The sequence below is a fragment of the Nicotiana sylvestris genome, chromosome 9, assembly GCF_000393655.2.
Source record: "Nicotiana sylvestris chromosome 9, ASM39365v2, whole genome shotgun sequence".
NCBI lineage: Eukaryota > Viridiplantae > Streptophyta > Magnoliopsida > Solanales > Solanaceae > Nicotiana > Nicotiana sylvestris.
In genome coordinates, this window is record NC_091065.1 from 128,509,368 (window position 1) to 128,653,546 (window position 144,179).

General features: G+C 41.2%; 1 protein-coding gene across 1 annotated transcript; it reads left to right on the plus strand.

Annotated features, from left to right (window-relative positions):
• Positions 1-27,556: 27,556 nt before the first annotated feature.
• On the plus strand, positions 27,557-74,268 carry LOC104222389 (kinesin-like protein KIN-12C). Its single transcript, XM_070155802.1, has 30 exons — positions 27,557-28,204; positions 28,407-28,562; positions 28,683-28,766; positions 28,857-28,976; positions 29,058-29,171; positions 29,257-29,349; positions 29,428-29,588; positions 29,663-29,737; positions 33,264-33,351; positions 33,455-33,513; positions 33,589-33,652; positions 33,801-33,866; positions 33,965-34,132; positions 34,211-34,315; positions 34,434-34,669; positions 34,751-34,820; positions 35,027-35,085; positions 63,142-63,208; positions 63,376-65,316; positions 65,511-66,749; positions 66,833-66,940; positions 67,161-67,321; positions 67,420-67,492; positions 67,590-67,664; positions 68,275-68,520; positions 72,621-72,719; positions 72,803-72,877; positions 72,974-73,032; positions 73,323-73,434; positions 73,535-74,268. The coding sequence occupies exons 1-30, from the start codon at positions 27,755-27,757 to the stop codon at positions 73,778-73,780; spliced, it is 6,669 nt and encodes a 2,222-aa protein (XP_070011903.1). The 5' UTR covers positions 27,557-27,754; the 3' UTR covers positions 73,781-74,268.
• The last annotated feature ends 69,911 nt before the right edge of the window (positions 74,269-144,179 follow it).

Consider the following 144,179-nt stretch of genomic DNA (forward strand, 5'->3'; position numbering starts at 1 on the left):
GGTTTTAAACCCTAAACTGAATTTTCCTTTTAGTCAGCATTAGGGTTTTAAACCCTAAACTGAACTTTTTTCTTTCAGCCAGCATTAGAGTTTTAAACTCTAAACTGAGCTCTTCCATGCAATCAGCATTAGGGTTTTAAACCCTAAACTGAATTTTCCTTTTAGTTAGCATTAGGGTTTTAAACCCTAAACTGAACTTTTTTCTTTCAGCCAGCTTAGAGTTTTAAACTCTAAACTGAGCTCTTCCATGCAATCAGCATTAGGGTTTTAAACCCTAAACTGAATTTTCCTTTTAGTTAGCATTTGGGTTTTAAACCCTAAACTGAACTTTTTCCTTTCAGCCAGCATTAGAGTTTTAAACTCTAAACTAAGCTCTTCTATGCAATCAGCATTAGGGTTTTAAACCCTAAACTGGATTTTCCTTTTAGTCAGCATTAGGGTTTTAAACCCTAAACTGAACTTTTTTCTTTCAGCCAGCACTAGAGTTTTAAACTCTAAACTGCGCTTTTCCATGCAATCATCATTAGGGTTTTAAACCCTAAACTGAATTTTCCTTTTAGTCAGCATTAGGGTTTTAAACCCTAAACTGAACTTTTCCTTCCAGCCAGCATTAGGGTTTTAAACCTTAAACTGAGCTTTTCCATGCAATCAGCATTAGGGTTTTAAACCCTAACTGAATTCTTCCTTTGTTCGGCGTTAGGGTTTTAAAACCCCAAACCGAACCTCTCCCCAGCTAGCCGGTGTTAGGGCTCCAACCCTGAACTAAGCATGCATATCCTCTTTCATCAATTTTATGAACTTCCTGGTGAATAATTAACGAAATTTTCCTAGTGAAACTGGGGCAGAAAATTTCGTTCGTTTGTTTGTTTTTTCCGCAGGTCTAGCCTCGAGCCACACGAATTGAAATGACCTACGAGATGAGTCTCAACTCAGAATCAAAGAAGAAAAAGACAAAAGAAGACATCCCGAGATATCAGAGTGAATGGAGAGCAGATCGACTCCCACATTTGACTAAGGCCCTGAACCCTACCAATCGCGTCTCACTCAGTATCCCGGAGATTAAACAAGTCGCCGCAACTCGCAAGCATCAAGATTCAGATCGAAGTCTACAAGCAGAATCAGCTAAGACCCAAGATCAAGTCGTAAAAGAATCATAGATAGGAATCTTGTAACTAGCAGTTGACATGCATATAAGTAGTTAGTTCAGTTTCCAATTTTCGTTTGGTTGTAATAAGGCGGTCAGTGACGTAGCAGTGACAACAGCAGCAGCAGTAGCAGCAAGCATTGCAGTCCCATGGTAGCCCCAGCTACCAAAACTTCTCGAACTACATTGACCTGATTCCTGTTTAGCCCAGGATATGTAGGAAATCTTTGAAGCGAGATTCGGTCAGATCTTTCAAAAAAAAACATGCTTCATACGGAGTGGTCTATAGGCAAAAATCGCTCATACACGCTCACTTTATCTTTGCACGAAAACCCTTCGTGTTTCCGAACAAAGAGGGGCAGCTGTGAGCACGTGATTTTTGTTTCGCACGACAATCGCTCCAAAAGGAAATAAAAAATAATAATTGGCCCTGCTGTACAAATTTTGGATTTCTGTGCGGCACCTTGTTGATTTATTTGTGACTTCGGCCCATTTTTATTTATTTACTTTATTAAAACAAAATTCAAAAATATATGTGTCCTGCATAATTCGAACCGTAATCCGGTCGTTAAATAGAAAATCATGAATAGGCATCTTCGTCCGTGATTTTATTTTGTTTAACTTTACCTGTTTTGAAATATTTTAGTGTGCAAATAATTGTATTGAGTGTGTATTTAATTTTAATTTGATTTTTGGCTTAGTTTTGTTTTAAAATAAAAAGGAAATAAATAAAAAATATATATATAAAGAAAGGACCCCTTCCCTTCCGGACTTGGGCCAATTTTAACAAAATTGGCCCAAACAAATAGCCCAAGACCCAGGCCTGCCCGGTCCAGACCACCTGATACCCAGGGTGTCCAAACGACGTCATTTGGTCGTGCTTGATCTGGGCCGTTGATCTCAGAGTGATCGACGGCCAAGATCAACACCCCGTACCCACTAACAAACCCGACCCGTCTCACCCGGACCGAACCCAAACCCTCAAAACGACACCGTTCCATTTAAGCCTTCAGATCCAGACCGTAGATCTAGATTGATCTAACGGTCGAGGTTCACCCACCCACTAACTATATAAGCCCTTCACCATACCCTGCCCCCCCTAGCCAACACCCCCGCCTTCGTCTTCACCAAACCCATCCCCTTCAAACCCTAGCCGCCCCTGCACACCTTCACCAGAAACCCGGCGGCCTGAACGCCGGTGACCTCCACCTGAACACCATAGAACCCCCATGCCATCCTGAACCTAAATCTACCAACCACACACTTCGAATCCTACCCCACCTTCTCGAATCTTCATTTGAAGATTCGAGTCGGAACCTAATCTACACCAACCAACCCAAGCTTCACACCAGACACTCCCCAGACTCTCCTCGTGACCAAACCATACTTGGTTTGGTCCGAATCTGATCAGGGAAGCCTGAATCCCAGATCTAAGTTTTGAAAGTTTTGTGTTCTTTCATCACTGGCCCATGCCAGTCCGAGCCAAAGAGATTAAGGTCTAATGGACCTTAATCGAAGTGTTTCTCATCTGAGAAACACTTCGATTAAAGTCCGTTCAGCCTTAAGAAAGGTCTGTCCAAATCCGGGTTCAAACTTTTTAACTTTTCAAGTTTAAGGTGAGTCTGCTTTCTTTCCTTTATTTGTTTTTAGTCCGTGTGATTTGTTTTAAAAGACTGTTCATATTTGTTTTAATTTTATCAACTTTTGTTTGTCCACTTTGTTTGAACCTCTGTGTTTGTCTGAATCCCTCTCCTCCTATTCTGATAAGGCATGCGTATTGGTTGTATTCCAAATTTGTACTGACTAACTGATTCCTCAAAGTACAATTCTGTTTTAATCAGTATAAGTCGAGTCATGTGTCCCATACTTCTGAATGTCTGATTTTTGGCTACGATTGTGTATGTTAATGCTAATATAGTCGAGTCGACATGAGTCGTCAATTAGTTTCAACTGTCTGAGCATAGTAAATCGATTTGCTTCTGTTAAACATTTGTTGAATCAATTAAGAACCAATTTTGTTTATTTATAGCTGTTGAATTGATCAGTAATGTAAAAGGGGATGTTTGTTTTAAATTCTGAATTGGGAGGCATGTGCACTCGTGCACATCATGTGCACTGCTGCACCTCATGTGCTTTGTGCACAGCCTGTGGCCTGCATAAAGGTCTTTGCTAAGTTTTAAACAATTTGACAGCATATGTTGTCAGATACATCCTACTGCCCATACTTGGCTTTAGTTTAAAGAAGTATTTAAACCTTTTAAAAGTTAAATCTGCCAGGGAATGTTGATGGGGTTTAATACTTAATTAGCTAAAGTTGGAATTGAAAATGGAAGGCACATGGGAGGGGTACTGGGGTATTCTGAAAACAGGCTGTTAAAAGAGATAGTTTTGAGGTTTATAAAGGGAGGGAGATATACAGAATTGGGGAAGAAGAAGATATACACATTGAACCTTAAGAGCTGAAGAAAAAAAACAAAAAACACAGATAGAGAGAGGTGAAGGGATAGAAGTTGTACAATCAACAATCAGAAACTGTTTCCTCCTATTATTGTTCGGGTCTCAGCTGTTCAATTTGTTCAAAATCAATTCTGATTCTTTGAAATTCCAGTTATGTCTACTAGTCGAGTGTTTTTGGTTCACTACTGGCTTGGTCTGTCTGGAGTCCTGAGTCTACTCCACTGGGTGTTGCTGTCATTTGGCTACTGCTTTCTATTGGCCATAGTTGCACTTCTGCACTCGAGCTTGTTTCTTGCTGTATTGCTTTGTCTGCTGCTATTCTGCCCTGCTGCTACTGATAGTGCTGTGATTGCTGCTGCATTCTGTTATCATTGTACTCTACTGATTGCCCTCTTCTTCAATTGCAAATATTCCCAGGTACACAACCTTTGAACCATGTATTGTTGAAAGTTTGAAGTTGAAGCAGAAATAGAGAAATGAATATCAGTTTATATTATAGCATTGGTGTAAAAGATAGTTCGAATGTTAGTTGGGCCTGTATTTTTACTGCAAACTGCAAATATTCTGCATAAGCTAGCATACATTCTGTTTAAAGTGAACTGTTAGATAGCATGGCTCGACAGTAATGACAGTATGACCTAGACAGCATGTTTGATTTAGTATACATTCAGTTCAGTATAACACTTGTTTGGTTTAGTTATGACTGTATAACATAGAGCCATGGTAAGCACTTGTATGTATTTTACATAGACCTCTGAATTGACAAATCTATGGTATTAAGTCCGGGATAAATGTATCCCAAACAAACCCTCATGCAGTCACATTAAGAGTTGGCTATGAAGGCCAGCTTTTCCTGTCAGATTATGTGCTCCAATATAAGTTCGATATCGGGTTTCGGTATAGATTCTTTGTTTCGAAATAATGTGATGATTGTTGGGAGAAACTAATAGTCATTTCGAGTTCATTTAGTAGTAATTTTCCTAATAAACAGCCGATTTCGTTTATCAATTTCAAATAGGTTAGAGTGCTAAAACGGAACTTGGAGGTCGTTAAACATAACTCAATATATGTTGTTAGTTTGTTGCAATCTCACTTAGCAAATTAATAAGCGTATTCACTCGATGAAGACAAAGCGTGAGGCAACTCTCACCTCATGAACAATCAATCAGGTAATCAAACAAGTTTAGGTTCGGCAAACATAATAAGGATTCAGTCTGTATTTGTTCAAACAAGTAAAATTTGGCATCGTCCTTCTCTTTAAAGATAAACGTAGTAGAAATGTAGCCACTGTAGGGTACCCTTCTAAAATAATGAGATGAGCCTCGCCGAATAAAAATGCAAATTGCGGGGCCCTCACTAAATGTATATATTAAAATACTTAGAATTCGGGACAGGCCGTTTAGCGAATTTTACGGCCTTCCCAAAATAACAATACGCTAGTTGCTTTAGGCGCACCTTTAATAATTTAACCTTCTTAAACACGGGTGCACATTGATGTGACCCAAATCCGAATCTCAACGGAGTCAAAATGTGTCGACGACCACGGGTGCATTGATTGTGACGTGGTTCGAGATGCATTTTCACGACGTTGCAATTCTATAAAAATAAATGATAATAATAAAAGCGGTTTAAACTTAATAAAAGCACATAAGTCACAACATGTATTTAAATCAGATATTTAGCCATTATAACAATTTAAGCGACCGTGCTAGAACCACGGGATTCGAGGGTGCCTAACACCTTCCCTCGGGTCAACAAAATTCCTTACTTAGAATTTCTGGTTCGCAGACTTCATTTGGAAAAGTCGAAAATTTCCTCGATTTGGGATTCAAGATAAACCGGTGACTTGGGACACCAAAAACCAAACCTTTCCCAAGTGGCGACTCTGAATTAAATAAATAATCTCATTTCAAATATTGTCACTTAAATTGGAAAAACTCCACTCGCGCATCTTACCCCTCGGGGCGGGCGCGCAAAAAGGAGGTGTGACAGCTCTGGCGACTCTGCTGGGGACGGTTGAACCCAGAAACACTGGTTCAGGGTTCAAGAATTCGAGCTTAGAATAATTGTTATATTTGGCTTTATTATCTGATCTTTATTACATGTTTTTGCATAACGTGCTAAATGTTGTCTTTTACCGCTTTGATATTATCTGAACTGTATATAAACTGTGCCGAAACCCTTCTCTTCTTACCTCCGGGGAGAAGCTCGCTGGTCGAGACTCCCTATTCTGTTAGTGTCAATGCCCGAAATAAGAAAGAGGACGGATAAGTTACGAAGCCGGACGGCCTTTTGGTTCCCGGTAAGTTGCCCCTCCTCGACTCGAGTTGTCCGCTCGGGTACACAGTCTAGAACAAATACCAAGGTTTAAACCTAGTATAACTCGACTTCATGCCGGATCCCTAGTAGGAACGCTTATTTGCATCATGTTGCATTTGACTTAGGGGGCTCAACACAGGGGTTGGGTCCGTCTAGGACAAGCAACCTGAAATGAAAAGACCACCCTGCTGCATCCTATTTGTTTTGCGCATTTATTTGCTTCGGTTCCGCATGTTGACCGGTTTCTAAAAAAAAAAAGAAAAATAGCAGCGTTGGGAGATAATTACTTATTTTGGAAAAATAAAACCAATGTCCAAGTAGTGTCGAAACCTCGTCGGAATTTTTCTAAAAAAAAAAGAATAAAACCAAAAGTTGCCTTTTAGTTTGATTTATTAAAAAAAAAACATATAAAAATTGTTCTTTTCTTTTAAGAAAAAAAGAGGGTATTTATTTCAAAAAATAAACAAAAAATGGAAAACTCATAATTCAAAAAATGTGTTGTTTCTTTTGTAGTACCCTTTTATGAATTCGGACTAATAGTCCAAATATTGCAAAAAACAAAAACAAAAAATATTTTTTAGTATTTATCTTTCTCCAAAAATAATACTTATTCTTGATTGCTAGGTTTATTTGATTTTCTCTATTCACGATATGACCGAACTACGCCGGTTTGATTCTCGCACGGGGTGAGATACGTAGGCAACCCTCGGCGGGTCCAACCTCCCGTTTTTGCAAAAAAAAAAAATCTAGATAATTTTAATTTTTGAGTCTAATAAAGTTTATCGCCCTAAATAAATGTGCAGGATGAGCACGATACAAAATGAATCGTTCTCAATAATGACCAAGATCCCTTTTGAGTTGCGATTATGGTGGAACGACTTAGGCAAAGAGGGGCGAGGCAAAGTGAGGAAATATCTGAAAAATCTCCCGGATTTACTAGACATTCAGCCTCGGGGTGATATTATCAGATCATTGGTCACCTACTGGGATTCGGCGCACAATGTATTCCATTTTTCAGACTTCGAACTCACCCCGACGTTGGAAGAAATAGCGGGATACATTGGGGGTGATGAAGCTCCGTTAAGGTTCAAGTACTTGATTGCACCTAGGGCCGTCACGGTACACCGATTTTTGGATTTTCTGAAAATACCCCGAACATTTCACCATCCAGATCTTGCCAAAGGTTTCTGCAGTCTCCATCTCATGTATGCTAGATACGGTCATGAGGGCGGGTTCAATAAGCCGGATTTCAAACTATGTAGTAAAGGCAACCGACAAAAATGGGACTAACACAGGCAGTTGGCTTTCATGACGGCTTTCTTAGGTATTATAGTGTTCCCGAGGAAGGACGGCAACATCGATCTAAGAATAACTGGGGTTGTCAGTACTTTGCTTACCCAAGATAAAAGTACTCTGGCGCCTATGATTATGGCTGACATTTTCCGGGCTCTCACTGTTTGTCGAGCCAGGGGTGACTTTTTCGAAGGATGTAACCTACTGTTGCAAGTGTGGATGACCGATCATTTATGTCATCGCTCCTCACTTTTGGGTTATGGTTCGCCAGAGAAAACTTGTATTGGAGAATTCTACACGAGAATCAAAGGGCTCAATTTACCTGAGGGAGTCACATCATGGACCTCATTTCTCCGAACTCTCACCGCCAGCCAAATCCAATGGACGCTCGGATGGTCACCTATCGAGGAAATCATATACATGCCGGCAACCCGGCCTCACTTTCTGTTGATGGGACTGAAAAGTATCCAACCCTATGCACCGTATCGGGTTTTGAGGCAACTTGGGAGGTACCAAGTGGTACCGAAAGATGAAGATTTGAGTACCCAAGTGATTGAAATCAGTCCGAACGGTCATTTCCCTGAAGAAGAAGTTCGCCAAATCTGGAGTGAATGCCAACATCTGACAGCAAACACTTGTGTGATCGATACGGCAAAAGGGGAAGTCGCCCCAGGATATCACGCTTGGTTTAGAGGTAGCCTGTCTTACGAAAGACCGGCTAAGAGGCCGCATCTCAAAGATTTCGTAGAATCATCCCAAGGGCAATGGAACTGGTTAGCAAAAGAGAAGGGTTATCGAGCAGAGATTGGCGATTTGAAGCTACAAATAGATAGTTTGAAATTCGATAACAGCGTACAAATCGCGGCGGATCGAAGCGAAAAGAATAGGTTGATCCAAGAGAATGAAGAACTTAAGGCCCAAGTCCAAAAATTGAGATTGTCTCTTGATGAGCAACCCAGAAGTCAATCAGACCAGCGGTTGATAAAGGGTTTGAAAAGAGAGATCACGGAATGGCGAGACAGGTTAGAAGAATCCGAAAAGGTCATGACAGAGTTCAAGGCACGGTGGGAAACAAGAGTAGATAAGCATCGCCGATGTTTGAACCAATTGAAACGTGACCACGAGAAGGCTGTTTCCAAAATAAAGAGGGAGATGGCTACACTTGAGTTTAAAGCAGTTAAGCAGGCCAGGGATTTCCAAATGGAGAGTAGATACTGTTACGACTTGTTGGCCCAAATGAAGGAAGAAGTGCGGCAGCTGAGGGATCAGCACATACAAGACTCACAGGTATTCAAGACGTGCAGCGATCAGATAAAGCACCTGCTTGTAGAGAAGAAGCAAACCAGGGATAGGATCAAAGCCTTTGCCCATGCCATCACCAGATGATGTCTGCGATGTGAGAACATGTCTAGTGTTACCTTCCCCTCGGCAGTAATGGTTTATGTCAAGCAGACTATGCACGAGCTGGAGCAACTTGAGAGGGATCTCACGCCTAGGACCGCGGCGAGGCCGAACGATGCCCCGCGGAAACCAATTTTTAAAACCATAATGCATTCATAGGTCAAATCTGTATTTTAGCATCTTCTGCCTGTTTTTTCATCAAGGTGATTTTCAGTCTATTTTGAGTCTAGGTTTATTTTCAAAGTTTGCTCTTTCTTTTGCAAAATGTAGCTTGTAATAGAACGTTTCAACAATAAAGAGGTTGTTTCTTTTACGCTCATTTGTGTTTTTCGAACTACGTAATGATCTGATTCACGTAGGCATCGTGATACGTAGGCAATCCTCATCGGATCCGGTCGCATTTCTTTTACTACGAAAATAAAAAATAATAATAATAATAAAAGGAAAACAAAAGAGAAAAAGAAAAGAAAAGAAAAAAGGGGAAAAACTAATAAGAGGAAAAAATGCCGGAATGACGCATGCTCTCGTAGCAAACATATAGTAATTCACTTAACTGTATAGGTGCATCATGCCCAACGTGAGATTAACTATCTGTTATTTGCTGCAAATTAACCGTGCGTTTGTCATTGAACATTTTCTCAGGGTTTTTGAAAAGACGGTTGGTTTGGTGAAAGTCTGGCCTCGCACTCATACTTCACGAGGTCAAGGAGAGGTGTTCAACTACCTGTTGTTAGGACCAGAAGCAGTACTCACACTTACTTCACCAGGTCAAAAGGAAGTGTGGAAATGTCTTCGGAAATTCCATTGCAAACAGTCCCCGTCTCTGAGGAGAGCTCAATCTCAGCCGTCCTCACACCTGAATCCGCAACTGCGGAGGAAAATAGAATCCTACGGCTCCGCATGTTGGAAATGCTGGATGACTGGAACAATGGGAAAGAGCCGCCAAGTGTCATCCCCGGATTCCCTGAATTATTCTCCAGGTCAAGTGGGACTTCTAATGTCCCCATAAATTACCCTGCTACCCCATTTGGATACCCAGCCATCTCCGCCTTCTCTGCAGGATCACCTTCTGAGCCTCATCCCCGAATGTCGGCCACTGATGCAAGCATGAACATCTTTACTGCATCGCCTTGCCCAGCTACGGCACAGCCTGCCACATACAAGCCAAGCTTTGACTCATCCTCTTTTACATTCCAAGCACCATCGTTCTCAATGGAACCAACTAGGTTCGCTACCAGTACTAATCCTCTACCACCTCAGTGCGAGCTCGCACCAGGGCAGGATCAGGACCCCAGAGTTGTAGAACAAAATGAGATTGCCAAGAGAATGAGAAGCCTTGAACAAAGTCTGAAGAATATGCAAGGATTGAGCGGACAAAAGAGCGTCTCTTACGCCGACCTGTGCCTGTTCCCTCACGTGCACCTGCCAACGGGTTTCAAAACCCCCAAATTTGAGAAATACGATGGGCACGGTGACCCCATTGCACATCTTAAGAAATACTGCAACCAATTGCGGGGAGCCGGCGGAAAAGAAGAACTGCTAATGGCATATTTTGGGGAAAGCCTAGTAGGGATAGCTTCGGAATGGTATATGGATCAGGAAATGTCCCGATGGCATATATGGGATGATCTCGCCAGAGATTTTGTAAAACAATTCCAGTATAACATCGACATTGCGCCAGACCGAAACTCTCTGTCGAATTTGAAGAAGAAGCCTTCGGAAAGCTTTAGAGAGTATGCTATTAAGTGGCGTGAACAGGCGTCGAGAGTAAAGCCTCCCATGGATGAAGTGGAAATGGTCACTACCTTTCTCCAGGCTCAAGAGTCTGACTATTTCCAAAACATGATGTCGGCCATGGGTAAGCCATTCGCGGAAGCGATCAAGATTGGAGAGATGGTGGAAAATGGTTTGAAAACGGGTAGGATTCTGAGTCAAGCAGCCATAAGGGCAACTTCCCAGGCTGTCCAAAGCGGGTATGGAGGAACGACAAGGGGAAAGAAGAAAGAAGAAACGGCTATGGCAGCCTCTGAAGCAAGGGAGTATCGTCATCCCAGGCCCCATTTTCCGGAAAGGGCCCCACAACACTACTACCCCCACTCAAATGTGGCATATGCTCATCAACCTTATATGGTCATGAATGCCCAACCTTATAACCATTCACCACAACAAGCCAACCGAGGCCCAGCTCCACCTCCCAGAAATCAGCCTCCTTACCGCAACCACTATAACCCACAACCCCCGCAGAATAACTACCGCCCCCAGGAGCCACCTCGACGGCGGACTTTCACGCCCATCGGTGAACAATACTCTACTTTGTTCCCTAAGCTAGTCCAGTTGGGTTTCTTGCAACCAATTCCCCAAACGAGGCAAAACCCAACATCGCCTTCTTACAAAGCCGGAGTCAGATGCGCCTATCATTCAGGAGCCGAGGGACATGATACAAACGACTGCTGGTCATTGAAAAGAGTGGTCGAAAATTTGATAGAGCAGGGGAAAATAGTGCTAAGGGACGAAGAGATCCCAAATGTGACTAACAATCCATTGCCCGCTCACAATAATGGGCCGCTGATCGGCATGATTTGTGAAGACAAAGAGTTCGACCCTGCTTTGAAAGCCATAATTGCCATTGTCGACACGGGGAAGAGGCCTGAAATAGACCAGAAATCAGAAAAGGGGGAGGAGGCCAAGGCTGCAGAGAGCAAGCCTGAAAAGAAGGTGGAGAAGAAAGTGGTACCAGCAAAGGGTGGAGTTCTTTACATACCGCGAGGTCAAGCCAAGAAGACGCAGAACTTCGGGATCAAAAAGACAAAACCTATGTACGTGCCAAAAGGGGCCTATGTGGTCCGGGGGACGATTCAACCACCTCGGCTGAATGAGCCAGTGGTTATCGGACGCGTGCCACAAAAGCCAATGACCAACCCGTCCACAGTGCCGTGGAATTATCAAAAGACTTTGGTGATGTACAAAGGTAAAGAGGTCATGGGAGAACTCCCAGAAAATACTTTCGTTGGAAGGTATTCAAATACCCAAGAACTGAGCAACGCCACACAAAGGCGCTTCCCGCCAAAGAAGCCCGTAAGTGTTGAGGAAGCGGAATTGTTCTTCCAACAAATGAAAATGCCGGATTACGAAGTGATAGATCAGCTGCGCAAGTACCCTGAGCAAGTATCCATGCTGTCATTATTGATGAGGTCAATCGAGCATTAAAAGATCCTGCTGAAAACCCTGAATGAAGCATATGTACCGGTTGAAACCTCGGTGGAGCAACTAGAGCGGATGACAGAAAGATTCTTCGCCGTCAATCAAATCTCTTTCAGCAAGAATGATTTACCCCCAGAAGGAGCGGCACACAACAAGGCTTTGCATCTAACAGTTAAATGCGAAGACTATTATGTCAAGAGGGTAATGTTGGATGGAGGCTCAGGCGTTGACATTTGCCCACTCTCCACGCTGCAAAGAATGGAAATTGGGGTAGAAAGAATCCGACCTAACAATGTCTGCGTAAGAGCTTTCGACGGCATCAAGAGAGACACCATGGGAGAAATAGACCTGTTGTTGGTCATAGGACCAGTCGAATTTCGAGTAACCTTCCAGGTGATCGACATGGACACATCCTACAATTTTCTCCTTGGCAGACCTTGGATCCATGCGGCAGGAGCCGTGCCTTCCACTCTTCACCAGATGGTGAAGTTCGAGTACGAAGACCGAGAGATCGTGGTCCATGGGGAAGATGAGCATGCCATTTATCGGGACCCATCCATCCCGTACCTTGAACCGAGAGAAGGGAGCGAACATACGGTCTATCAAGCTTTCGAGGTTGTACTGGCAGAGCAGCACGAAGAGGGAATACCCTGCCCCCAGCCTTTCTTGTCTAACGCCTCGGTCATGGTGGCCAAAGAGATGATCCGGCACGGATTTAGGCCAGGGAAGGGACTTGGACGAACCCTTCAGGGAATAACAGAACCCATTACTTTGCCAGTCATCAAGAAACCTTTTGGACTAGGTTTCAAACCTACTCCAGCAGACGAAAAATGGGCAAAGAAAAGGAGAAATGAGGGCTGGAAGTTGCCTCAACCACTGCCAGATTTATATGCGACTTTCGTCAGGCCAAGGTACGCTGAAGAAGAAGATGATGAGGTCTTCACAGCTGAGGAAATCGAGGAAATATGTGGGGCGATGAGAGAAATGCTCTACGAGGTCCACATGGTTCAACCAGGTGAAGGCACAAGCACTGCTGAGATGCTGTACATGGGACCGAACGCCCAACTTCAAAACTGGGAGGCACGCCATTCCCGACTAGACGGAAGTCCGGGTAGACCTGCCCTGCCACCTTTCCTGTATCACAAGTTATCTCCGGGACATAACTTGAACGTTTTCTTCTTTTCAATTGTTGTTTTGAATTCCTAGTTGTAAACATTGTTGTCTTCCAACTTCCCAAAGAAAATATACAAAAATACAAAAAAAAATCATCATTGCTTTCCTATTCTTTCTTTTGTTCTGATTTTTATTACTTTTCCTCTTATCTTCCTTTTCAGTCCTAATAATGCGGCTTTAAATATGACATGCTTGCGGACTTCACGCCCAGATCACAATGAGCTATTTAACTGCGAATTAATGAACCCAGAACCAGAATATGATGCGGAAGAGGCTTTTAGGGAGATAAACCGAGAGTTGGAATATTTCGAGAATAAACCTAAGCCAAATCTGAATGACACTGAACCGGTAAACTTAGGAACCCCGGAAGAAGTCCGGGAGACCAAGATAAGCATTCACACGGACAAGAAAACGCGAGAGGCGATAATTCAACTTCTTCTTGAATTCAAAGACGTGTTTGCTTGGTCATATGATGACATGCCGGGACTAGGTGTTGATCTAGTGGTTCACAAATTGCCGATTCATCCTGATTGTCCTCCAGTTCAACAAAAGCAACGAAAGTTCAAAACTGAGGTCAGTGACAAGATTAAAGAGGAGATCACCAAGCAGCTGAAAACGGGAGTGATCCGGGTAGTCCAATACACAACATGGCTGGCGAATGTGGTTCCAGTACCGAAAAAGGACGGGAAAACTCGGGTATGTGTAGATTACCAAGATCTGAACAGAGCAAGTCCCAAAGATAATTTCCCGCTGCCCAACATCCACATCCTCGTTGATAATTGCGCCAAACACGAGATACAATCCTTCGTAGATTGTTACGCTGGATATCATCAGGTGCTGATGGATGAAGAGGACGCCGAGAAAACCGCTTTCACCACGCCTTGGGGCACCTACTGTTATCGGGTCATGCCATTTGGTCTAAAGAATGCTGGGGCTACTTACATGAGGGCCATGACCGCCATTTTCCATGACATGATGCATCAGGAAATAGAGGTGTACGTGGACGATGTGATAGTCAAGTCCAGGACGCAGGATAACCACATCCAAGACTTGAGGAAATTCTTCGAGAGGCTAAGGAAGTATGACTTGAAGCTAAATCCAGCCAAATGCGCTTTCGGAGTTCCGTCGGGCAAACTTTTGGGTTTCATCGTAAGCAGGAGAGGTATCGAGCTAGATCCAACTAAGATAAAATCCATCAGAGATTTGCCTCCTCCAAGAACAAAGAAAGACGTGATGAGTCTTTTGGGCAGGTTGAACTACATCAGTCGGTTTATTGCCCAGCTGACAAGCACGTGTGAGCCCATATTCAAGCTGTTAAGGAAAGATGCGGCGATTAAATGGACAACTGAGTGTCAAGAAGCCTTTGATAAAGTCAAAGAATACCTTTCGAATCCCCCAGTCTTGGTCCCTCCAGAACCAGGGAGGCCACTTTTCTTGTATCTGACAGTCTTGGAGAACTCTTTCGGTTGCGTCCTCGGGCAACACGACATAACCGGAAAGAAGGAACAAGCAATCTACTACCTGAGCAAGAAATTCACCAGCTACGAGGCCAAATACACTCTGCTGGAAAGGACATGCTGCGCTCTCACATGGGTTGCTCAAAAGCTGAGACATTATCTCCAAGCCCACACTACATTCCTCATAAGCAGGTTGGATCCTTTGAAGTATATATTTCAGAAACCAATGCCTACTGGGAGACTGGCTAAATGGCAAATCTTGCTTACGGAATTCGACATAGTTTATGTCACCCGCACGGCGATGAAAGCCCAGGCGTTAGCAGATCATTTGGCCGAAAATCCGGTTGATGAGGAATACCAGCCATTGGATACCTACTTTCCAGATGAAGAGGTAAACACCGTAGAAGTGATCTCGGAGGAAGCTCATGTTTGGAAGATGTTCTTTGACGGAGCCGTGAACGCCAAGGGTGTAGGGATTGGGGCAATATTGATCTCGCCTTCCGGTCAGCATTATCCCGCCACAGCTAGACTTTGTTTCTTTTGCACAAACAATACAGCCGAGTATGAAGCCTGCATCATGGGCATGCATATGGCAATCGACCAGGATGTTGAAAACTTACTGGTTTTGGGAGATTCTGACTTGATTATCCGACAAGCTCAAGGCGAATGGGAAACTCGGGATGTCAAACTTATCCCATACCGACAACATGTGGAGGACCTCAGCAAGCATTTTACCTCAATAGAGTTCAGGTATATTCCGAGGTGTCACAATGAACTGGCAGATGCACTTGCTACTTTGGCTTCAATGTTACCCTACCCGGGCAATGCCCACGTCGATCCTTTAGAAATCCAAATCAAGGAAAGACACGGTTACTGTAGTGTAATCGAGGCGGGATCAAATACGCAGCCTTGGTACCATGACATTAAGAAATTCCTGAAGACACAAGAATACCCCGAGCACGCTACTGGAGATCAAAAGAGGACCATTAGGCGACATGCAAGTGGTTTCTTTTTGAGCAGTGAATTGTTATATAAGAGGACTCCGGACCTCAATCTCTTAAGATGTGTCGATATCGAGGAAGCGAGAAAGATCATGCACGAAGTACACGCAGGTGTGTGTGGACCTCACATGAACGGGTATGTCTTGGCAAAGAAAATCCTTCGAGCAGGTTATTACTGGATGACCATGGAAAAGGATTGCTTTAGTTTCGTTCGGAAGTGTCATCAGTGTCAGGTGCACGGTAATTTGATTCATGCACCTCCCACGGAACTGCATCCCATGTCCGCACCTTGGCCATTTGTCGCTTGGGGCATGGACGTCATTGGACCAATTGAACCAAAGGCTTCGAATGGACACAGGTTTATACTGGTTGCCATCGATTACTTCACAAAATGGGTAGAAGCCGTCACTCTCAAGTCGGTCACTAAGAAAGCTGTGGTGGATTTTGTACACTCAAATCTTATCTGTCGCTTCGGTATTCCTGCGACTATCATTACAGATAACGCAGCGAACTTGAACAGTCACTTGATGGGAGATGTATGCGAGCAATTCAAGATAACGCACAGGAATTCCACTCCCTATCGGCCGAAAGCCAATGGTGCCGTGGAAGCAGCAAACAAAAACATCAAGAAGATTTTGAGGAAGACTATCCAAAGTTCCCGACAGTGGCATGAGCAGTTACCTTTTGCATTATTGGGGTACCGCACTACGGTACACACATCGGTGGGAGCGACTCCTTATCTTTTGGTTTATGGGACCGAGGCTGTAATACCGGCAGAGGTAGAAATTCCTTCGCTTCGAATTATTGTCGAAGCAGAAATCGAAGACAGCGAGTGGGTCAAGGCTCGATTGGAGCAATTGACGTTGATTGATGAAAAGCGAATGGCCGCAGTTTGTCACGGACAGTTATACCAACGAAGGATGGCCCGTGCTTACAACAAGAAAGTCCGACCCCGGAATTTCGAAGTAGGTCAGCTAGTACTGAGGCGTATTCTGCCGCATCATGAAGAAGCAAAAGGAAAGTTTGCCCCAAATTGGAAAGGCCCATACATTGTAAGGAAGATACTGCCGCGAGGAGCATTGTATTTAGGTGATATCGAAGGAAATGACCCCGACACAGCAGTAAATGCAGATGCAGTCAAGAGGTACTACGTCTAAATCATACTCCAGTGGTCCTGACACATTTGAAAATGGCGAAGGTTTTATTCCCCACTACTCCCCAAACACTACCCAATCCTCTCTACAAAAAGAAAAAAAGAAGAAAAAAACAAAGAAAGAAAACAAAAACAAAATTTGATTGAGGCCTGAACTACGTTTGACTTGATTCCGAAAGGATACGTAGGCAGCCTCTCCCTGAGGTTCAGTCACACCAACAATAAAATCCCATTCACCCTGAAATTGAAACCGGGGCACGTCGAGCAGTTTAGAAGTTAGTATCATCTACCTTTTCTTTACCAAGCACAAGCCTTCAAATCAATTACCAAATATGGTGGGGGACCAATAAGCGTCACGAATGGAGACCAGCACACTCTGATTTGAGAAAGATAAAATGAGAGAGTCTCGACGGTGAAAACCTTCGGGCACCACGAGGCGACGGGAGTAGAGAAACCAAAATGAGAGAGCTTGTGTAGTAAAAACTCGCAAAGAGTGCTATCAAGCGATGACAGGAAGAGAAATGAGAGAGGTCAGCCAGCGAAAACCCGCAAAGGGCGCTGTTGGCCGAAAAGAATGACGCCATCCCAAGAAAGTTTCGGCAGAGTGCCACCAGTTTGGAATCACAGATCCGTTCTGGTTCAGGAAAACTCAAGCTCTTAGAAGGTCAGACGTCCAGTCCAAAAAGCATGTCATGTCATTGAAAGCCAGCGTTATCTTCCTTAGATAAGTCTTTCTCATCCCGAAAAGGGTATTCCTTTTCTGATTTGTTTTCCCCTTTCTTTATTTCTTTTCGAATCCCTTTCGCAATTTAACCCCGAGTTCAGGACACACCGGAAAGGACAGGTGGCAGGTTTGTTTGCACGGAATCCCGTCTCATGAAGGAAAGCACCTCATCTCGTTGATATGATTACCCAAGCATGATGAATCATGACGTTTGATGGTGTTCCGGAGTAAAGAAAAAGAGAGAAATCTTGAAATCTTCCCCAGCAAGTCCACCTTCGGACAAATCCCCACAGAGTCTCCCCCTGTACAATCTCCCACAAAGTCTCCCCAGTATAAAAAAAAAAAAAAAAATCCCCGTTGGAATTTCATCAGCACAACCCCAGCGAGTCCTTTTGTAAATATTCCCCAACAAGCTTACCCCAATAAACCCTGGGAAACCCGTTTTGAAACAAAAACCCAGCACACCCCATTGTACAGAATCCGCACAAAGGATCCACTTTGTAAATATTCCCCCCACATAGCTTCCTTTTGTACAAGTTCCCACATAACACCTCCAATAAAATCCACGTTGAGAACCTTCAATCAAAACGGGACACAAAAAAAAAGAGGCCTTACGAGGTAAATCATCACAGAATCCGGAAATACAAGCCTGATCAGTCTAAAGGTTTCGCCATTCGAATCAAATCAATGGTGGGACTTCGCAACAGAAATAGAGACGCAACAAAGCAATTGGGAACGATCAAGGTCACCGAACCAACCGTCGTTTCCGAACTAACAATTTTTCTTTGTCTGAAAAGTTGAAACAGGAATGATCCAAGACAACCATGCAAGAAGCGGGTGTCGCCCAAAGAAGAAGGTACACGGGTACAAGAAACATTTTGGCAATAAGGAATTCACTCAAAAGGTAAGTTCCCGCAAAACTCCCTTTTATCTTCTATTAAAACAAGAAAACTCAAAAATAGATCGTGTAGTATTCTCGAGCTTTATCTCCAGCCAATCAGCATTAGGGTTTTAAACCCTAAACTGAATTTTCCTTTTAGTCAGCATTAGGGTTTTAAACCCTAAACTGAACTTTTTTCTTTCAGCCAGCATTAGAGTTTTAAACTCTAAACCGAGCTCTTCCACGCAATCAGCATTAGGGTTTTAAACCCTAAACTGAATTTTCCTTTTAGTCAGCATTAGGGTTTTAAACCCTAAACTGAACTTTTTTCTTTCAGCCAGCATTAGAGTTTTAAACTCTAAACCGAGCTCTTCCACGCAATCAGCATTAGGGTTTTAAACCCTAAACTGAATTTTCCTTTTAGTCAGCATTAGGGTTTTAAACCCTAAACTGAACTTTTTTCTTTCAGCCAGCATTAGAGTTTTAAACTCTAAACTGAGCTCTTCCACGCAATCAGCATTAGGGTTTTAAACCCTAAACTGAATTTTCCTTTTAGTCAGCATTAGGGTTTTAAACCCTAAACTGAACTTTTTTCTTTCAGCCAGCATTAGAGTTTTAAACTCTAAACTGAGCTCTTCCACGCAATCAGCATTAGGGTTTTAAACCCTAAACTGAATTTTCCTTTTAGTCAGCATTAGGGTTTTAAACCCTAAACTGAACTTTTTTCTTTCAGCCAGCATTAGAGTTTTAAACTCTAAACTGAGCTCTTCCACGCAATCAGCATTAGGGTTTTAAACCCTAAACTGAATTTTCCTTTTAGTCAGCATTAGGGTTTTAAACCCTAAACTGAACTTTTTTCTTTCAGCCAGCATTAGAGTTTTAAACTCTAAACTGAGCTCTTCCACGCAATCAGCATTAGGGTTTTAAACCCTAAACTGAATTTTCCTTTTAGTCAGCATTAGGGTTTTAAACCCTAAACTGAACTTTTTTCTTTCAGCCAGCATTAGAGTTTTAAACTCTAAACTGAGCTCTTCCACGCAATCAGCATTAGGGTTTTAAACCCTAAACTGAATTTTCCTTTTAGTCAGCATTAGGGTTTTAAACCCTAAACTGAACTTTTTTCTTTCAGCCAGCATTAGAGTTTTAAACTCTAAACTGAGCTCTTCCATGCAATCAGCATTAGGGTTTTAAACCCTAAACTGAATTTTCCTTTTAGTCAGCATTAGGGTTTTAAACCCTAAACTGAACTTTTTTCTTTCAGCCAGCATTAGAGTTTTAAACTCTAAACTGAGCTCTTCCATGCAATCAGCATTAGGGTTTTAAACCCTAAACTGAATTTTCCTTTTAGTCAGCATTAGGGTTTTAAACCCTAAACTGAACTTTTTTCTTTCAGCCAGCATTAGAGTTTTAAATTCTAAACTGAGCTCTTCCATGCAATCAGCATTAGGGTTTTAAACCCTAAACTGAATTTTCCTTTTAGTCAGCATTAGGGTTTTAAACCCTAAACTGAACTTTTTTCTTTCAGCCAGCATTAGAGTTTTAAACTCTAAACTGAGCTCTTCCATGCAATCAGCATTAGGGTTTTAAACCCTAAACTGAATTTTCCTTTTAGTCAGCATTAGGGTTTTAAACCCTAAACTGAACTTTTTTCTTTCAGCCAGCATTAGAGTTTTAAACTCTAAACTGAGCTCTTCCATGCAATCAGCATTAGGGTTTTAAACCCTAAACTGAATTTTCCTTTTAGTCAGCATTAGGGTTTTAAACCCTAAACTGAACTTTTTTCTTTCAGCCAGCATTAGAGTTTTAAACTCTAAACTGAGCTCTTCCATGCAATCAGCATTAGGGTTTTAAACCCTAAACTGAACTTTCTTTCAGCCAGCATTAGAGTTTTAAACTCTAAACTGAGCTCTTCCACGCAATCAGCATTAGGGTTTTAAACCCTAAACTGAATTTTCCTTTTAGTCAGCATTAGGGTTTTAAACCCTAAACTGAACTTTTTTCTTTCAGCCAGCATTAGAGTTTTAAACTCTAAACTGAGCTCTTCCATGCAATCAGCATTAGGGTTTTAAACCCTAAACTGAATTTTCCTTTTAGTTAGCATTAGGGTTTTAAACCCTAAACTGAACTTTTTCCTTTCAGCCAGCATTAGAGTTTTAAACTCTAAACTGAGCTCTTCCATGCAATCAGCATTAGGGTTTTAAACCCTAAACTGAATTTTCCTTTTAGTCAGCATTAGGGTTTTAAACCCTAAACTGAACTTTTTTCTTTCAGCCAGCATTAGAGTTTTAAACTCTAAACTGAGCTCTTCCATGCAATCAGCATTAGGGTTTTAAACCCTAAACTGAATTTTTCTTTTAGTTAGCATTAGGGTTTTAAACCCTAAACTGAACTTTTTTCTTTCAGCCAGCTTAGAGTTTTAAACTCTAAACTGAGCTCTTCCATGCAATCAGCATTAGGGTTTTAAACCCTAAACTGAATTTTCCTTTTAGTTAGCATTTGGGTTTTAAACCCTAAACTGAACTTTTTCCTTTCAGCCAGCATTAGAGTTTTAAACTCTAAACTAAGCTCTTCCATGCAATCAGCATTAGGGTTTTAAACCCTAAACTGGATTTTCCTTTTAGTCAGCATTAGGGTTTTAAACCCTAAACTGAACTTTTTTCTTTCAGCCAGCACTAGAGTTTTAAACTCTAAACTGCGCTTTTCCATGCAATCATCATTAGGGTTTTAAACCCTAAACTGAATTTTCCTTTTAGTCAGCATTAGGGTTTTAAACCCTAAACTGAACTTTTCCTTCCAGCCAGCATTAGGGTTTTAAACCTTAAACTGAGTTTTTCCATGCAATCAGCATTAGGGTTTTAAACCCTAAACTGAATTCTTCCTTTGTTCGGCGTTAGGGTTTTAAAACCCCAAACCGAACCTCTCCCCAGCTAGCCGGTGTTAGGGCTCCAACCCTGAACTGAGCATGCATATCCTCTTTCATCAATTTTATGAACTTCCTGGTGAATAATTAACGAAATTTTCCTAGTGAAACTGGGGCAGAAAATTTCGTTTGTTTGTTTGTTTTTTCCGCAGGTTTAGCCTCGAGCCACACGAATTGAAATGACCTACGAGATGAGTCTCAACTCAGAAACAAAGAAGAAAAAGACAAAAGAAGACATCCCGAGATATCAGAGTGAATGGAGAGCAGATCGACTCCCACATTTGACTAAGGCCCTGAACCCTACCAATCGCGTCTCACTCAGTATCCCGGAGATTAAACAAGTCGCCGCAACTCGCAAACATCAAGATTCAGGTCGAAGTCTACAAGCAAAATCAGCTAAGACCCAAGATCAAGTTGTAAAAGAATCATAGATAGGAATTTTGTAACTAGCAGTTGACATGCATATAAGTAGTTAGTTCAGTTTCCAATTTTCGTTTGGTTGTAATAAGGCGGTCAGTAACGTAGCAGTGACAACAGCAACAGCAGTAGCAGCAAGCATCGCAATCCCATGGTAGTCCCAGCTACCAAAACTTCTCGAACTACATTGACCTGATTCCTGTTTAGCCCAGGATATGTAGGAAATCTTTGAAGCGAGATTCGGTCAGATCTTTCAAAAAAAACATGCTTCATACGGAGTGGTCTATAGGCAAAAATCGCTCATACACGCTCACTTTATCTTTGCACGAAAACCCTTCGTGTTTCCTAACAAAGAGGGGCAGCTGTGAGCACGTGATTTTTGTTTCGCACGACAATCGCTCCAAAAGGAAATAAAAAATAATAATTGGCCCTGCTGTACAAATTTTGGATTTCTGTGCGGCACCTTGTTGATTTATTTGTGACTTCGGCCCATTTTTATTTATTTACTTTATTAAAACAAAATTCAAAAATATATGTGTCCTGCATAATTCGAACCGTAATCCGGTCGTTAAATAGAAAATCATGAATAGGCATCTTCGTCCGTGATTTTATTTTGTTTAATTTTACCTGTTTTGAAATATTTTAGTGTGCAAATAATTGTATTGAGTGTGTATTTAATTTTAATTTGATTTTTGGCTTAGTTTTGTTTTAAAATAAAAAGGAAATAAATAAAAAAATATATATAAAGAAAGGACCCCTTCCCTTCCGGACTTGGGCCAATTTTAACAAAATTGGCCCAAACAAACAGCCCAAGACCCAGGCCTGCCCGGTCCAGACCACCTGATACCCAGGGTGTCCAAACGACGTCGTTTGGTCGTGCTTGATCTGGGCCGTTGATCTCAGAGTGATCGACGGCCAAGATCAATTCCCCATAACCCATCAACAAACCCGACCCGTCTCACCCGGACCGAACGCAAACCCTCAAAACGACACCGTTCCATTTAAGCCTTCAGATCCAGACCGTAGATCTAGATTGATCTAACGGTCGAGGTTCACCCACCCACTAACTATATAAACCCTTCACCATACCCTGCCCCCCCTAGCCAACACCCCTGCCTTCGTCTTCACCAAACCCATCCCCTTCAAACCCTAGCCGCCCCTGCACACCTTCACCAGAAACCCGGCGGCCTGAACGCCGGTGACCTCCACCTGAACACCATAGAACCTCCATGCCATCCTGAACCTAAATCTACCAACCACACACTTCGAATCCTACCCCACCTTCTCGAATCTTCATTTGAAGATTCGAGTCGGAACCTAATCTACACCAACCAACCCAAGCTTCACACCAGACACTCCCCAGACTCTCCTCGTGACCAAACCATACTTGGTTTGGTCCGAATCTGATCAGGGAAGCCTGAATCCCAGATCTAAGTTTTGAAAGTTTTGTGTTCTTTCATCACTGGCCCATGCCAGTCCGAGCCAAAGAGATTAAGGTCTAATGGACCTTAATCGAAGTGTTTCTCATCTGAGAAACACTTCGATTAAAGTCCGTTCAGCCTTAAGAAAGGTCTGTCCAAATCCGGGTTCAAACTTTTTAACTTTTCAAGTTTAAGGTGAGTCTGCTTTCTTTCCTTTATTTGTTTTTAGTCCGTGTGATTTGTTTTAAAAGACTGTTCATATTTGTTTTAATTTTATCAACTTTTGTTTGTCCACTTTGTTTGAACCTCTGTGTTTGTCTGAATCCCTCCCCTCCTATTCTGATAAGGCATGTGTATTGGTTGTATTCCAAATTTGTACTGACTAACTGATTCCTCAAAGTACAATTCTGTTTTAATCAGTATAAGTCGAGTCATGTGTCCCATACTTCTGAATGTCTCATTTTTGGCTACGATTGTGTATGTTAATGCTAATATAGTCGAGTCGACATGAGTCGTCAATTAGTTTCAACTGTCTGAGCATAGTAAATCGATTTGCTTCTGTTAAACATTTGTTGAATCAATTAAGAACCAATTTTGTTTATTTATAGCTGTTGAATTGATCAGTAATGTAAAAGGGGATGTTTGTTTTAAATTCTGAATTGGGAGGCATGTGCACTCGTGCACAGCATGTGCACTCGTGCACAGCATGTGCACTGCTGCACCTCATGTGCTTTGTGCACAGCCTGTGGCCTGCATAAAGGTCTTTGCTAAGTTTTAAACAATTTGACAGCATATGCTGTCAGATACATCCTACTGCCCATACTTGGCTTTAGTTTAAAGAAGTATTTAAACCTTTTAAAAGTTAAATCTGCCAGGGAATGTTGATGGGGTTTAATACTTAATTAGCTAAAGTTGGAATTGAAAATGGAAGGCACATGGGAGGGGTACTGGGGTATTCTGAAAACAGGCTGTTAAAAGAGATAGTTTTGAGGTTTATAAAGGGAGGGAGATATACAGAATTGGGGAAGAAGAAGATATACACATTGAACCTTAAGAGCTGAAGAAAAAAAACAAAAAACACAGATAGAGAGAGGTGAAGGGATAGAAGCTGTACAATCAACAATCAGAAACTGTTTCCTCCTATTATTGTTCGGGTCTCAGCTGTTCAATTTGTTCAAAATCAATTCTGATTCTTTGAAATTCCAGTTATGTCTACTAGTCGAGTGTTTTTGGTTCACTACTGGCTTGGTCTGTCTGGAGTCCTGAGTCTACTCCACTGGGTGTTGCTGTCATTTGGCTACTGCTTTCTATTGGCCATAGTTGCACTTCTGCACTCGAGCTTGTTTCTTGCTGTATTGCTTTGTCTGCTGCTATTCTGCCCTGCTGCTACTGATAGTGCTGTGATTGCTGCTGCATTCTGTTATCATTGTACTCTACTGATTGCCCTCTTCTTCAATTGCAAATATTCCCAGGTACACAACCTTTGAACCATGTATTGTTGAAAGTTTGAAGTTGAAGCAGAAATAGAGAAATGAATATCAGTTTATATTATAGCATTGGTGTAAAAGATAGTTCGAATGTTAGTTGGGCCTGTATTTTTACTGCAAACTGCAAATATTCTGCATAAGCTAGCATACATTCTGTTTAAAGTGAACTGTTAGATAGCATGGCTCGACAGTAATGACAGTATGACCTAGACATCATGTTTGATTTAGTATACATTCAGTTCAGTATAACACTTGTTTGGTTTAGTTATGACTGTATAACATAGAGCCATGGTAAGCACTTGTATGTATTTTACATAGACCTCTGAATTGACAAATCTATGGTATTAAGTCCGGGATAAATGTATCCCAAACAAACCCTCATGCAGTCACATTAAGAGTTGGCTATGAAGGCCAGCTTTTCCTGTCAGATTATGTGCTCCAATATAAGTTCGATATCGGGTTTCGGTATAGATTCTTTGTTTCGAAATAATGTGATGATTGTTGGGAGAAACTAATAGTCATTTCGAGTTCATTTAGTAGTAATTTTCCTAATAAACAGCCGATTTCGTTTATCAATTTCAAATAGGTTAGAGTGCTAAAACGGAACTTGGAGGTCGTTAAACATAACTCAATATATGTTGTTAGTTTGTTGCAATCTCACTTAGCAAATTAATAAGCGTATTCACTCGATGAAGACAAAGCGTGAGGCAACTCTCACCTCATGAACAATCAATCAGGTAATCAAACAAGTTTAGGTTCGGCAAACATAATAAGGATTCAGTCTGTATTTGTTCAAACAAGTAAAATTTGGCATCGTCCTTCTCTTTAAAGATAAGCGTAGTAGAAATGTAGCCACTGTAGGGTACCCTTCTAAAATAATGAGACGAGCCTCGCCGAATAAAAATGCAAATTGCGGGGCCCTCAATAATTGATCATGATAAATACTTAGAATTTGGGACGGACTGTTTAGTGAATTCCACTGCCTTCCCCAAAGACAATAATGCGTTTAGATTTCTTTAGGCACGACTTTAAGTAAATTATATTCTTAAAAATCGGGTGCACATTGATGTGATCCAAATCCAAGTCTCAACGGAGTCAAAAATGTGTTAACAACTACGGGTGCATTAATTGTGACGTGGTTCGAGATGCATTTTCACGACGTTGCAATTCTATAAAATAAATGATAATAATAAAAGCGGTTTAAACTTAATAAAAGCACATAAGTCACAACCTGTATTTAAATCAGATATTTAGCCATTATAACAATTTAAGCGACCGTGCTAGAACCACGGGATTCGAGGGTGCCTAACACCTTCCCTCGGGTCAACAGAATTCCTTACTTAGAATTTCTGGTTCGCAGACTTCATTTGGAAAAGTCGAAAATTTCCTCGATTTGGGATTCAAGATAAACCGGTGACTTGGGACACCAAAAACCAAACCTTTCCCAAGTGGCGACTCTGAATTAAATAAATAATTCCATTTCGAATATTGTCACTTAAATTGGAAAAACTCCACTCGCGCATCTTACCCCTCGGGGCGGGCGCGCAAAAAGGAGGTGTGACAGAAGGCATCTAGTTTTGGAGAAATTTTTTATAGAGGGTTGAACTCAATATAACTTGAAATCCCCAAAGTTAGCTTACCTCCTTGTGTTCCAATCGACTTAGTAAGAATTTAACCAACACAATATAATAGGGACCTAGACATTTATCATCCAATTTTAGAATCTGTTTCTACCTATTTACTATTCATCACAAATCCTAGTTCATAAGACCCATTAAGAACTTGTATCCCCTCTCATTCAAATAACAATTCTCAACTTATTATACTTCCTAAATATCCATCTCATACTTGCATTTGAACACATGATAGAAACATTACTTTTGAGTTCAAAACCCTAGCTTGGGATCCTTGTAGAGATTCTTAAAATTGAGCGAAATCCTATGAATTTTGATCCATAAATAGGTTAGGTTTATTACAGAATGATATTACCAGATATTACTTTGGGGAGGGAGGGGGTGTATTTATGGTGGAAGAGATACTCCTCTCGAGGATTAACGTCCAAGTTCAAAATCCAACTCTCTCCCTCTCTCTCTATCTATCTCCTCTTTCCCCAACGACGCTCTTCTTAAAAGATCTGAAGACCGTGTGTTGGCCCGCTATCCACCTGCCTAACTGTGCATAGGCTGGCCCTTCCTCTTGGCCATTTTGGTTAAGCTTCTAGAATGGCCTATGCATGATGCATAAAAGCCTACAAGGACTTGCGTAGGAGCAACCGGGGGGGGGTGCGTAGGTAGTGTTGGCCTTACATAAGCGTGGTCCAACGTGCATAGGTGAGCGCTTCTCCGTGCGTGGCTTGATTTGGGCGTGCTTGGGTTGGCTCCTCTCACGCATAGGAGGTTCTCTCAATGCGTAGGAGGCTCATGTCTGTGCATAGGAGACCTGAAGGTCTCTTCCTTTGCTCTTTTTTTTTTATTGGCTACGCACCATGCATAGCCTGATACTTCGCCTTAAGTTCCTTTGATCCGTACTTGGTCTTTTAAGCCCGAATTGATTCTTGTTACATATGGTAATTTATGAGTTTTTACACTAAATTACAGAAGAGAGGAAAAGAAAGGAAAAAAAGAAAAAGAAAGAAAAATGAGGCTGAGGTATTATAGGGAGAGTCAAATGCCTTTCACTTATTTATTTCACTTGCCATGTCATAGACGATTAACGACACATTTTTTTAAATGTTAAGAGATTTGAAAAGCTGTTTAATTGATACAATTTCGGCAAACATGAAATGTTTAATAGATACTAGGAAAGATGACATGCCAACATGAATTTTTTTTGTCAAGTTTGCGACGCCATTGATGTATTCAGCCTGCAATCAAACTTTAACATTAATTCTTTTCTTTTGAAAATTTATTCATGTTTATTACTTAAGGGGCCTGCAATATAACCCTTATCAATAGTAAAATTTTGACTGTTTCGACTTAAATATATAAAAAGAAATTGAAATTAACAGTTTAACGCTTTTAATAGATTCTAGAATCTAGATTCACAAGTTTTTACTTTTATCATATGCAAATGAAAAGGAGACAATAAAATGAAAAGAGTGGAAGCGGTATCCATAATTGAATTTGAAAAGGGGCGGGCTTGCGCCTTTACCTTACAGACCCCACGAGGCCACCACTGATTCTGAATGGGGAATGCTCTCTCTTTCTGCCACACTGCACTTATTTTCCCATATTCAAAGGCTACTCCATTCATCTTCATTGTCCTACAAAAACCCTAGTCTAATTTGACATTTGAAAGTTGCGAGCTATGTCCAAAGATGCTTCTTCTTCATCTGTCAGATCCGCTGCTGCTCGAACCCAGTTCGAATCAAATGAGAACGACTTTGACAATACCGAATTTCCCTTCCTTACTCCTACTCGAACGCCTCTTAATTCCATCACCGACCCATCTCAATGTCTGGCCCTAGCTCAAGACCTCCATCCCACTAAATCTGAAACAACCCGAGCTGTTCGAGATGGAAATGGAGTTAGAGGAAAAGCTCATTCTGAACCCAATTCAGCTCAAACTACTCCAGTTAGGAGAATTTGTAATGTGTTTACACCCTCCGGGGCTAGGCATGCTCTCCATACTGGAGGTAAAGGGACTACTTCATTATCTTCTAGAAATTCAAAAGGAACTCTTGTCATCAACTCTGAGCCTTCTGTCCACTTTGAGCTGTCGGAGGATCCTTCTTTCTGGAATGATCACAATGTGCAGGTTCTCTTCACCAATTATGCTTGCTACATCAAAATTTTTTGTTTTTCAATTTGAATTATTAGAGTTACACATTGATAGAGAGTATAGTCAATGGTCTCATACATGGTCTTGGACATTCATAGAACTTGCTGATGGATTGAGTTTGGCTCAGGTCCTTTTTCTCTTAACAAGACCAATGAAAGTGAGTACTTTATTCATGTAGGTATTGATTCGTGTTAGACCATTAAATAACACGGAGAAAGTATTACATGGATATGGTAGATGCTTAAGGCAAGAGACTGCACAGACACTGGTTTGGCTTGGTCATCCTGAAACCAGATTCACCTTTGATCATGTTGCATGTGAAACTATATCGCAGGTTCGAAATACTGTAATTTGTATCTGTATGCATTTGCATTATGAAAGGATGAATGGACCATATGTGGAGTAGGATGAGATAACTCAAGGTTAATTAAACTGTTTCTTGAGCTTTGAGCAGGAAAAGCTTTTCAAAGCTGCAGGGTTGCCCATGGTGGATAACTGCATGTCCGGTTATAATAGCTGCATGTTTGCATATGGCCAGGTGTGGGACAGTGCTAATTCTTGGTGCTTGATATAATTCAAAATAGCCAATTACTGATTTACAGGTTTTGAATTTATTCCATTCTTGCAGACTGGAAGTGGAAAGACTTACACAATGATGGGTGACATAGGCGAAATCGGTGGAAAGCTAAGCGAACAATGTGGGATCACTCCTCGTATATTCGAGTACTTGTTTACTCGAATTAGACAGGTTAGATATGAAAAAGATGATTTAGCTGTTACTTTGCGTGACAAGTTTTAAGCGCTATTTCCTTATTCTAATGCCTTTTAGGAAGAGGACGATCGAAAGAATGAGAGATTGAAGTATAGTTGCAAGTGTTCTTTCTTAGAGATATATAATGAGCAGATAACGGACCTCCTTGAGCCTTCATCGACTAATTTGCTGGTAAGTTCAATTTTGTTTGATGACAATTGCTGATGTGTTGCACATTCATATGGAATCAGTCACTACATATGCTGATATATGATAGCTCAGAGAAGACTTGAAGAAAGGTGTATACGTTGAAAACCTCACTGAAGTTAGCGTTAGTTCTGTTGATGACATTCTCAGAATTTTGTTACAGGTGAAACTTAATGCTGAACCTTCATCTCTAAGCACTTTCCACATGAGAAAATTGTTTTGATGATCTTGTCTTCCCCAGGGGGCCGCAAATAGAAAAATGGCAGCTACTCATATGAATGCTGAGAGCAGTCGATCTCACAGTGTTTTCACATGCAACATAGAGAGTTGCTGGGAGAAAGACTCTATGAAGCACTTTAGATTTGGAAGGTTAAATTTAGTTGATCTAGCTGGTTCTGAAAGGTAATTTTTGACTTCAATAGCATATAATCTCATTCAATTGCGTTTTCATGCTTACACAATTTCCGGTTATTTAGGCAGAAAAGCTGTGGCGCAGAAGGAGACCGTTTGAAAGAAGCTGCAAATATAAACAAGTCTTTATCAACTCTTGGGTAATGATGATCTTAAGATATTCTTGAGTAAATTAGGGCTGAAATTACTGTGCCATGCCTATTTGTTTTGTTGATTCTTTTGAATTTCCCCCAAACACTGCTGGATGAATACTGCGGATGACACTTTGCATTATTTGATTTTCTCCTCCAGGATCATGTATTCTTCATGCTCATCATAATACTATTCTTAGTTTATCATAAGATGCTTTAGATTTCTTTTGATAATGCGGGAAGTCCAATTATGAATCTTTACTGGATCATTAATGATTGATTAAGCAAAATATATGCACAAACAAATTTCTAGTATTTGCAAGAAAAAGCTTTGTGGATTGCCTTTGAGTGACTGAAATCGTGGATAAAGTTTCTATCCAAAATTGGCATAAATTTGAACTGAGAATTATGGGGGTGGACTTAACATAGCATGCACAATTGAGTTTCTTAATAGTGGCACATTGCACTCATGAATTCTGAGTAGTCACAAGATCCAAGAAACATTATGAAATAAGATAAACATCGTCCAATTAGTGATCCTCGTTGAATTGCTAATTCTCATAGCAAATTCTCATCTTGCTGTGAATTATGATAAGCCCTACATCAGATGTACATATATCAATCAATCAATTGTGCTGTAATCTCAAACAAGCTGGGGTTGGTTATATAAAACACTAATTTTCCCACTAGAGAAAAGAGCTATTCCTAGAATGCAATTTGCTCTTCATTAAGTTGAGTATCCAAAGATGCAAAATCTTTTTTTTTTGTGAGATGAAGAGCAGATGGATCCTATCCCCTATATCGAACACTCGTTCCTATTGTGAGAAATAATGACACAGAAAAAATATATTATTTATGTATGTTAGGTATTACAATAGCCGTATTTATATACAATGTTTACATATACCTAAAGCCTTCTATATCAATATGAGATACTATACATAAATTAATTCTAACACTCTCCCTCAAGCAGGTGCATATAAGTTATATGTACCGAGCTTGTTACATATATTACTAATACGGAGACCAGTGAGAGAGTTGGTGAAAATATCTGCAAGTTGATCATTAGACATACAAGGCCATTAGACTCCCCCTGAGCAACAAAACCAAGTGGTTGCCGATAAACAGAAGTTGGCTGAAAGGTCGCGGGAAAAATTTGAAAATAATGAGACTAAGCCGAATTCCATACTACAAAATAGGTTCTAAAACACCACCAGAAAACGGAAACTTTTTTGGAAATTACTATTCCATATATTTTTCTCCCATGCTTTCTCACACAACATTTAGTTAGTTGGAGGCCTACTCCCTTCTTTCTGACCTCATCATTTCAATTCAAGGGCAAACCTATTTCCTAGTTACCGGGCTGACCGCACCTTTGGTCAATAGGGCGAGCTATTTGATAGTGACTCCTTTCGTTTCGTGGGGCGACGAAAGGTTACTTCAATGACGGAACAGTCGGAAACTGGAGAGGGTCGCCTTCGGAGAAGCGTTTGCCAAGATCCAAAGCCTCACTCTAGTTATGTCGTGAGGCTGACTGAATCCAATCCATAAACCCGGAATTGAAACGTTGTTCGTTCCCTTTCGTCAAGTAGGCAAAGTAGGCATCCGAACCACTTTGCCTTAGACTCTATTGGTACTGTTAGATAGTTATGTGTAAATAGTCCTAGTCCTACATGTAGTAAAAGTAGAATATGTCCTAGTGCTACATGTAGTATGAGTAGAATATATCCTAGTCCATATGTAGCAGGAGTAGAATATGTCATAGTCCCATATGTAGTAGGAGTAGGATATGTATTATATATAGGGCTTATTGTATCATTGTTAAAAAAATAAATTTTTCTCCCGTGCATTCTCATATGGTATCAAAGTTTCAGTAAGAAAACTATCGTTGTGCGTCATTCCGGGAAGAAAGATCTATCGCCGTGCAATATTCCGGCAACTTCGTCTTGTTCCAAGAGTTTATCACTGCTATAGCGGTACTGTGCATATACCACTACCACCATCAGATCCGAAACCCGTGTGCGACTAAACCCTAGAAATTCCAATCCCATCGGAACAGAAAAGTCAGTCACCATGCGTTTTTCCGGTTGACGACTCAAGATTGATTTGCGTTATCTCCTCATCGGTAAGTGTTGTGCGAAAACCAATACTACCATCTTGTTCGGAAAAGTCAGGCGACAAAACCCCGACAGAAAGTCATGCGCCTCCACGCGCCGCCAGAACTAGAGTTCCGGCGAGCTACAGTAACTTTTTCGGCACGTGTGAACCATTCCGACCATATTTTGACAACTTCTTCAGGACAACTTACTCGTCTAGTGATTCTGGCGTGAACAGTGCACTTTTCCGGATTTTCCGGTGTGAATAGTAATTTGCAAAAAAGTTTCTGTTTTCTAGTGGTGTTTTAGAACCTATTTTGTAGTGTGGAATTCGGCTTAGTCTCACTATTATCAAATTTTTCCGGCGACCTTTTGGTCAACTTTTGTTTTTTCAGCAACCACTTGGTTTTGGTGCTCAGTGGGAGTCTAGTGGTCTTGTATGTCGAATGATCAACTTGCAGATATTTTTATCAAGTCCCTTACTGGTCCTCGTATTAGTTACATATGTAACAAGCTCGGTACATATGATTTGTATGCACCAGCTTGAGGGGGAGTGTTAGATAGTTATGTGTAAATAGTCCTAGTCCTATATGTAGTAGGAGTAGAATATGTCCTTGTCCCATATGTAGTAGGAGTAAAATATGTCCAAGTCCCATATGTAGTAAGAGTAGAATATGTATTATATATAGGGCTCATTGTATCATTATTAAAAAAATAGATTTTTCTCCCGTGCATTCTCACAGGTACAAAGCAAAGACATCATAACAGCCAATGACATTATTCATTTGAGTTTCTGTAAGATAAATTTCACGTATTTATGGATAACACACTGATTTGCTTAATGCTTAGTTGGTAGCGTTTTCTTGACTCAGCAAACTACAGAGCATATGTGATTTTAAGTGAAATAACGTATATGACTTTAAAGTAAACTATCTTATGTTTTGAGGGTATCTCCAGAGTGACAATAGATGACTTGTGGTTTTCTGGGCAGTTTGTCTGCTCATAGAGTTTAGTCTGTTCTTTAACTTTGAGGCCTAAATTGGATTGCACGTCTTTTGCTATATGTTAATGTGATTTGCAGTTTCTATGTTTGAGCGTTCTCATGATCCTAAAACTAGAAAGTAAAGCATATACTTAATCTTCTAAATGATAATGAATATATTCGTATCTTTTGCATAATTCTCTGTGAACGGAGTAACTTAGCAAGTAATATGAGTTTATTTGAACCGCTGGAAGTTAACAAGTTGCAGGAGCTGGTTTAAATTACAAAAGGAACATTTTAGACTGCAGGGTCTCATTATCCTGTGTTGTAAAATGCTCTTATGCTTTGTCTTACTGATCTCTTTTCTACTATATTTTGAAGTCATCTTCAAGCCAGCCTTATGCTGTCCTACTTTGCTAAGTTTTGTTCTAAATTTTTGCCTCGTCTGCGCATGCAGACTCGTCATCATGTCCTTGGTGGATTTGGCACACGGCAAACATAGACACGTTCCATACAGGGACTCTAGGCTAACTTTTCTCCTTCAGGTGAGAAGTATCTCATGACTATTAGGCATAAAAAATACTGAACTGTTAAATTATTGAATTTCTCAATAAGAGAAGGCTATCTTTTCTTCCTCCCTGGATGTAGGATTCTCTGGGTGGGAACTCGAAAACAGCAGTAATCGCCACCGTCAGCCCATCTATTTGGTAACAGGATAATCTCTGTTGTGATTTTGAAAATGCAATAGTAGTGTTGTAATAACTAATTTTTATTCTCTGCAGTTCTGCCAGTGAGACACAAAGCACTCTAAAGTTTGCTCAGCGCGCAAAACTTATTCAGAACAATGTATGAACTTCCAGATATATGCAAACTTTTGTTTGGAAAAACCAAAATTCTGTAGTAAAATTCCAAGCTATATTTTCTATGCTATGCTAACTTTTGTTTGGAAACCAAAAATCTTTAGTTTTTTAAGTTTTGACCTTTATTTTGCTAGGCTAAAATAAATGAAGATGCTTCAGGTGATGTTTCAGCATTGCAGCAGCAAATCCAACAACTAAAGGCATGTAACATGCTCTATTAAAGGTGTATAATATTGTGTTGTATGAAACGTGTAAAATATTCAATGCTCTCATGCATACTTGAAAACTTGTTGAACAGGGTCAGTTGTCCTTTCTACTGAAGCATCAGGGAACGGAGAATTATTTTCCAGAAAGTGTCCCATGTTTAGATCAATTCAGCTTGTGCGAGTTTCCTGAGAGCTTTGACCTGTCTGAGGAATTGAATCTGCACACTGATTGTGGTCCACAACATGGAAGAAGTGACTCAGTAGTCTTCTACTCCTTTCGTGATTTGTCTATTAGCATCAAGACCATATATAATATTGTCCCATGAATTCAATGGCAGTTACATTATCTAAAATCAACTTTGCTCAATGCCGTGAGGAGAGAAAAATTGGCTGCGATGGAAGTTTGGAGATTAGAGGCTGAAATTGAAGCGATGAAACATTTGGTATGAATAACTGTGACATCTCTTATGCACCTTGTGTTATTAGAAAGTGCACCTTAGGTGAATTGATATTTATGCATATAGTAGTCATGTTAAATAAAAGTGAAGGAGTGTTTTGCAGGTTCATCAGCAAGAAGAAGAGGTTCAACTTAGTAAAGACATAATGAAACTTAGAGAAGAAAAAATTGACCGATTGGAATCACTTGGAAATGGAATAATCTCCGCAGACTGCTTTATCCTGGAAGAAAATAATGCTTTAAAAGACGAGATTCGGCTGCTTTGGGCTAGAACTGAACAAAATCCAGAATCGACTCGACTTGCACATGAGAACATTAGACTCCTTAAGCAGCTCAGATGGTAATTACTATGAACATTTGACTTGCCAAAGATGGACGCTCTCTATTCTATGGCAATTTAATCTTGCATCTGTCTTTTTAGGTTTAAAAACTTCTATGGGAACATGAAGACTGGAACACTGGTTGCTGAAATGCCAGAGTTATGTGAACAGGTCAAATTTACTCTGATGACTTTTTTGTTTTGTTTTTTCTTTCAATACATCTGTTCTTTTTCCTGAAATTTACTCTGGGTCAAGTTTTTGGAATTAGCCATGGTATCCTAGGAAGCCTGTACCTACTTCAAGAGAAGAAGATCGGATTAGTGATAAGGTGACTGTTGTGTATCATTTGACATGTGCGAACTGCATCCCAAATGCAGGAAAGAATCGCTGCAGGAGAGTTAAAAGAATGCAGAGAAATGAATTCAAAACTAATCAGGTAAGTCTCTGCAAGTGCAAATCCAATAAGGATATATGGGTATGCACAACTAAATCTTCAGCTTAGCCTGAAATTACCCCTTACATGCATGTGAACTTGCAATAAACAATTTAAAATTGCTTTGGTGTTTAAACAGTATGGTCCTTGTAAGTTCCTATATTCAGTGAATTTTGTTGGAAGCTCCTATATTCAGTGAATTTTGTTGGTAGACCTAAATAAATAATACAAAATTTTCTCCCTAACACCTTAAACTTTCAACTGAGGTGTTCTGTCAGGAACTCACTCAGTTAATGAAGAAGTCAATCAAGTTTTGGGACAATCTTCTCTGTTGTATTGAAATGAAGCAGTTGCGATTACAAACTAAATAACTGGATGGAAAACTAGTAAGAAAAATGGAAACTAAGCTAATCGAGATTCCATAGCGAGCTGCAGATCTGTAGAAGAGAAGAAGAGAAAGGATTAGAAGAGAAGGAAGGAGATGAGATTTGAGAAGAAAGAGAGAGAATTGGGCAAATACCCGTTGGTTCAGCGATACTCTGCTCGACTGGTTTGCTGAGCTTTATAACAAACTCGTCCAGCTGGCAGCTTTTGATCCTTTGAAGCTCATTAAGTGAAATTTAATCTCGGCCGTCGATTTAGCGTTAGTTATTCCTGTACTTCCCTCCCAGCTTCGAACTCCCCTAGCGACATTTCGTTTATTGCTGCATTTCTCAGGTCATGAGATACACTTCTCCTTCATATAAACCTTGTCCTCAAGGATTAGTATCAAACTCTGGAAATTGGACTTGATAAACTCATGGTCCTCCCATGTAGCAACCTCAGGAGGTAAGTTCGACCCCTGGATAAGCACCTTAACAGCAGCCACATTTCCTTTTTGAACAAGTTGTCTTTACAATATTGCAACAGGCTTCACTAGGAATTGGCCTTCTCCACTGGTCATAGGTAAGACTGATTGGACGACCGCCCTAGAGCCAATTTTCTTTTCAACAATGAAATGTGGAAAACAGGATGGACCTTAGAAGTAGGAGGCCGCAACATCTTATAAGTGTGAGAAATAATACACTAGAAAATTATTCTATTGATTTTTAACAATGATATAATGAGCCCTATATATAATACATGTTCTACTCCTGCTACATATGGAACTAGAATTATTTAACACCCCCTCAAGCCGATACATACAAATCATACGTACCGAGCTTGTTATATATGTAACTAATACGAGGATCAGTGAAGGACTTGGTGAAAATATCTGCAAGCTGATCATTCGACTTCACAAACTTTGTAGCAATGTCCATGAGAGAATCTCAATGTGTTTAGTTCTCTCATGGAACACCGAATTTGACGCAATATGAAAGGCATCTTGATTATCACATACAAGTTCCATCTGGCTGATTTCATCAAATTTCAACTTCTTGAGCAACTATTTGATCCAAACTAGTTCACATGTTGCCATAGCCATTGCTCGATATTCTGCTTCTGCACTAGACCGAGCAACCACATTCTGTTTCTTGCTCATCCAAGGTACCAAATTACCTCCTACCAAAATACAATATCAAGACGTAGAACGTCTATCAGAAGGTGATCCTGCCCAATCAACATTTGAGTACCCAACAATTTGTTCATGGCCTCGATCCTCAAACAATAACCCTTTGCCTAGAGCTGACTTTACATTCCGAAGAATACCGACGATTGCATCCTAATGACTATCATAGGGAGAATTCATAAACTGACTTACAACACTTACATGAAAGGAAATATCAGATCTAGTCACTGTGAGGTAATTTAATTTACCAACTAGCCGCCTATATCTTGTAGGATCGCTAAGCGCCCCCCCCGTCCTGGCAGAGCAGTGGTGGTGAGATGCATCCCTGAGCCAGAATACAGCCAGAGTCACCGTGCCTCAGTTTTCCGGCGACTTTTCACGACTGTCTTGCGTTATCTCTCTTTCCGTCAGTATTGTACAAGATCCAACACTACCACAATGTTTAGATGGTTGTTATATATCATTTCATAATATATCGTATAATATTGTATTGTATTGTATTGTACTGTATTATTTTAATATATACAATGTTTGGAACAATGAAGAAAAAACTTGCAATATTATAAAGAAAAAATAAGGTATGGGGTGGAATTATTATATAAAAAGGTTGGTTAAAAGATAAAATAGAATTATTTAATAATAAGGAAGGGCAAGATGAGAGGAAAAAATAAGGTAATGATGCGACCACACCAAATCGGTTGTTCCATAAAGTGACACTTTTTATCGTTACGTAACGGCGGATTTAATGATATGATAATACAACAGGTAACAACCATCCAAACAAGCTGTTATTCTTTTGACAAATACCACATTCAGTAAAACAACTAAGCCAATCTCTTAAAGGTCCCTAGTTGTCCTGAATGCCCTCCTACTGAAGAACCATGAAAGATCTTAATCAGTTGTTGCCTGAGAGTGCCAGTGGCCCCAATGTAAATTTTGCCCTTTCTCCTCAAGACTACTACCAGATCTGTGGCCCTTGAAGATCAACTGTGAGTTGTGCAATCAACTCATCAGCTAGTGCATCCTCTTCATAGCTTGCACCAATTTCTTGCACCCAAATTGGCACAGTCGTGCTGATGGCATTAAGTGTTGCGTGGGGATCAACTTCAGCAGATAAGGTCTCAAACTATCTAGAAAGTGCAACAACCACTGTGTTCTCCGCCCCTCTTTTGTACTGGACTTCATAGTTTAAGCCTAAGAGCTTAATCAACCCCTTCTATTGAATGTCTTAGGTAACCTTCTGTTCTAACAAGTATTTCAGGCTATGGTGATCAGTCCTTACCACAAAATGCTTATATTGAAGGTAGTGTCTCCATTTATCTACGGCATATGTACTCTTGATTTTCATTAATTGAAGATTGAGTCGTATCAAATTGTTCTCGTATACGTCGTCACCATTCATTTTCCTTTCAAATTCACCGTCGACCGGAACCCTCGAATTTTTAGGTATTAATTTCTTAAACCATTTTCATTATACAATTTGTTATAGTCTCTTCGTAGAAGAATCTTCAGCAACATAAAACTCAATTTTTTCATCAGCTTTAATGGTAATTCTTCTTTCTCTCTTTCTTTATATATCTTCTTAATTTCAGATTTTAATTTAAACAACCATTTTATTGTTAATAATTGTTTTATGTACATTAAAAGAAACCCCATTAGAAATTTGATACTCCGGTATCTTATTTTATATCCACTAGAGTTTTTCGGCGAATACTCCGCCGGGGACCCCATTTGACTTTGGTTAATGATATATCCTTCTTGTTTTATTTCCCTTTTGTTATTTTTGGAGTTCTCATTCGGTTAAAGCTATAGGCGCACTGAACAGTTTGAAAAAATTGCGTACGACACTGGCGTTTAAAGATTCTCGTTCTCATCAACTGACTCGGAAAAATATTTCGTTAGCGTTTCCAGTCACCGAAAAAATCTGGACAAAAAAAATTTGATTGAATTGGATTGTTGTGGATATCGATAGCATTTGATTTATAATTCATTCTTTAGGTTTCTTTCATTTCTTTTTCGGTTTTAGGAAAAAGAAAAGTATCTTTTTCGTTTTTGGGGTCTAGAAATCAGTACACAATTTTCATCCCAGTTCACAAACCCTAGCACTAGTTTAGCCGATCGCCGAGCAGTTTCCCAGTTCACCTTGCCGGAGCACACAGGTTCGGGAGGTACCAGCATTCACCGGACATCCCCGACTGTAATCCAGGTTCCATCTTTCTTGAACTGTATTTGCGCACATCTATTTACCGTTGCCTTGCCGACAATTTTTGTTTGTGTACACATCTATTAGTTTTGGTTGCCTTGCCGGTAACCCGTAGTTGGATCGATTGTTTTTAGTAGACAGTATTTGCTTGTTTTTCTCTCTTTTCTACTAGTGTTTTAAGCTTAAGGTTTCATCTATCCCTTTTAATTCCTTGTTTGCATAGGGGTAGTTTCTTAGACGTGGTATATTCACTGTTCTAGTGCCTGCTCGCGTTACTGTTCTCGTAGTATCGCCTTTGAGTTGTTTTTAGCTCTCGGGTTCCTAGCGTGTAGTCCTTCGTTCCCACTACTTGTTCTTAGTGGTAGTGTTTACCTGATATCTTTTGCTTATAGTGGCGGTAGTGTATGATGTGAGAGTAAGGTCATGTCCTCGGATGGGGCTGGGGGTGGGGTCCAGGGGTGGGAAAGGGGGTAAGAAAGCCTTTAGGCTGAGAGTTGGGTCTTGGAACATTGGGACGTTGGCGGGGAAGTCTATAGAGTTAGTTAAGATTCTTCAGAAGAGGAAGATCAACATAGCGTGTGTTCAAAAGACTAGATGGAAGGGTACTAGGGCACGGGATATAGACGGATTTAAACTATGGTACTCAGGAAGCTCTGGGGGTAAGAATGGGGTAGGTATTTTAGTAGACAGGGACCTCAGGGAGCTCGTGGCCGAGGCTCGGAGGGTAAATGATAGGTTGATGAGTATTAAACTTGTAGTTGGTGGGTTTACTGTAAACATGATTAGTGCATACGCTCCTCAGGTAGGTTTGGACCAGGAGGTCAAGAAGCGATTCTGGGAGGATTTGGACGAGATGGTGCATAGTATCCGCACACAGAGAAGCTGTTCATTGGCGGAGATTTCAATGGCCATATTGGGGCTAGTGCTAGGGGTTATGATGATGTGCATGGCGGGTTCGGTTTTGGATATAGGAATGAGGGAGGTAATTCACTGTTGGATTTTGCTAGGGCTTTTGATTTGGTTATAGCTAACTCGAGTTTTCCGAAGAGGGAAGAGCACCTGGTCACTTTCCGGAATTCAATGGACAAGACTCAGATTGATTATCCTCTCTGCAGGAAATGCGGTAAAGGTCTGTGCATTGATTGCAAGGTCATCCCAAGTGAGCACCTCACGACCCTACATAGACTCCTAATTATGGGCCTGGAGATCAAGAGGAGTAGGAGGAAGAGGGCGTTTTGCATGCAACCTAAGATCAAGTGGGGTAACTTGACCAAAGACAAAGCCCAGGAGTTAGGGGAGACGTTGTTGGCTATGAGGGCTTGGATGAGTAGGGGGGACGCATCTAGTATGTGGGTCACGACTGCGAATTACATTAGGGTAGCTGCTAGAGAGGTCTTAGGGGTCATGAAGGGCTCTCCCGGGGGTCATAGAGGGGACTGGTGGTGGAATGGAGAGGTACAAGGTAAAGTGAAAACTAAGAAAACTGCTTATTTGAAGCTAGCAGAGAGTACAAACGAGGAGGAAAAAAGAATTTATCGGGAGTGTTACAAAAAGGCAAAGAAAGAGGCAAAGTTAGCAGTTACAACGGCTAAAAATGTGGCGTTTGCTCGTTTGTACGAGGAGCTCGGGGGCAAAGGCGGGGTCAAGAATTTGTACCGGTTGGCCAAGGTAAGGGAGATGAAGGCCCATGACTTAGACCAAGTCAAGTGCATCAAGGACGAGGATGGCAAAATATTGATGGACGAGGCACTTATTAGGAGAAGATGACAGGCATACTTCCCTAAACTGTTGAACGAGGAAGGGGATAGATGCATTGTGTTAGGTGAGTTGGAGCACTCCGAAAGTCGGCGGGATTTTGGGTACCGTAGGCGGATTACGGTAGAGGAGGTGGAAGGGGCGATGCGTAAGATGTGCAGGGGCAGAGCGACGGGGCTAGACGAAATCCCGGTGGAATTCTGGAAGAGCGCAGGGCGAGCAAGTTTAGGAGTGGCTCACTGGGCTGTTTAATGTTATTTTTAAGACGAAGAAGATGCCTGAAGAATGGAGGTGGAGTACGATGGTTCCGCTTTACAAGAACAAGGGTGATATCCAAAATTGTAACAATTATAGGGGTATCAAGCTGTTGAGTCACACTATGAAGGTTTGGGAGAGGGTGGTGGAGGCCAGGGTGAGGAGGTGTGTGTCTATTTTCGAGAATCAATTTGGATTCATGCCGGGGCTTTCGACTACGGAAGCAATTCATCTGGTTAGGAGAGTAGTGAAGCAGTACAGAGAGAGGAAGAAGGACTTGCATATGGTGTTTATTGACCTTGAGAAAGCGTACGATAAAGTCCCGAAGGAGGTCCTGTGGAGGTGTTTGGAGGCTAGTGGCGTTCCGGTAGCGTACATTAGAATGATTAAGGATATGTATGTTGATGCTAAGACTCGAGTGAGGATTGTGGGTGGTGACTCGGAGCATTTCCCTGTGGTGATGGGGTTGCACCAGGGATCGGCTCTTAGCCCGTTTTTATTTGCCTTAGTGATGGATGTACTGTCGCGACACATCCAAGGAGAGGTGCCTTGGTGCATGCTATTTGTTGATGATATAGTGTTGATTGACGAGACACGAAGCAGAGTTAACGCGAGGTTGGAGGTTTGGAGACAGACCTTGGAGTATAAAGGTTTCAAATTGAGTAGAACCAAAACAGAATACTTGGAGTGCAAATTCTGTGACAGGACCCATGAAGTAGACGTAGAAGTAAAGCTTGATGCTCAAGTTATCCCCAAGAGAGCGAGTTTTAAGTATCTCGGGTCTATTATCCAAGGTAACGCAGAGATTGACGAAGATGTTGCACACCGCATCAGAGTGGGATGGATAAAGTAGAGGTTCACTTCCGGTGTTTTATGTGATAAGAACGTGCCGCCAAGACTTAAGGGCAAGTTTTATAGAGTGGTGGTTCGACCGACTATGCTGTATGGGGCTGGGCCAGTCAAGAACTCCCACGTGCAGAAGATGAAAGTAGTAGAGATGAGGATGTTGAGATGGATGTATGGGTGTACCAGGAGAGATAAGATTAAGAATGAAGTTATCCGAGACAGAGTGGGAGTAGCCTCCGTGGAGGATGAGATGCGAGAGTCGAGGCTGAGATGGTTCGGACATGTTAAGAGAAGAAGCATTGATGCCCTGTTAGGAGGTGTGAGAGGTTGGCCATGGCGAGTTTGAGAAGAGGTCGAGGTAGGCCTAAGAAGTATTGGAGAGAGGTGATTAGACAGGGCATGGCGCTGCTTCAACTTGTTGAGGACATGACCCTTGATAGGAGGGTGTGGAGGTCGAGGATTAAGGTAGAAGGTTAGTGTGTAGTTTTTAGTTGCTCACCGATAGTCTTAGTAGCACGCATGTCCCTTCATATTCTTAGATTTTTATTATGTTATGTGATTTTGTTCGCCTCAGGTAATGTATTCCTTGTTGCTAGTATTTGGTACTACTTATTCTTTATCTTTCCCTTTTTCTTTTCTCTTCCCTCTTTCTTCCTTTCTCGCTATCCACTTCTTCTCATTACCCTTCCTGAGTCGAGGGTCTATTGGAAACAACCTCTCTACCTGTTAGGTAGGGATAAGGTCTGCGTACAGACTACCCTCCTCAGACCCCCTGGTGGGAACATACTGGGTTTGTTTATGTTTATGTTATGTATATATTGAGTAAGGCCATATATTCCTTCTCATAGATAGACTTATCGCTGTGCCTTAGAGCTAGCACCTTGCTAAAATAAGCTACTGGTCTTCCATTTTGCATCAGTACAACTCCAATGCCCGAATGGCATGCATTAATCTCAACCACAAAAGGTTGAGCGTGATCAGGTAAAGCTAATACTAGGGTCGTGGACATGGCTCTTTTAAGAGCTGTAAAAGCTTGATCAGCTTCCTCACTCCACCTGAACCCTTCCTTCTTCAAGAGATCTGTTAATGGTCTGCAAATCGCACCATAATTAGCCACACATTTTCTGTAATAGCCAGTCAGTCCCAAAAATCCCCTAAGTGCCTTGATTTTGGTGGACTTAGGCAAGTTCACCATGGCCTGTACCTTGCTAGGATCAGTAGCCACACCCTGAGCAGTAATGACATGCCCAAGGTATTCAACTTGTGATTTCCCAAATGAGCACTTAGTCCTCTTTGCATAAAGGTTATTCTTCTTCAATGTCTCAAATACAATGGATAAATGGTTTATATGATCTGCTAAGTACTGACTATACACCAAAATATCATCAAAGAAAACTAACACAAATTTTCTTAAAAAAAAAATAAAAAACTTGATTCATTAAGGCCTCGAAGGTAGCAGGGGCATTTGTAAGGCCAAATGGCATCACCCTGAATTCATAGTGCCCTAAGTGAGTTCTGAAGGCATTTTTGAACACATCTTCTACCATCATTTGATTTGATGGTACCCTACTCCATGGCCACCTTGGAAAAGATTACTGAACTATGCAATTCATCTAAGTGATCTTCTACAATGGTTATAGGGTACTTATCCTTGATAGTAATGTCATTTAACCCCATGTAGTCTACCAAAACCTCCATGTGACATCTTTTTTCTTTACCGATAAGGCTGGAGAAGAAAAAGGGATTGGCTTGGCTGAATGGTCCCACTGAGCAACATTTCTGCTACCTGTTTCTCTAGTTCCTCATTTTGATAGTAATTATACTTGTATTTTCTCAGGCTAACTAGTGTAGCATCAGGTTTTAGTGGAATCTGCTGATCTGGAAGGGGCAATGCTTTAGGTTTTGCAAAAACTTCTTTGTACCTTTCAAGAACCTCTTGTGTTGGATCATCTATATCTTCCTGTTATGGTAGCTGGTTACACTTACCATGAACAAATGAGCCATAAGTGTTTGCCCCTTCCTCAATAATTTTCCCATAGAACTCCCATTAATACAGCTCAAACTGCCTGCTTCAAGTATGGCATGTAGCATATCTTGTTGCCCTTCCTCCCAATTGTAGCACACTTCTTTTCATGATCAAACTTGGTGGGATTATACTTTTTCATCCAATCATTGCCTAACACTATCACAACCACCCAATTGTATAATTCTCAAATCTTTCTGAAAATATTTATTTTGCATTTTCCAGCAAAAGCCTGCACACCTAGCATTGCACGTGACATAATTCCCATCGGCAATAGTCACCTTCATTGGGGGACCCTAAAATGACACATGTCCAGTGCCCTTCACTATTTGCTCATCAATAAAACTATGTGTGCTTCCAGAATCAACCCAACACTGTTGGGCTCCTTTTCTTGCTAATGACCTTGACCAAAATTGAATTCACGACAGAACTATTTCCTGCTAATGCACTAATACAAATGGCTTCCAACATCTCCTGTTGCCTCTCCTTCAATTATTATCTCAGCTAAATTAGGATCTCCTGTTTGAGTCTCAGGCGGGTCCACTACAGCTTCAGGGCTATCATCACTCTCCCCAACCAAACAGTTTAGTTGCTTGTTTCTATATTGGTGCCCTGGTGCATACTTCTCTCCACATCTGAAACATAGGTGATTAGTCTTCCTATACTCATAAACTTCAGGACTCAGTCTATAAGTGCCTTTTCTATTAGCTGGCATGGTTGAAACCTTGTGAGTTGAGGCAACTCCGGTGTTCGAGTAAGGGGTTTTACAATGGTTTTGTCCTTCTTGCTTACTGCCTCAAGGGCCTTCTCTTGCATTCTAGCCTGTTCTATTGCACCATTTAAGGTGGTTGGCTTAAACTACTTAAACAAATAAAGAGCAGCCGCTTTAACCTTAGAATTCTCAATGGTTTTGTACAAGTTGAAATATCGCTTGAATTTTCTAAGCTATACCTTGGTTCCTTGCCTTCAAAACTTGGCAATTCCCGCTTGGGAGGTGGAACTGTAAATCTAGCTTGCCTATTCTGTCTTGCCTCAAGCATCAACATAGGAAGTAAACCTCCCCCGTTTGGATTTGCTGGTGGTCTCTCCAATGCAATCAATCTGTCCAATATTAATTCCAAGCTTCCTTGAATGCCAAGCTGTGTCTGCTGCAAAGTTTGTTGCCCAGTCATCAACTCAGCTAGCACCTTCTCGTGTTAAGTAATCCTCGCATCCATAGTTTGCATCCTAATGCCATCCACCATTGTTTAATCCACAGGTTGCAGGTTTGAGAGCTTTGATACCAATTTTCAGGAACTCACTCAGTTAATGAAGAAGTCAATCAAGTTTTGGGACAATTTTCTCTGTTGTATTGAAATGAAACAATTGCGATTACGGTAGATTTTGTGAAGAAGAAAAGGCTTCTGTAGATTTTGTGAAGAAGAAAAGCCTTCTTGTATTTCTGTGTATTTTTTTTTGATAAGGTAAATTGTATTAATCAAAAGGGAGAGAACTCCCGTATACAGGAAGTATACCAAAAAGTAGAGAATTTACATCAGAATATGATTCTCTACAAAAGACACCCAATCTTCTATACAAATAGGGGCTATATGAGTGCACCAAAAAGCGATCAAAGATAAAAGACTATTTGTAAGATGTGAAAAAGGAGACTCAATCCCCTCAAAAGCTCTCCAATTTCTCTTCCCCCTAACTATCCACATGAGAGCTAACGGGGCGAACTTCCACGCCTTTTGCTTTCTTCTTCTACGGAGACCGGCCCAGCTGTATAACATTTCCTTTACAGTGCTTGGCATCACCCATTGAACACCAAAAAGGTTCAGGATCGCCCTCCACAAAGCCGAGGACACAGGGCAATGAAACAAAAGATGATCAACTTCTTCCCTGGAGCTTTTACACATATAGCACAAACTAACAAGTGTAATTCCTCTCTTTCGCAGATTCTCAGCAGTCAAAATCACTCCCCTCGCCGCTAGCCATGCAAAAAAGCACAACTTCGTGGGCGCTTTAGGAATCCAGATCGAGGAGTATGGAAAAGAGACCTCCTCTCTCACCAACATACTCTGGTAAAAGGACTTTACGATGAACAGACCATCGCCACGCAAACCCCATCTCCAAGAATCACAAGATGGCTGGGGCCTGTCTTGCCCATATAGCAGTGTCAATAAATCTTGGAGCTCCGCAATCTCCCAATCTTGCATGTTCCTTCTAAATGAGAGGTCCCATACTACCCCCCTTCATGCTCCTTATGAATCTGTTGGACCATCAATTCCTTCTGGTTTGAAACTCTGAAGACATCGGGGAAGGAGACCCTCGGAGTATCCTCTCCATACCACCTATGATTCCAAAAGCTAATTCTCCTTCCATCTCCCACCCTGTAAGAGATGTTGCCACTGAAGGATTCCCAATTCTTCATGATGCTCCTCCACATGCCACACTCGAAAGGTGTTGTGATTGCCTTGGTCCTCCAACCCCCTCCCGTGGAATCGTACTTTTCTACTATGACCTCCCTCCATAGAGCATGCTCTTCTACCCCGAATCTCCACAGCCATTTCCCCAACAAAACTCTGTTCAATACCCTAAGATCTTTTACTCCAAGTCCACCCCGCTTCTTTGGGGAAGTGATTGTCTGCCAATTCACTAGATGATACTTTCTAGTTCCATCCGCTGCATCCCAAAGAAAATTCCTTTGAAGCCGCTCCAGTTTTTCGGTGATGCTCACAGGAGCTTGCAACAGGCACAAGTAATAGTTGGACATACTCGATAAAGTGCTTTTAATGAGCACTTCCTTTCCGCCTTTTGACAAATACCATTTCTGCCAGCCTGCTAATCTTTTTTCAACTCTTTCGATCACCGAATTCCAAACCGTAGCATCCTTATGCGAAGCGCCCAATGGGAGACCCAGGTAAGTAGTGGGAATAGAGCCCACCTTACATATGAGAACATAAGACAAAGCATCAATGTTAGTAATCTCACCCACCGGGAAAATCTCACACTTGCCGAGGTTCATTTTGAGACTTGATACTATGTGAAACCACTGCAGGACCTGCTTTAGGTAGGTCAACTGATCCATATCGGCATCACAGTAAATCAGGGTGTCATCCGCAAAAAGCAAATGAGAGACTCTTCGGGCACTGGGCACCCCGATCGGAGCTGAAAATCCTCTCAAGAAGCCTCCGCCGGCCGCACGATCCATCATTTTACTCAGTATCCATCACTAGAATGAATGGGGGATAGGGGGTCTCCTTGCCTGAGACCCCTGGAGCTGCCAAAGAAACCACACGGGCTACTATTAACCATGACCGAGAATCTGACTGAGGAAATGCAGAACTTGATCCATCTCCTCCATCGTGTCCCAAACCCCATCCGCATCATAATAAAATCCAGGAACTCCCAATTAACATGGTCGAAAGCCTTCTCAAGGTCCAACTTGCATAATAAGCCGGGATCTCTATTTTTTCTTCTGGAGTCTACAAGTTCATTTGCCACCAAAGCGGCATCCTGGATCTGCCTACCTTCCACAAACGCATTCTGGGAGGACGAAATAGACACGTCAAGAACCTTCTTGAATCTGTTGGAAAGCACTTTAGAAATAATCTTGTAAATGCTCCCCACGAGACTAATAAGCCTGTAGTCACTGATACAAGATGCACCTTCTTTCTTAGGCACAATAGTAATTGTGAGAAGGCACGGGAGAAAATATGATATATATTGCTATATTGTGTGTGATGCAATACAAGAGGTGCTATTTATAGCTACTCTATACAAAGGGGATACTACTCATATTCCAATGTGGGACAATTACATAGCTATCTCTAACACTCCCCCTCAAGCCGGAGCATATAAATCATATGTACCGAGCTTGTTACATATATAATCAATGCGAGGACTAGTGAGGGACTTGGTGAAAATATCTGCAAGTTGATCATTCGATCTCACAAACTTCGTAGTAATATCTCCTGAGAGTATCTTTTCTCTGACGAAGTGACAATCAATCTCAATGTGTTTAGTTCTCTCATGAAACACCGGATTTGATGCAATATGAAGTGCAGCTTGATTATCGCACACAAGTTTCATCCGACTGATTTCACCAAATTTCAACTCCTTGAGCAATTGTTTGGTCCAGACTAGTTCACATGTTGCCATAGCCATTGCTCGGTATTCTGCTTCTGCACTAGACCGAGCAACTACATTCTGTTTCTTACTTTTCCAGGACACCAAATTTCCTCCTACTAAAACACAATATCCAGACGTAGAACGTCTATCAGAAGGTGATCCTGCCCAATCAGCATCCGAGTACCCAACGATCTGCTCATGACCTCGATCCTCAAACAGTAATCCTTTACCTGGAGCCGATTTTATATACCGGATAATGCGGACAACTGCATCCCAATGACTATCACAGGGAGAATTCATAAACTGACTTACAACACTCACAGGATAAGAAATGTCGGGCCTAGTCACTGTGAGATAATTTAATTTACCAACCAGCCGCCTATAGCTTGCAGGATCGCTAAGCGGCTCCCCCTGTCCAGGCAGAAGTTTAGAATTCGGATCCATCGGCGTGTCAACAGGTCTGCAACCTGTCATCCCTGTTTCCTCAAGAATGTCTAACACATATTTCCTTTGAGAAATAACAATACCTGAGCTAGATTGAGCAACCTCAATACCTAGAAAGTACTTCAATCTGCCTAGATCCTTAGTTTGAAAGTGCTGGAAGAGATGCTGCTTCAGATTAGTAATACCATCCTGATCATTGCCCGTAATAACAATATCATCAACATAGACTACCAGATAAATACATAGACTTGAAGCAGAGTGGCAATAAAACACAGAGTGATCAGCTTCACTACGAGTCATGCCAAACTCCTGGATAACCGTGCTGAACTTACCAAACCAGGCTCGAGGAGACTGCTTTAGACCATAAAGTGACCGACGCAAGCGACATACAAGGCCACGAGACTCCCCCTGAGCAATAAAACCAGGTGGTTGCTCCATATAAACCTCATCCTCAAGATCACCATGAAGAAAGGCATTCTTAATGTCCAACTGATAGAGGGGCCAATGACGAACTGCAGCCATGGATAGAAAAAGGCGAACTGATGCCACTTTAGCCACTGGAGAGAAGGTATCACTGTAATCTAGCCCAAATATTTGAGTGTATCCTTTGGCAACAAGACGTGCCTTAAGTCGATCAATCTGGCCATCGGGACCAACTTTGACTGCATAAACCCAACGACAACCAACGGTAGATTTACCTGAAGGAAGAGGAACAAGCTCCCATGTACCACTTGTATGTAAAGCAGACATCTCGTCACTCATAGCCTGTCGCCATCCTGGATGAGACAATGCTTCACCTGTAGACTTAGGGATGGAAACCGAGGACAATGAAGATATAAAAGCATAATGGGGAGATGACAGACGATGATAACTCAAACCAACATAATGAGGATTAGGGTTTAGTGTGGTCCGTATACCTTTTCGAAGTGCAATCGGTGTACTAGGAGCAGGATCCGCAGTAGGAGCCGTGTCAGGTGCAGGACGAGAACCAGATGGGCCTGATGTAGGGCGCGAACGACGATGATAAGTCAAGAGTGGTGTTCCTGTGGCTGGGGAACTAGGAGGGATAACACTTGACTCCTCAAAAGTTGGTATGGGTGAAACCTCTGTGGTTGAAGGTGGAGGAGGATTACTAAATTCCTCAAAAGTCGGTATAGGTAAGACCTCAGATATGTCATGGTGGTCAGCAGAAGTGACATCAGTTGTGAAGAAAGGTTTAGACTCGGAAAATGTGACGTCAGCTGACATAAGGTACCTATGAAGATCAGGTGAATAACAACGATATCCCTTCTGAACACGAGAATAACCAAGGAAGACACATTTGAGAGCACGAGGAACTAACTTATCTTTCCCCGGGGCTAAGTTATGAACAAAACATGTGCTCCCAAAAACCCGAGGTGGAAGAGGGTGCGAAAGAAGAAGAGAAGAAAAATGGTGAATAGAGTGCTTGATTATTCCCTCAAGCTGTTGGGTTTAAATAACCTTTGACAGAAATACAAATAAGGAAAGACTACAATTACAAGCCTACAAAATCTCCTAATTACTTAATTATAGGGATTTGTGTATCTTTTCATATTTACATAGTATCAATTCTTGCCATATTTAACACTCCCCCTCAAGCTGGAGCGTACAAGTCATATGCTCCTAGCTTGCTACAGATATCGCCAATTTTGGATCCTCGGAGTGATTTTGTGAGGACATCTGCTAGTTGGTCTTTTGAGTTGACAAAACTCGTAACAATGCACCCGGACTCAGTCTTTTGTCGAATGAAGTGACAATCTACTTCAATATGCTTCGTTCTTTCATGAAATACTGGATTTGAAGCGATATATAATGCGGCTTGATTATCACAAATCAATTTCATCGGCTCGTCCCTTCCGATCTTTAACTCCTGTAGAAGTTGCCTTAGCCATATAAGCTCGCAAGTAGCCAATGCCATAGCCCGATATTCTGCCTCTGCGCTTGACCTAGCCACCACATCTTGCTTTTTACTTTTCCAGGATATTAGGTTGCCTCCAATTAAAATACAATAACCTGAAGTGGACCGTCTATCAGAGGGAGAACCTGCCCAATCTGCATCAGAATACCCAACAATGTCTGCATGTCCCTTGTTTTCATACAATAAACCTTGTCCCGGAGAACCTTTGACATATCTTAGGATGCGAATTGCTGCATCCCAATGACTGTCACAAGGTGACTGGAGAAACTGGCTAACCACACTTACAGCAAATGAGATATCAGGTCTCGTGATCGTAAGATAGTTGAGTTTGCTAACAAGTCTCTGATATCTTCCTGGATCTTTTAGAGGTTTCCCTTGTCCCGAAACAAGTTTAGTATTTGGATGCATGAGACTGTCCACAGGTTTGCAGTTCAACATACCAGTGTCTTCCAAAATATCCAAGGCATACTTCCTTTGTGAGATGACAATGCCGCTGCCAGATTGTGCCACCTCAATGCCTAGAAAATATTTTAGTTTTCCCAGATCCTTAGTCTGGAACTGACTTGAAAGATGCTGCTTAAGTTGGATAATACCTTCATGATCATCACCTGTGATGACACTATCATCAACATAACCAATTAGAAAGATACATTTACCATGAGATGAATGCCTATAGAATACTGAATGATCAGCTTCTGTTCGGGTCATTCCAAATTGTTGGACAACAATTCGGAAACGGCCAAACCATGCCCTAGGAGACTGTTTGAGACCATAAAGAGATCGACAAAGTCGACAGACTAATCCAGACTCCCCCTGAGCAACAAACCCTGGTGGTTGCTCCATATATACTTCTTCAACCAGTTCTCCATGAAGAAATGCATTCTTAATGTCCAACTGAAAAAGAGGCCAATGATTCATCGTTGCCAAAAAGATAAGAAGACGGACAGATTCCATCTTTGCAACTGGTGAAAAAGTATCACCATAATCAATGCCATACACTTGAGTATACCCTTTAGCAACCAGTCTTGCTTTAAGGCGATCAACTTCTCCGTTTGGACCTACCTTAACTGTAAACACCCATCGACAACCAACTGTGGTTTTCCCTTTAGGTAAAGGGACTATCTCCCAAGTACCGTTATCGTGCAAGGCAGTCATCTCTTCAATCATAGCCTGACGCCAACCTGGATGGGCCATTGCTTCTTCCACAGTCTTTGGAACCTTGACGGTGGATAAGCTAGTAATAAAGGCATGATATGAAGGTGATAAACGATGATAACTTAAAAAGGTATAAGAGGGAGTTTGATTGGCAGTAGTTCTGGTACCTTTTCGTAGAGCAATGGGGAGATCAGTAACATTTGATGAGTGCTCAACCGAAGCATGAGACATTGCTGGAGGAGGCAATGAGTCACCCGATGGGTTTTGTGTACCTGCATTAGGATCAGAAGCATCAACTGGATTAATAGGTTGAGAATTAGGTCGAGGGCGTCTAGAATAGACTTGGAGTGGTGGAGCTGGAGCTGGAGTTGAAGGCGAAAAGGTTGGAACTGGAAAAACTGTGGATATGGCCTTCTGATTTAATGAATTAGGAGAAAAATACGGGGAAGTCTCAAAAAAGGTAACATCTACTGAGATTAAGTACCTATTTTTAGATGGATCAAAGCATTTGTATCCTTTTTGTAGACGAGAGTACCCTAAAAAGACACATTTGATAGCCTTTTGCTAAAGTTTATCTTTTCCCGGGGTAAGGTCATGAACAAAACAAGTACAACCAAACACACGTGGAGGAAGTTGGAACATAGGTTGTTCGGGATAAAGGACTGAGTGTGGACTTTTGTACTGCAAAATAGAGGAGGGCATACGATTAATTAAATAACACGCAGTAATAACTGCATCACCCAAAAAACGTAAAGGAATATGATTGTGAATAAGTAATGTCCGAGCCGTTTCAATGAGATGTCTGTTCTTTCGTTCTGCAACTCCATTTTGTTGTGGAGTATGTGCACAAGAAGACAAGTGTAATATACCTTGTGATGACATGAAGGAAGAAAGAGAAGAAGAGAAGTATTCTCGGGCATTATCACTGATTAATTTCTTTATGGAAACACCAAATTGATTGCGAATCTCAGTATAAAAGTTCTGAAAAATAGAGAACAATTCAGATATGTTTTTCATTAAAAATAACCAAGTGCACCGAGAATAATCATCAATAAATGTAACAAAATAATGAAATCCTAGTGAAGAACTGAAACGACTTGGACCCCATATGTCCGAGTGAACAACTTCAAACATAGAGGATGACCTATTATTGACACGCTTTGGGAAAGAAGCACGAGTGTGTTTCCCAAGCTGACATGACTCACATTCTAACAAAGGTAAACTAGATAGGGGACCATCTTCTGCAACTTTGAAAGACTTGGATGTCCCAATTGACAATGAAGCAAATCAGAGGAAATAGCGGAAGTGAAGGCACCTGGTGGTTTTGGAATAGATAGTTTATATAGATCGTGTGACTCATGTCCTCTTCCAATCACCTGTCCCGTACTCCGGTCCTGCACAAAAACAGAATCCTCAGAGAAGATTACAAGACACTTGAGGTTCTTGGTTAATTTACTAATGGAAATAAGATTATACGGACACTCAGGTGCAAAAAGAACTGAGGTTAAAGGTAAAGAAGGTAGAGGGTGAGCTGCACCTATTCCTTTGATAGCAGTCTTTGATCCATTAGCTAAGGTAATAGTAGAAAAGACAGATGGAGAATTAAGGACAGAAAGAAAATTTTGGTTACCGGATATATGATCAGTAACCAGAGTCAAGAATCCATGGTCCAGGAAAGGAAGACTGTGCGACATAGGCAAAAGAGTTACCAGGTTGCACTGTGCAAGCTGTAGATGAGGTAGATGACTGTTGCTTTGATGCCTGGTACTGAAGATAATCATTATAATTTGTTCCAGTCAAAGTGATAGAGTGAGATGATCTATCCTTGACATCTGGTGTAGGTAGAATACCATCTCCGCTGTGAGCCACACTGATTGCATGTCGATGACGATCATTATTACGTGGAGGCTTACCATGAAGCAACCAACAAACATCACGTGTATGTCTTCCCTTATCACAGTATGTGCAATGTTTAGTGTTTTTCCCTTTTCCTTTTCTGGGTCCATTTTGAAAAGTGTTAGTTTGTACAGCCATTATAGAAGTGTCATATGAGTTTACCTCTGGTGTAGATGTGATGCGCAACAATCTGGCAGATACTTCCTCCAAGGTAGGAACGGATGCGCTAGCAAGAATCTGGTCTCGAACTGAGGAGAGATCAGATCTTAATCCAATCAAGGCTAGAACCATAAAAAATCTGTCTCTCTGTCTTTCCTGATCATCCAACTTGTCAGTAAAAGGCATAAGAGAATCAAATTGATCCTTTAAAGATTCTACCTGACCAAGATAGCTTGCCATGTCTTGTTGATTCTGTTGCAGGTGGACAATGTCTGAGACTACCTTGTAAATAAGTTGTATATCATTTGTATACAAGGTTTTGGCCTTGTTCCAAACCCTGCAACATGTCTTACATGACTGAAAAAGATTAAGTAGCTTACTGTCAAGAGAGTTCCATAGAAGACTGCATAATTGAGCATCTATTTTAACCCAAGTTGGTCTGTCAGATGCTCCAATCTCTGTATAATTCTTGATCAAGTGATCTTCATATCCTTGACCTATGAACCACAGTTGTACAGAAGCTGCCCAAGAGGTATAATTTCCACTTCCATCCAACTTAACAGTTGTAATTGTTGGAGATGGTGAAGAGGAAAAAATCGACTTTCCAGTTATTTGATTTTCAACTGCTTTATCATCTCCCATTGTTGTATTTATTACACAGGAACAACTGAAAGTGAATGAGAGTAACTACAAAAAACAAGAGAAACAGGAAGAAATAGAGAAAACTGAAGAGTCGACCAAGGAGGATCTGGTTCTTATATAGTCTTTTAATTCAAGGAAGAAAAATGAGATGGAGCAGGGACTAAAAAACCCTAGCTCTGATACCATGTGAAAGAAGAAGAGAAGAAAAATGGTGAATAGAGTGCTTGATTATTCCCTCAAGCTGTTGGGTTTAAATAACCTTTGACAGAAATACAAATAAGGAAAGACTACAATTACAAGCCTACAAAATCTCCTAATTACTTAATTATAGGGATTTGTGTGATTATAGGGATTTGTGTATCTTTTCATATTTACATAGTATCAATTCTTGCCATATTTAACAGAGGGTATAAGGCTGACTGGGGAAACAATATTGAATGTGGAATCTGACCCTTGATGGGAGATGAAGACATCCTATTAATCAAATAACAAGCTGTGAGAACTGCATCGCCCCAAAAACGCAGCGGAACACGAGACTCAATTAGAAGTGTGCGAGCAGTCTCAATAAGGTGCCTATTCTTTCTTTCTGCAACCCCATTTTGCTGAGGGGTATAAGGACAAGATGTCTGATGAATAATTCCATGAGAAGACATAAACTGCTGAAACTGAGAAGATACATATTCTAAGGCATTATCACTGCGAAAAATGCGGATAGAGACACCAAATTGGTTTTTGATTTCAGCACAAAAACTCTGGAATATAGAGAATAACTCAGAACGATCTTTCATTAAGAAAAGCCAAGTACATCTTGAGTAATCATCAATAAAGCTAACAAAATAACGAAATCCCAAGGTTGAACTGACTCTACTAGGACCCCATATATCAGAATGAACCAAGGAGAAAACAGACTCTGCATGACTCTCAACACTACGCGTAAAGGAAGCTCGGGTATGTTTCCCAAGCTGACACGACTCACAATCTAATCTAGACAAACTGGATAAACTAGGCACCATCTTTTGAAGTTTGGATAAACTCGGATGTCCTAAACGTCTGTGGATTAGATCTGGAGGATCTGTAACTAGACATGTTGTGGAAGGACTGAGCGAGTTAAGGTAGTAAAGACCTTCTGATTCACGACCTGTACCAATTGTCCGTCCCGTACTGCGGTCCTGCATAATAAAAGAATCATCAATAAAATATATACCACAATTGAGGGCACGAGTCAAACGACTAACAGAATGCAAGACTAAAAGGACAACCAGGAACATAAAGAACGGAATCTAGGGTGATAGAAGACAATGGGTTGGCTTGTCCAACTCCTTGTGCCTTAGTTTGACATCCATTGGCTAAAGTAACAGTAGGAAGAGACTGTGAATATACAATATTCGACAAAAGTGATTTATTACCAGAGATATGATCAGAAGCGCCTGAGTCCATGACCCATGGTCCAAGAGTACTAGACTGGGAAACACAAGCAAAAGAATTACCAGCAATAGGAGTGTCAGTCTGGGCAACTGAGGCTACTTGTGGAGATGTTTGCTTACTTGCTCGATACTGAAGGAGCTCATTATATTCTTCTTTAGATACAGAAAAGCCCTGGTTACCTGTAGTCTCGCTCTGAGCAACGTAGGCATTTTTGGGTGGACGGCCATTTAAGGAATAACACATTTCGCGAGTGTGTCCAAGTTTGTGACAATAAGAACACTTGGGTCTAGATATCCCAAAACGACCGCCTCCTCGTCTATTCTCCATAGCTTGAGATGCCCGAACATCCACTGTTTGGGATGCAAGAACAGAGGAATCAAGTATCTGTGATGAAATCACTGGGTGACTTGGTGCTGCAGCAAGGCGAAGTAATCGAGAGAATAATTCATCAACTGTAGGGACAGTCGGACTCGCCAAAATCTGGTCTCGTACTGAATCAAGATCATGAGGAAGTCCAGCGAGTGTAAGAACTAGAAACATTTTCTGTCGCTGCTCTTGTTGTTTTGACACACTAGCAGAAACTGGCATCAATGTCTCAAATTCCTCCATGACTGCCTGTACCTGACCCAAGTAAGTAGACATATCTAATTCTTGCTTCTTTAAGTTTGTCATCCGTGATATCACATCATAGAAGCGAGATATATCATTAGTGTATAACGTACGAGCCTTTGCCCAAACCAAATAACATGTCTGGAATGGCCGAAACAAAGGCATCAACTTAGAATCAATAGAACGCCACAAGATGCTACATAATTGAGCATCAATTTTTGCCCAAAGCGCTATCGCCTTTTCATCTCCTTCGCTAGACTGTTTAATCAGATGATCTTGCACACCTTGACCTTTACACCACAACTCGACAGATGAAGCCCAAGCTAAGTAGTTTGAACCTCCCATTAAAGGTTCCGAGGTAATCATAACATTAGAGTTTCCAGAACTCATGCTTTTAGACCCAAAAACATCAATTCCCAAAGACATCTTGTAAATTATTACCAAATAAGAGAAATAATCAACTGTAATCCACTGAAAATAGAGTAAGAAACACTGAACCAGAATAGCAAACTACTGTAGCAGTTGGAAAGTTACTGTTGCAGCCGGAAAATATTCAAAGTGGTCGGAGTGAAATAAAAACAGTAGGGGTAGGATCGGAATTACCAGAAGATCCAACTGTTCTGAAGGAACTTTTTCAAAAAATGGCCGGAAGTCCACCTTTTTTTTTGAAATCACTATTCACGCCGGAAAAATAAAAAAGTGGTCGGAATTTGGTGTAACCTGGATGGGTAGGCTCGGAATTGCAAGGGAAATAATCTGTCCTGAAGAGTCGTCGCCAAAAAATGGCCGGAAGGTGGCCCACACAACGTTGGAACTTCGCAGGAAAATTTTCTTTGGACAACTACAATACCGCCGGAGATTTTCACTGGGATTTGGTCGCCGGACAGTGACTACTCTTGTGGTAGTGTTGGATTTTGTGCACAACACTGACCGAGACAAAGCAGACGCAAAACAACTTTGAAAGTCGCCGGGAAAAAAAGGGTTCCGGTGACTGATTTTACTTCCCGGAATCGCTGGAATTTATGCACAGCGATAAATCTCTCACGATAGCTCTGATACCATGTGAGAAGGCACGGGAGAAAATATGATATATATTGATATATTGTGTGTGATGCAATACAAGAGGTGCTATTTATAGCTACTCTATACAAAGGGGATACTACTCCTATTCCAATGTGGGACAACTACATAGCTATCTCTAATAGTAATAAAAGAAGCATTGACATCTGTGTATTTCTTACATCCCTAAGCAAATGTATTTATACACTAGGTCTTATGACTATTTTAGAAAGATAAATAAATTACAATCAATTTGCAATCAATTACAATCAATCAGAATAAAATCAAATCTCAATCATAATCAAATATATCTCAATCAGAATCAAATCTTTCCTAATAATTAAGCCAATCAACACTTTTCAAGTTAGTGCAAAGATGTCACACATGCCCAACTTGCTAACCAGTGTATGAAAAGTCTGTCTGTTGAGACCCTTAGTAAACACATCAGCTAGCTGCATTTCTAATGACACATGAAACAAGCTCAAGTAACTTATTCTTTGATGAAGTATCGATCAATTTTAACATGCTTTATTCGGTCATGCTGCACTGGATTATGAACTATGCTGATGGCATCCTTGTTTTCACAATATAAGGAAAGTTTTCGCTTTCCAGACAGTCTCAATTCCTCTAGTAACTTTAGTAACTAAAGAAGTTCACAGACATCCTAGGTCATAGCTCTATATTTTGCTTCCGCACTTGATCTAGTAACTACACTTTGCTTCTTGCTTTTCCAAGTAACCAAATTCCCTCCTATGAGTGTACAGTAACCGGATGTAGATCTTCTATCATCTAAAGATCCAGCCCAATCCGCATATATAGGCTTCTACCTGAAGGTAACCATGTTTGGAGAAAAGCAGACCTTTGCCTGGAGCAAACTTAAAATACCACAAAATGTGAAAGACATCTAGCATATGAGGATCTGGGGATCATGCATGAACTGGCTCAGCAAGGTGACTGAATAGGCTATGTCAGGTCTAGTATGAGAGAGATAAATGAGTCTTTCGCCCGACCTTTAATATCTCTCCTTATCAATTGACTCTCCAACTCTTGTTTGTAATTTGTGATTACTTTCAATGAGCGATTTTGCTGGTTTGCAATTTGCTATACCCGTTTCTTTTAAGAGATCCAGAATATACTTCCATTGAGAATTAAAGATTCCTCTTTTTGATCTAGCAACCTCAATTCCCAAGAGGTACTATAATTTTCCTAGTTCCTTGATCTCAAATTCTTGTGCCAACAATTCTTCAATCGGGCCAACTCTCGTGTTGTACTTTGTCATCAACATAAATTATGAGAAGAGTGAGTTTACCCGTTTGATGTCTTATGAAGAGGATGTGATCAACATTGCTTTGTTGGTAACAGAAGGAGATCATTGCTTTGCAGAATCTGTCAAACCAAGCTTTGGGAGATTGCTTCAGTATGTACAAGGCTTTCTTCAATCTGCATACCTTTCCTTGACTTTGTGCAGTATCAAATCCAGGAGGAATCTCCATATACACCTATTCTTCTAAGTCTCCATAAAGAAATACATTCTTCACATCAAACTGTTGCAAGTCCCAATCAAGATTAGCTGCACAAGGCAAAAGAATTCTAATAGTTTTCATCTCAGCAACAGGGGCAAGTGTCTCTTGATAATCCACTCCATAAGTCTGTGTAAATTTCTTAGCCACCAATCTTGCTTTGAATCTTTCGATCGAGCCATCAGCTTTGTACTTCACAGTGAAGACCCATTTGCAGCCAACCAACTTCTTATCGAAGGGTAAAGTGACAAGTTCCCAAGTCTCATTTTTTGACAAGGCCTTCATTTCTTCAATCATAGCCTGCTTCCATTTAGGATCTGTAAAAGCTTCTCTCCAATTTTGGGGAATAGACACAGAAGAAATAGACAAAACAAAGGTTCTATAGGAAGGAGACAAAGAATTATAAGAGACAAAATTAGATAGAGGGTGTTTGGTGGTGCAAGATGTGACTCCTTTTCTATGAGCATTAAGCACATCTAACTCTTTAGGAAATGTAGATAACTCATCAGTAGAAGAAAGTACAGCTTCAGTAAATTGCATGATGGCTTTTTCTGTTCTATTTCACCTTGAGTAAGTTTTCAAATCAGGTATATCCAAACACCCAATAGTCTCCCCTTGAATTCTTTCTCCAATTTCACTTTCCCCTATGACAATGTCATCAAGAGATCCAGTAATGAAACTAGGTAGAATCACCTCTTCCTCCTTATTGCTCTCCCCCTAAAGAGGCGATGAGGTAATACTGAAATATGGTTCAGATTCTCGAAAGGTAACATCCATGCTAACAAAAGATCTCATAGAGGGAGGATGATAATAGTTATAACCTTTTTCGTGTTGGAGAATACCCAATGAAAACACACTTTATAGCTCTAGGATCAAGTTTCCCATAATTCCTAGGGTGTACAAAGCAAATACACCCAAACACCTTTGGAGGAGCAATATATTCATTCTTACCCTTTAAAGCTTTCAGAGGACTTTTAAAATTGAGGATCTAAGTGACATTCTATTGATAAGATAGGTAGTCACTAGAATAGCATCATCGCATAAAGGTTTTAGTAGATGCGTGGTGAACATAAGAGATCTTGCTACTTCTAACAAATGCCTATTTTTTCTTTCAACGACCCTATTTGTGGACTTTTTTTTTAAAGTCCCCTACCTCGTATATTAACATGAGATTCGTACATTGAAAAGGGCCATAAAACCATGACCTCCAGAAAAAGAAATTACAAAAGTGGTTATTGTTGGTCTTAACCTTTTACAGCATGGTACATAGCACTGCCCCATTTTTGTGGACTATTGTAAGGACAATTAGTCTAATAGACTATCCCATTGGACTCCAAATAAGCACCAAATACTTTAATCTGCCCAGATCCTTAGTCTGAAAGTGTTGATAGAGATGTTGCTTCAATTTACTAATGCCATCCTGATCATTGCCGGTAATAACAATATCGTCAACATAAACGACCAGATAAATACAGAGATTTGAAGTAGAATGTCGATGAAAAACAGAGTGATCAGCTTCACTACGAGTCATGCCAAACTCCTGAATAACTGTGTTGAACTTACCAACCCAGGCTCGAGGAGACTACTTCAAACCATAGAGGGACCGGCGCAACCGATAGACAAGGCCACTAGAGTCCCCCTGAGCAACAAAACCAGGTGGTTGCTCCATATAAACCTCATCCTCAAGGTCACCGTGAAGAAAAACATTCTTAATGTCCAACTGATAGAGGGGCCAATGACGAACTGCAGCCATGGATAGAAAAAAGGCGAACTGATGCCACAGGAGAGAAGGTATCACTATAATTGGTGGACTAAGTGGACTAAGTGGTGACACTGGAGCTATAGTTGGTGGAACTGGACTAGGTGGTGGTATTGGAGCTATAGTTGGTGGAACTGGACTAGGTGGTGGCACTGGACTCGGTGGTGACACTGGAGCTATAGGTGGTGGAGCTGTAACTGGAGCTGTAGATGGTGAAGCTATAGAGGAAGATGAATGGGAGATAGGGACTGAATCTCCAAAAGAAGGAACAAGTAGCACCTCAGAAATATCTAAGTGATTAACTGGACCTGTGAAGTATGATTGGGTTTCAAAGAAGGTAACATCAGCAGGCATAAGAAATCACTGAAGGTCAGGAGAATAACATCGATATCCCTTTTGCGTTCTCGGGTAACCTAGAAATATGCACTTAAGAGCATGAAGAGCTAACTTATCTTTTCCTGGAGTAAGGTCATGAACAAAGCACGTACTCCCACAGACACGGGGTGGAAGAGAGAACAAAGGTAAGTGGGGAAACAGGATAGAAAATGGAACTTGATTTTGGATAGCTGAAGATGGCATACGATTAATAAGATAACAAGATGTAAGAACTGCATCCCCCCAAAACCGCAGCGGAACATGAGATTGTATGAGTAGGGTACGAGCAGTTTCAATAAGATATCTATTCTTTCTTTCAGCTACCCCATTTTGTTGGGATGTGTACGGACAAGATGTTTGATGAATAATCCCATGGGAGTTCATAAACTGCTGAAATGGGGAAGACCAATACTCTAGGGCATTATCACTACGAAATATGCGGATAGAAACCCCAAATTGATTTTGAATTTCAGCATGAAAGGTCTGGAAAATAGAAAACAACTCAGATCGATTTTTCATCAAAAATATCCAAGTGCACCTGGAATAATCATCAATGAAACTGACAAAGTAGCGGAATCCTAAGGTAGAACTAACCCGACTAGGACCCCAAACATCTGAATGGACTAAAGTAAATGGTGACTCTGCTCGATTGTCAAGATGCCGCGAGAAATGGGAGCAGGTATGCTTACCGAGCTGACACGACTCACACTCTAGAGTGGACAAGTGAGATAAGCCAGGTACTATTTTCTGAAGTTTTGACAAACTGGGATGTCCTAACCGTTTATGTAATAAATCTGGTGAATCAGTAACGAGAGAAGTTATTAGAGGAAGACAAGATGCGAGTCCATGTGATTTTGCAAGGATAAGGTAATAAAGTCCATCAGATTCACGTCCGGTACCAATGATCCGCCCTGTACTGCGTTCCTGTATAAAAACAAGGTCATCAAGAAATAAAACAGCATATTTAAGTGATTTGGCTAAGCGACTAACGGCTATGAGATTAAAAGGACTACCAGGAACATAAAGAACTGAGTCTAAAGGTAAGGAAGGAAGTGAACTTGCTTGACCTATTGCAAATGCCATGGCTTGAGACCCATTGGCCATTGTGATTGTTGGAGGAGATTGGGAATATGAAATACTAGTGAAAAGAGATTTGTTACCAGAAATATGATCAGATACACCTGAATCAATGACCCAAGACTTAGAAGTTAAAGATTGGGAGACACAAGGCACGTTACTATCTGTTGGAACAACTGAGGCTAATCCTGAAGATGTCTGTTTATGTGCTTTGTACTGAAGGAACTCAATATAATCTGGTAAAGAAACCATCTGGATTGGATTCAACGAATTGGATCCGACGGATTGTGAGTTAAAGGCTTCTGATACGAATGCCATTATAATGTTGCACCGAAAAAGCAGAAATTTTCTAGAAATTACTGTTCACGTCGGAAAAATCACTGTAGCTCGCCGGAAAATTCCAAAGTTGTCGGAATCTGTCGGAAATAGTACCAATGGACTCGGAATTGCTGTGCGACCAGGCTGTCCTGAAGAAGCTCGGCCAAAAAATGGCAGGAAGAAGCCTCACGCGCCGGCGCGTGAGGTCGGAGACTTGCCGGAAAATATTCTCCCGGCGGCGCGTGAGGGCGCGTGGAAGGGTTTCTGTCGGAGAAATTTTTAGGGTTTGGTCGCCGGAAGATGATCTATCTCGTGGTGGTGTTAGTTTTTTGCACAACACCAATGGATATGGACTTTTTCTGCGGACAATACTGTTTTGCTGGAAAAAGGCTATATTTTTTTTCTTTCTTTCCGGAGTCGCTAGAATTTATGCACATCGATAAATATCTCACGAGTGCTCTGATACCATGTGAGAATGCACGAGAGAAAAATCTTATTGATTAAAAATGGCAATGATACAATGAGCCCTATATATACAATACATGTCCTACTCTTAATACATATGGGATTAGAGTTATTTACTACTATTTATACAATGAAACTAACATCAACAAATTTAATTTCTTTCGGAGCACAAAGATTGCTTATATCGCTTACCAACTGAGTGGAACTCATATATGTGCGCGCGCATTCATGCTTATTTGTCAAAATACATCTATTAATTTTACCCTTCTAAGTTATAATTTCGAAACTATGGTGTTATAATTTCGAAACTATGGTGTGACAAGATTGAACTTTCTTTCTTGACATCCAAACAAGTAACAACATGGCAATCTCTCATAGTATTGCCTCAATGAAATGAGAGTTCAAATTTCATTACTGTTCTCATTCAAAAGCTTTCTTTTGGTTCTGCTTCTGATCTGTCTTTCGGTTTGCAGTGAGGTTGATGAATTGCAAGGTGAATTGGGAAAACATGTGAACTTTAACCAAGCTGCATTTGATTTTGTAAGAGGATCCTACATTTTTTCTTTAACAAGGTTTAAATTTTCCTCCTTGACATATAGAAATCCCAAGCTGGAAAATTATTTGCAGATATAGAGGGCAGGGAAGATAAAATCAATTGAGATACTGAACTCTTTGTTTATGCTGTTGTCTAACCGGTACTTTAACAGGTGGAGACCATGTCAACTGAAGCTGATAAAGTAAACAGGGCATCACAAGACCCGCTAGAAGGTGGAAAATCCAAATATCAAGAAGTTGTCGAAACTGATTGGGCCTCCATTTCGCAGCATAAAGATATCATGAAACAGTTGGTTGAAGCAAGATCCTCGATGGAAGCAATGGAACAGGAACAAGTTAAGCTAATAGAAGAGCTAGAATTCACAAGGGAAGAAAATCAAAGGCTGTCTAAGCAGCTGCGTGAAACTGAAAGGGCTGGGATACAACACAGGCCTAAACCTGATAACCATGAGTCAAGAGGCTCTGTTTTTGAAAATCAGGACAGTAATGGAGACCTCTGCATGGTGGCTTTGCAAGCTAAGTTGGAGAAAATGTCCAAGGACCTTGGGGAGGCTCGCTTGCTTAATAGCCAAGGTCTGGAAGATCATGCATTAAAGTTGTCAGAGGAACACCAAACTGAGTTAGTGCGTGAGGAAGTTGAAGCAGAAACAACTAAAGCGATTCTTCATATGCAGGTAGAGATTGTTGCAATGAAGTCCGAACTACAGGAGAAATTATGCTTAATGGCTGATGAAAACATGAGTTTAAAGAACTATCTGGCAGCTAAAGAGGAAGAAATAGAGGTGCTGTGCATGGAATGGGAAAGAGCAACTTTGGAGCTAACATCCTTTCTAGTAGATGGTTCTAAGTCCCTGCGAGATGCTTCCTCCCACATAGAACATATAGCTTGCTCATTTCCTGACATCAATGCTTGCATTGGTGAACATGTTGAGAGAGCTGCTAAAATTTGTGTTGAGAAGGAAGAAACCATTCTTTTGTTAAGAAGGAGTTTAGAAGAAGCACAACGGGGCATATTGCAAATGGATGGGAAATTGAATTCTCTGAAAGGTGCAACAATGACTTTTACTCAAGCTCAGCAGTTAGACAATGAGTCAAGCGACAAGGAAGCATTCCAGCTAGTTTCTTCTTTAGATGATCAAATCAGTAGGTTGGAATCTTTAGAAAAACATCTGCTGCACAAGGGGAACCACACCGCTGAAGTTCATGCTGCTTCATTTTCTGCAAATGATGGATCTGATAGTCTTGACAGAAACCTCACAAAAGGAGACAGTTCAAGTGAAAGTGTATTAGCATTGATAGCTAATGAAAATAATATTGAGTTGGCAAGGTTAAAGCTACTGGAGGTGGAGAATGCTGTAAATGCTCTTTGCTTTGATGCACAAAACTATCTGTCAGGCCTCCAATCAGACGACTATAAAATGATTTGCTTGTTCAAGGAGTTCAATCAAGAATTTCTAGATCTTATCCATCAGATGAGGAATAAGTTCTATGATCTAATGGAAAATGGTAGTTCTCAGTACCATGCAGTTGGATTTCCATCAAGTGATACCAGTAAGCTTCATGACCATAACAAACAGCAGAAACTGCTGCATCAGATTAGGTATGAACTTGTTGAAACAAACGAGAAACTGAATCAAATCACAGAAAATCTTAGCAGGATTTTAAATTTGCATCTATGCCCTGATACAACTGAGGATCCAAGTGAATCAGATGGATGGACAACTGACTGTTTGGCTTCATGTTCTAATCTTTCAACTGAAAGTGTTGCTTCAGGAAAAAGGTCAAATACATCTCCCCACAGTGGTAATTCACAAAGCATACCGAAGAATTTGAATCTAGAAGGCACAACACTACTGCATTTGAGGAGGAATTTTAAAATGGCATATGGTGCTTTTGCCAAAGTAAATGCTCAGTTTTATTCCGTTTTCAATGAGAAAGAAGAGGGTTCACCCCCAGTGATGTATCTCTCTGATTCAGCTGAACTTGCAAAACTGAATGACCAGCAGCCAATCAAGAATCAACAAAATGAAATAATTCAGGGTCATAAAATGATGATGCATGGAGCTGAATTTAGCTGCAACTACAGGAGAGAGGTAATACAGATGTCAAATAGTTTTTCAATAAACTTAAATTGAATTCTGAAACTTAGCATCCTTTTATGCTTAGGTAAGAAAAGAGGTCAAATTGTTGTGGTTTTATCTTTGTATTACTAGATAAAGTAGTTCCCTGCTCTCATAAGTTCTGAAAATTCACTATTGTTTTCTTGGGGGTCATTCTGAGCTTGCAGGAAGAAGCTGGTGACGAAATCACTGAAGAGAAAAACTTCTTTAAGAAGTTTGAGCAAGCCTTCTCAACCATCAAAGAAGTAGATTACACGTTAAATACTCTGGTTAAAGTGAATGAAAATGAAAAAAAGTTGACTTCTATGTTGAGACAAGCAGAAGAGGAATTACTGGAGCAGAAAGCAAGCCTGGTTGAAGATGTCAAACAACTTAAGTCCTCCATTCGACAGAGAGATGAAGAAATAGGAATATTACAGGATGAGGCCTGTTGCAGCTTGCAAGAAATTTCAAATACAATGTCCTTGCTTGAAGGGTCTTTCTTGGATATGCAAAAAGATGTGGAGGAATTTTTGAAAACATTGTTTGCTGATGCTTTTAGAATGGCAGAAGAGACACTGAACCTCATTGGCAACTCAAATTTATTACTGGAAGGTATTGTTTTTGACACTATGAAGAATGGTATATCCTCTTCTGTGCTATACCGTTGCGAAGCTATAGATTCTATACATGACTTGGGGAGAAGTTGCGGAAGTTGTAATATTGGCATGATAATGGATAAAGAAGAACTGGATGGAATGACAAGCTTTGGACAAATGGAGGATAAAGAGTTGGGTTTAGACCAGATCAACAGCAAAAATGAAAACTTGGAGCTTAGAAAAGAATTGGAACGAAAAGAAGCTTTGCTGAAAGGTTTGCTATTTGACATTAGCTTATTGCAAGAATCAGCTTCTAGCAGAAAGGATATCACGGATGAAGTTGACAAGTTAATTGCAGCTTTGGATCAAGCTCAAAATGAGTTATCTACTAAAGAACATCAACTAGATGAAATGCTCATTCAGCACAGAACTCTTGAAAATCGGCTGAAAGAGATGGATAGTGATCTATTTGCCTCAAAATCTGATCATGAAGGGACTAGAAGAGAATTGGATACTTTCTCAAATCAAAACTCTGAGTTGAGAGCTCTTTTAGATGATCTTTGTATGAAGAAGTCTCAAACAGAGGATGAGTTGGAAGAACAAAGGGAGATTGTGAAAAGCCTAGAAAATGAAATTCTTTGGCTGACCTCCTCTGCAGAGAAACAACTGATACCATCGATGACAGATAAAGATACAGAAGATGATCTCAAGAGGGTTACTGGAGAAAAGAATCAGCTTCTTGAACAACTCCGGTTCCTGCAAGACAGGCTTGATATGGCATGTTCACTAGCTGATGAGAACGAAGCTATTGCTGTACAAGCTCGCCAGGTTTGTATTTTCTGAAGAATATTTAACTAGTTAAACTTTGATGGACATGTCCTGCACTGATGACTTACTTCTTAATTTACCAGGCATCAGAAGCCAGTAAAATGTATGCTGAACAAAAAGATGAGGAGGTTAAGATTTTAGAACACTCAGTTGAGGAACTTGACGGCACCATAAATGTACTGGAGAATAAGGTAAGCCTTTCCACATTTTAATTATGTTCAGACTTGAAAATGCTAACTGTTCATTGGCCCCTGACAAAATCAGGAGTAGTACAACTTTTTAATTCAAGTTGAGCTCTCCTTTAAATGTGGAATGACCTTTTAAAATAAAACAAACAATATAACATGCAAGCTTTATTCTTTTGGTTTGATGTTAAGAAATTCAAGTCCTTTATTTTATCCCCTTTTTGAGGTACATGAAATGGAAGAAGAGGTAGAAAGAGATCGCCTGATTAGAGATTCATTAGAACTGGAACTTCAAGCGCTAAGAAAAAGATTATTAATGGTTGAGAACTCTCGAAGTATGGACATGAAGAGCTTAGGTGAACTATCCACAAAGGATCAATTTTCGAGGTCAGAAAGTTCATGTGGTTTAATTGCATACAGGATGATTTGATACATAACCATGATATGGTATATGATGTGACATTGATCAAGAAACTATATGGCAGGTTCGTGGAGCCTACTGAGTTTTATTACCGAATAGGAGATCTGGAAGAAGAAAAAGCAGAGCTAACTAAAGAGGTAGGTTCTTGTGTCACAGGTTGATATCTTTCATTATAAGACTTTTTGTCCAGCCATATTTTCCACATAATATTTAGCTTTGGTTTATATGTTGTAGATAAAACAATACAAGGAATACATTTCAGAAATCTTGTTGCACGCCCAAGCCCAAGCATCACAGTATCAACAAAAGGTATTGTAAAGCATAGCAAGTCCATATAACCTATAGTTGTGAGCAAGTAAATAACAAAATCAAGCAGCAAAACCTCTGTATCTCTAATTCGTTTCTCAGGACGAGATTTCAAAATCCACATTTTAGGCCTAGTGCTAGGGAATCCACTGAATTTACTTCAGGCGTTAAAATTAATTCTGCAAAGTGAAACTTGTGCTGTGGCCGAGGCCCGAGGGTCTATCGTAAACAGCCTCTCTACGCCCCAGGATAGAGGTAAGGTCTGCGTACACACTACCCTTCCCAGACCCCACTCGTGGGATTATACTGGGTGGTTGTTGTTGGTTTGTTGAAACTTATGCTGTGAGTTTCTTCTTATGGAAAATCTTTGAATATTGCCCAGACTAGACTTAAAAATTTCTTTGAACTCACAGCTTTTTATGGGAAAGGAATTTATAATTACAATTGGAAAGGAAAAACCATTTACAATCTTCTAATGTAAGTTCCACGCTAGAGACTGCACAGTCCACTTGGAGCTGTAGCCAAATCTCTGTGCCGTAGTTTTCTTTATGGTGATATCATGCTTATAAATAAGAGACAGTTATCAGCTCTCATTCGCCATTTGTGATATCAGTACAAGGAGTTGGAGGCAGTGCTGCATGGACTTGAAACTCACTCATTAAACACACTAAATGGAGGACCAACTTCAGATAAGACAGAGAAGTGCTCAAGCTCAACCAGGACAAGAGGTTCAAGCTCACCTTTCAGATGCATTTCCAGTTTGGTTCAGCAGATGAATAGTGAGAAAGACCAGGAACTGTCAGCAGCTAAATTTCGCATAGAAGAGCTAGAGGTGTTACTGGCTCAAAAACAGAAGGAGGTATGTACTTTTAGATAATAAAGTTTTTCATGCAGGAGTCATATTTTAGACATGGTAGCTGCAGAAAGCTAATGCCTTTGCTCGTGGGGTGGTTCCTAAATATGATACTTAGCAACTTTTGGGATGTTGTAAATATAGTAATCCACATCAAATCTCATCAGTAACACTATGTAAAGTGTTCTCATTTCCCTAAGCCTTGGTATGCAAAGTTACTTGGTACTTGTACTGGTGGGAGGTAGCAAGAAGCAGATGGATTCCTAAGGTGCATCAAGACTAGACCAGACACGACCGTTAATGAAAAAGAACTGCCATTTTACTGCCTAAGCTCTACAAAAAAAATGGGGAATTCTGTTACTGTACATATTTTATATGTTGCTCCTCCTTAATAGGAGTTAAGGGTGGCAACCGCGGGCCAAACGGGCTTCTGGGCCTAAACGGGCCTGAACCGGTTAGAACCGTGTACGTGGGCCTGGTCCGAGCTTCTGGGACGATTCTTCACTTTAGGACCGCTAGGCCCGGGACTGTTTGGGACCGGGACCAGACCGGTCCTTGGCGGGCCCAAACGGTCCCAAAGGTCAAAATTCAAAAAAAAATAAAATTTTCCGTTAGGCTTTGAAAAATCTGGCCGTTGGCCTTTAAAAAATAGCCGTTGGCTATTTCCAAAATAGTCATTTAACCCGCCCAACTTTGTTTTAACCCTAAACTTTTTATAATTACACTTTTTCCTTATTTTCAACTATAAATACCCCCTCATTCTTTTATTTTTCTTACAAAATGATCAATCTATCACAATCTCTCTCTAATTTTCTTCTATAATTGCTACTATTGCTTACTTTATTGTTACAATTTGTGAAAACTTTTTGAAGTTGGTGAATTGAAGTTTTCAAGTCTTCAACAATAATCAATTTTCAACAAGTTGTTCGTCAATTCGGTAAACTCGTTCCAACTCTTAAGTTTTAATATTATAGTTTTATCTGTTTTATTTATTTTCTATTGCTTAATTAATTAAGATGGCTTCCTTAAAAAAACCTTTTGGTAAAATAAGGAAAAATCCAAGAGTGGCGAATCTAGTGGTCAATCTATTCTTCCTCCACTGCCCCCGTGTACTCGATCCAAACCCCATATCCGTCCTACATCTGTTATTTTTGATAGCGATAATAGTTTATTACAATTTACTGAGAGTCAATTTTGCCATAATGTTGGAGTTGGTGAACAGTTAGACCATGAATTAATGAATGTTCTTTATTCTAATCCAACTATTGATGAAAATGGCGCGGAGGAAATAGATTTTGATGAAGCTCAACTGGATGACGATACACCCACTAGTCCTGCTCCTGAAGTTAACCCAACTAGTGATAATCCAAATGATGCCCCGTCTGATACTCCTGTTACTGCCCCTACTTTTTCTAGACAACGTACCAAACTGACAGAAACACCTCTTGTTTGACCATTTTTTATTCAACTAATTCCAGAAAATAAGGCTAAGTGTAAAACTTGTGGCAAGGAAGCTTACGAAGAAATGCTAGCGGAACTTGCGGAGGATTCTGCTTCGCCCGGAAGCGGTGATGACCAAGCTTCTTTTCCGCCACCACCAATGGAAATTCCTCCGGACCTTAATGGATTTATGAAGTTTGTAAGAGATACCATGTAACTTGTATGAACAAAAATTAGTACTCCCTCCGTTTCAGTTTATGTGAACCTATTTCCTTTTTGGTCTGTTCCAAAAAAAATGACCCCTTTCTAAATTTGGAAATAATTTAGCTTAAACTTCCAATTCTACCTTTAATGGAAAGCTTTTATAACCACACAAATACTCTGGACCCCTTTTTGACTTGTTTAGGACCACAAATTCTAAAAGTCTTCATTTTTTCTTAAACTCCGTACCCAGTCAAACAGGTTCACATAAATTGGAACGGAGGGAGTATGTATTATGTAACTTGTATTTTGGCACATCTTGATTAGTTTCTTTTTCTTCTCAATGGTGGTATTAGCACCGTGTTGAGCTCATTCCATAGGGGGAGGAAGACTAAGAAAGATATTGCCATATTTTTTTTTAATGCTATAATAAAATTATAATGCATTGCTTTGAATATCTCTTATTGATGTTCCACATAGCATCTTCGTCCTTTTATTTTACTTTTGTGATATTTTTAAATTGTTGATTTATTTGTTACATTTATTTTTAGTTGCGTCATTGTTCCAAGATCAAAGATAAGCATGGTCATGTTAAACGCCATATATTTTCACTGCAAAGAAGCTTAGATATTTTTTTTCATGTTTTAATTGTGATTTCTCATGTTAAAGATATTTCTCCATCTTCTAGAATGTGCATGCTTGTTTGGAGTTGTAAAGCAAGTACATAACTCATATAGCGAATTTCCACTAAAGAGTTGAAGATTTCTATAAATCAAGGTTCTTGCTTTATTGAGTTGACTAAATATGATTAAGAAACTTGCATTTTTCCTTTTATCGACTTTAATTTTATAACTCACATATTTTTAAAACTATTTTATATTGGTACCCAATAATGTGAGGTATAAGCACAACGCGCGTGCCTAGAAACTAATAATAATATAAAAGTAGCAGGAGATCTTTGAAACTTGGAAGTGCAGAAGATGAACAGATAGTTATAGCACTGTTGAGACAATAACCAAGAGTAACTTTGTTGGTTTTCTGAAATGAGAAGTAGATGCAATTGCATATTTGCCACTTAAGTCATGTACACCCGTGATTTGGTCTTAAATTGTGCTACCTATTGAGATTGCTTCAGTTCATGGAATTGAACAAGGTTGTGATAGATTGCCTCTATTAGATCTTTGCTAATATACTTCACAAGTTCTTAAATATATATCAATAGCCTTTACTCCTATTAAGGGTGGCAAGTGGGACGGTCCCGGGCTTAAGTGGGTTGGTCCAAACGGTCCCGGTCCCGGTCCTGGGCTGGTCCCAAATTAAACGGGCCAAACGGTCCCAGTCCCGGTGGTCTTTTTGTAGTAACCGGCCCAGGATCAGGCCCACGAACTAATGGTCCCGGGCTAAACGGTCCCGACCTGCGAGCTAAGTGGACCCTAGTGGGCCTAATGGGCCCAACGGATACCTTTTTTTTAATAAAATTTTTATGGAAATTAGAGAAAAAAAAGATGTTAATAAAAATATCTAAGGCAATTCCTTGTAAATTTTATTATAGAATTATGACCTCAATTTCTTAATTCAAATTTAAAGACAAAAATATTGTACATCAAAGATTGATATCAAGTAAAAACAAACAAAAGACATAAGCCAAGAGTGGTTCGCAAAAGAGGAAAAAGGAAAGTAAGGACAAAAAACAGAAAAAACAACTTTGCTGTTACACAAATTGAATCCATGAGATCTCAACATAAGAATATTTTTGTCAAAAGAAATAAAAAGGAAACTACTAATAAGTGATAAAAACATCAAGCATAAGCATTAAATTATCTTTCTTCAATACCATGCTTCCGAAATGTACATGGCATAGCATGTCTAATTTCCCACGCTATGATACTGGATGTATTATAGAAAGTTCTTCATCTAGAAATGTCATTGCAAAACTAATGGCAGTGAATGAATTCTCAGGAAAGGGGATTATAAAGCCACAAAAGTTAATCCAAACAATTATTTGACTTTTTATCTCCCATTCATTCCAAATGTAACCTCCGCCCATTCAGTTGTCCTATATTTCCTTGTATTAAAGATGGAACTTTTAACTGCCACATTAATATTTCATGATCTTTAGTTGTGAATTCACACATTCTTTTTTGGACAAAGAACACCATACACATTGAACATATTTTTAATGCCAACATAAGTTTTCCTACCACTCCAAGCTAGACTTTATAATCCAACATCAGATATTTGAAATTAAAAAGTTTGTATAGAGGAATAGAAAGGAGGGAGAAAGAGGTGTAAAACATTTAATGAGAGATATATTAGAGGGTAAATTAAGAGGGTGATATGGTCATTCAATTTCTGAAGGATATTTTAATAGAATAACTTCAACTAAAACTCCTCGCATTTACAATATAGTATGATTTGATATGATTACTCTTTCTGCACATATTTATGACTGTATATGTTGTCAGATTTGTATGCTGAACAGTAGACTGGCTGCAACAGAAAACATGACACATGATGTAATTCGGGATTTGCTTGGTGTCAAGCTGGACATGACTAGTTATGCAGTAAGTTCCCAACTAATACCTCTTTATTTTCTTGTGTATTTCTGCTTCTGAGTTTTTAAGGACCTTTTTTCTGTATGTTCTAGAATTTGATAAAGCAGTATCAACTGCAAAAATTTGTGGAGGAGGCTCAACAACAATCAGAAGAGCGCATGGCAATGGTATGCTTAATAGGAAACAAATACTTATTTTCATTGTGAGCCTTAAACAAATACTTATTTTCATTGTGAGCCTTACACTGGTTTATGTTATTACAGGAGAGACAACTTTCAGATCTAAGGAGACAAATTGATGATCTAGTTGAAGAAAGAGAGAGGTAAGTTACTTTTTGTCTTCCTCATTCTTAAATTTAACCGGTACTGAGTAGACAAGGAATGATATGTCATATTAGTAATATGATTGGCAGTGGAGTGTCTTATTGAATGAGAGGCCAATCAATTAAATGGTGTTTCTCTTGGAGTTACTCAAATTATCATTCAAGTTCTTCCAGAAAGTGCGTAGGATTGATAAATCTTCTAGTATTTGAGAATAACCAGTATAATCTTCTACTTAGATTCTGGTTGTAGGATGTTGTATGATGGGTTCTGACTATTTACCAATTTTTAGATACATTTTGGAAGTGAAAAATAGTGAGGCAGACGTGTTATCATCCCAGATGTGCATAGAACAGTTACGAGAACGTGATCAGTTGCTGACTGCTCAAAATGAAATGCTGAAAGTATGAACTTTTCTTCTCTGGCCCATATTAGGAGATAAATGTTATACTGGTGAATTAGTTAATAATGATATTGCTGTTCCTTTTCCCACCGTGTTCACAGATGGATAGGACCAACTTACAGAGAAAAATTGTGGAACTGGATGATATGGTAAAAAGGCTCTTGGGAAGACAGACTCAAATGGGCGCCTTGGCAAGATTGAAAGAAATTGATCTTAGCCAAAGGCTGGGTCGTCCTCAGAAGTTGGTTTTAGGAGCAAGGGACAAACTTTCTCTGGCTCGTGAGGCTGATGACCTTGGTACACGTGACAACCTGAATAGTTGTGGTAAGGAAACAAAATTCAGGTGAGCTCAATATAGGTCTGGCATGCGGGAGTCTCTGCAATACAGCTCCTATGTATTACAAGGATAAACAACTGCCAAACAAAGAGAGCAATTATCAATCATAGGCCGTCTGCTCAGAATCAAGTTTCATAAGTTCACGAAAGCAAATATCACTAATAGAAATTCAGAGCTGCAGATAATGGTTTAATGTGCATATAATTGTTAGTATTATTTTGTTGGAAGGTAATTATCAGCTGTATCATATACTATATGTATTTTTTCTTAGGTTGGGTGATGTTGGCTTCTTGAGTGACTTTGAGTCCGTAGGAAAGTGGTGACCAACCTCCTTCCTGAACAACCGGAATTGGGACACAGCGTGTGGTTATTGTCATAGCACAAATTCTAATTGTTGTAATTATGTCTGTAATTACATATCAAAAGCAATCTATGATGATACGAACTGCTTCAGAATTGAAGTGTAATTGGTGTATATTAATTGGTGTGTTTACTACATACGACCAGATCCCCGTCATTATTTTACAGCATTTTGTACCCTTTTTTTTGGTTTTATAAATAATAAAAGTATTGTCCAACTCTATAAGCTACTGAATCCGTTACATGCGTGAATTTGAAAAGAAGCACATGAACTACGCAGAGGAGTATCCCTTGGACGAAACCAGAAGTATCTGGAGCATATGCAGGCCCTCATTCACCACACATTCGCAAAAGGTGTTACAGCTAGTTGCCGACCATCAGGCAATGACAGCTGAGGGGGACTGCGCTATAATTGATTATCCAACTGAACCTAAGGTGCTGCATTTTCCGAGCGAGTAAAAGAGCAGCACGTCCTCAATACGCTATTGAGAGTGGCCCGATGTGACTAAAGAATATTTGCGTAAATCCCTGAAATAACTATTGCTGTTTGGATTTCTGCGGACTTATAATATCAATGTAATGATGATCGATCGTTTTGAGTTTTAGCATTTTGTTCGGTGGTTTGAGACTTTGAGCAGCTTCATAAGATGTACCATGACTTGCGTGTATGGTTAGTTTTGATGTTCGAGGGATTCAAGACTGTTTGGTAGAGTAATTCTTAATTTGGAAGCTTTAAGTTGACAGAATTTATCAAGGTTTGACTTTTAAGTAAACAATCTCAGAAACGAGATTTCAAGGATTCGATAGATTCGTATGGTGTTTTTAGATTTGGGTGTGTTCAGATTTGGATTTAGATGTTCCTAGAAGGTTTTGGTTCTATTTGGCAAAAGTTGGCAATTTGAAGAATTTGAGAGCTTTTGACTTTGGTGTTATTGAACTCATGATGGTAGGTGTCACGGGCCCGTCCTCCGTCCGCCGAGAGCGCGGCCCGCGCGGCAGCCAAGTTACGCCCCAACTTGACTTCAGCCTGTCCAACACCTTGCTAATTTTTCAGCAAGCCTTTTTGCATAGACGACTTTGACAGTAATTGCAAGAGACAAACAAGTACGGGAAAAATCCCAACCTTTATATTATTTACAGTATAATATAAGGAATCTGACTATGATCACAATCCGATCACAGCCCCACTTTGGCAAAGAACACAATCCGCTCTTATGCCACACTAAGATCTGCCCAATGCCCAATCTTAGCCCCCGTTTGAAACACTCAGAAACCCTCACGTTTCTTTCTTGTTTCGACCCAATGGATCCACTCTCTAGATCCCTCTCTGGATACTAGTTTTGGGATACCAATTTCTGGATACCACTGACTAAGGCCAAGGCACCTATTTATAGCACATAGGCTGCCTTTGACACTTGACAGCACAGGGACACTTGTTGTCTAGCAGTATTCTGTCACAAAGCAGATTACAAGGGGCACTTTACATGGGGGACCAGCTTTACAAAGGGGCAACTACAATATCTATAAACAAACAGCACTATACAATAATGTCTGAGCACTATGCCCTGTTTTCTGGAGCACTATCCACGAAATGGTCCTCTTCAGCATCAGCTTTCCACTTAGCGGGCCCATTCCAGCACTACCAGTTTCAGCAAGTGCCCAGCACACTTTGCCCATGCACTAGCACACTCCAGCACACATCCAGCACACTTTGTTCATAGCTTTTGCCCACGTTTTGCCCTTCAGCTTGCCTTGCCCACGCTTCACCTTGCCTCGTCCGCATTTGACACTGCCACAACCCGAAATGCCCATATCTTCGACCTTGGCGCGCATGTTCTGCAATGCCGCCCTTCACTCGCCATACTGTTTTCTCAAGCCTTTGTCATGTCTTGTCGTTCCAAAGACATTTGCCAATACTTGTTCTCAACAGTCATGCTCGTGCCCATTTTTGGTGCGCATGCCGTACCATGCCGCCCCAATTAGTTTACAGACTTTGGCGCGCATGCCGTGCCATGCCGCCCCAATTAGTCTACGGATATTGGCGCGCATGCCGTGCCATGCCGCCCCAATTAGTCCTTGCTGCCTTCTCAAGCCTTTGCCAAGCATATCTTATCGTTCCAAAGACCTCGGCCAATACTTGTTCCTGACAGCCCACATGACAATGTCTTCCGCATCGTCCCGCATGATTGTTTCGTCCGCACATATGCCAATATGACAAGGTCATCACGCTAAATCCTTGCCACTGCCGTGCATCGTCCGTGGACAAGAGTTAGGGGTCTAACAGTAGGCTATAATCCTATGTTTTAGTCGCTTATTGCACTCTAATTCACCGCACTTTACTTGCATTTAAGCTTTAATTGGTAGTATTTTGCACTTATTGTGTGTTTTATGCCTTGTAGGAGTGATTCCGAGTTGTGTAGATGTTATGGAGCTACTTCGAGCTATTTGGAGCTTTGAAGTCTGAGTATAAGCCTAAGGGATTAAGCTGGGATCGTGTTCGGGGGTCGAGTACCAAGTCTGGACATCAAAAATCAAGTTTGAAGCCGAGCTATGAAGAAATTGCACTGCTATGGGGCGTGGTGCGATGCAACAGTGCATTTCCTGTTGCTTGACAAAACGACATGCTATCTGATAAGTCCCACTAATGCCTCGCGAGGAGCGTCGCCCCATGTAGCGTGCTTGTGTATTTTTCCCAGAGTTATTTTCCTATTCGGCTAGGAAAGGGTGATTTTGTCTGGGCCCGACCTTACTTGGTATAAACATATGGAAAAACGTTATTTTTTGGACTTTTGACATGCTTTCGACCTAAGGAGGCTAAGGAGGAGTTGGAAGAACAAAGTACAAGGATTGCATCATTCCTTCCTCACTCAAGATCCGAGTTTGGATTGAATTTATGTTTTCATATACTTCAGTTATATTTGTGATGAAGTTCTCCATTTCTATGGAGTAGTTCACCTTAGGTTTTGATGGATTTGGTGTATTGATGATTGTTTGTGGATTATAACTCTAGTTTTATGTATTGAAGCGTTTTGGATGATTTAATTGTTGCATCTATATTCACTAGTTCATGTGATTGAGAGAGGCATAACTTGTGATATCTTTGCATTATATTATTGGTTGAATTCATAGATCCTTCTAAGTAATCGAAAGAGGCTAGCTGAATCATTGATTAAACCTAGTTAAGAGAATAATCGAAAGAGGTTTTCCTAAGGACCAATCCACTACGCATTCTTGCATATCTTAATAGTGCTTAATTTGGTTCATCTCGTGAGGTTGAGACTTAATCGAGAGAGGAGTTTCTGCTAAACGTTTAAACTAATAATTGTGTGAATTCGAGAGACTCACTTGAACATTAGAAGTGAATTATCTAGAGTTAAGGAGATAGTTAGAAAGTGTCAACATAGTGAAATTGAACTCTAGATGCAACTCCAGGACTTTTGGGATGGATTGACACCGGCCCCTCATAGAACATTGCACAATGCAGCCGGAGGCCCTTTGATGAAGAAGACTCCAGAGGAGATAGTTTCAATTCTTGATGAGTTATCTGAAGATGCTAATCAATGGCCCTCTGAGAGTGCTGAAAGAAGAAGATCAACTGGTGTTCACCAAGTTGATGCTAATACATCTGTGCAGGTACAACTTGATGCTATGGCTAAAGAAATACGAAAGCTGACCTTAGCCACGATACAAAGTGAGCCTCATGCAGCTTGTGATATATGTGGAAGAGGACACCCTACTCATAAGTGTCAAGTCTTAACTGAGGAAGTGAATGCTGTGGGAAATTATAATCTTAATGCAATGGGTCAGAAGCACCCCGATTTTTCATGGATTTCACCTGCGGGTCCTGCAAATGCATAGCAACAAAACAGCCCCATATTCCAAGGAAAATGAGCTCCTAGTTTTATGAATCAGCCGCGACAACAGTTTCAGACTCAACGGCCCAATCAGTCTGGTCTAGAAGATCTCATGAAGGCCTTCATTATGAAAACTGATGAAAGATTTGAAGTATAAGGGGCATCAATTCAAAATTTATAGAAGCAAGTGGGACAAATTGCAACAATATTATTTGAGAGAATTCCAGGAACTCTTCCTGATGATACTGAAAGAAATCCCAAAGAAACAATGAATGTTGTAACTTTGAGAAGTGGCAATTGTTGAAACATCTCACCCCAATCCAAAAAGATGTGAGACTTGAAAAAGAAAGTGGGGAGAAGCTGAAAATTGATGTTAATAAGAAGAAGAAAGGCCAAAGGAAAGCTGAGAAAAAGAAGAAGAAAGAATACTCGAGAAGGGAGGAACCTGAGGAGCGCAAGCATATGCCTGTTTTACCTTTCCCCCAAAAGCTATGTAGAGAAAAGCTGGACAAGCAGTTTGAGAGATTTCTGGATGTACTGAAACAAGTTCATGTAAACTTACCATTCACAAAAGTGCTCTCACAAATGCCTACTTATGCTAAATTCTTGAAAGAAATCCTTACGAAGAAGAGGAAAGTAGAGGAGACCTCAGCGGTCAAGCTCACAGAGCATTGCAATGCGATATTGCAAAATAAACCCCCACAAAAGTGTGGAGATCCAGGGAGTTTTACTATACCTTGCTCTTTAGGAATTATTAATTTTGATAAATCCTTATGTGATTATTATGCCTCTATCTATCTACAGAAAGCTGGAGAAGGAGATTGGAGAGAAAAGGTCTACACCCATATCATTGTAGCTGGCAGATCAAACAACTATAACACCTGAGGGGATAGTGGAAGATGTGTTAGTTCGGGTGGATAAGTTCGTATTTCCTATGGATTTTATAGTGGTGAATATGGAGGAAAACAAGGAGGTCTCCCTCATCCTAGGAAGACCATTCTTAGCGACGAGCAAAGCTATATTAGATATACAAGAGAGAAAACACATGCTTAGAGTGGGTGAGGAGACTGTGACTTTTAAGATGGATGAAGTAAAGGGGGTGCAAAAGGACAAAACAACGATAATTGTTGAGTAGAAAGTAAAGGGTTCGAAAGAGAGGCATGAGATGAGCAAGAAAGATAAGTGTGGGGTGTACCCAAATAAGGCTTAGAAGAAGTTGACCGCATGGATTTGTGCATTAGTTCGGGTGCGAGGAATGGAGCCCGACTTCGACTCAGACCCCGACTAAATTGTCACGACCCAAACTGGAGGGTCGCGATGGGCACTTGGGGCCTTACCCAACCGAGTACCACCGTAATGTATCTTTCTTATCATACCATTATGGGTAATTAGTCCAGAAGGGCTGTCATGAGATAACCAAAATAAAACATTAAGGGCATACTAGACATAGGATGACCCAGCATGATATAAAAACTTACACATGTGACATAAGGGCCTATAAGGCCGACAGTATCATTTGTATACTCAAAACATAGGCCGACAAGGCCATAGAAGTATCCATATATATATATATGACATATGTATACAAGCCTCTAAGAGTACATAAATATCATAAAGGTCGGGACATGACCCCGCTATACCAATCAATACATGTCCAAATCATACTGACCAAATAGGCAACTCCGGAGCAAGTGGAGTGCACCAATACCTTTTGCTGAGCTGATAGCCTACTAGGATGATTGTCAACCTGTCTATCGGGACCTGCGGGCATGAAACACAGCATCCCCAGGGAAAAAGGAAGTCAATACAAATAAAGTACCGAGTATGTAAGGCATGAAAATTAGTATATAACAAACATTAAAGAAAGATGGAGTAAAGGACTCAACCTGTAAGTCTGAATAGCTCTGTGAATCATGAAACATGAGTATGCGTATAAATGTCATATCATGGATAGGTATATGCATACACAACATCGTCAAGCCTCTGTGGACATCCCATCATATCATCTCGGCCTCTGTGGGCAAAATCATCAATGTATACCAGCTGATCAGGTTGTGGTGCATATATAAAGCCATAACCTTTCCCCATACCCCATATACATATAATATGCGCGTATATAATGTCATCTGGTCATGGGTCAATGTACATGTATAAATGGATGCAATGCATAAGAAGTAAGTCAATAAGATCTTTCGAGATGTCATAAGATCAATATGCCTTTGGTTAATATCATGAAATAAACTTTATCAACTTATGTATATCTGAGATGTTACAACCCATATCCGCATGTGTTAGTTCATGCCATATATTAGTTAACATAAATCCAAGAAGGAATTATCTTTGAGATGATAAGAAGTCAATCCTATTGGTCTTAAGTGATACAAGAGTGTATAAGGGTGATTAACCAGTATTAGAAGTTAAACGAATCAAGGATGTTGTAACTCGTATTTTCAGGTAATCTAGCGGTGCTTAATACACTCAAGAGGTCATTTATTAAGGTATTTTAATCATATAATATCCGTATCATAAGTCTTGAAGTCAAACGAGTTATGAAACAAAAGTCGACAAAAGTTGTCGCAACTTAGGTTCATAATTTTACTTAAACATTAGGTCAAATGTTTCTAATCTTTTCTTATAATTTACAAGGAATTACGGGGTGATATACCAACCAAATTAAAGATCTATGAGTCTAGTTTCCAACGCATTAAACCGTTCATCGATACGATCTTGGAGTAGAGAGATATTCGCGTTTTCGCGAGACTGCGCCAAGCACCTCTCTATGGGGCCCACTAAGTCGGTTTAAGATATTTGGACCTATATAGGATGACTACAACCCGTTTTAAGTCATTTCTTTTCACTATTTTCAGACCTTAGAACCCTAGGAACATCCTCTCAAGGTTCTCTCAAGATTCAAGACCCAAAAAAGGGGCAAACAACACAAATCAAGTGTCGGGAATTCCGTGGCGCTAGTAAGTCTCTTGTTCTTCTTGTTGTTGCTCATTTTTGTGTTGTTCCAGCTCGTGTGGGAGGTTGTTTTAAAGGGTTTATGTTCTGTAAATACTCCCTCATGTTCTTAATATCAATCCTAGGTGATTTCAAGCCTTCTAAAGTGATTCTAGTGCCGAAAAACACTAATTGATCGCTAGTTTCGCTTTTTTGTTGTTGTGGCAGCATTGGAGGGATATTTCATGGAAATTTAAGGTCAAATTGGAGTTGTTCTTTCTGTATAAAGGTAAGGAACCTCTTACTCTATATGTATTTAAGATTATCCAAGTTGCGGCTAAGCCATTGAAGCTAGAACTTGTGAGATATATATCGAAAGGCTTGGTAGTAATGTTATTGTTTTGTGGACTGTTTTGCGTTGTTGTTGGGCTGCGTATTTTACTACTATCTTGTGGAGTTTTGGAGGAGGAAGGGTGTGGAGAAACACCATATATATGTAGGGTTATGGGCTGATAGTTATTCGTAACATTTCCAGGTTGTTTGACACGACTACGGTGGTCGTCGTATGTATGGAGTGATTAGGCTATGTGTGGACTATTTTGGGAGGCTCAATATGTTTATTATTGATGTTGTTTGGGCTGTTTGGTGACTGTTTTGAATGGTGTGAGGTCATATATATAGGGGAGGTGCTGTCCGTTTTATCGTAAAATAGGTTGTGGTCGATACATAATAGTTATGACGCTTAAATGATAACGATAGTATCGTTTCTCTTATTGTAGACTAAGGAGTTTTGACAATTGCATAGCTTGAGATTGGGGCAGTATATACAAGGTATGTGAGGCTATCCCTTTCCTTCTTTTGCACGACTCCGATTGTACATAATGTAATGAACGAGCTTCCAAGATACTCTACTCTTAGAAGCTAGCAGTACTTACATTGTTTTCCCTCTTATGGAACGATTGATGTTAATGTTGCTTCTCTTATTCTTATGTTATCAATGTTGTTGGTACTTCCTGATTCTTATAAGGTTCATAGTGAAGAGTTAGTCCTAATAACGTGTACAGAGGATACCGACCTTACGTCACTCCGAAAGGTTTAGAATGTGATTCCATGAGTCGAGCATGCATTATATATATGTATCTATTTTACTCTACCGAGCCACGCTATAGTTGGCCGGGTACGACACCTATTGTGCAACCACTGATCAGTTGGGTTTTACCGAGCTCCACGTGGCCGGGTACGATTCTACCGAGCCTATTATGGCCGGGTACGATATGATGATGATGATGCCCACAGAGGCGAATGCTTTAAAGGTTTATGTATTTATACATATGTATCATGCATTTCATGTAAGTAGCCCTCAGAGGTACTAAGATGTTACAGGTTGTATATTCTCTATCCTTGCTTACATTACTGAACGCATTTATGGTTCCTTGCCTTACATACTCAGTACTTTATTCGTACTGACGTCCTTTTATTTGTGGACGCTGCATGTCGTGCTGCAGGTCCTGATAGACAGGCAGGTGCAGCTCCCCCACCACAGTAGACTGTCCAGTTCAGCGGTGATTGGCGAGATCCCTTCTCCGGACTTGCCTTGGTCTTGGTATGCAATTTTTGTTATAGACATTATGGGTATGTCGGGGCCCTGTTCCGGCTATGTTGCAACACTTATGTTCTGTTAGAGGCTCATAGACAGGTGTCGTCTCATGTATAGTTTGGTATGCCTTGTCGGCTAGTTTTTGTTGTATAGTCTTTCATAGTAGCGAGGTAGCTCATATCTTATACGTAGTTTCTTGATTGTCTGGTCATCCCCTGCTATGTATGTTCATGCCGTCATATTTTATTGCTGGTTGTCCATGATCTAGGTCTACCATTTATATTGATCTCGTCAGCCTTAAAAGATAATAATGAAGGTTAGATGAAATGTACGTTGGTGCTCGGCAAGTGTGGTCGGGTGCTAGTCATGGCCCTTCAGTTTGGGTCGTGACAAACTTGGTATCAGAGCAAGTCTGTCCTAGGGGTTGTCTATGAGCCGTGTCTAGTAGAGTCTTGATTATGGATGTGTAGCGCGCCACATTTATAATCAGGAGGCTACATGACATCTAGGGTTGTTACCTTCTTCCTGAATCTAGATCGTGCGTAGAGTTGAGTCGTAAGTGTTCGTCTCTAATATTCACCTTGTTTTTTCAGTGATGCCTTCGACTAGGAAGCAAACGATTAGTAGACGGCTTGATACAGCAGCGGGAGAGGGTACCAGTCAGGTGCCCCAAGTCAGAGCAGGACAAAGTGAGGCTCAAAGTGAGATGCCCTCTCATACCTCATCTACTCCATCTCCTCCAGAGGATATTAGAAGGCACCCAGCGCCTCCAGTTCCTCCGTCTGGCACTCCAGACCAGGATATGCGGAGTGCTTTGCAGTTATTGACTAGCTTGGTAGCTGCTCAGGCTCAGAGGCAGAATACAGGTGCTGCTGAGAAACCAGTTAGTACAAGAGTTCGTGATTTTATTAATTTAGACCCTCCAGTGTTTACCGGATCAGACCCCAAGGAGGACCCACAAACTTTTATTGACCAGGTTCATCGTACACTTCGGGTTATGCATGTTAGTGATACAGAGGCAGTAGAGTTGGCTTCTTATCGGCTACGGGATTTAGCGGTTCTCTGGTATGATAGTTGGGAGAGATCCAGGGGTCCGAACCCTCCTCCAGCTGTGTGGAAGGAATTTTCTGAGGCCTTTCTTCGTCACTACTTGCCAGTTGAGATACGACGAGCTAGAGCTGATAAGTTCTTGAACCTTAGACAAGGTAATATGAGTGTGCGAGAGTACAGTATGCAGTTTGATTCTTTGGCAAGGTATGCTCCCCATATGGTGGCCGAGATGAGTGATAGGGTGCATATGTTCGTGAATGGGTTGGGACCACATCTAATAAATGAGTGTACGACAGCCTCCTTGGTGGAGGGCATGGATATTTCCCGTATTCAAGCTTATGCCCAGACCCTAGAGGATCGTAAGCGCCAGCAGAGGGCAGTTAGGGAGCAGGATAGAGGCCAGCATAAGAGGGCGAGATTTGCAGGGTATTCTGATGACTTCAGAGGCCGCATCAGGCCACAGTTTTCGAGGAGTTCGGCGCCACCTGTAGCTAGTGCTCCTCCACAGTTTCAGAGGCCTCGATATGATCGATCCTATTCTGGTCCAGGTCAGAGTTCGCGGGCATCTGGCTCGCAACATCACAGGGATACTAGTCAGATGAGACCCCCAACACCACATTGTGATCAGTGCGGCAAGGCCCACTTTGGACTGTGTCGTCGAGGTTCTGATGCATGCTATTCGTGCGGGCAGCCTGGCCATATGATGCGGGATTGTCCTAATAGAGGAGGTGATGGTATGGCTCAGCCGACTGGATCTGTGTCTGGTTCTTCCTCATCAGTTCGACCTCCAGCACGGGGTTTTCAGCAGTCGACAGGTCGTGGTAGGGGTAGAGGTGCAGTGCCGAGTTCGAGTGGTGCTCAAAATCGAACCTATGCTCTAGTAGGTCGACAGGATCTCGAGTCGTCTCCAGATGTTGTTACAGGTATTATATCTGTGTTTTCTTATGATGTATATGCGCTGATTGATCCGGGATCTACATTATCATATGTTACACCCTTTGTGGCTAATAAGTTTGGCATTGAACCTGAATTGATAAGTAAACCCCTTGCGGTATCTACTCCGATAGGAGATTCTGTGATTGCTAGAAGGGTATATAGAGGTTGCACTATGATGATTTGTAGTCGTCAAACCTCGGCAAATTTATTTGAGTTAGAAATGGTTGATTTTGATGTGATAATGGGAATGGACTGGTTGGCCTCATGCTATGCAAATGTTGACTGTCGTACGAAGATGGTTAGGTTCCAATTTCCGGGTGAACCCGTCATTGAATGGAAAGGGAACATTGCTACACCGAAAGGTAGGTTTATTTCCTATCTTAAGGCAAGGAAAATGATCTCAAAAGGTTACATTTATCATCTCGTTCGCGTTAGGGATGCGGAGGCGAAACCGCCTACTTTACAATCAATCCCTGTGGTCAACGAATTCCCAGATGTTTTCCCAGATGAACTCCCAGGCCTTCCTCCTGAAAGGGAGATTGAGTTTAGCATTGATGTGTTGCCTGACACTCAACCGATCTCTATTCCTCCATACAGAATGGCCCCGGCAGAGTTGCGAGAGTTGAAGGTGCAGTTGAAGGACTTGCTGGATAAGGGCTTTATTAGGCCTAGCACTTCACCTTGGGGTGCACCAGTCCTATTCGTGCGGAAGAAAGACGGGTCGTTACGGATGTGTATCGACTATCGACAGTTGAATAAGTCTACTATAAAGAACAAGTATCCACTTCCAAGAATTGATGACCTGTTTGACCAACTCCAGGGTGCCAAGTATTTCTCTAAGATTGATTTACGTTCAGGGTATCATCAGGTGAGGGTTAGGGAGAAGGATATTCCAAAGACGGCCTTCCGGACAAGATATGGGCACTTTGAGTTCTTGGTGATGTCGTTCGGGCTAACAAATGCCCCAGCAGCTTTTATGGATCTCATGAATACTATATTCAGGCCCTATCTTGATGTGTTCGTGATTGTATTCATTGATGACATTCTAGTGTATTCTCGTTCGGAGGCGGAACATACGGGCCACTTGCGGATAGTATTACAGACGCTTCAGGATCGTAAGTTATATGCTAAGCTCTCCAAATGTGAATTCTGGCTGAACTCAGTAGCATTCCTTGGCCATGTGATATCTGATGAGGGTATTAGTGTCGACACTCAGAAGATCGATGCAGTAAAGAATTGGCCGAGACCTACAACACCATCAGAAGTCCGCAGCTTCCTAGGGCTAGCAGGATATTATAGGCGGTTTGTAGAAGGATTTTCCTCTATATCATCACCATTGACTAAGTTAACACAAAAAGCTACCAAATTCCAGTGGTCTGACACTTGTGAACGTAGTTTTCAGGAGTTGAAGAATCGATTGACATCTGCACCAGTGCTCACTCTTCCTGAAGGAACAGAAGGTTATGTGGTATATTGTGATGCCTCAGGTATAGGTTTGGGGTGCGTATTGATGCAGCGTGGGAATGTGATTGCTTATGCATCAAGACAATTGAAGAAGCATGAAAAGAATTATCCAACCCATGATTTGGAATTGGCTGCAGTAATATATGCTTTGAAGATATGGCGGCACTACTTATACGGCGTCCATGTTGACATCTACACAGATCACAAGAGTTTACAATACATCTTCAAGCAGAAAGAGTTGAATTTGAGGCAGCGTAGGTGGCTTGAATTATTGAAAGACTACGACGTCGAGATATTGTATCATCCCGGTAAAGCCAATGTTGTGGCAGACGCTCTCAGCCGTAAATCAATGGGAAGCTTAGTACATATTGAGGCAGGTAGATGGGGGTTGATTAAAGAGCTTCATCAGCTAGCCAATATGAGAATCAGATTGTTAGACTCTGATGACGGAGGTGTTACTGTACAGAATACATCAGAATCATCTTTGGTAGCCGAGGTAAAAGCACGACAATATGAAGATCCTATCTTAGTACGATTAAGAGAAAGCATTCAACAGTGTAAAAGTATGGCTTTTGGGATCGGAAAAGATGGGGCACTGAGATACCAGAGCCGATTGTGTGTGCCTAATGTGGCAGGGTTGCGAGAGAAGATTATGAATGAGATTCATCAATCCCGATATTCCATCCATCCCGGCTCGACAAAGATGTATCATGATGTCAAGGAGCAGTATTGGTGGGATAATATGAAGAAGTCTATTGCAGAATTTGTAGCCCAGTGTCCCAATTGTCAACAAGTAAAGATAGAACATCAGAAACCCGGTGGATTGCTTCAAAATATAGAGATTCCGACCTGGAAGTGGGAGGTGATTAATATGGACTTCATTATTGGATTACCTCGCTCTTATCATAAGTTTGACTCCATCTGGGTGATAATTGATCGACTTACAAAATGTGCCCATTTTCTGCCAGTGAAGACAACTTACACGGCTGAAGATTATGCGAAGTTGTATATCAAGGAGATTGTTAGGCTTCATGGTGTGCCCATATCTATTATATCAGACCGAGGAGCTCAATTTACGGCTAACTTTTGGAGGTCTTTCCAGAAGGGTTTAGGCACACAAGTAAATCTCAGCACTGCATTTCATCCGCAGACTGACGGACAGGCTGAACGTACCATTCAGACGCTGGAAGATATGCTACGAGCATGTGTTCTAGATTTTAAGGGGAATTGGGATGATCATCTTCCACTCATAGAATTCGCCTATAACAATAGCTACCATTCCAGTATTAAAATGGCCCCATACGAGGCACTATACGGGAGGAGATGTAGATCACCAGTTGGATGGTTCGAAGTCGGTGAAACAGAATTATATGGGCCAGATTTGATTCACCAAGCTATTGAGAAGGTGAAAGTGATACAGGAGCGATTGAGGACGGCACAAAGCAGGCAAAAATCTTATTCTGATGTCCGACGTCGTGATCTAGAGTTTGAGGTTGGTGATTGGGTTTTCCTGAGGATCTCACCAATGAAGGGTATTATGCGTTTTGGGAAGAAAGGTAAGCTGAGTCCAAGGTATATCGGGCCGTATAAAATTCTTCGACGGATTGGACAGGTTGCTTATGAGTTAGAATTGCCATCAGAATTGGAATTTGTCCACCCGGTATTCCATGTATCTATGTTGAGAAAATGTATTGGAGACCCTTCTCGAGTCATCCCTATCAAAGATGTACAAGTTACAGAGGACCTATCATATGAAGAAGTGCCAGTGGCGATATTAGATCGGCAAGTCCGCAAGCTGAGAACAAAAGATGTAGCTTCCGTCAAAGTATTGTGGAGGAACAAAAATATGGAAGAAATGACATGGGAAGCAGAAGAGGAGATGAAGTCTAAATACCCTTACTTATTCCAGAATGAAGATAACAAGGATGCTGGTGGAAGACAGGATACATTGGAAGGTGAAACGGCTCTATGAGGTAAGCAATAATTTGAGAATACTCCTCCTTAATACAAAATGGTGATATGTAGATAATGTAAATACGCATAATGCTTTGTGTAGCCTTGTGAAGCCATATGTTGGGCTTAATTACTTGCAAGTTTTGCTAGTGACCATTTTATAGGGGAAAATTGATCGGAAATTTCCATTGGAATCCACGATGATTTAAACTCCCCATAAACCCTTACATTCGAGGACGAATGTTCCTAAGGGGGGAGGGTGTTACAACCCATATCCACATGTGTTAGTTCATGCCATATATTAGTTAACATAAATCCAAGAAGGAATTATCTTTGAGATGATAAGAAGTCAATCCTATTGGTCTTAAGTGATACAAGAGTGTATAAGGGTGATTAACCAGTATTAGAAGTTAAACGAATCAAGGATGTTGTAACTCGTATTTTCAGGTAATCTAGCGGTGCTTAATACACTCAAGAGGTCATTTATTAAGGTATTTTAATCATATAATATCCGTATCATAAGTCTTGAAGTCAAAAGAGTTATGAAACAAAAGTCGACAAAAGTTGTCGCAACTTAGGTTCATAACTTTACTTAAACATTAGGTCAAATGTTTCTAATATTTTCTAATAATTTACAAGGAATTACGGGGTTATATACCAACCAAATTAAATATCTATGAGTCTAGTTTCCAACGCATTAAACCGTTCATCGATACGATCTCGAAGTAGAGAGATATTCGCATTTTCGCGAGACTGCGCCAAGCACCTCTCTATGGGGCCCACTAAGTCGGTTTAAGATATTTGGACCTATATAGGATGACTCCAACCCATTTTAAGTCATTTCTTTTCACTATTTTCAGACCTTAGAACCCTAGGAACATCCTCTCAAGGTTCTCTCAAGATTCAAGACCCAAAAAGGGGCAAACAACACAAATCAAGTGTCGGGAATTCCGTGGCGCTAGTAAGTCTCTTGTTCTTCTTGTTGTTGCTCATTTTTGTGTCGTTCCAGCTCGTGTGGGAGGTTTTTTTAAAGGGTTTATGTTCTGTAAATACTCCCTCATGTTCTTAATATCAATCCTAGGTGATTTCAAGCCTTCTAAAGTGATTCTAGTGCCGAAAAACACTAATTGATCGCTAGTTTCGCTTTTTTGTTGTTGTGGCAGCATTGGAGGGATATTTCATGGAAATTTAAGGTCAAATTGGAGTTGTTCTTTCTGTATAAAGGTAAGTAACCTCTTACTCTATATGTATTTAAGATTATCCAAGTTGCGGCTAAGCCATTGAAGCTAGAACTTGTGAGATATATATCGAAAGGCTTGGTAGTAATGTTATTGTTTTGTGGACTGTTTTGCGTTGTTGTTGGGCTGCGTATTTTACTACTATCTTGTGGAGTTTTGGAGGAGGAAGGGTGTGGAGAAACACCATATATATGTAGGGTTATGGGCTGATAGTTATTCGTAACATTTCCAGGTTGTTTGACACGACTACGGTGGTCGTCGTATGTATGGAGTGATTAGGCTATGTGTGGACTATTTTGGGAGGCTCAATATGTTTATTATTGATGTTGTTTGGGCTGTTTGGTGACTGTTTTGAATGGTGTGAGGTCATATATATAGGGGAGGTGTTGTCCGTTTCATCGTAAAATAGGTTGTGGTCGATACATAATAGTTATGACGCTTAAATGATAACGATAGTATCGTTTCTCTTATTGTAGACTAAGGAGTTTTGACAATTGCATAGCTTGAGATTGGGGCAGTATATACAAGGTATGTGAGGCTATCCCTTTCCTTCTTTTGCACGACTCCGATTGTACATAATGTAATGAACGAGCTTCCAAGATACTCTACTCTTAGAAGCTAGCAGTACTTACATTGTTTTCCCTCTTATGGAACGATTGATGTTAATGTTGCTTCTCTTATTCTTATGTTATCAATGTTGTTGGTACTTCCTGATTCTTATAAGGTTCATAGTGAAGAGTTAGTCCTAATAACGTGTACAGAGGATACCGACCTTACGTCACTCCGAAAGGTTTAGAATGTGATTCCATGAGTCGAGCATGCATTATATATATGTATCTATTTTACTCTACCGAGCCACGCTATAGTTGGCCGGGTACGGCACCTATTGTGCAACCACTGATCAGTTGGGTTTTACCGAGCTCCACGTGGCCGGGTACGATTCTACCGAGCCTATTATGGCCGGGTACGATATGATGATGATGATTCCCACAGAGGCGAATGCTTTAAAGGTTTATGTATTTATACATATGTATCATGCATTTCATGTAAGTAGCCCTCAGAGGTACTAAGATGTTACAGGTTGTATATTCTCTATCCTTGCTTACATTACTGAACGCATTTATGGTTCCTTGCCTTACATACTCAGTACTTTATTCGTACTGACGTCCTTTTATTTGTGGACGCTGCATGTCGTGCTGCAGGTCCTGATAGACAGGCAGGTGCAGCTCCCCCACCACAGTAGACTGTCCAGTTCAGCGGTGATTGGCGAGATCCCTTCTCCGGACTTGCCTTGGTCTTGGTATGCAATTTTTGTTATAGACATTATGGGTATGTCGGGGCCCTGTTCCGGCTATGTTGCAACACTTATGTTCTGTTAGAGGCTCATAGACAGGTGTCGTCTCATGTATAGTTTGGTATGCCTTGTCGGCTAGTTTTTGTTGTATAGTCTTTCATAGTAGCGAGGTAGCTCATATCTTATACGTAGTTTCTTGATTGTCTGGTCATCCCCTGCTATGTATGTTCATGCCGTCATATTTTATTGCTGGTTGTCCATGATCTAGGTCTACCATTTATATTGATCTCGTCAGCCTTAAAAGATAATAATGAAGGTTAGATGAAATGTACGTTGGTGCTCGGCAAGTGTGGTCGGGTGCTAGTCATGGCCCTTCAGTTTGGGTCGTGACATGAGACCCATGAATAGATGATATAATAACAGGACACACGGGGAATCAAGAACATAGGCACCACTATCACTTCTAAAAATAGAGTCATTTGTAAAAGTTCCACGTTTGCTCGTTTCATTTGTATCATATGGATCGTGCCAAAAGGAAAGAAGGGATAGACTTAACGTACCTTAACCCCGTTGATTCCTTAATACCTTCTAAGAAATTTTTCAAATAACTCACCTCAATCTACCATAACATAAGGAGATTCAAAATTAGTGCTGAGTAAAGGCTAAGTCCACAACTTAAATTAGTAGCTCGTTTATGCAAATTTGGGCTGCATCTCCCCTGTAACAAGGGGCTCATCCAATACCATATACCAACAACAACGACGAGAGAAATACAACAACATATAAATATAAAAAACAAGAGACCATATAGCATCAACAAGTCACAACTACTTCACGACGAGCGGCGAGCTCCGATTGGAGTCCGTATACCCCCATATCACCCATTATAGACTTGTTAATTTAACTTACCAGTATCATTAACATGATAATGAAGTCATTAATCAATGATTCCAGCTTTATACCATATATTTATAACAAATAAAGCAATCCACAACTCCAAATATCTTCAATTAGCAACTTTGTTCACTAGTTCATGTCTAGCCCATCCTTTTTAACTTAATCAACATCAATATAACCTTAAGCACATGCAAGAACACAATATACATAACTCCCACAGTAGCTTCAAGTCAAAATCCAAGTTATATTTAGCTTACTACAACCCTCAATGGCAATACAACACCATAGAACTGACTTAAGTTAATCCAAGTATTATCTTGTAGTTTATCATCCTAACAACTTAACTAACATACAAGAAAGCTTAAGAACAATTAGTAGGATGTTATAATCACCTTAGACAGCAAAAAAAACTTGAAATTTTAGCCAAACACAACCCACAACAATCCTCAATGATAACACAACCTCAAAGAGGTGTTGACTTCACTAGAACTAACTTTTGATGTTGAAATATAGTGTAATCACTTCAAATCCTTATGGTATCTGTTTACGAGGGTTAGGACAAGTTTGGAGATGAATTTGAGCCGAAAATTGTCATGACCCAGATTTTCCCACCCTCAGGAGTCGTGATGGCGCCCACTAGTGAAAGGTAGGCAAGCCAAGCATAACAATTATTTACCTTTTTCCATTTTTAATCCTTTAACAGTTGTGAGTTAACTTTATATAAATAGCAGAATTCAATAAGCGGAAGAACGAAATGTAACAATTTAAATATTACCAATACAAATCCTTAAATATAAGCTACCCAGAACTGGTGTCACAATTTCACAAACTGTCTAAGAGTACTACAAATAAGGGTTTAAAAGATAAATACAAACTGTTTGAGAAATACATAGAAGAAACAATATAGAAAGATAGAAGGAGATGCCTAGGCCTGCGGACGCCTGCAGGATTACCTCGGGTCGCCTGATGGACCGAAACAACAATCTCACTATGGTCCAAAAGCTACAGCACCGGGATCTGCACACAGTACAGAGTGTAGTATCAGTACAACCGATCCCATGTGCTGGTAAGTGCCTAGCCTAACCTCGGAGAATTAGTGATGAGGCTAGGACAAGACTACCAAATAAACCTATGCAGTTAACTCATATACAACGGAAAAGTAAAGGGAGAAATTTACAGTTAAGGATGTGAGGGGGAAACATGCTGCAGGGGAACAACAAGTAACAATAGAAAGACATTAGGTAAATGTAAAGAACACCAAAATTTAATTATCAACAAGAATCAGAAATCAAAGACAAGTGCACAACATCACCCTTCGTGCTTTTACTCTCGTCCTCACTATAAGAATCAACATAATCGACACGACATCACCATTCGTACTTTTACCTCACATAATCATGGCACGGAATTATCCTTCATGCATTATCACTCATATCATGGCACGACATTGTACTTCGTGCTACACGGCATCACCCTTCGTGCTACACGGCATCACCCTTCGTGCTTTTACCTCACAATATTGGCATGGCATCACCCTTCAGGTATTAACACTCTAAAAAATCATACACATCATCGTCCTTCGTGATTTATACTCTTCCTTACCCAAGAAACAATCACAAAGCAATTTGGGCAAGGGAATCAATAATATTTCAATAAAATCCTGGCTAGCGAACAATAACATATCAACAATATCCCGACAAGGGAAACAATATCATGAATAATAACATCCCGACAAGGGAGACAATATCATAAACCTCTTCTCTTTTCCATATTTACTTCACAACTCAATTCTCAACTTACGCCAACGCTCTACAATGTCCAATTACCAATAATACTTCCACAAGCCTTGTTCAACAATAGGAATCATCATATAAAGCATGAATAATACGAAACAGAGTCACATTAATCATAGTATAAGACTCACGGGCATGCTTGACACCAACGTGTAGATACTCGTCACCATGCCTATACGTCGTACTCAACAATTAACACATAGCAAATAAGACACAACTCCTAATCTCTTAAGCTAAGGTTAGACCAAACACTTACCTCAATGCCACGAATACAATTCAAGCCTCAACTACCGCTTTACCTCTTGTTTCCACCACCAATTCGCTTGTATCTAGCCACAATTTACTTAACGATATCAATAAATGCTAAATGAATCAATTCTAATGCATGAAAATAGGTTTTCCAATGATTTCACCAAAATGTCAAAAATCGACCCCCGACCCACATGGACAAAACCCGAGGTTCAAACCAAAATCCGATTACCCATTCACCCACAAACTCAAATATATAATTTGTTTTGAAATCGGACCTCAAATCGAAGTTCAAATCCCCAAAATTTGAAAAACCTAGGTTCTACCTAAAACACCCAATTTCCCCCATGAAAACCCTTGATTTTGAGTTGAAATCATGTAAAAAGATGATATAGATTTAAGAAAATGAGTTAGAAATGACTTACAATTGATTTGGAGAAGAACTTTTCTTTAGAAAATCGCTCAAGAAAGTTTAGGTTTTGAGAAAGTTTGAAAAATGAAGAATTTTTGGCTAAGTTATGATTTACACAGGCGTAGATATCGCATTTGCGATGAGATGTTCGCAAATGTGAACTCACAATTGTGGCCAAAGCTTTGCAATTGCGAAGGATGGCCTATGTATGCTTTCTTCGCAAATGCGAACAATGTTTGCAATTGCGGTGCCTGTCAAGGTCGCATTTGCGACATAAGCTTCACAAATGCGAAGGTTTCCTATCCAGCCCAGTCTTCACAAATGCGGTGGGTTTTCGCAAATGCGAGCTCGCAATTGCGAGCCAGGCTTCGCAATTGCGAAGCCTACAGACCTCCAATATACCAACAATTTTCCTAAGTCAAATCTCATTCCGTGGCCTATCCAAAACTCACCGAGCCTTCGGAGCTCCAAACCAAACATGTACCCTAACCTAAAAACATCATACAGACTTGCTCGTGCGATCAAATCATCAAAATAACATCAACAACTATAAATTAAGCCTCAAATTCATGAAATCACTCAAAAACATCAAAATTTCCAGTTTTTCTCAAATAAAGGTCTGATTTATACTAAACGGACTCCGATTCTTACCAAACTTCACATATTCAAATTAATTATTATTTCAAACTTGTACCGGGGTACGTGCCCGATACCATCAATTTCAAACAGTCTTTCATTTACAAAAACTCTTATATTTTCCATAAAATAATTTTCTTTAAAAATTCATTTCTCGGGCTTGGAACCTCGAAATTCGATTCTGGGCATATGCCTGAGTCCCAAATTTTACTACGGACCCTACGAGACAGTCAGACCACGGGTCCGGGTTCGTTTACCAAGAATATTGACCAAAGTAAACTCTATTCAATTTTAAAGGCCAAATTCCTTATTTCACTTAGTTTTCACATAAAAGCTTTCCAGAAACGCGCCCGAACTGCGCGCACAAATCAAGGTGAGACAAAAAGATGTTTTAAGGCCTCGTAACACATAATCGACTTGTAAGACAAGTGATGACCTTTTGGGTCATCACATTCTCCACCTCTAAAATAACCGTTCATCCTTGAACGAACACAAAAAAGAAGTACCTGAGCCGGAGAAAAGATGGGGATATCGGCTCCGCATATCGGACTCAGACTCCCAGGTCACTGCCTCAACAGGTTGACCACTCAACTGAACACAAATAGAAGGGAAACTCTTCGATCTCAACTGGTGAACCTGCCTGTCTAGAATAGCTACAGGCTCCTCCTCATAGGACAAGTCCTTGTCCAACTGGACAATGCTGAAATCTAACACGTGGGATGGATCGCCGTGATACTTCCGAAGCATGGACACATGAAACACTGGATGCACGGCTGATAAGCTCGGCGGCAATGCAAGTCTATAAGCCACCTCTCCTACTCGATCAAGAATCTCAAAAGGACCAATGAATCTAGGGTTAAACTTGCCCCTCTTCCCAAATCTCATCACGCCCTTCATAGGCGATACCCGAAGCAACACCCGCTCATCGACCATGAATGCCACATCACGAACCTTATGGTCGGCATAACTCTTTTGCCTAGACTGAGCTGTACCAAGCCTATCCTGAATGATCCTGACCTTGTCCAAGGCATCCTGTACTAGATCCGCACCCAACAACCGAGCCTCCCCTGGCTCAAACCATCCAATCGGCGACCGACACCGCCTACCGTATAAAGCCTTATAAGGATCCATCTGGATACTCGACTGGTAGCTATTGTTGTAGGCAAAATCCGCTAAAGGCAAGAACTGATCCCCCGAGCCTCCAAAGTCAATGACACAAGCTCGGAGCATATCCTCCAAAATCTGAATAGTGCGCTCAGACTGACCGTCCATAGGAATAAAATGTGCTGACTTGGTCAGCCTATCAACAATAACACACTTTATCACACTTCCTCTGAGTCCGTGGGAGTCCAACAATGAAGTCCATAGTGATACGCTCCCACTTCTACTCAGGAATCTCAATCTTATGGAACAAACCACTAGGTCTCTTATGCTCGTGCTTTACCTACCGACAATTCAAACACCAAGCTACATATGCAATAATATCCTTCTTCATCCTCCTCCACCAATAATGCTGCCGCAAATCCTGATACATCTTAGCGGTGCTCGGATGGATAGAGTACGGGAACTATGGGCCTCCTCTAGAATCAACTCTCGAAGTCTATCCATGTTAGGTACACAAACTCGGCCCTGCATCCTTAAAACTCCATCATCTCCTAATGTAACTTCCTTAGCACCTCCGTGCTGCACCGTGTCTCTAAGGACACATAAATGAGGATCATCATACTGCCGATCTCGGATACACTCAAATAATGAAGAACGAGCAACTGTGCAAGCTAACACACGGCTAGGCTCAGAAACATCCAACCTCACAAACTGATTGGCCAAAGCCTGAACATCCAAGGCAAGCGGTCTCTCACCGACCGGAATATACGCAAGACTGCCCATACTGGCTAACTTTCTACTCAAAGCATCAGCCACCACATTGACCTTTCCCGGATGATATAAGATGGTGATATCATAGTTTTTCAATAGCTCCAACCACCTTCTCAGCCTCAAATTTAGCTCCTTCTGCTTGAACAAATACTGCAGACTCTTGTGATCTGTAAACACCTCAATGACACGCCATACAGATAATGCCTCCAAATATTCAATACGTGAACAATGACTGCTAACTCCAAATAATGAACTGGATAATTTTCTCATGAATCTTCAACTGATGTGAAACATATGCAATGACCTTGCCATCCTACATCAACACTGCACCAAGTCCAATACGAGATGCATCACAATAAACTGTATATAGCCCTGAACCTGTGGGCAAAACCAACACCGGCGCCGTTGTCAAAGCTGTCTTGAGCTTCTGAAAGCTTGCCTCACACTCGTTCGACCACCTGAACTGGGCACCTTCTGGGTCAACCTGGTCATCGAGGCTGCAATAGATGAAAACCCCTCCACAAACCGATGGTAATAGCCTGCCAAACCCAAGAAACTCCGGATCTCTGTAGCTGAAGCGGGTCTAGGCCAGTTCTTGACTGCCTCAATCTTCTTCGAATCTACCTGAATACCTTCTTCTGATACAACATGACCCAATAATGCAACTGAACTCAACCAGAACTCACACTTCGAAAACTTAACATACAATTGGCTATCTTTCAAAGTCTGAAGAACCACTCTCAGATGCTGCTCATGATCCTCCCGGCTGCGGGAATAGATCAAAATATTATCAATGAAGACTATGACGAATGAATCCAAGTAAGGCTTGAACACTCGGTTCATCAAATTCATAAAAGATGCTGGGGCATTTGTCAAACCCAAATGACATCACCAAGAACTCATAATGCTCGTACCGAGTGCGGAAAGCTGTCTTAGGGATATTGGATGCCCTAATCCTCAACTGATGGTAGCCAGATCTCAAGTCAATCTTCAAAAATACCTTAGCACCCTGAAACTGATAAAAAAAATCATCAATCCTTGGCAATGGATACTTATTCTTGATTGTAACCTTGTTCAACTACCGGTAATCTATACACATCCTTATCGATCCGTCCTTCTTTTTAACAAACAACACCGGCGCACCCTAAGGCGAGACACTAGGTCTAATGAAGCCTTTATCAACCAAGTCTTGCAACTGCTCCTTCAATTCTTTCAACTCAGGTGGGGTCATACGATACAACGAAATAGAAATGGGCTGAGTGCCCAGAGCCAAATCAATGCAAAAGTCAATATCCATGTCGGGTGGAATACCTGACAAGTCTGAAGGAAATACCTCAGGAAACTCACGAACAATAGGCACAGAATTCATAGAAGGAACCTCAGCACTAGAATCACGAACATATGCCAAATAGGCCAAACACCCCTTTTCGACCATATGCCGAGCCTTCATATATGAGATAACCCTATGGGTACAATGACCAGGAGTCCCTCTCCACTCTAAACGAGGTAAACCCGACAAGGCTAAGGTCACAGTCTTGGCATGACAGCCCAAGATAGCGTGGTAAGGTGATAACCAATCAATCCCCAATATGATATCAAAATCAACCATGTCCAAAAGTAACAAATCTACTCGAGTCTCAAGACCCCCAATCACAACTGTATATGAACGATGGACACGATATACCACAATAGAATCACCCACCGGTGTAGACACATATATATGAGCACTCAAAGAATCACTAGGCATGACCAGATACGGTGCAAAATAAGATGACACATAGGAGTACATAGACCCTGGATCAAATAGAACTGAAGCATCCCTACTACAAACCAGAATAGTACCTGTGATAACCGCATCAGAAGCTTTAGCCTCAAGCCTGGCTGGAAGAGCATAACATCGGGGCTGGGCCCTACCACTCTGAACTACATCTCTGGGATGACCTCATGCTGGCTGGCCTCCACCTCTAGCGGCCTGACCTCTACCTCTAATACCTCTACCTCCACCTCTAGCACCCCTACCTCTACCTCTAGCTGGTTGGGTGGGCGGTGGAACACTCGGTGCCTGGACCGCTGCACGGGAACCCTGATGCTGCTCGGTGCTCGAGGGCAAAATATAGCAATATGCCTCGTATCGCCACATGTATAACAAGCCCTTAGCTATTGAGACTGCTGACCCTGACGGCCCGAATAGCCACTTTGAAAACACTGGAGCGGAGGTGCACTGATAGGAGATGGCAGTTCACTGTAGGGCAACTGATCAGAATAATACATATGAGAACCACGGCCACCTGGAGCACCGTGAGAAGCCTGAAGTGCTGAATGAAACAGCCTGGAAGGATGGCCCCTACCAAAAGAATCCCTGCCTCCAGATGAGGCATCACTGAATATGCCCGAATGACGAGGCCTTTTGTCAGACCCCTGACCACTCCCCTACGATAGAACCATCTCAACTCTTCTAGCCACATTGGCCGCCTTTTGAAAAGAAATCTCGCTCCCCATCTCCTTAGCCATCTGCAATCGAATAGGCTAAATGAGTCCCTCAATGAACCTCCTCACTCACTTTCTCTCTCAGTGGGAAGTATAAGAAGAGCATGTCTGGTATTGTGCTGAGTAACAGTCATAGAACCCTGCTGGAGACGCTCAAACTGCCTCCGATAGTTCTCCCTCTAAGTGATAGGAAGAAACTTCTCCAGAAATAGCTGAGAGAACTGATCCCAAGTCAAAGCTGGTGACCCAGCTGGTCTAGCCAAAAGATAATCTCTCCACCAATTCTTGGAAAATCCAGAAAAATGAAAAGCAGCAAAGTCAACCCCAATGGTCTCCACTATCCCCATGTTCTGAACAACCTCATGAGAACTGTCCAAATAATCCTGGGGATTCTCAGAAGAAGTACCACCAAAACTAGTAGTGAAGAGTTTGGTGAACCTGTCCAACCTCCACAAGGCATCAGCAGACATAGCTGGCTCCTCTCCAGTCTATGCCATAACACCAGGCTGAACTATCCTAACTGGCTGAGCTACTGGAGTCTAAAACTGGGGAGCCATTTGCTCCGGAGTGCGAGTAGCAGGAGTCTGGGCTCCTCCTCCAGCCTGAGAGATGGATGGTGCTATAGGAAGCAAGCCTGCCTGGGAAACACTCTCCATAAGGCCCACTAGACGGACCAGAGCATCCTGAAGTACCGCGGTGGCGATGAACCCCTCTAGGACCTGAGCTGGTCCTGCTGGAACTGTCTGGGCTGGAACCTCATCGTCAAACTCAACCTGAGGTCCGCCGCGGGTGCTGCTGCTCGAGCTCTGGGCTGAGCCCTGCCTCTGCCTCAGGCCCTAGCACGGCCTCGACCTCTGCCCCTCGCAGGAGCTGCTACTGGGGGCTCGAGTTGCTGGTCAGCTGATGAAGCGGTATGTGTTCTCACCATCTGCGAAACAATAGAGTGGAAGTTCAATTAGCATTGAGAAATCAAGTCGCACGACATGAAAGAATAGATGTGAAGTTTTTCCTAACTTTGTAGCCCTTGGGGGATAAATACAGACATCTCCGTACCGATTCCTCAGACTCTACTAAGCTTATCCGTGAATTGTGAGACCGAAGCAACCTAGTACTCTGATACCAACTTGTCACGACTCGGATTTTCCCACCCTCGAGAGTCGTGATGGCGCCTACTAGTGAAAGCTAGGCAAGACAACCATTGCAATTATTTACCTTTTTCCATTTTTAATACATTAACAGTTGTGAGTTAACTTTATATAAACAGCGGAATTAAATAAGCGGAAGAACGAAATGTAACAATTTAAATATTACCGATACAAATCCTTAAACATAAGCTACCCAGAACTGGTGTCACAATTTTACATACTGTCTAAGAGTACTACAAATAAGGGTCTGAAAGATAAATACAAACTGTTTCAAAAATACATAGAAAAATAATATAGAAAGATAGAAGGAGATGCCAAGGACTGCGGACGCTTGCAAGACTACCTTGGGTCACCTGATGGGCTGAAGCAGCAATCTCACTGTGGTCCAAAAGCTGCAGCACCGGGATCTGCATATAGTGCAGAATGTAGTATCAGCACAAACGACCCCATGTGCTGGTAAGTGCCTATCCTAACCTCGGCGAAGTAGTGATGAGGCTAGGACAAGACTACCAAATAAACCTGTGTAGCTAAATCATATACAACGGAAAAGTAAAGGCAAAAATTTATAGTTAAGGATGGGAGGGGGAAACATGCTCAGGGGGAACAACAAGTAACAACAGAAAAATATAAGGTAAATGTAAAGAACACCAAAATTCAATTATCAATAAGAATCAGAAATCAAAGACAAGTGCAAGACATCACCCTTCGTGCTTTTACTCTCGTCCTTGCTATAAGAATCAATATAATCGACACGACATCACCCTTAGTGCTTTTACCTCACATAATCATGGCACAAAATTATCCTTCGTGCATTATCACTCATATCATGGCACGACATTGTACATCATGCGGCACAACATCACCCTTCATGCTTTTACCTCATAATATTGGCACGACATCACCTTTCGTGCATTAACACTCTCAAAAATCATACGCGGCATCACCCTTCATGCTTTACACTCTTCCTCACCCAAGCAACAATCACGAAGCAAGTTGGGCAAGGGAATCAATAATATTTCAATAAAATCCCAATAAGGGAACAATAACATAACAACAATATCCCGACAAGGGAAATATATCATGAATAATAACATCCCGACAAGGGAGACAATATCATAAACCTCTTCTCTTTACCACATTTACTTCACAACTCAATTCTCAACTTGAGCCAATGCACTACAATGTCCAATTACTAATAATACTTCCACAAGCCTTGTTCAACAATAGGAATCATCATATAAATCATGAACAATATGAAACGGAGTCACATTAATCATAGTATAAGACTCACGGGCATGCTTGACAGCAACGTATAGATACTCCTCACCATGCCTATACGTCGTACTCAACAATTAACACATAGCAAATAAGACACAACTCATAATTCCTCAAGCTAAGATTAGACCAAACACGTACCTCGATGCCACGAACACAATTCAAGCCTCAACTACCACTTTACCTCTTTTTTCCATCACCAATTCACTTGTATCTAGCCACAATTTACTTAACGATATCAATAAATGCTAAATGAATCAATTCTAATGCATGAAAATAGGTTTTCCAATGATTTTTCCAAAAAGTCAAAAAGCAACCCCGGGCCTACATGGTCAAAACCCGAGGTTCGAACCAAAACCTGATTACCCATTCACCCACGAACCCAAATATATAATTTGTTTTGAAATCGGACCTCAAATCAAGTCCCAAATCCACAAAATTTGAAAAACCTAAGTTCTACCCGAAACACCCAATTTCCCCCATGAAAACCCTTGATTCTGAGTTGAAATCATGTAAAAAGATGTTATAGATTAAAGAAAATGAGTTAGAAATGATTTACAATTGATTTGGAGAAGAACTTTTCTTTACAAAATCGCTCAAGAGAGTTTAGGTTTTGAGAAAGCTTGAAAATTGAAGAATTTTTGGCTATGTTATGATTTGCACAGGTGCAGATATCACATTTGCAATGAGATGTTCACTAATGTGAACTCGCAATTGCGGCCAAAGCTTCGCAATTGCAAATGATGGCCTATGTCTGCTTTCTTCGCAAATGCGAACAATGTTCGCAATTGCGGTGCTTGTCAAGGTTGCATTTGAGACATAAGCTTCGCAAGTGCGAATGTTCCCTATCCAGCCCAGTGTTCGCAAATGCAATGGGTTTTCGCAATTGCGAGCTTGCAAAGCCTGCAGACCTGCAATATACCAGCAGTTTTCCTAAGTCAAATTTCACTCCGTGGCCTATCCAAAACTCACCCGAGCCCTCGGGGCTCCAAACCAAACATGCACCCTAACCTAAAAACATCATACGGACTTGCTCGTGCGATCAAATCATCAAAATAACATCAACAACTATGAATTAAGCCTCAAATTCATGAAATCATTCAAGAACATCAAAATTTCTAATTTTTCTTAAATAAAGGTTCGATTTATACTAAACGGACTCCGATTCTTACCAAACTTCACAGATTCAACTTAATTATTATTTCAAACTTGTACCGGGCTCCGGAACCAAAATACGGACCCGATACCATCAATTTCAAACATTCTTTCATTTCCAAAAACTCTTATATTTTTCAGAAAATAATTTTCTTTAAAAATTCATTTCTCGGGCTTGGGACCTCGAAATTCGATTCCGGGCATATGCCCAAGTCCCAAATTTTACTACGGACCCTATAAGACTGTCAGACCACGGGTCCAGGGTCCGTTTACCAAGAATGTTGACCAACATCAACTTTATTTAATTTTAAAGGCCAAATTTCTTATTTCACTTAATTTTCACATAAAAGCTTTTCGAAAATGCGCCCGGAATGTGCACACAAATCGAGGTGAGACAAAAAGAGGTTTTAAGGCCTTGGAATATAGAATAGACTTGTAAAAGAAGTGATGACCTTTCGGGTCATCACAAAAATGATCAAAAAAATAGGCGTCCAAATCGTTTATAGAGTAAAGTAGGTCAACCACCGCCAAAGTGGGTCCCATTTGGAGCTTCTTGTGCGATCTCGTGAAAATATGGAGATCTCTCTACTCTGATGTCATATCGATAAATGGTTTAATGCGTTAGAAACTAGACTTATAGATCTTCTATTTGATAGGTAGATCACCCCTTCAGTCCTAGTATATTTGGAGAAAAGCTCAGCTACATTTGACCTAATTTTCAGCATATTCATGAATGTATCTTGTGATGACCTTTGACAACTTTTGATCCACAACTTGCTTGACTTCAAAACGTAGCACATTACTATCGTACGAATAAAATAACTCATAGAATAACCTCCCTATCATATTAATAACCTTAGTATCAACCCAAAGTACATGTTATAATATTCCAAATTTATCGACTTTCGACGAAACTTATTTTTTTAAATTGGTTTAGCTTCTAAGCTTTTCAACCCTCTTGGTACTTGTTATTTATGATCTTAAATATTTGTAACCTCCAAGGTAACATGATTAACTTACTTTATATGATTCAAAATATAATCTCATTTCTGAGCTTACATCAATTGACTTACGACGTACTCTTACATACGAAAACATAGGGTATAACATACATGTTCAGGGAAGTTTTCTTTACCTTATGCTTTTTAATTGTGTGCCATGGGGACATGCTACAGCTTAAAGTGTGGGGTGGGGGATATTTGGATATATGTATATTAGTTTTCTTTGCTTAGTTTAGTAGTTACAGATAGAATTTTTTTTAAAGTTTTTGATTTTTCCCGACGATGGATATCATCGACAAGTTTCTTGAGGGATTAAAATAATAGAAAAAAAGACAAAAACGTTTTTCTTTTGTTAGGTAATGTAATAAGCCCCCCTTGGTTTTTTTCGTGCCGTGGTTCTTTTCCAAGGTTTTTTTGGACCGTGTGCAGATAGTTTTTATTTTTCTTTAGGAGTAGGAATCTTTGTGATGTGATTTAAAATGAAAGCAATATCTCTTGACTTTATTATGTATCGAGAATAGTAAGTGCTTTAATTGTGACCCTTAAACTCAGTTTTGACTCTTTTATAAGTACCTTAAATTGTATGATTTTAACTTTGCTTAACTGCTTTGACTAAAGTATCTTGACGAGTCCAATCCTGAGTGAGTTATGTGCCATGTGTGTGCGAGGTTTTTTGTTATTCTATGCATTGCAATTGATGTCTAGAACTTGTCCCGTGTGTTTGCAAAATGAAATAATAGTTTTATTTAGTCTTAGAAGTGATACACGCATTTCTTTGTTGAGCTAGATATATGTTTTACCCACCTAATTGTTATGTATCTTAGTTAACCCCTTTTAAGCCTGTAATCCTATTTCTTTGGCAACTACATTACAAGCCTTACCCATTTGTTTGAATTGACCATCTATTTGAACCTTGTACCTCTCGCGAGCATTTGCATTTGTTATAAACTTTGTAAAAGTTAAAGTGTGGGGTGTTGGTTTGGCTTTTGAGTGAAACTATTGAAACAAGGAGAAAGGTGCACTATTTTGAAAAGTAAGAGCCACTTGAATTGAAAAAGAAAATGAAAAAAAGAGTTGTATTGTTGTGCAAATATTCCTTGATAGTGGTTACTCTTGATACAATTGTGTGTGGAACTACTCCCTATTGCTATGTAAGGGTGATCGGAGCCAATCCTACACAACTACAAAGTAGCGAGAGTGGTCGAATCAGCTTTTACCCAAGATGGTCGGGATCGAAACCACAGGGAGCTAGAAGTGGGAATTGAATTCCTATCTAAACTAGAGATGTGTAATTGCTCTTAATTACTCTTCCAAACATCATTGGTCTTTTGATTGCTTCTAATATTATGCTAATAAGATGCTAAATTAAGCTAAGAGTGAGATGCTTGAAAGGTTGTCTAAATGGTTAAGGAAGCACTAGGGGAGTGACTTTCTCCTAGGTGAATACTTGACGGGTTCTCTAATCTAAGGCAAGATTGTCATGTTGGGGATTACGATATAAATAATGCACTAAACTTCTCGCTCTATACCTCTCGGTAGTTTGAGTGATTTTGCCCTAGTTGACTTTCTCAAGACCAATTGGGTATGATAATTTGTGCAAGCAATTTAGGTTCAAGTCGGGTATTACTATCTCTAGGTTTAACCCTTTAATTGGGGCTATCAATCTCTTGAATACGCCACAATTCCTTGTTGGACTAATTTTCCTAGACTCAAGCTCTCTTTCTCAAGAAGAGCCCAAGTCAAAAAGACACAAATTAGTATTTGCAACCACTAATTCAACATGGAAAATATAAATTAGTCCAAATATCAAATACCCATAGACACTCAAGCCTTAAAACTCAAGACTCATCAAATACCCATACTAGAGTTAAGCCACAACTCTAGCTAATGGGTCTAGCTACTCATAATAATGAAAGAAAACACATAAATAGATGAAGAAAAACCCATAAGATTTAATTACAAACTAAGATAAAAAAACTTAAGTTAAAGTAGCCACAAATTACTCAAAATGGTCAAAAACCACAGTTCCCGAGCGCAGCTCAAAGTTAGATTACAACTGATGACCTAAAAATGGGAAAAGAAAGTATTTATACTAGGCCGAATGTTTTGGACAAAAATACCCTTGCGGGGGTACCGCAGACCGCAAGAAATGGAGTGCGGCCGTGGTGAGGCTATTTGGCTTCAAGTCTATGCTCTCTGAACTTGGCCACCGTGGGCCGCATAAAATGCATCACGGCCGCGGTGGCTTCAACTGCGGTCTGCACAAAAAGGACCGCGGACCGCATTGGCATTAATCTCCAAAACTCCTACTCTCTGAACTCCTTCTTTGCGGACCGTACAATCTCGATTGCGGTCAAGGTGAGGCCATTGCGGTCCGCACAAACTTCTTTGCGGCCACATTGCTTGAGTTTCCGAAATAAGCACCTCTCTGAATCTCCTCACTGCGGACCGCACTAAATGGAATGCGGCCGAAGTGGATTTGTTGCACTATGCTTGGACTTGTTCTTGGTACTTGTGCATGTTTCACTCCTTTTTGAGCTGGTTATGACTAATTGTCACCTTTTTCACCAAACCCTGCAAACAAGTACAACATGTAATCCTTTCGGACTATTTTGTACATATTTTTAGTCAAAACTCAAGTAAGAAGGAGTATAAAATAAACCATAATCCCTAGTTATCAACTCTCCCAAACTTAAGCTTTTGCTTGTCCTCAAGCAAACAAAATAAGACCCACTTCCTTAAGAGTAAATCCAAGAAAATTCAGCAAACCTAAAGTGACATCATCTAGCATCAATTGGGACTAACAATTGCCCTCAATTTAAATGAATCATTGACAACATTCGACTTTCTAAACACCATGGATTTAGTGCGACACAAGAGCATCAAGAATTGACTCAACCCATCAAAGAAACTCTTTCTACTACTTTGGTTATTGTGGAACCCAAACTCATACTCCTCAATTCTCTATAAGCAAACCTCACTTTTAGATTGTAGCACTCAGAACGGGGATAGTGGAAACACACTCATCTATCTCAAAGAAAGGTCACAAGTCCTGCTCTAAGTACCATAAGCTTGCCCCTTATCTGAGTCACCACTAATGTAAGCTTCATTCAACTCAAGATCATATAGGGCTTTTGTGGAGATATAGTGAAGGCTTTTGGTTCAGGGTAGGAAATGTTTGGTCTAAGTAGGTTCCATCTTCCCTTTAGCACTTCAATTTGCTTCATTTTGGCACATATTCTCTTGACTTTTTAAGTCATTTAACTCCTTTCTTAGGGGTTAGAGAGACACACTGTCACTCTTTCTTGTTCATTTCAAACCTTTTTCTCCTTTCTCAACTTTCCACACCTTTCATCGCTTTATTTTTATTGACTCCCTTCATTTTTTTCTACATTGATCATTCTTTTTGTCTTTTTGATTTTCTTTCTTTTTTATTGCCTTTCCTTTTCTTTATTTCGTACCTTTTACCACTTTGTTGTATTCCTCGTCTCTCCCCCCAAACTTATGCTTTTGCCTTGTGCTAAGGAAATATCGGGTGCCAAGAGAGGGTATTTTTAGAACGGGTAAAGGCTTGTATCGCGGTTTTTGAAATAAGAAGGTCTATGGATCAAAAGGGTTGACTAGGGATATTATCATTTGTAGGCTATGGAAGTGTTCAAGATATCATTCGGATCAAGGAGAGCCTATAATCACATCTCAAGTCAAATTACATTTAGGATTTTACCTAGACAAACACTCAGGGCAAGTTCTAGACTAATGGCTTGGGACTTGGACTTGCAATTCAAATTCTCACCACACAAGCTATGGGATTGCTAAAGAGATAGAGTCGGGGGCCCACAACAACCTTAGCAAAGATTTGAGCAACACAATGGTCTCGAAAAACCACTTGATGATTATCGGCCAACACAAGAGTCTCAAGGTCACAACTTTCACCATCCTATACACAACAATTTGTTTTTGACCATAGGATCAAAGGCAAATGTGTTAGGCTCAAGTGAAGCTTTGCTTGAGGCAGCATTACTCACTAGCTACTATTTACACAAAAAAGCAAAAAGAAAACAAACTCAAACCCTTAAGAAGGTTGTCATGCCATCCATCATTGGGAAGAGCCACCCGATTTCACACAAATTCCACTTTTGGAAAGAACCGTGGCATTAAGAAAACCAAAGGCTTATTGCATGCAAAAATTCAAAACAAGAAGTTACGAAAATAAAATAAGAAGCTATGAAAGGAAAAATGCGGAAAGTAAAATGAATATATACAAGAGGGGATTTAGTTGAATATACATAAGGGAGAATGAATATATACATTAGAACGTAGCTTTATATACAAACCAAAAGTAAAAAGTACGAAAAGTGCAATAAAATGATAAAATTATATACATACCAAAAGTAAAAAGAAAGCATAAAGAAAAAGGTAATGTCATATATACAGTCATCCAAATAGGGCTACCCCCTCAAATGAAAGCTAGAATTGTACTCAATGTTAACTAACCAAAATAAGCACAAGAAAAGATAGAGAGGAAAAAGAAACTCCCTGTTGGCCCTCTGTCTGCATAGGATCCTAAGTCTGGGTCCCTAGGTCCTCAGTCTGCTCGGGAACCTGTGACTGGCTCCTTATAATCTGTGTCTCCACTGGAACCTGGGCCTGTACTGAGTCCTGGGCCTGTACTAGAATCTGGGGATGGCTAGAGGAGCCTCTCTGCGGGTCCTCCAACTCTATAATAGCATCATCCGTACTTGGAATCATCCTCTTCCTCTTGGGTGGCCTCTATGTCTCCTATTCCAGCTCAGGCTGGGCTGCTGGAGCCGGGTCATGCAATAGAAGGTCCAAAGTCAAGTTGTCTGCCTTCAGCCTCTCCACCTCCACTCTCCACTCTTTCACCGACTCCTTGGATGCCCGAGTCTTCCTTAGTTTCTTTGCTTCTTTGGCCAAATCCTTCAATGCTTTTCCGTGTGAACCCACAACGTCCAATATTAATTGCTGGTTCTCCAAGAGCTTTTTCTGGTTCTCAAGAAGCTCCTTGAGAGTGTCCTCCACTGACTGTGGGATCTGTGGCTGAGGAAGTGCAGACTAGGTTGCCACCGAAGTAGAAAGTACAGACAGCTTAGAAGTGGCTGTCTACATCCAGTTGTTGATACTGGCAAGGATATGGCTTAGGCGATGGACAGTCAAAGGATATGCTATGGATGAGGGGATATCTGGAACTGTAGAAGTGGAGGGTCCCGGGGCCATGTCTGGTGTGGCTGAAGAAGGCTGAGTAGGAGCCACTACTACTACTGGCTCTTCAGAGTGGCCAGTTGAAGTAGTGGCTTTGCCTTTAGGGTCCTTGGATTTGTCAGGATCCTTGGTGCTGTACCAGGAGAAAGGTGCCTGGCTTTCACTTTCACATCAAATCTTCTCTTCTCCACATCTAGATCCTCAAAATACATGGTCAGGAAATTTGGGAAGGGGTAGGATCTATCACCTTCGTTCACCACCCGTGTAATCACCCTGGACATCACATTCCCAATGTTGATCGGGTACCCCGCCATGATCGATGCCACCAATATAGCCCGGGAGATAGGAAGAGAGTTGTCGTGAGTTGTGGGGTCTATCCTGCTACAAACAAATGTCTCCCACCCTTTTGCTTCGAAGTTCAGGGTCCTCCTAAGAATTTTCACTCCCGCGGTCAACCAAGTTGGGGTGGTACCTGGGATTGCTAAGTACTCTGCTAACCAAGGACGAGTTGCCTCACCCAATTCCACTTTGTCTAAGTACAATGTCTCATCCTCCTCCGAGAAGCCCTGGTAGTCATTTATCATTTTGCCATCAAACTTTACTTTCAAGTTTCGCACCTTAGTCACTGTGGTGCCCTTTTTAATGTGGGCAACATTGGTGTAGAACTCCTTGACTAAGTTCTCATTGGCATCTTCCACATGGCCTATGAAATAATCCCAGCCTGCTCTCTCTCTGAACTGCCTTAGCATATTGGGGTTGTGAGGCAAAAAGTCCTTTGTGATGAATTTCCGCTCAGGTATCAACTTCCTCTTGGGCCACCATTCTCTGAACTTGTGGTAGGCCACTTCACTCACAAACCTATCTTGCCATGCCTCCGGGTTCCTGGTTCTCTCCACCCCTCCTACTTAGGGCTCACCCCCTGCTTCTTCTTCTACGGGATCCTCACTGGATAGTGAAGCTGTAGGTGAGGTAGAATATGCATTGTCACTGCCCGCAGCTGAGCCCTCAGATGACTCAGAAGATATATGCACTGATGCTTGGGTAGTAGGAGAGCCCGAAGGTGTATCCCTCAATCTGTTCCTCTCTAGCCAGTCAGGAACATATTCTGGCACAGAGTCTGAGTCGGACGCCTCCCGGGAGGGCACATACTCACTCTCTGAGTGTTTTTGATCCTTCTAGTGTTTTTGATGGCTTTCCGGGCTTGGGGGGTCAATCTAATCATGCCTCGTCCCCTACCCCAGGAAGACTTTCCTTTCCCTGTCTGTTTATTGCCTCTGCCTCATGATTTCACCATTATCTGCAAGGAGAATGCATTCTGTTTTTGTTAGTATCCCAGTATTAGATGAAGCAATGCAGAATAAAAGTGCAGACAGTTGAAAATGAAAAACAAAATTGCAGACCACGGACCGGACAAAATGAAGTGCGGCCGCAAAGAAGCTACTGCGGACCGCAAAAAATAGCATTGCGGTCCGCATTGAGGCATCGCAGACCGCACAAAATCCATCGCGGTCGCGATCCTCAATTATCAGGTTTTAGAAGTTCCACCACCGCGGTCCGTACAAAATAGTATTGCAGACCGCATTGAAGCACTGCAGACCACACAAAATTCACCGCGGTCCGTGGTAAGTTATGCTCAGCAACACTAACCTAAGGTTTCAATTTTGCACATTTTTAGTCCAATTTTTCACCTATTATTGATCCCCTAGGTGTTCAATCAGTGTTTTTAACTAATTAGTCCTAATCTAAACAACTGATAAAATCCTAAGCTAAAAATTAAGGAAAAAAGGGAGAAGAATCGAAGACCTACAATTTAAAAGAAAATAAAATACATTTAAAAGCTAGGGAAAGATTAAAAGTACCAGGAGTGAGATGCAGTGTAGATGAATGAAACTCAACCAATTGAATTCGTGCAGTTAGACATGATGAACAGTATTTTTTTTACTATTGAGAGCAAAAGGGTCAAAAAGTTTGAAATGAGGGCCTCAGGACCTATTTATAGAAAAAGGAACTGGGGCCCATCTCACCTACCCACCGCGGTCCGCACAAAATGGCACCGCGGTCCGCGATACTCAGAAATAAGAGGCATTGGGGAGATGTTCACTGCATACCGCAAGAAATGCAATGCGTCCGCAGTGGTCCACCACGAACCGCACAAAATGTATTGCGGCCACGATAGAAAACTCCAGAGACTCCTCATTTTGACCAATTAACTATGCAAACTGCATTGAAATGTTGCACCCGCACAAAATGCACCGCGGTCCACATTGCAAACTTCAGAGAGTGTGCATTTTTCTAACTTGGTCCTGCACTGCATCGAAACAATCCTACAACATCTCAAAACCAGTTAGTCCAAAAATAAATCCTACACTAAGATGAGAATCAAAGAAAAATAAAAAGAAAGACACATGGGTTGCCTCCCAAGAAGCGCCTAATTTAACATCGCGGCACGATGATGGTTTCCATTAAATCACTTTAGATGGAGCAGTGCCACCACGTGGCTGTCATCAGTCTTGCCCAAGTAGTGCTTGACCCTGTACCCATTAACTCTGAAAACCTCCCCATTTTTGTTCTTCAAGTCAAGTGCACCAAACGGAGTCACAAACACCACTTCAAAAGGTCCACTCCATTTCAACTTAAGCTTTCCTGAAAACAGATGTAACCAAGAGTTGAACAAGAGAACCAAATCACCCACCTTGAACTCCTTGCCACGAGCAAATTTATCATGAATGTACTTCATCTTGTCCTTATACAAGGACGAACTGGAGTAGGCATGGAATAAGAATTCATCAAGTTCATTAAGCTGCTCCACACAAAGATTTGCTGCCACATCCCATTCAAGATTCAGCTTCCTCAAAGCCCACATGGCCTTGTGCTCTAACTGAACTGGTAGATGGCAAGCTTTCCCAAACACCAACCGATACGGAGACATACCAATCGGAGTCTTGTAAGCAGTCCTATAAGCCCATAGAGCATCATCCAACTTCTTTGACCAATCGGTCCTATTTGCATTGACCGTCTTTGACAATATACTCTTGATTTCCCTGTTTGAGACTTCAACTTGGTCACACTTGAGGATGATAAGGAGTAGAAACTTTGTAATTAACACCATACTTTGCAAGCGAAGTGTCAAAAACTCTATTACAAAAATGAGACCCCCCATCACTTATGATTGCACGAGGAGTGCCAAACCTAGTAAAAATGCTCTTCTTGAGAAACGCAACAACACTCCGGGCCTCATTGTTGGTTAAAGCCATGGCTTCAACCCACTTTGAAACATAGTCAACCGCCACAAGAATGTATGTGTTCCCATACGAGCTAACAAATAGGCCCATAAAATCAATGCCCCATATATCAAAAATATTAACTTCAAGGATGGTATTGAGAGGCATTTCATCTTTATTCGAAATTCCGCCCGCTCTTTGACATTCGTCACATCTCTTCACAAGTTCACTTGCATCTTTGTACAAAGTTGGCCAATAAAACCCGCAACTAAGAACTTTTGAAGCCATCCTCGCCCCGCTATGATGACCACCATAGGGAGAAGAATGACAAGCCTCTAAGATACTCAATTGCTCCTCCTCCGGGACACACCTTCGGATCACACCATCCGTGTAGATCTTGAACAAGTACGGCTCATCCCAATAGAAATCCAAACTATCCCGTTTGAGCTTATTTTTTTGGTTAGAAGAGAGCTCACACAGGATTATATCATTCACAAGGAAATTATCAACGTTAGCAAACCATGTCATACCATTCACCGACAAGAAAGGAGTTGTTCGTCGGGAAATGAATCATTGATCTCTAGGCCATCACGAGGCCTCCCCTCCTCCTCCAAGTAGGACAAACGGTTCGCCACTTGGTTTTCACTACCCTCCCAGTCCACAATATTCAAATAAAACTCTTGAAGTAACAAGACCCATCGCATCAGTCTAGCTTTGGAATCCTTTTTCGTCATCAAGTACCGGAGTGCGGCATGATCGATATAAACTATGACCTTGGCACCTATGAGATACGGCTGAAATTTCTCCATTGCGAACACAATAGACAAAAGCTCTTTCTCAGTCACCATGTAGTTCACTTGAGCATCATTCATTGTCTTGCTCACATAGTACACCAGATGAAACATTTTGTTCACTCTTTGACCGAAGACCGCCCTAATCGCAACATCACTCGCGTCATACATAAGCTCGAAAGGCAAGCTCGAATTGGTTGCGGTAATAATAGGAGTGGTGGTCAACTTTTGCTTGAGAAGTTCAAAGGCTTGCATACATCTCTCATCGAACACAAACTTGACATCTTTTTCCAATAACTTGCATAAGGGGTTCACTACCTTCGAAAAGTCTTTGATAAATCTCCAGTAGAACCCCGCATGCCCAAGAAAACTTCTAACTCCCTTGACAGAGGTAGGGAGAGGGAGCCTTGAAATCACATCAGTTTTTGCTTTGTCCACCTCTATACCATGCTTTGAAATTTTATGCCCAAGAACTATGCCCTCCTCAACCATGAAGTGACATTTTTCCCAATTAAGAACAAGATTGGTTTCTTCACAACGGGCCAACACTCTATCAAGATTTTTCAAACATTCATCAAATGAATTACCCACAACACTAAAGTCGTCCATGAACACCTCCAAAATATCTTCCACCATGTTAGTGAAAATGGCCATCATACACCGCTGGAATGTAGCCGGTGCATTGCACAACCCAAAAGGCATACTAGAAAAGGCAAAGGTTCTATGTGGACAAGTGAATATGGTCTTCCAGAGCAATCAAGATTTGGTTGTATCCAAAATACCCATCCAAGAAATAGTAGAAGGCACACCCAGCAAGTCGATCTAACATTTGATCAAGAAAAGGCAATGGAAAGTGATGCTTGCGGGTCACTTTATTCAACTTGCGATAGTCCATGCATACCCTCCACCCGGTGACGATCCTGGTGGGAATCAACTCATTTTGCGAATTTGCAACCACGGTCATGCCACCCTTCTTCGGTACACATTGCATCAGCGAAGTCCAAGAGCTATCAGAGATGGGGTACACAACCCCGACATCCAACCACTTGATCACCTCCTTTTTCACAACTTCTTGCATTGCCCCGTTCAACCTCCTTTGATGTTCCAAGGAGGGCTTTGCATCATCTTCCAGAATAATCTTGTGCATAGAGAATGCAGGGCTTATACCCCGTATATCAGCTAAGGTCCATCCAATTGCCTTCTTCCACTTTTGAAGCACCGCCAATGTGGCATCAACCTGCATGTTAGCAAGACAAGAAGAAAGAATAACTGGCAAAGTTGAACTAGGGCCTAAGAACTCATACCTAAGGTATGGGGGCAACGACTTTAACTCCAACATCGGAGGTTCCTCGATTGAAGGTTTTGTTGGTGGAGTCTTCCTATTCTCAAGATCCAAAGAGAGTTTCCTAGGCTCATAAGAGTAAGAGCCCATTCCATGTAAAGCATTCACGCACTCCACAGCCTTCATCCTCATTTACATCAAGATTCAATAATACTGCCTCTAGAGGGTCCTCCAAATTGATCATTGCACTAGTATCATCAACTATCACTGCCGTGACAAGGTCCACAAAGGAGCACACCTCAAAACTGTTGGGCTGCTTTATTAACTTGCACACATGAAAGACCACTTTCTCATCACCCACCCGGAAGGTGAGTTCCCCTGCTTCCACATCAACTAAGGCCTTCCTAGTAGCAAGGAAAGGTCTTCCCAATATGATTGGAACTTCATAATCTACCTCACAATCCAAGATCACAAAATCAGCCGACAAGATAAATTTGTCCACCCAGACAAGAACATCATCAATGATACCCAATGGTCTCTTCATAGTTCTATTCACCATTTGTAATCTCATGGAAGTCAGCCTCGGTTTCCCAATACCCAAAGTATCTATTACGTGTTCCCTAGATGGGTTCACGTTATTCTGAGTCTCCACCTTGGTATCTTGAATGTAAATCCACACTTATTCATTTTCTTATCAATCACATTTTCAACCACCAAAGGAATCTCATCTTCTTGCAACTCAACTTTATCACTCAAAATTTCTTTTTGCTTGGAGGCATTCGCATCACCGCCTCGTCCACTTCTTGTAGTTACCGCCATAACATGATTGTTCCCACCCTTTGGGTTAACTACCGTATCACTTGGTAGAGCCCCCTTAGGGCGAGTATTTAAGGATTGTGAGATTTGGCCTAATTGAACCTCCTAGTTTCTGATTAAAGTATTGTGGGAAGCCAACTGAGCATCAGAGTCCGCATTCTTTTTCATCATCTGTTCAAACATCATTTCAAATCTCCCCATTTCATTGTTGGAAGAACTAGGACCTTGGGATGGAAATGTGGGTAGATTGTTCGGTAGTTGATACATTGGGGGCCTTGGAAGGCCTTGCCCCCGATTTCCATGATTGCCATTGTTCCAACCATCCTGATTGTTGTTACCACCCCAATTATTGTTGTTGCCATTCCAATTACCCTGATTGTTCTGATTGCCCCAATTGGAATTTTGCTTGTTGTTCCCCTAATTACTATTTCCTTGTTGTTATTGATTGCCCCAACTGTCTTGAGGTCTCCATTGTTGTTGGTTAGAAGAATTGCCCCTTTGGCCCTGATAATTGTTCACATATTGCACTTCTTCATTCTGCCCATCATAACCATCATCTTGGAATCCACCAAAATTATTGTCAAATTGATCCGGACTCCCTTGGTTCTGTTGACCTCTTTGTCTTCTTTTGTTCACTAGCATGTTGACACCCTCCATAGCATTTACTTGGCGTGGATTTTGAACCTATTGTAACTATGCCTTCACTAGTTGGTTTATTATTGTTGTCAGCTCTACTATAGCCTGCCCATCATGTAGCTTTTTGTGAAAGCGAGTGACGTGGGGTCACCATGTTGCAAATTGGCTCTACTTTTCCAAGCGGAGGACGTGTCAACCATCTCATCAAGAATGTCACAAGCCTCATCATAAGACAACTTCATGAAATTACCCCCAGCAAGTTGGTTCACTACACACTGATTTGTTGTGTTAATGCCCCGGTAGAAAGTCTGTTGGATTATTTCCTCAGTCATATCATTGTTGGGACATTCCTTTACCATGGTTCTATATCACTCCCAAATCTCATGTAATGGTTCGGTGTGCTCCTGCTTTAAAGCTAAGATCTCATCTCTCAATGATGCCATGTGCCCCGGCGAGAAAAACTTTGCAATGAATTTATCCGCCAACTCATCCCTAGTAGTGATGGAATGGTTGGGAAGTCATTCAAGCCAATCCAATGCCTTCCCTCTAAGTAAGAAAGGGAATAGTCTCAACCAAAGTGCATCCTCCAACACATTGGTTTGCTTGCTCCCCCAACAGGTATCCACGAAACCCTTGAGATGCTTGCAAGCATTCTGATTGGCAGTGCCCGTGAAATACCCATGCTGCGCCAGCAATGTCAGCATCACATTTGTAATTTTAAAATTGCTCGCCCGGATCCGTGGTGGGACAATTGCACTAGCATATCCTTGGTTGGGAAGCACTCGAGGAGCCACTCTTGGAGGTGGCGGGGGAGGGTCTAGAATATTATCATTGGCCTGGAGGCCTCTCATTTGTCCTTGAGGCACAATATGAACCTCATCATCAATATTGTCATCTACCTCCCCCCTTCCCCCGGTGGAAGATCTCCAAGAGGTGCGTTGTTTGCTGCCATTTTGTACCTGAAGTTGTGACACACACAAATTAGTAACGCAGAAGGAAAGAAGAAAAATACACAAAACTATTTAGATAGATAGACAAAACCGTTAGCTCCCCGGCAACGGTGCTAAAAAGTGATCGGAGCCAACCCTACACCACTACAAAGTAGTGAGAGTGGTCGAAGCAGCTTTTACCCGAGATGGTTGGGATCGAATCCACAGGGAGCTAGAAGTGGGAATTGAATTCCTATCTAAACTAGAGATGTGCAATTGCTCTTAATTACTCTTCCAAACATCATTGGTCTTTTGATTACTTCTAATATTATGCTAATAAGATGATAAATTAAGCTAAGAGTGAGATACTTGAAAGGTTGTCTAAATGGTTAAGGAAGCACTAGGGGAGTGACTTTCTCGTAGGTAAATACTTGATGAGTTTTTGAATCTAAGGCAAGATTGTCATGTTGGGGATTGCGATATAACCAATGTACTAAACTTCTCGCTCTATACCTCTCGGTGTTTGAATGATTTTGCCCTAATTGACTTTCTCAAAACCAATTGGGTATGATAATTTGTGCAAGTAATTTAGGTTCAAGTCGGGTATTACTATCTCTAGGTTTAACCTTTTAATTGGGGCTATCAATCTCCTGAATACGCCCTAATTCCTTGTTGGACTAATTTTCCTAGACTCAAGCTCTCTTTCTCAAGAAGAGTCCAAGTTAAAAAGGCACAAATTAGTGTTTGCAACCACTAATTCAACATGGAAAACACAAATTAGTCCAAATATCAAACACCCACAGATACTCAAGCCTTAAAACTCAAGACCCATCAAATACCCACACTATGGTTGAGCCACAACCCTAACTAATGGGTCTAGCTACTCATAATAATGGAAGAAAACATAGAAATTGATGAATAAAAATCCATAAGATTTAATTACAAACTAAGATAAAGAAACTTTAGTGTTAAAGTAGCCACAAATTACTCAAAATGGTCAAAAACCACTGTTCCCGAGCACAGCTCAAAGTTAGATTACAACTGATGATCTAAAAATGGAAAAAGAAAGTATTTATACTAGGCCAAATTTTGTGGAAAAAAATACCCCTGCGGGGGTACCACAGACCGCAAGAAATGGAGTGCGGCTACGGTGAGGTTGTTTGGCTTCAAGTCTATCTCTCAGAACTTGGCCACCGCGGGCCGCGGTGGCTTCAACTGCGGTCCGCACAAAAAGGACCGCATTGGCATTAATCTCCAAAACTCCTACTCTCTGAACTCCTTCTTTGCGGACCGCACAATCTCGATTGTGGCCGCGGTAAGGCCATTGCGGTCCACACAAGCTGCTTTGCGGCCGCATTGCTTGAGTTTCCGAAATAAGGACCTCTCTGAATCTCCTCACCGTGGACCGCACTAAATGGAATGCGGCCGCAGTGGATCTATTCCACTGTGCTTGGACTTGTTCTTGGTACTTGTGCATGTTTCACTCCTTTTTGAGCTATGACTAATTGTCACCTTTTTGACCAAACCCTATAAACAAGTACAACATGTAAGCCTTTGGGACTATTTTGTACACATTTTTAGTCAAAACTCAAGTAAGAAGGAGTGTAAATAAACCATAATCCCTAGTTATCAGAGGGCACTTGATTTACAAAGGAAAGGTAATGTCGTTGACCTCTATGTTAGAGCAAGTGAGAGGGTTGTGAAAAATGCGTGGTGCTTTTGAGTCAAATCTTGAGGCGAGGATGTTACAGTATTTTGCTTAATTTGTTTAAATATTCTTGGTATGATGAGCTAGGAGAGATCTTTGAAAAGGTCATGTCTATATGAAGTTTAGTTTGATTGCTCAAGGACGAGCAATGGTTTAAGTGTGGGGTGTTGATGGTAGGCTATAATCCCGTGTTTTAGTTACTTATTGCACCCTAATTCACTGCATTTTACTTGCTTTTAAGCTTTAATGGGTAGTGTTTTGCACTTATTGTATGTTTTATGCCTTGTAGGAATGATTATGAGTTATGTAGATGTTTTGGAGCTAATTTAAGCTAATTGGAGCTTTGAAGTATGAGTAAAAACCCAAGGGATTAAGTCGGGATCGTGTTCGGGGTTCAAGGACCAAGTTTGGACATCAAAAATCAAGTTTGAAGCCGAGCTATGAAGAAATTGTACTTCCACGATGCGTGGTGCACGAGCGGTGAGTTTCCTGCTGCTTCACAAAATGGAATGCTCTTTGGTAAGTCCCACTAATACCTCGCGAGGCACGTTGCCCCATGCAACGTGCCTGTGTATTTTTCCCAAAGTTATTTTCCTATTTCGGCTAGAAAAGGGTAGTTTCATCTGGGCCCGACCCTACTTGGTATAAATATGTAAAAAATGTTATTTTCTGGACTTTTGACATACTTTCGACCTAAGGAGGATAAAGAGGAGTTGAAAGAACACATGCACAAGGATTTCATCATTCCTTCCTCACTCAAGACCCGAGTTTGGATTGAATTTATGTTTTCCTATACTTCAATTATATTTTTGATCAGTTTCTCCTTGTTTATGGAGTAGTTCACTTTAATGTTTGATTGATTTGGTGTATTGATGACTGTTTGTGGATTATAACTCTAGTTTTATGTATTGAAGCATTTTGGATGATTTAATTGTTGCATCTATATTCACTAGTTCATGTTATCGAGAGAGGCATAACTTGTGATATCTTTGCATTATATTGTTGGTTGAATTCATAGATTCTTCTATGTAATCGAAAGAGGCTAGTTAAATAATTAATTAAACCTAGTTAGGAGAATAATCGAAAGAGGTTTTCCTAAAGACCAATCAACTACGCATTCTTGCATATCTTCACAATGCTTAATTTGGTTCATCTCGTGAAGTTGAAACTTAATCTAGAGAGGAGTTTCTGCTAAATGTTTGAACTAATAATTGAGTGAATTCGAGAGACTCACTTGAACATTAGAAGTGAATTATCTAGAGTTAGATCCCAAATAATTATCTTGCACCTATCCTATCAAAACCCTATCTTCTCTCACTGATAACCTTATTTGCTCATTCCTTGTCTCGATAGACACTAGTCAATAGCTTTAGATTCTTAGCTAATTTTAATTAGTAATCATATAAATCTCAGTTGTTGATCCTCCTGGATAGAAATGAAGCTAGAAACTACAAGAATACTATTTAAATCCAATCCCTGTGGATACAATATTATACTATACTATACTATATTTGATTAATGAGCATAATTTAAGAGTGTGCTTTGAACTCGTCAGTGCAAAGTCTGGTTATGATACGGGATGTTTAAGTGTGATTCAGACACGTTTGGCGAAGTTGGATTGTTTAAAAGTTAAGAGGTGGATTTTGATCGTCAATTCGTGGTTTTTATGTTATTTGTGGTGTTTTGAGCCTTTGGATAAGTTTGGATTAGATAATTGGACTTGTTGGTGTGATTGGACGGGGTCCTGAGCGGATCGGGTATATTTCGGATTGGTTTAGGACCATTTTGTAGTGTTTGGCATTTGTTATTTTGGTGCATCACACCTGCGGATTTTTGTATGTATGTGCAAAGTCTCACATGCGTGAGGTTTGTCACATCTGCAAAATTGGCCTGACTTAGTGGCTTGTCGAGTCTACGGAGGCTGGGACACAGGTGAGTTATCGCACTTGCGATGACATGAGTGCACCTGCGATTTTCGTTGTTATGATATGTGGTCGCTTCTGCAAGACATGTTGCATAGACGTGGTGCCGCTTTTGTGAAGGTGTTGTTAGCACCTGCGAGGTGTGGTCTAATGTTGGGAGCTCGCAGAAGTGAGCATGTGATAGCAGATACGGTGCTCGTAGATGCAGTAGAGTGGGCATAAAACCGAAGACCCTGATCGCATGTTATATTTCGAGGGCTTGTTCATTCTTTATTATTTTTAATTTTGGAGTTCGGTAAGAGGTGATTTTGGAGGATAATTTTACCAATACTTTGTGGGTAAGTAATTTCACTTAGATTTGATTATATATATCTTGTTTTCCCATGGATTTATATACTTTAAACATGTAATTTTGAAGGAAAATTTGGGATTTTTTCCTACACTTTAAGAGAATGTATTTTAGGAATTTGAGTATCTATTTGGAATCGGTTTTGGAATTGAATAACATATTAGATTCGACAGGTTATGGGTCATTGAGATTTAGTTTTGGTTTCAGATTTTTGGCACACGGGTCTGGTTGACTTTTGTTGACTTTTTGGAAGTTATTCAAAAATCAAAGCTTTATGGATTGGGATCGCTTCCTATAGTATTGTTTGACTTCCTTGGTTAATGATTGACTTGGATTTGCGTGATTGGAGAGCTAGAGCGAGGTTTTTACAAGGTTTGAGGTTGAAGGCTAGTCCGGATGAGGTAAGTATCTTGCCTAATTTTATTGAGTGAATAACCCTTAGGATATGACCTTACTTGTCTAATTGGAATGTATGAGAAACGGAATAAATATGAGGTGATGAACTTATATACAAGTATCATGTATGATTCATGACTGGAGTATTCTTTAGGCTAAACCATGCCTTGGTTTGGATGATGTGGTTCCTAATATCATGCTTATTATGTTTGTACGATTACGTGAACCTCTTGAAACATGCTACAGATCAGGTGTAGGCGTTGATTTCCTATTTGAACATGATAATTGCTATTGTACGACATATCCGCCTATCTAAATTATAGTTGTACACTTTGCACATGCATACATCATAACAAGATATTTTGTCAGAACATGAGTATGTGATTTGATATTCGTTGTTGTATACATATATTCTATATATGCTTTCTATGTAATGGACTGGATTGACAACACGTAAGTTGTCCGTGCGGATGTTATTAGTTATTACACGTGAGCTGTTCGTGTGGTCGTTATGATTATAGAAGGTGAGTTATCCGTGCAACGTGTGGATAAGGGTACATCCCCCTAGAGTCGTCCTCTCATATTTCTCCTTGATGACAGACACACGGATTATGGAAAACTGATAAGTGGTTGAATTTTATGTATCTTCTCTATATGCAGACTCCTTGGATGCATACATGATTTTTATCACATATCTTCTCTATATGCTAGCTCTGAAATGTATACATGCCTTTTATGTATATCTTCTATACATTTTGCTTTACTTGATGAAATAATTCACAGTACATATCTTTTCTATATGTTAGTCTATTTAACTTGACTTGCTTATTCATGCATATCTTTTCTATACGTAACTGTTGCTAAATTTTTGATAATTCATGCCCATCTTCTCCATATGCAACTGTTGATGATTTCATGATGCTAGCCGTATATCTGCCCCATATACTGATTTAGTAAATTGGTACATTACTGTGCATATCTGCTTTAGATGAAATTGTTGACGAGTTATTTGACCTCAAGTGTGTTTCTTTTTCATATGTTGAACTATTAGTTGGTTTATCATACTTGAGCATATCTTCTCTAGGTGCACCAATGACCTTATCTATACTTCATGCTTAGAGTTTGCCACTATTGCTATGTACATGTTTATGCTATTGATTCATACATGTTAAGTAAAGAGAGTATCACGTGACTTGAAAACCTCATCACTATTTCATCGAGAATAGTCAAGATACTTACTAAGTATATGGGGTCTGTTGTACTCATACTATGCTTCTGCATCTTGCGTGCAAATGATGGAGCTGAGCTGTTGTGGATGACGAAGGCTAATATTGGAGCTTTACCAGCAATCCAAATTCAAGCTACCACTTGTTCATGGTAGTTTAGGATTTTAATTTTGCTTATGTAAACTTTAAATACATATTATATTTATTTTTCATACCTGTTTTGTAAATATAAATCTTAGTGGCTCATGACCTGCGCTACCAATCCTTGGGATATTGTATTAAATTCAGCCACCTTATTTATTAATTATTTATGATCTTTCATTTTGGTTGTGTTATTTGTTGTTTGGCTTAACTAGGGAGTTGGTTAGGTGCCATCACGATTTGGTGAGATTTTTGATCGTGACAAGTTGATATAAGAACTCTAGGTTCATAGTTCTACGAGTCATGAAAATTGTCTAGTAGAGTCTTGCATATCGATACGATGACGTCCATACTTATCATCGAGAGGCTACACAGTATCTAGGAAACTTCACCTTCTTTCTTTCCTTATTGTGTGACCTTGATTCACCTTAAAGCCCGTATCTTTGATTTTTTTCCATTCACTCGTATGTGATGTTGAGAACTTGGTATCAATTGTGCACCGACGACTTGTGATGTTATAGATGAGATGCAAGATGAATTTTTGTATTGTGAAGGAAGGTTAGTCTGGAGGACTTAAGGCCAGGTTTAGACCGCAACTGGGGCTCAGAAGTTCAGTTGTGTTAGTATGTGCCTCTGGACTCTTATGCCCAGTAGTTTCCCCATGAGTGGGATAGATGGCTCAGTGTGTAGGAAAGATAGCCATATGATGAGTATTATGTGAATGAGAACTGCGTGTAAATGGTTTGGATGTGACTAGAAGGATTCACTTGGGATGCGAAGGGCTATGGATTTTTGATTATCATCTTGATGTACAATACAATCATAGGTTGTGAGTGCATTGATGAGCCTTTCAGTTGTTCATTTGTGGAATGAAGTGGATGCTTGTACTTGTTGACAAATGTAGACTTGGAAAGATTAATTGATTGCATAATGGTTGTGACCATGGTTAGATAATAGAAGGATGTCGAGTGGAGGCTAAGGAGGTGGGTTTTCTCATGCGAGAAGGTCTGAGGTTGTATGGTTATTATAAGGTTTCTGTGGAGAGATTTCCTTCTACCCTGTGGAGTGCATGCGCTAAGATTAGAGTTCGAATCGCTTGAGGAAGTTGGCACGACCATCGCGAGGATGGGTAAACATTGGCAGATAATTTGGAGTATGTTTTGTCCAGTACTACATGAAATATATGAGGAATTCAATTGAACAACAATGCAGGACCATGACAGTTATGAAGGAAGAGTATTGTGGGTTATTAGATGAGGTGTTTTGTGGCTTCGAGCCAAGTAGGAAGTATACTATCGATGATTGGATCACATGGTCATGTGCTACATAAGTTTTTGGACTGAGTCATACTTGTGGATCAGTTATAACTTAACGAGGATGACTTCAAGAATGATTCGAGTATGGGATTTGATGCAATATGTAATAACTTTATTGGTATATGAAAGTTGTGGAATGACTCAGGTTTGATATTCATTGTGGATATAGTGTGCATGGAGAAAGTATTTACTCGATTGCTTAAATATGGGGTTGCTTCTTAAAGTATTTGGGTGCTAGGGGAGCAGAAGTCGTTCGTCGCATATTGGTTGTGCGTCGACGTTAGAGCAGAGTGGATGACTCTCGAGAATGTCTTAATGGTTTCAAGGTTCATATATGGTATCTAACGATTTACGGATTTTTGTGTCGTTAAGATCTGAGATTTGCATCGGAGGATGTCGAGACTTACATTATTTTTAAATTATTATTGATTCTACATTATAATATTATAGAGATGAAAGAAACAACTTCAAATTCACAAAAGGTCTCTTTAGAGTGGGCATTTTGATTTGCGATTTTTTACCGTGAGAATGGTAATAACAATTAAATTTGTTGATGGGATTCTAAAAATACATGATCTATTTTTATGCTAGTTCCTTAAGCAGTTGATGCTAAGTATGTGGGATTTAAGGACGAAATGGAGTTAAGGAGAAAGCTATAATCAAACCAATAGGCTGGCCACTCGGGGCCTGAGGCTTGTCAATTTCGGGCCTCGAGGTCGATCTCAGGGCTTAGCTACGAGCTATTGAGGGCAATTGGGGTAGGGATAATAGTTATGGGATAATTGAGGGAGGCCCTTTATGGCCAATGATAAGCAATAAATGAAGAACAAGTACGAAAACAATAAATGAGAGTAACAATATCAAGAGAGTATGTTAGAGGGAAAAGAGAAAGTTCTTGTATATTTCTTATGGAGCGGCTGGAGCAACCGAACCTTACAAAGTGACAAGGATCCCCTTTATATAGGAGGGGAATACCATCATAGTACAACAAGCATTAATTACAAAGAAGCGGAGATGGGACAGCTAGAAGACATCCTGATTAAGGGCTAGGGTAGCTCTGTCAGTCCTAGTCATGTGCCTTGGGAACTTCCCGTTTCTTCCATGGCCAAGGCTAACATTGTCCCGAGGACGGGCCTCGACGAACCCCGAAGGAGGAGACACGATCATAATCTTGTAGTTTCAAGACTTTGAGATGTCCTTCTGAGGTGCCTCGATGTCGAGAAATCGGGCTCTCCAATTTCACCATATACAGATAGTCCCCCCGTTTCTTAGAGAGGAGTGATAAGAAACGACTTTGACATACAACTCTTTGGACTCCCCGCAATGATGTTACACTGATGATATCATACTTACAATGTAAACCTTCATGCTAACTGGTACGTCCTATGGACTTGTCTTTTTAGAATCATTCACTGTGCTATCGATTCCCATTCTTCAAGGCGATCGTATCGCCGTTGATTCAGTTTCCAATGGAGCATTGATTGCGCCTGTCAATCCGTCTTGCAAAGGCATTGCTGGCATTGCTGGCTATATTATCATCCCTTCATGCTTTGCCACTTTTCGCCTCTTCATCATCCCCATTGAAGGCATCACTTTGGAAGACTGAGACGAGCCCCTCGAGGCGATGGTAGTAGAAGATATTGCCGCTTAGGATGCACACCCAAAGGGATAACGCTAGAGTGGATGGTGCTCGAAGATACTACTGCCGATGATGCACCTTTGATAGTAGGCTGGGGTTCTTAGGTTCGTATGCTTTCTTGCTTCTTTGTTTCTGTGTAAGGACCCCTCATGGGCTTTTGTAATCATATGTAAGGACCTCACGAGGGCTGGTATAACCAAATGTTTATGAATATAAAGACGTTTCCCCAATTCTGTCTTCGATGCTTGCTATATTTCCTTTCGTCTGTACTTATGGAGACTCTGAATGCGTGATTTTATTGGCTACTGCCAACGTCGAACCTAAATGAGAACATTTTTTCCGTCCTCTGATTGATTAATATGGCCTCACGCGGAACCTTTTGCGATACCTTGGATCGAACCTGGATCGGGCCGATGAACTCGGGTCGCCGGGACCTTGACTTCAAGTAGAATGAAAGTAATGCTTTGGGCCTTGAAACCATGATTTATTACTTAAACTCCCTGGTAACCTTTGAGAAGAAATCTGTTCGGAGGCCCGTGGACAGGGACTATTTTTGATCTCTCAAGGGCAGTCCCCAAGCGGAGGTTCATTCAAATTCGGACAACCTGGAAACTTGCTCTGAGCTCGGTGTAGATAACCTTAGGGTGCTGTAGATAGGTCTTGAAAGGGGGGTTTGTCCGATCTTAGATGGTACCCCGGGACCAAGCCCATACAGGTGGAGTTTAAATGCTTATTTCCTTGGAGCCTGATTCCCTTTGACGAAAACCTTGAGGTCGGGTACCACCTCGGGTCTCGTAATGATTCCATTGGTTTCCTAGAGCCTAACCTTCCCTTTGATGGAGATCCTCGAGATCGAGTACCACCTTGGTACTGGCGAAGGCGTCATCGGCTTCCTGGAGCCTAGCCTTGTCTTGATGGAGGTCCTACAGGTCGGGTACCACCTTAGGACTGGCGATGTTGTCGGCTTCTTAAAGCCTAACTTCTGTTTGATGGGGGTCCTCGAGGTTGGGCACCACCTCGAGACTGGCGATGATGTTGTTGGCCTTTCAGGGGCCTAACTTCTTTTGGATGGAGGTCCTCGAGGTGGGGTACCACCTCGAGATTGGAGAAGGAATTATCGGCTTCCTAGAGCCCAACCTTATTCTGATGGAGGTCCTTGAGGTCGAGTACCACCTCGAGACTGGAGAAGGTGTTATTGGTTTCATGGAGCCTAACCTTGTTCTGATGGAGGTCCTCGAGGTCGGGTACCACCTCGGGACCGGAGAAGGTGTTATTGGCATCCTAGAGCCTAACCTTGTTTTGATGGTGGTCCTCGAGGTCGGGTACCACCTCGGGACTGGAGAAGGTGTTATTGTCTTCGTGGAGCCTAACCTTTTTCTGATGGAGGTCCTCGAGGTCGGGTACCACCCGGGACTAGCGAAGGTGTTATTGGCTTCTAAGAGCCTAACCTTGTTCTAATGGAGGTCCCCGAGGTCGGGTACCACCTCGGGACTGGAGAAGGTGTTATTGGCTTCTTGGAGGCTAACCTTGTTCTGATGGAGGTCCTCAAAGTCGGGTACCACCTCGGGACTAGCGAAGGCAGCATCGGTCAGTGTTCTTAACCGGATTTGAGGTAGGCGAATTGTCGCCATTTTTTCTATACATAAATAGGGTTGTTTCGACCTTTTGGGGGGTCCCACCATTTTAAGCAGTTGCCCTTCTTTTTCTATGCTAGCCTTTCAGCACTTCGGTACCAATGCACTTGCATATATCCCCGCTTTAATTTTCTAATTTCGTCATAGCCATTGTTGCTATGTCGGGGTCTGTCCGACAGAGAGGGGAGAGCTTCGCCTTCGGCCTTTAGGACCAACGAGAGTATGCCTTGAAGACTACTTCATTGATAGGAGAAGAGCACCTTGAGTTAGTTAGGAAAGACTGCGGATGGAGGGAGAAAGTCGTGTTACAGGCATTTTCCTTGGGTGAGGGCATCACGGATCGTGCCGATGGATTCTTGATCGTATACACATACCCTTTCACATTGGGCCCCCTCGATAGGGTTGTGCTTTGACTTCTGCCTAGAGTATCCGGTTACCTTGGCGTAAATCCATCCGTCATTTTGGCGAATAGTGCTGCTGATGATATTTTTTGCGGAGAATGTGGGGCTTGACTTTACTCTTAGTCACCTTATTAGGATGTACCGGCCCTTCCACCATCGAGGTCTGCTGACCTTGCGATGCCGATCGACCACTCCCTTTGTTGTTGACGATGAGGAAGACAGAGATTGGGGGTGGATGAGTCACTTCGTCTGGGTGCGAACCGCCAACATTATCCCCGTGAAGCTCATGCCATTCCTTGAGGAATGGAACTATACTCGTAAGTGGTACATCTCGTGCTCTCTCAGTTCTTTCTATGACAAAAGCCCGGTTTCATAATCGTGCCTTCTTTTCTTTGCCCGCAACAATTTCATGTGCGTTGGGCCATGTTCCTGATTTGCCGGATTGGGTCCGAAAGTTGGCGACTTGCTCGACTTGTGACGAGAACAAGTGGTGAGCTGCGTCCCGGGGTAGATGGGACGCAAAACATCATAGTAAGTGTTGTGTTATACTTTCCCCTCCCATCCTTCATTTGGAGAGGCAGTTTCCCTTCATGCGTACTAAGTTTGCTGTTGTAGGCTTTGAAGAGCCGTTTGAGCCGAGGCCGAGCCCCTCCGAAGAGGGGGAAGGGTTGCCAACTCCCGAGCTGAAGAACGACAACAATAAGGGAGAGATGTTTTTACAAGGGGATGGTGCTCAAAATAAGGCAGAATGAGATCGGGGCTTCAGAGCGGAAGAATCATTTGAGTCTGCCGTCTCTGCAGTTCCTGGTTCTGGAAAGAGGGTTACTATGTTACTGTCGCCTTCTTTTTCCGTCGATAATACTTCGGGAGATACTAGAAACCCAGGGTCGCATAAACTAAGCGATCGTGCTTCGACCAGAGCCAACTCTTTCTAGGCTTAAGGAACTAGATTGGAAGGCATGCGCTCGGCCTTCGAGGAAGCCCAACGGCTTCACTTTGTGGTGAGTTTCGGCATAGGTCTTTCGAGCTTCGCGCCTTTCCTTCCTTATTGGGATTTCTTTTGCAGACATTCGACAAGCTTAAGTCTAGGATGCTTTATTGTGAAGCCAGGCTACAGAAAGCTCTGGGTGAGGAGAGATCCCTTAGGCTCCTTTGTGATGAAAAGGAAGTTGAGCTGGTACGCCGGCAGTATGAGGGGGATCGAAGTCGGAGCTGCGAGAGCTACCTCGAAAGACATGTACCTTGTATTTCGTATTGATTTATGCTCCTTCTTTCTCTTTCGGAGGTTAACGTTCCAATATTTCAGTTGGAGAGAAAAATGAAGGAGCTGGAGCGACTTTGGGGGTGAAGTTGGCAGGGTCGAACATGAGCTAGACGAGCTGCAAGCCTGTGTAGATGCCCAAGTTGCAGCCAAGGAGAGTGTTTTGGCTAAAGTTTCCACCCTGGAGATGCAAATTCGGACTGCTCGTGCGAGTGATCTTGCGCGGGTGAACATGATCGCAAGGCTCGAATATGAGCTTTCGAAGATGAAGGCCGAGGTGGTGAATGCCCGGGCCGAGGCTGTGATGAGTAGCACTAAGGCTGACCAGAGAGCGACGGCTTATTTGAAGAGTGCTGCCACTGCTATAGCTGAGCTAAGGAGAACCTTTGGTCGAGCAAGTAGCAGTAAAGAGTACGCAAAGTGCAAATCTTGGAGGGAAACTCTCGAGAAAGTTCATGCCAGGGGTTTTGATCTTTCGGAAAAGATCGAACAAGCCAATGCAGGGGAGTATGATGCCAAGTTCCTTCTGTCCGATGCTGAAAATTGCAAGGATGGGGCCGTCGGGCCATAGCCCCCAAGGGGGACGTTTGCTTTATTCTTGTTCTGGTGTATTTAGCTTTCATAGTATGTTGTAAATGGAGCTTGTATTGTATTACCTGTATGTATAAGAGGGGAACCTCACGGTTTTGTATCTTCTGGGTTTCTGTTTGCCAAGATTTTAGCTAGATTGATCCAATCTCTTGAGTAAGGAGGAGTCTTTAGATTCGATGATATGACCCCAGGAATCGTTAGGCTGGCCCGAGGGGCTCTTATGTGCTAGGTCGATGAGACCTCTAGTATAAGCTGGCATTTGTGCTCTTATGCTTTTGTTCAACCATTTTGGGCTTAGTCTCGACCCTCAGGCTTTCACGTTTGCATGGGCTGGTGATAATGGCTCTTACGCCTTAAGTTGAAGTGGTCTTTTAATATAGGCTGGCGACAATGGCTCTTATGCCTTGGGCCGAAGTGGCCTTTTAATGTAAGCTGGCGATAATGGCTCTTACGCTTTGCCCTGAGGCATATATGGTTAACTATTTTAGATTCAGTCTCTGAATTAGGTTACGACTCGAGCTCATTTTGACCCTCAAGTTTTCAGATTTCAAGCTGGCGACAGTGACTCTTACGCTTTAGGTCGATGCGACCTTTTGTGTGTGTGGCCCTGAGGCTCATTAGGCTGGAGATAGTGGCTCTTACGCGCTTGGTCAATGCGGCCTTTTATGTAGACTTTATTTTTCTCTCGTTAAGGACTTTTGAAGTATTTTTTGCCTGACTCATCGTCGGTTAGGAAAGAACCTCGATTTCGAGTAACTTGCGGTGATGTTCGAGCACCTCGGGGGGTTTGGCTCGGAGGCTGAGTAGCTCGAAGCTTATGATTTGGAGCTGACATGGTCGAAGCTCTTTTGCCTATGCCGAGGGTAGCCTGTTTAATCAGTTCTTTCCGAAGTAGATTCGAAGTAATTGAAGGCCTGTGTAGGCTAGCAACAATGGCTCTTACGCCTTGTAGTGACGGTCGGGCGTCCCCGAGTCGCGCTAGTTTGGCTTGTACAACCGTATGGCTGGAGTCATTTGTGTTTGGCCGGAGCCTTTGAGTCCCAAGTAAAATAGTTTCGGCATCTATATTGAGGGTATGGCTTTTTAGGGGTCTTACAAGTTCGATATATAGCCAAAACTTTGGGATCGAGTCTATGCCTTTAGCGAGGTCATACAAGTTTAACATGTCATTGAGGTCTTACAGGTTTTTCATGCTGTTGAGGTCTTACAGGTTTACATGCCGTTGAGGTCTTACAGGTTTTTCATGCCGCTGAGGTCTTACAGTTTTTGCATGACGTTGAGGTCTTATAGTTTTTACATCCCGTTGAGGTTTTACATGTCGTTGAGGTCTTACAAGTTTTTCATGCCGTTGAGGTATTACAATTTTATATGTCGTTGAGGTCTTACAGTTTTACATGCCGTTGAGGTCGTACATTTTTTACATGCCATTGAGGTCTTACAGTTTTTACATGCCGTTGAGGTCTTACCATTTTATCACTTGGTACAAGTGTGGTTCATGATTTGCTTGAGGTCTTACGAGACCGAGTCTTCCCGCTCGGGGTCTTACGACCTCGAGTTTCGATAAGTCGATGGAGATGGCGCTTGACGGCAGTCCCCGAGTCGTCGAGGATTTCTTGACTCGGGAGCCGTTATTTGTAGACTTTGTATTGCCTCGTCGAGGGCTTAAGATTTTAGAGATCCCGATTCTGTGGTCGTGCATTTTTTGAGATTTCGACTCCAGTCCCCGAGTATTCGGGGTACTTTTAGCGCTGGAGATGTTTTGAGGTTTTCATGTTGCCTCATCTAAGAGCTTATGATTTTGGAGTCCCGACCCGAAGGTCATTTAGGTGTTGAATCGTGGACGCCAGTCCTCGAGTGTTCGGGATGTTTTCGGTGGAGAAGTAGTTTTCGTATATGTGACGAGCTTCTTTTGGAGTGCGAGACGCTTTGATAAAAGATATTTTTCAATTGTTTGATACAAGTGTACATGTTGTTGCTGACCGGGGCTCAGCTATACGTACACTGTTCGTTCGACCATTTGGACCGGTACATCATTTTCCTATAAGGACCCCATTTGGTGTTTCTTGGCTTTTCCGAGCGGATGGCCTTCGGAGGGGGGGGGGGAATGCTCCTCAGTGTTTGAGGTTGATTGCAAAAGAAGCCTCGAACACTTGTTGAGTCTCCCTTAGGTAGCATGCAGATGTTGCCTCGTTAAAAACCTTGCCGGTAAAACCCTTTTTGGGATAAAAACTCGATCGAAGGAAAAGCGTTCAATGGATGCTTTGAAACCTTAAGGTCTTCGAGCTAGATTAATGCTATGACTGCTTCGATCGGGCGCCTGCATAAGGATTAGTACGAAATATAAAATGAAAAGAGAGATTGTTATACCTTAGTGTAGGATGTGCCAGCGATGTTTCGAGGACCGATACGTCCTTGTTACTCGAGACGAGGATGCGGTACGGTCCTTTATTTTGTATGATCAGGTTTAACCGAAGGTGTGGCTTGATTACCCTTTGACTCTTTTGCGAGCGGAGGTACTCATGCCGGTGCCATGTTGTGCACCGCAAATATCTCCCTTGCCACATGCTGTTCCCGTAGACGGTTTTGATCCCATCCTTTGTTGGGAATTTCATCATTTAGTGCAGAGTCGATGGTACTGATCTCATGCAGTGTATCCACGGCTGTCCGAATAAGGCATTGTACCTCATGTCTCCTTCGATGACATAGAATTTGGCGTTTTGTGTCATACCGGTAACGGTGACGGGGGGGGGGGGGTGATTTCTCCTTTTGTTGTTTCACTTGCCATGTTGAATCCGTTGATTTGGTCAAGCAGTCAGAGCAGCTCTATCACCCTCGACCTGATAATGTTGGCCGAGCTACCTGGGTCCACGAGCACACATTTTATTTGAAAAGAATTTACAAGGAAAAAGATTACTAGTGCGTCATTGTGAGGTTGAGACAAGGTCTCGATGTCCTCTTCGCTGAATGTGAGGGCATCCTTGGGAATATATCCCCGAGTTTGCTTTTCTCTAGTGATGGATATTTTTGTCCTTCTCATTACAGGTTCTTGCGTGGCATCGACGCCTTCCAAGATCATGTGGATGACATGTTGTGATTCGTTTGCTTCGTTCTTCTTAGCCGCATCTCTTTCCTGGAACTGATTTTTGGCTCGGTCGCTAAGGAATTCCCAGAGGTGGCCTTTGTTAAGAAGTCGAGCTACCTCCTCTCGGAGTTGGTGGCAATCCTCGGTCCTGTGGCCGTGCGTGTTGTGAAACTCGCACCCTATGTTATGATTCCTCTGTGAAGGATCCGATTGTATAGGCCTGAGCCACTTGGCATCTCTGATTTTACTGATGGCGAACACGATGTCCGATACATCAACGTTGAAGTTGTATTCTGACAAGTAAGGTGCCCCTGTTGGCCCCGCATTCCTATTGAATCTGGCTCTGTTTATGAGTCCCCGAGGATCCTATCCTCGATCTATCCTTCGATCATTGCGAGGTGGGTTGCACCTCGGAGCGTTCCTCCTGTCTTCGATGTACGACTGATATCTTTCTTTATTTGGTTTTGGATCCTTTGCCACGAGCCTGCTTGGGTATACTGAGCCCGAGGGGGCTCCCAACTGGTCATCTTCGGCCCTGATTTTCGACTGGTACCGGTTGTGGGCGTCCGATCAGGTCACATCTGGATACTCGATCAAATTCTATTTCAACCATTTTGAAGCCACCGAGCTTCATTCATTCAGACCTTGAGTGAAAGCCTGCACTGCCCAGTCGTCAGAGACTGATGGTAGCTCCATCCGTTCCAATTGAAAGCGAGATACAAATTCTCGCAGCATCTCGTTCTCCCTTTGCTTAATTTTGAAATGTTGGATTTCCTTGTTGCTACTTTGATGGCACCGGCATGTGCCTTTATAAAGGAGTCTGCTAGCATGGCGAATGAATCTATGGATTTAGGAGCTAAGTTGTGATACCACATCATGGCCCCCTTCGGGAGTGTTTCCCCGAACTTTTTCAGTAATACATGCTCGATCTCGTCATTCTTTATATCGTTGCCCTTTACCGCGCAAGTGTAGGCAGTAACATGTTCATTGGGGTCTGAGGTGCCATTGTACTTTGGGAGTTTTGGAATTCTAAACTTTTTTGGGATGGGTTTCGGGGCCGCTTCCTTGGGGAATGGCCTTTGTATGAACTTCTTAGAATCCACGCCTTTCAAGACCGGGGGTGTGCCCAGAATTTGGTCGACCCTGGAGTTGTAGGTTTCGAACTTTTTGTCGTTGGCTTCTATCATCTTCTCGCCCGACTTGATCCTCCTGGTGAGGTCCTCGAGCATTTTTACGATGGCGGGATCGGTCATCGACCAATTATTGCTTGATCTCTCCGGTACCTGTTCAGCTGGGGGAGCTGTCCACGGTGCTACCGTGTTGGGAGTTTTCTGGTGACTTTGTAGCTGAGCAATAACTAGCTATTGTGCCTGCAACATTTCAAAAATAATGTGAAGTCTAACCTCACATTCTTCCCTGGTCGTGGTTTCTGAGCTTCTTGTAGATCTCCTTGACGCACGTGAGCTTATATCGACGCATTGGGCATCGCGCGAGACCGCGTCCACGGGGATTGGTTCAGGCAAATTCCCAGGGTTTTGTGGTAGCACACCAACACCCAAAACATCCACACCGTTCTCCTTGTGGTCCTTGAGATTGTTGTTTTCGCTCCATTCACTGAGTTAGACATATTAACCTGAAATCGAAGATCTTGGACAAGAAAAAGCGTGAAAGATAACTTGCGTTGAGTGACGAAACCAACAAGAAAATAATCACTATTATTTTTAGCCCCACGGTGGGAACCAAACTGTTTATCATGAGAATGGTAATAACTATTAAATTTGTTGATGGGACTCTAAAAATACATGATCTATTTGTATGCTAGTTTTTTAAGCAGTTGATGCTAAGTATATGGGATTATAGGACGAAATGGAGTTAAGGAGAGAGCTGTAATCAAACCGATAGGCTGGCCACTTGGGGCCTGAGGCTTGTCGATTTTAGGCCTCGAGGTTGATCTCAGGGCTCGGCTATGAGCTATTGAGGGAAATCGGGGTAGGGATAATAGTTATGGGATAATTAAGGGAGGCTCTTTATGGCCAATGATAAGCAATAAATGAAGAACAAGTATGAAGACAATAAATGAGAGCAACAATATAAAGAGAGTATGTTAGAGGGAAAATAGAAAGTTCTTGTATATTTCTTATGGAACGGCTAGAGCAACCGAACCTTACAAAGTGACAAGGATCCCCTTTATATAAGAGGGGAATCCCATCATAGTACAACAAACATTAATTATAAAAAATCGAAGATGGGACAGCTAGAAGACATCCTAATTAAGGGCTAGGGTAGCTCTGTCAGTCCTAGTCGAGTGCCTTGGGAACTCCTCGTTTCTTTCGTGGCCGAGGCTAATGTTGTCCCGACGCCGGGCCTCGACGAACCTCGAAGGAGTAGACACGATCATAATATTATAGTTTTGAGACTTTGATATGGCCTTCTGAGGTGCCTCATTGTCAAGAAATCGGGCTCTCTGATTTCACTGTATACAACGATACTATTGGGTACATGATGGTTTACGAGTCTTGGGATGACGTGATTTCATAGTTGGATTGAAGTCCATAGTGTACTGAGCAAGAGAAGTGTTATCTTAAAGGTAAGTCAAGAGGATTCTGAAGAAGTTGGTGTCAACTTCGCAGTGGTTTGGATCAGCATAATAATATAAGTGATCAGTTTCTTCGGTATGATAGGGCTCTACAAGTGTTTTGTGGCAATACTTTTGAGTTTGGAAAGCATGAGTTAGTTGATTTAAGGGAACCAGCTCTGATGGTTTGGTTATGTGCAAGTAGGTTCCAAAGAGTTAGCGATAGTTTTGGCCACGACCTGAGACTGGTGTCTTCTACAGGTATGGAAGGTTTGTTGCGTGTTGCGATATTGATACATGCCAGATTAACGCCCTTAACAAGGATGGTTTCCAAGTCAACATCATAGCATTGGAGTGCTTTAAAGGGGTCAAGATCAAGCGTGGCTATATTAATAATTTTGGCTATTTAGGCTAGCTTTGTAATATGACTCTACTTAGCTTTCTTACTTGCTTTAGGGTATTTTGGTCATATAGCCTAATAGCACTATAGTATAAATAGTGTCTTCCTCTCATTTTGAAAGGTAGATTACTAAAAATGCAGCAGTCTTAAGATTGATCACAAGCAGATTTGAAAACTTGTGTATAAGGACTGTTCAACAAAAAAGTGCAACAACAAACAGATGAAGTTTAGGCTGTTTTTGATCAAGCTTTGAGCAACGTTTTGGTACAGTTTTAAGTGCAATTTTTGCACTGTTTGAGCTACAATTTTCAGCACTTGTTCCAGAATTTCTGCACATATAATTGCTACTCTACTTCAGCAATGTTTACAAAGTTTTGAGCAGTATTTTGAGCAGTGCTTTTGAGTTGCAATTTTGCACAAGTTGGAGCTGATTTCTGCACTGCTACATATGTATGGAATTTCAGAAATTCAGGCTGCAATATAGTTTCATTTCTACCTAGTTGTGAAGCTGCTCGATAGTTGAATTCAAAGGCTGGAATTTGATTCGAAAGAAACAAGTTGAAACTCTGTACTGTTTGGGTTGTTTTCACCAGCTTGGGCATCAGTTTGCTCAAATTTAAGCTGCAGTTGAGCCGCAGGTTTGGGACAGTGTTTGGTAGAAATTTCTGCACTGCACACCAGTTCTCTTTGTGAGTAGAGTTGAGCTGAGTTTTCTGATAAAACTCCCCGAACGATTTTCTAGTTCCACTATCCATTTTCTGCACTGTTAAGCTGCTGAAACTCCAGATTTTGACAACATTGAAGCAAGGGAAATTAGTAGCTTTGGGGCTGCGATGGGGCTGATTTACTGAGAGATTGATGACGAGTCCTGCAAGCTATGTAGTTCAATTTCCTCTTGGTTTGAGATAACAGGTGTGGACTTGATTGAAGAATTAACAACTGCCGTTATTGCACTTGATAGTTATTGCAACTTGATATCAGCTTTGGAATTATCTGTGAGTTGCAGCTTGGTTGTAAAATTTTGGAGTCTAGAACTTCTTATTGTAGACATTTTCAGGAGGCACTTAACCTCAGTTGAGCTTTACTACACTTGCAAATTGCCTCAACTGAGTTGGAAGAGAATTGGAGGTTCAGCCCAGAAAACTTCAGGTTGTCAAGGTCACAGTTCTCTGTCCAATGTTCTGTCAACTATTACAAATCTGTCCAGCTATTGCACATGTGACCAGTTTTGCAAAAATAGCCAGTTTTGCGAATATGATCAAAATTTGAAAAAGTGTGTAGTTTTTGTAATTTTTTTCCTTTTCTTTCTTCCAATTTGTGCAAACTAAATTCTCAACTAGAGTAACCTGATATTAGTTCATATTGAGTTTATTTCTAGTTTCACTACTACTTTGTGGGTAAGTAATTTTCACTTGGATTTGATTATATCTTGTTTTCCTATGGATTTATGCACTTTAAACGTGGGATTTTGAAGGAAAAAATTTGAGGTTTTTACATACACTTTAAGAGAGTGTATTTGGACTCAATTTTGGAATCTAGTCACATTTTTGGACTCAATAGGTTATGGTTCATCGAGATTTGATTTTGGTTTCAGATTTCAGGCATACGGGTCCGGGTTAACTTTTGTTGAATTTTTAGAAATTCTTCAAAGATTGAAGCTTTATGGATTGAGATCACAACCTTGGTTGATGATTGTCTGGGATTTGCGTGATTGGATAGCTAGAGCGAGATTTTTTACGTGATTTGAGGTTGAAGGCTATCCTGAATGACGCAAATATCTTGCCTACTCTTGTTGAGAGAATAACCCTTAAGATATGACCTTATTTGTCTAAGTGGAATGTTTGAGAAGCGACATTTATGCGAGATGACGGGCTTATATATGGGTGCTATGTATGATCATGACCGGGGTACTCTTTAGGCTATACAAAGATATCGTCAGTGAACACTAACAAAAAAAAGTCGAGGAAAGGCTTAAATACTCGATTCATAAGATCCATGAAAGATGCTGGAGCATTCTTTAGCCCAAATGACATCGCTAGAAATTCAAAGTACCCATATTGGGTCTTGAAAACTATTTTTGGGATATTCTTTCACCTGATCTTCAGTTGGTGATACCCCGACCTTAAGTCAATTTTGGAGAAGCACTTAGCACCCTGTAACTGATCAAACATGTCGTCTATCCTTGGCAACTAGTATTTCTTCTTGATTGTGACCATGTTGAGTTGCCGATAGTCGATACCTTAATGATCCATCTTTCTTCCAAACAATGAGAATCGATACACCCTAAGGTGACACATTCGATCAGATGAATCCCTTTTCTAGCAAGTCCTTCAACGACTCTTTTAGTTCCTTCAATTATGCCAGAGCCATTCTATAAGGTGGAATTGATATAGGCCGTGTACCCGACAAAACATCGATCTAGAAGTCAATTTTCTTGTCTAGTGGAACTTTGGGAAGCTCATCCAGAAAGACTTCCAGAAAGTCATTCACAACCGACGCGGACTGAAGTGTCGGTGCCTCAACATCAGTGTCCGTGACTGAGACCTAATGTTAGATACATCTATTACTGTTCATCTTCACTTCCTTAAGGTAAGAAATAAACCTTCCCTTTGGAACAACATCATCCCCCTTCCATTCAATGATTGGCTCGTTGGAAAACTCAAACCTAATGGTTCTAGTTCGGCAATCAAGCATAGAAAAACACGAGTATAGCCAGTCTATCCCCAATATTACATAAAAGTCCACTATCACCAATTCAATGAGGTCAGTCGTGGTGTCTTGACCATGCATTGTGACCATACAATCCCTGTATACCCGTGTGGCCACAATAGACTCACAACCTAGAGTAGATGCAAAGAACAACTACGAAGCTATTTCAGTTCTATCTTGGATTCCATAGAAACATAAGTAGTGGCAGACGATAATTTAGATTCGGGATCTATAAGAGAAATACACATCATGAGATTGAACGGTCTATATACATGTGACAATATCTGGAGAAGCCTCTGAACTATGGTGGCCCCTCATATCATAGAATCTATCGAGCCTTCCCAAACCCTGTGCACTACCCCCAGCTGCACCACGCCCTACGGGAGCCGGAGTACCTCGAGTTGGAGGAGAAGCTACAGAAATAGTAGCCGTTGAACTTGCCGGCTGCACCATACGTTTACTAGCATTCTGATAGGATGAAGGCCAGTCTCTCTGCATATGGACCATAATCCCACACCCATAGCACACAAGAAGGCTCATGCGGTAGGAAGCTCCCACCTAATTGAACCTGCTAATAAGGTCCCGTATTACCCTAGTTTGGCCTGAAACGACCCCACAGCTACAGACTGGGCCCTGATGGGGGGGGGGGGGGCGTTAGCTAAAGACTAAGAAACTAACTGCGACGGTCTAGATTACCCTCTCCTGAAATTGCCCTTATACCACTACCACCACTGAAAGAACCACCAAAGTTGCCCGCTAACGGGCATTCTTGTTGCTATTTTGCTCCATCTTGATTTTCAGCTTCTAGGTCTCTGCGGCTTGAGCAACTGCCACCATCTTCCCATAGTTCATATCAAAATTCAAGGCGACTGTAGCAGCCTTGTTGATAACCAAAGGGTTAAGGCCTTGCACAAACCAGCGCACCCTAGCCTCTATTTTGGGCAATATGTAGAGAGTATACTCTGAAAGATCCAAAAATTTCAGGTGGTAGTCCCACACACTCATATTACCTTGCTTCAAATTCTCAAACTCGGTGGCATGGGATTCCCTAGTCTCGGTAGACAAGAAATAATCCATAAAAGCATCCGTGAACTCGTTCTACTTTATCGAAGGGCTATCCTTCTCACGAGACTCTTCCCACAAATCATACCATGTATAATCCACTTCTTTTGGGTGATAGGAGGTTAATTCCACAACTTCTATATCTGTGGCATGCATAACACATAGAGTCTTGTATATCTCATCAATAAATTCTTTTAGGTCCTTCTCGAGCTTAGTACCCATGAACACTGGAGGAATCCAACTAAAAGAATCTGTTCACCCTGGAACTAGCTGAATCCCCTTAGTGACTGAAGAAATTGATGGAGCATTTAACCTCTGAGCTTTGTAAGCCATTATCTGAGTTAACAACTGAATCTTTCCCCTAAGGTCCCTATCAGAAGCACTAGGACCGGAGAATGAAACTGGAGATGCAGCTGGAGTATCGATTAGGGAAGGAATATGTACATTCTCAGTCGGATTCTCATCAGGAGTACTGGAGGGAGGAGGTGATGTAGTCGGGGGAGTTCATTCACCCCTTGGGTGCTCACCCGCAGAATCGGGCACTGCATTAACTGCCACTCTTGGGGTTGCATTGAACCTTTGGCTATTCTTCGCCTTCTTCCTAGGGGCCGTATGTTACACTAATAAGTTGGTATTTTATAAACTTATCTCTTCTTGATACTTAGGCTTTTATACAATTTTGTGGAGAAACTAAGGCATTTATTGAGGTTTATTGGCATATTTCAGGTATCGAGTGACTTAGAGGAGATAGGAAGAAACCAAGTCAAAATGTGCCAAATTGAGGAAAAATAACTGCCGCATGGAAATGTCTGCGAACACGAAGAAGAAGTTGGTCTACTGCTCTCAAGTGCTATACGTGAACGCGTGATATGTTATGCGATCGCAGTGCTTTGCAACGTTACTCTTCGCGATCGCAGGGCCTAATTTGCAAATGCCATTCACAAATCTGGGCAGTTTTGGCATTTTATATTTTTGACCCCAAAACCATTTAATACACGACCTAGCTCATTGGTAAAAGATCTTTGGACATATTTGGACAGTCTTGAACCTATTTTGAGAGAAGAAAACAAGTTTTGGAGCTAGGGTTCTTGCACACACACTTTGGTCCTGAAGATTTGAAGCTTATGGTTGAGAATATCTTGTTCATTTATGCTCATTTCTTCATTTCCATGCTTTTATTGTATATCTAAGTGTGTAGTATTTTATCCAACACTTGAATCTTGTTTATGAGAATAATCATGTTTAAAGTATGGATTAAATATTTTGTTGTGCTTATGTATTGAATGATTTTTTATCTTTTATGAAGTGAGTTATTATTTCTTTAATTATTCTTTGTTCTTTAATGTTTCCAAAGGGATTAGCTAAACCTAGGACTCGCCCATTAACTTCGAATTAATTTTGGGAAAGATTATTTGGGGCTGGGAAAGATTAATTAACAAGAACTTGAGGCTTTAACCCTTATTTTATAGATTCTACCTAGAGATAGGATTGAACTACTTGTAGCCATAATCGGGTGTGCTTAATCTCCTAATTGTTTTAGGGATAATTCAATTAGGAAGTCTTGTTAGTCTTTGGAAGAAGCTAATATAGAATTATTACCCGAGGCTAATTAACATAAACTCCCTCATATTTGTAAAATTATTAAATACATTGGATCGTTACTTGAGTGTAATTCCCCGTGCATCCATACTTGTAGCCATTGATCATTTTACTTGCTTTCTAGATTTGTTTACATTTCTGCAATTAGATATAAATATTTGTCTCAAATCAATTCTAAGTGTTTGGCATTGCCTAACAAGTGATAGTTCTCTTACATTCCTAATCGCCTACATATTGTACTCTATGGGATTTTACCCCGACTCATAGTTGGGTAAATTATATTGCATGCAACTGTGTCCATTTACATTTTAGTAGTGGATTTGGACGTCATCAAAATTGGCGCCATTGCCGGAGAACAATTTGGTGCAATTTAGGTCTTTTGAGAAATAAGCGTAAGTCCTTTGGTCCAAACTTTTGAATATTCGTGTAATTATCTTTCTTACCTTGGTCTATTTTTTTTGTTTAATTTTTTTTAGTTTTGAAAAATGGCATCATATAATAAAATTGGTCGGATGGTAGTTGTTCATACTTTGATGACCCTTGTCCTTATTGTGAAGGACCACACTCGTGGAAAAATTGTTTGAATTCTCCCGGGGGTGGAGTGTGCGCACAATTTCAAACCCATGAGTGGAGTATTTGTGATACGTGTGGTTGTCAAAATGGTCATTGGGAGTATTGTGCTTATTTGCCCTTCCCTTCCCCAAGCCCCACTATGATGATTCTACTTTTTGTAATGAAATTTATAGGGATATGGAAGTGGAAGAAGTTGAGCATGGTCAAAACGGAGAGTTCAAGCTCATGTTAGAATGCCTACTTGAAGGAGGAAACAAAGAGCAAAGTGCCTTGGAGGAGCTTTTGGAAAATACTTTCCAAAATGACTTCACACTTGAAAGGTTGAATTCACAAATGGAAGAAATACTTGAAGCTTTAGAGGTCCAAAAAGCCTCGAAAATGAATGATAGCCAAGAATCTTCCTTGGAGGTTGGAGCCGAAAATCCTTCCTTGGCACTTGATCAAAACCAAAAAGAACTCTCAAATGCTCAAAATGGGAAAATGATGCTCATGTTGGAGGCCATTCTTGAAAATGAGGAGAAGCACAACTTTGCACTCGAGGACTTGAAGCAAGTCTTGACTCAAAATGATGAGAATATCCGCACTTTGGAAGATCTAATGAAAATATTGTTTGAGGCTCACTATGCCCACCAACTTGAAAGTGTGGAAAGAGGTCAAGAAGAGTCCAACTCCGAGGAAGAAAGTGAGCTTTACTTTGAGGAATCAAGAATTGAACATCCGCCAAACGGCTCCATGAGTGTTAGTGATGCCAAGAAAACTATGAAATTAGAGTCAACTGGTGTAAATGAAAATATGGTTGAGATTGAATCTAATCCAGGGGAAAAGAGGATGTCAAAATCCAGGAAGAATTGCAATTTGGAGGTTTGATGTCACATTCCAAGCATTTTTCAACATTGGAATTGTGTGATGATATGGGAATTGAACTACACGAGTCGATGAGGGATTGCGAGGAGGAAAGACAAAGGCCATACATATTACAATTTGAGGGAACAAGAAGACAAAATGACATTCCTCACATGAAAGCCAAGAAATGCAAAATGACGAAATTAATGCTTGGCTTGATCATCTACTTACCACCCCACCGCTCGTGGCTACAAGCTTGATTCCAAGTTGGGTGACCAATTCATATAGTCCAAGTGGCGAGAAAAGTAGTAAAGTTAATCCGTGTCGTGCCACGACATTAAATGCGGTGCTTGGTGGGAGGTAACCCATCGTTTTTCAAAATTTTCAGTCGTTTTTGAAATTTTCTTTTTTAGAATAGCTTAGTATATTATGTTTGACTAATCTTGCCAAGTTTCACATTTTTTGGAGTTGTTTTGAACAGGTTGCATGGTCCGGGTAGTCCAAACCTGCAGAAAATTGTAGAAAACTACAGATAATCGTGATCGCATGAAAAGCCACGCGTTCGCAGAGAGCAATAATTTTCTATCTCTACGCGATCACAGAAACAGAGATGCGATTGCGTCCTTTGATAAGTTTGTTGTACCCGAATGCAGGAGATTTCACGCGATCGCGATTAATAGGTAAGTTCAAAACCTTAAAACACTGGAAATAACTAAGGACACCCACTTTGACCCAAACAAATAAACGACACTCTCCTTCATCCCAAATCCCTGAAACCATCTCCAATCATCCTCTTGCTTCACTCATTTATCATCCTCAAGGTAAGTAGATTTCTCCCTTAACTTTCTTTTTTTTTTCTTTTCTAATTCTTATTATGAAATAGTAGAAGGGCAACCCTATGTTCAAGATTTTAGGGCTTGAGTTTTATTTTCCTTGTCAAAAGAAAATGTTGTGTGCTTGCTTGCTGTGAGAGATTGGTCGAGAGTTTGAGTGATGTTTTGTGAAAATTTGGGGTAAAAATCCATGGGTTGATGGTGTGAACTTGATGAGAAAATTGGGGCACACAACTTGTTTGATGGAATGCCCAAACGAACTGTCACTGGGCGAGGAAGAAGACCGTCACATTCGCGATGCCTCATTTCGTGATCACGTAGGTCTGATTCTGCTGATAACCAAAATTGTACATCGCGATCGCGTACATTCTTCTGCGATCACGTAGCTTTATTGCAGCTGGAAACAAAATTGTTCTTCGCGATCACATGACAAGTTCTGTGATTACGATTCATTGAAGCCTAGGCAGCAAAAACAGTAGCCTCACAAATTTTTATTCTAAGGCCTTTTGATCTCTTTCTTTAGCCTAAGTACCTTCTAATACATTGCTTTAAGTGTCCATACTGGTATTTAACATATTTACTCCTTTTGTAGGTACTTTGAACTCTAAAATGGATTTGGCAACAAATGAAAATGTTCAAGAATATGGAGAACAAGTTTCTGAATAGGAGTACTTTGATCGGGACATATTCTCATCATTAAGCTGTTCCCGCCCCTACGTAAAACAACTGTGTAAAAGTATGATTAAAGAAAGAGGTATTATCTTAACCGATCTTGAAGGTCTATGGCCCGAGTTCCATGGAAGATTAATATCGAGTGGATGGATTTGCTTTGTAGAAGAACCAAGAACAACCAATCATGAAGTGATAAGAGAATTTTATGTAAATGTTGTAGAGACCGACTTCAAGAATGATTTGGTTGTTACTGTCAAGGGCAAATAAGTCCGCTTTGATCCAGCTCTGATAAATGCATATTACAATCTTCCCAATGCTGACAACTAGGTGTACAGGGATAGAGCTAAAGACTTGGGCACACAGTGGTTTGCATGCCATTTGCATGGTGGAACGATGCCAAACTAGATAAGAAATCACTCAAGGATCGACTCTTCTGAATTCACTACCGAGGCCAAAACTTGGTTATCCATTATCCGTGCTCGAGTCATGCCTTCACGTAATGAGACCAAGGTGACACTTGAGAAGGCAAGGTGATTTCCGCTATCATAGAGGGCATACGAGTGAATGTGAGACAACTTATTGTTGATGAGATAACAGAGGTTATTGCATAGAGGACTAAGAGTTTATTCTTCCCATCCCTGATCACTCATTTATGCTATGAGGCCGGGGTATAGAAGAGGCCTGTAGAGAAGGAAAAGAACCCAGAGAAGCTCATTCATCCATTGCTGAGAAAGGGAACAAGGAATGCATAGAAGAAAAGAAAGATTGATGTAGCATCTCCCTCATTTGGCCAGTGTCCTAACACCATCACTGAGATACCCGATTCTACCACAGATGCCACAGGGCCTTGTAATGCTATTGTACCACTTGATCAGGGACCTCTAACACTCAGGTATATCTCTCGTAAGGTTTATGGAGTGGAGACACAAGTCCGCCAGCTTGTAGCTGGTCTCCCTTCTCGACCTTCT

Excerpts from the sequence above, each read along its gene's own strand:
- LOC104222389 (XM_070155802.1), top strand. The coding sequence starts at position 27,755 with ATGTCCAAAGATGCTTCTTCTTCATCTGTCAGATCCGCTGCTGCTCGA. Across the intron at positions 28,563-28,682 it reads CATGTGAAACTATATCGCAG|GAAAAGCTTTTCAAAGCTGC; the intron begins GTTCGAAATACT and ends AGCTTTGAGCAG. Across the intron at positions 68,521-72,620 it reads TGGCTCAAAAACAGAAGGAG|ATTTGTATGCTGAACAGTAG; the intron begins GTATGTACTTTT and ends ATATGTTGTCAG.